The 140,615-nt window shown below is 35.3% G+C and overlaps 18 protein-coding genes across 28 annotated transcripts in view; 10 read left to right on the top strand and 8 right to left on the bottom strand.

Annotated features, from left to right (window-relative positions):
* LOC117782060 (CUGBP Elav-like family member 2) overlaps positions 1-39,956 on the top strand; it is a 59,880-nt gene extending 19,924 nt beyond the window's left edge. For 3 of the 6 annotated variants that reach the window (XM_034618983.1, XM_034618982.1, XM_034618987.1), the window contains 5 exons: positions 25,699-25,877; positions 29,860-30,385; positions 34,838-35,443; positions 39,001-39,156; positions 39,232-39,956. In XM_034618983.1, coding sequence (XP_034474874.1) covers positions 25,699-25,877; positions 29,860-30,385; positions 34,838-35,443; positions 39,001-39,156; positions 39,232-39,503 — 1,739 coding nt within the window. In that variant the 3' untranslated portion in view covers positions 39,504-39,956. Of the gene's footprint in view, positions 1-9,959; positions 10,638-25,698; positions 25,878-29,859; positions 30,386-34,837; positions 35,444-39,000; positions 39,157-39,231 lie in introns of those variants that run through there. The other 3 variants (XM_034618985.1, XM_034618984.1, XM_034618986.1) reach the window with 3 other exon arrangements.
* A 1,517-nt stretch (positions 39,957-41,473) lies between these two features.
* LOC117780091 (polycystic kidney disease 2-like 2 protein) lies at positions 41,474-45,019 on the top strand. Of its 2 annotated transcripts, none has more exons than XM_034616492.1 (8): positions 41,474-42,073; positions 42,544-43,288; positions 43,344-43,575; positions 43,675-43,857; positions 43,915-44,157; positions 44,221-44,480; positions 44,539-44,592; positions 44,857-45,019. In XM_034616492.1, exons 1-8 carry the CDS (start codon positions 41,503-41,505, stop codon positions 44,960-44,962), a joined length of 2,394 nt encoding a protein of 797 aa, XP_034472383.1. In that variant the 5' UTR covers positions 41,474-41,502; the 3' UTR covers positions 44,963-45,019. The 2 variants fall into 2 exon arrangements, with proteins under 2 accessions (XP_034472383.1, XP_034472382.1); XM_034616491.1 differs by having other exon boundaries at positions 43,630-43,857.
* Positions 45,020-48,186: 3,167 nt separating this feature from the next.
* LOC117794452 lies at positions 48,187-49,427 on the bottom strand. The gene is made up of 2 exons (XM_034635039.1): positions 49,412-49,427; positions 48,187-49,207 (listed from the first exon to the last, which is right to left on the bottom strand). Exon 2 carries the CDS (start codon positions 49,100-49,102, stop codon positions 48,539-48,541), a length of 564 nt encoding a protein of 187 aa, XP_034490930.1. The 5' UTR covers positions 49,103-49,207; positions 49,412-49,427; the 3' UTR covers positions 48,187-48,538.
* Positions 49,428-53,148: 3,721 nt separating this feature from the next.
* On the bottom strand, positions 53,149-70,963 carry LOC117794451. The gene is made up of 4 exons (XM_034635038.1): positions 70,698-70,963; positions 55,854-56,048; positions 53,770-53,939; positions 53,149-53,708 (listed from the first exon to the last, which is right to left on the bottom strand). The coding sequence occupies exons 1-4, from the start codon at positions 70,759-70,761 to the stop codon at positions 53,427-53,429; spliced, it is 711 nt and encodes a 236-aa protein (XP_034490929.1). The 5' UTR covers positions 70,762-70,963; the 3' UTR covers positions 53,149-53,426.
* Positions 70,964-74,334: 3,371 nt separating this feature from the next.
* LOC117781460 (protein FAM92A) lies at positions 74,335-76,691 on the top strand. Of its 2 annotated transcripts, XM_034618221.1 has the most exons (6): positions 74,335-74,555; positions 74,607-74,766; positions 74,845-74,985; positions 75,285-75,746; positions 76,080-76,292; positions 76,440-76,691. In XM_034618221.1, exons 1-6 carry the CDS (start codon positions 74,416-74,418, stop codon positions 76,578-76,580), a joined length of 1,257 nt encoding a protein of 418 aa, XP_034474112.1. In that variant the 5' UTR covers positions 74,335-74,415; the 3' UTR covers positions 76,581-76,691. The 2 variants fall into 2 exon arrangements, with proteins under 2 accessions (XP_034474112.1, XP_034474113.1); XM_034618222.1 differs by lacking the exon at positions 76,440-76,691 and having other exon boundaries at positions 74,416-74,555; positions 76,080-76,427.
* A 1-nt stretch (position 76,692) lies between these two features.
* Positions 76,693-77,594, bottom strand: LOC117781461 (heat shock factor-binding protein 1). Of its 2 annotated transcripts, none has more exons than XM_034618224.1 (2): positions 77,321-77,594; positions 76,693-77,183 (listed from the first exon to the last, which is right to left on the bottom strand). In XM_034618224.1, exons 1-2 carry the CDS (start codon positions 77,417-77,419, stop codon positions 77,040-77,042), a joined length of 243 nt encoding a protein of 80 aa, XP_034474115.1. In that variant the 5' UTR covers positions 77,420-77,594; the 3' UTR covers positions 76,693-77,039. The 2 variants fall into 2 exon arrangements, with proteins under 2 accessions (XP_034474115.1, XP_034474114.1); XM_034618223.1 differs by having other exon boundaries at positions 76,693-77,201; positions 77,321-77,589.
* A 1,124-nt stretch (positions 77,595-78,718) lies between these two features.
* Positions 78,719-79,110, bottom strand: LOC117780915 (kappaPI-actitoxin-Avd3c-like). Its single transcript, XM_034617609.1, has 2 exons — positions 78,981-79,110; positions 78,719-78,925 (listed from the first exon to the last, which is right to left on the bottom strand). Exons 1-2 carry the CDS (start codon positions 79,093-79,095, stop codon positions 78,726-78,728), a joined length of 315 nt encoding a protein of 104 aa, XP_034473500.1. The 5' UTR covers positions 79,096-79,110; the 3' UTR covers positions 78,719-78,725.
* Positions 79,111-79,782: 672 nt separating this feature from the next.
* Positions 79,783-80,228, top strand: LOC117780916 (male accessory gland serine protease inhibitor-like). Its single transcript, XM_034617610.1, has 2 exons — positions 79,783-79,885; positions 79,961-80,228. The coding sequence occupies exons 1-2, from the start codon at positions 79,804-79,806 to the stop codon at positions 80,158-80,160; spliced, it is 282 nt and encodes a 93-aa protein (XP_034473501.1). The 5' UTR covers positions 79,783-79,803; the 3' UTR covers positions 80,161-80,228.
* Positions 80,229-81,375: 1,147 nt separating this feature from the next.
* LOC117779757 (major allergen Ani s 1-like) lies at positions 81,376-82,896 on the bottom strand. Its single transcript, XM_034616060.1, has 3 exons — positions 82,782-82,896; positions 81,671-81,718; positions 81,376-81,596 (listed from the first exon to the last, which is right to left on the bottom strand). The coding sequence occupies exons 1-3, from the start codon at positions 82,894-82,896 to the stop codon at positions 81,376-81,378; spliced, it is 384 nt and encodes a 127-aa protein (XP_034471951.1).
* Positions 82,897-83,583: 687 nt separating this feature from the next.
* On the top strand, positions 83,584-84,015 carry LOC117781423 (male accessory gland serine protease inhibitor-like). The gene is made up of 2 exons (XM_034618180.1): positions 83,584-83,686; positions 83,762-84,015. Exons 1-2 carry the CDS (start codon positions 83,605-83,607, stop codon positions 83,959-83,961), a joined length of 282 nt encoding a protein of 93 aa, XP_034474071.1. The 5' UTR covers positions 83,584-83,604; the 3' UTR covers positions 83,962-84,015.
* A 5,029-nt stretch (positions 84,016-89,044) lies between these two features.
* LOC117779963 (ATP-binding cassette sub-family G member 4) lies at positions 89,045-97,328 on the top strand. Its single transcript, XM_034616319.1, has 7 exons — positions 89,045-89,570; positions 94,741-94,858; positions 94,923-95,258; positions 95,323-95,561; positions 95,896-96,042; positions 96,111-96,611; positions 96,678-97,328. The coding sequence occupies exons 1-7, from the start codon at positions 89,045-89,047 to the stop codon at positions 97,277-97,279; spliced, it is 2,469 nt and encodes an 822-aa protein (XP_034472210.1). The 3' UTR covers positions 97,280-97,328.
* A 2,240-nt stretch (positions 97,329-99,568) lies between these two features.
* Positions 99,569-102,600, top strand: LOC117779964 (ATP-binding cassette sub-family G member 4). 2 transcript variants are annotated; one of them, XM_034616320.1, is made up of 6 exons: positions 99,569-100,013; positions 100,370-100,559; positions 100,616-101,000; positions 101,253-101,366; positions 101,535-101,665; positions 101,726-102,600. In XM_034616320.1, exons 1-6 carry the CDS (start codon positions 99,784-99,786, stop codon positions 102,494-102,496), a joined length of 1,821 nt encoding a protein of 606 aa, XP_034472211.1. In that variant the 5' UTR covers positions 99,569-99,783; the 3' UTR covers positions 102,497-102,600. The 2 variants fall into 2 exon arrangements, with proteins under 2 accessions (XP_034472211.1, XP_034472213.1); XM_034616322.1 differs by having other exon boundaries at positions 101,538-101,665; positions 101,726-102,496.
* A 156-nt stretch (positions 102,601-102,756) lies between these two features.
* Positions 102,757-105,446, bottom strand: LOC117781948 (cell division cycle protein 23 homolog). Its single transcript, XM_034618835.1, has 3 exons — positions 104,526-105,446; positions 103,683-104,464; positions 102,757-103,623 (listed from the first exon to the last, which is right to left on the bottom strand). The coding sequence occupies exons 1-3, from the start codon at positions 105,310-105,312 to the stop codon at positions 103,042-103,044; spliced, it is 2,151 nt and encodes a 716-aa protein (XP_034474726.1). The 5' UTR covers positions 105,313-105,446; the 3' UTR covers positions 102,757-103,041.
* A 318-nt stretch (positions 105,447-105,764) lies between these two features.
* Positions 105,765-108,146, top strand: LOC117781630 (phospholipase A2 group XV). The gene is made up of 4 exons (XM_034618415.1): positions 105,765-106,333; positions 106,877-107,248; positions 107,308-107,830; positions 107,894-108,146. Exons 1-4 carry the CDS (start codon positions 106,174-106,176, stop codon positions 108,114-108,116), a joined length of 1,278 nt encoding a protein of 425 aa, XP_034474306.1. The 5' UTR covers positions 105,765-106,173; the 3' UTR covers positions 108,117-108,146.
* A 684-nt stretch (positions 108,147-108,830) lies between these two features.
* On the top strand, positions 108,831-109,831 carry LOC117780420 (PITH domain-containing protein GA19395). The gene is made up of 5 exons (XM_034616942.1): positions 108,831-109,082; positions 109,137-109,258; positions 109,320-109,424; positions 109,481-109,566; positions 109,623-109,831. Exons 1-5 carry the CDS (start codon positions 108,882-108,884, stop codon positions 109,745-109,747), a joined length of 639 nt encoding a protein of 212 aa, XP_034472833.1. The 5' UTR covers positions 108,831-108,881; the 3' UTR covers positions 109,748-109,831.
* A 3,896-nt stretch (positions 109,832-113,727) lies between these two features.
* Positions 113,728-128,991, bottom strand: LOC117780167 (AF4/FMR2 family member lilli). Its single transcript, XM_034616592.1, is given in 5 exon segments — positions 113,728-115,927; positions 116,576-116,657; positions 116,716-116,770; positions 125,226-126,103; positions 128,869-128,991. Coding segments are annotated over 4 exon segments (2,253 nt in total). The 5' UTR covers positions 125,446-126,103; positions 128,869-128,991; the 3' UTR covers positions 113,728-114,031.
* A 3,198-nt stretch (positions 128,992-132,189) lies between these two features.
* LOC117779958 (transmembrane inner ear expressed protein) lies at positions 132,190-133,737 on the top strand. Of its 2 annotated transcripts, XR_004617039.1 has the most exons (4): positions 132,194-132,521; positions 132,589-132,741; positions 133,114-133,256; positions 133,450-133,526. XR_004617039.1 is itself a non-coding variant. In XM_034616315.1 (3 exons), exons 1-3 carry the CDS (start codon positions 132,398-132,400, stop codon positions 133,536-133,538), a joined length of 366 nt encoding a protein of 121 aa, XP_034472206.1. In that variant the 5' UTR covers positions 132,190-132,397; the 3' UTR covers positions 133,539-133,737. The 2 variants fall into 2 exon arrangements, 1 of the variants encoding a protein (XP_034472206.1); XM_034616315.1 differs by lacking the exon at positions 133,114-133,256 and having other exon boundaries at positions 132,190-132,521; positions 133,450-133,737.
* Positions 133,738-133,857: 120 nt separating this feature from the next.
* LOC117779957 (actin-related protein 2/3 complex subunit 2) lies at positions 133,858-140,146 on the bottom strand. The gene is given in 9 exon segments (XM_034616314.1): positions 133,858-134,461; positions 134,519-134,628; positions 134,694-134,785; positions 136,672-136,892; positions 136,958-137,042; positions 137,045-137,143; positions 137,207-137,306; positions 137,378-137,471; positions 139,362-140,146. Coding segments are annotated over 9 exon segments (903 nt in total). The 5' UTR covers positions 139,436-140,146; the 3' UTR covers positions 133,858-134,433.
* Positions 140,147-140,615: the final 469 nt, after the last annotated feature.

Below are 140,615 nucleotides of genomic sequence, written 5' to 3'. Positions count from 1 at the left end.
TTGTCATAAAAGTTACTTTACTTACTGTAAGTAATGCTTTTGGAATACATCTGTTAATAGATCTATGCAGATAATAAGTATCTACGGTTGAACATTTTGTAGCCAAGTTGTTAATTGAATGCGTCTCTCAGTCCGTTGGAGCTTAACTTGCCGTTAAATGTGTTAAATATTGAAAAATATGCAAATTGTTTGCATAAGAGCTTAATAAAAGAGCGTGAAAAAGAGATAGAAAGCGTGACAGCAGCTTACTTGTTGAAAAGTGAGGTTAGGAGCATGTTTGATTTGTAATAAACAGCATTACATCATGAAAGGCTAAATTTAGGTAATGTCTTTCCCTTATTAAGCTATCAAATTAGTTAAACAAATACGAATAGATTGAGAAAGCTAAATTAAACAAAGATTTTAAAACTTTAATCACAGTCTTTTAGCTTTTTAAGTAAGGTTAAGTGTGTAAGGTCCCGCTACTTTTTCTGACCCAAGCATATAGCAAAAGAGCGAGATACAAAGAGTGCACAAGTTAAATGCCGTTCTTGTTTGTTTTCACAACACTTAAAAAAAGCTGGGCTTAAAATAAAGTTGAGCAAACTTAGATAGAGGGAGAAAGAGAGGATAATAAGATGAGCTTAAGCTCTTCACTAAATTAACTGCATCTATATAAAGAGAAGCAAACAGATAGAGAAAGAGGCTTTAAATTTGAGTGCATTTCTGAATGCAAATTAATAACTTTGAATCACTTAGCACCACTTTTTAATCAAACCGTCGCCAACAAGTCCACACACTCTGTAAAACTGCAGCTTAGAGCCAATTAGAAGAGAGCGCGTGAGGCAGAGCGGGTGGGAGGCTGAAGACAGTCCATCATCAGCTTGAAAGCAAACAATACGTGTAGCAACAACAATGCTGAGTCAGCCCGGCAAAAACAAGCTCTCAAAATAAACATAAACAAGCACAAACAACAATGCAGCCAAAGAGCGTAACTAATTGACTTTGACTCAGCCACAAGTGTCAAAGAGCGCGTGCATGAAGCAAGAGAGCGCCAAAACAGCTGTGCAAAGGCAAAGCAAAATTGAGAGCGAGTGAGCGAGCGTGAGAGAGCCGCAGCCGGCATCAGCAAACTGTTGTTGTGTTCACATAGGCATTGCCAACGGCAAATACAAATGAAATTCAAAGTGCAGTGCAATTGACGATCGGCGAGCGCCAAACAACACATATTGAAAGGGGGACGCCAGCAGCTAAACGATTTCGGATTTTCAGTGTATTCAGCTGCGTCGATAGTCGCGCTCGCATTTTTCAAACGTATTCAATAGAATTTCTAGTTGTCAGTGTTGAGTACCCCACTGTACTCAATCGCCAGTCGGCAGTTGACAGTTGCCAGTTGCCAGTCTATCATCGGCATTCATTCAAGACACGATCGCGCACACCGGAAAGTCGTCGTCGCAGTAGTCGATGTCGATGTTTTTGTCGTCAGTCAGTCCCAAAGTAAACAAATGAAAAACTCTTTTAAATTAAATAACTATCGTTCGGTTGGCAATTGATTGAAAGACGCTCGGCGAATTAACTCTATTTAATTAACAATTAATTGGCAATTGTCAATTGAAAAAGTAACAGAAATTCAATATATGTATGCTTGTGCAATAATAAGGAAAAAAAAAAAATGTGTTTATAGCTTTAAAATCTATTATTTACTTTTATGGTTAATAAAAAAATGTGAAAATGGGAAAATTTGAAATTCGAAAATACATTTGAGCTGCTTATGCGCGAAAATAAAATAAACAATTTTGCTCAGACATTTATTTAGTCAGTGGAGTCGAGTCACTCGAGTATACTCAGTTGTTCAGTTTGACAATTGCCAAAAAGTAAACAACAATAATATGCAAATCAGCTCGCCTTCGTTATTGTCAATATACTTAATAATAAACAATTAAATGCCAAAAAATAAAAAAAATAAGAGGGAGAGGGAGTGGAGAGAAGTGTACAAGAGTGAGAAATGTGAATAATTGTGAATAACTGCAACAGACGCTTGACTCATTCAGCCGGCAATTCTCAATATCTCAGTTTCTCTGACTGTTTAATTGCCGTAAACTGGGCTCCCCCTTTCCCCCTGTCACTCTCCACCTCTGCTTCCAACAAGCGTTCAACCAGTTTCCATTTCAATTTCCAGTCAATTTCGCGAAGACACAGAAATGGCAAATTGAGTTGCGATTAAGTCAGCTGTTTTCTGTTTTTGTTTTGCTTTCATGCTTTTGCTTTCAACTGCACACAGTTATTTTAGCTTGTATCTTTGTATCTGTATCTCAGATATTCTAGTTGAGCTCTGTTGGCAAATCTAAGCATTTGTGGAATGCCATTAAATGTTGCGCCCAAACGCAATGGAGAAATTTTTTTTTTTTTTTTTGCAGTTTTTGCGTGTTGCAAGTGCGTTGCATGCGTACTCGACTTTGTAGTTGCAATTACAATTGCAATTGATGTCGTTTTTTGTTGCTATTATGGTTGCAGCTGCAGTTTGTCATGTTTGTGGCACAAGACATTTTCTACGCTTCACGTGCGTTAATTGAAATATGTGCATTAATTGCAAATACCATATCAAAAGCGAATGAAATATGACTTCAATTCTAAGAGAATTGAAATTATCAATGCGCTGCCTTTGTATTGAACGAGATGTACCATATTTCAGATACTTCTAATGAGATCTCGGTTCAGTAATGAGTTTCATCAAGGGTTATTAGTTTACTCAAAGATTCGATTAAAATAAGTTGGTAATAATACGTTTATGATCGTGCAAATGATTGAAAACTGAGAAATGAGAAAAATATTAAAGTGATCGAATAGCATTTGTTGAACAATAACTTTTTCAGATAATTGATCATTAATAATATATTTTTTGATGTATATTAAAAAAAAAATTAATTTAAATTGTGATCATTGAGCATTGAATTATTTATTAAGCTTTCGTTTTATAACCCTAAGCTGTAATAGATCTTCTAGATACAAGATACAAAGATTTGTATAAGAATAATTTCAAGCAACAGCTAAACTTTTTTATTTGCTCATTCAATCTCCACATTCAAAGAAGTTTCTTAGGTTTAAGCAATTTATGAACATTTTGCAACAATTGAAAATTCGAGTATTTAACTTTAGCTAATAAGTCAGTTGTCTGTCTCGTTTTGAGTACAACAATAGTCAGAGTTTATGCAGATTGCACAAGACGACAGTCAACTCATTTCCTAACCATAATTACCAACAATTCTATAGCTGAAGCATTGTCATCGCTTGAGAATTATGCTAGAATTAAAAGTATTGTCAAAAGAGACTTAGAATACAGACAGACAATGCTGTGAGATTGCCCCCCAGAATACTTAACATACATCATTTTTCTTATGAAGAGGAGGTCGAGTTGCCACAATTGGAGTCGCCACATGATTGTGCAATGCAATTCAGAGAGTTCTTAAAACGCAGCAAGTGCTGCTTGCAATGGCAATGAGACGGCAATTAATTGAAGAAATCACGCACTTCCAATCCCAAACCCAGAAAACAGTCATAAATTCTAAAGAAAGAGAGAAGGAGAGAGAAGAAGGAGCACAAAGGGGGAGACGACAATTTCTATGGCCACAAATACGGCTAACGGGCTCTATGATCCCAAACGAGAAACAAAAACAGAAACAGAAATAAGAAAAAAAGAATTCAATGGCAGGCGACAAGTTTTGCATATTAAAAAGCAAAAAATAATATAAAAAAAAGAGATTGAATAACAACAAATTGTATGGCAAATTATAATGTGCATGCTCTATGCTACAGTTGTTGTTGTTTTTGTTGTTGTTATTGTTGTTGTTATTATTGTTGCTTTTTTATAGCTTCTTTCACTCCAATTGCGGACGTCAGTCGGGGGGGTGCCTCAATCAGAGAATTTTAATTATTATTTTCAATTATTGAAAATGCTTTTGCGTCTGTTTCAATTTACATTTGTTGTCCTTGTCTCTTTGATTTCGTTTTTCTTTAGCATTTCAAGTGTTTTGGGCTGACTGCGTTTTGCATTTCCCTCCTCAGCATTGTATCTGTATCTGTATCTGGTAATTTGGGGGCGTTTCAATTGCAGCATATGGCTTTGTTTTAATTACATTTCTTTTCGAGATAAGAAATTGCTGTGGATAAAGGGGGCGTTACGGGTTTGAATTTCGATTGTGGTCTCATCTTTACTCTTTAGCTCTCTTTTCAGTATTTACAAGGTTAATTTTAGCCTGACTTTTAAGCCATGCAAAAGGTCAGCTGACAGTCTATGAGTGTAGATACAAAGCATTTCCAAGAGACATGCCTGAAATACGATCGTGTAGAACAGACGCTTTTAGCAAGTAACTGCAAAAGCCACAAGCTGTTAACTGATAAATTAAACAACTGTCGCCGGCCGCTGAAAGGCGAACTCAAAAAAATAAACAAAAATAAATAAATAAATAAAAAATAAAGTAAACAACAAACAAAACGCCAACATGCTAACTCAGGTAGTCGAAGTCTGAAGTCTCAGTTTTAGTCCGAGTTTGTGCCAATCTCTTAGATACATAATGTCTGTAAATATCTTAGTACTGATGCACGATATTTATCAGCAAAGTCAATGCAAATGCAATTGTCAAAAGCTCACAATAAAGAGCGCAAATACAAAAGCAACCACAACTACTCTAAATGCCTGCCTGTATCTGTGAGATACTCGTGATCAGGTGGTGATGCTGCTTGTGGCGATCAAACGCTGCCTAGCACGCGTCGCTTGATGAAACCAGCAATTTATGGCTTAGATACACTTGAGTACCAACAGGGTTGTTGGCTTGAACTCAAAGTTATGACACAAAACAAATGTATTTCTGTCTGTAAAGATTTGTGAAACCTTGAAAAGTTATTTGAAATATTCCAACGTTTGTGTTTCTACTGATCTTAAGAAACTTTTTGTTTTCCGAAATATAGTTGCTCTGATTACTGCATTAAAATTAGAAAAACAATTAAATGAAATCAAAAACTATTTTCTGCATTATTCTATGGAACGTTCTAGATTTCAAAAAGCCGTAGAAATTAATAGAAATCTAATTACAAAAAAAAAACTAAAAAAAAAATTATATGAACACTTTCAATTGTTTTTATAATTTGATTGATCCTAGAGGTTATAAAGTAACCATGTATAAAATTTCTAAAGAATTATTATTTATATACTTTTTAATAGTTTTTGCCGATCTTCAACTATTTTCAATTAATTTTTGCATAAGTCAATTGCATATTATGTAAGTTTTTCTAGTGTATTTAATTTTCGCATTGCAATCTTCGAAAGTTGATATCTCAGAGTTTTGTCGCAAATGCCATTTAACCAAAATTGAAAAATGCCAAAACTAAAGGCAACAATAATAATGATAATTTTGTATTCCAACGTTGACGTTGACGCTGACGTTGACGTTGACGTCGCCATGCGGTTGGGCTTTGGGTCTGGCACATCGTGAACTGAGTACACAATGGCTAAAGTACATACGAACACAGGCGATACAACAACAGCAACTACTACAACAACTACAGCGACAAAACAAAAAGCTAAACAGCTGAAAAAAAGCGAAAAATACAAAAAATAAAAAAATAAAACAGAATAAAAATCAAGTAAAATAAACCACACGACAGAGCGAAACGGCAGCGAAAAAAGCGACGCTAGCAGTTTGTCACTCAATCGCCAAGCAATCAGTCGCGTTTTCGTTTTAGGTTTTGTATCTTACAGATACAAAGATACATTGAAACGGCGAGACGTGCGCGTCACCGTTCTGTAATCAGTCTAAAGTCGCTCTTTCAAATTACATTAAACTGCGCACGCGCATCGTAAAGTCAAAAGTGCAAATGTATCTCAGATACAAATGTAACTGTGAGATACAGTGAAATGTTGAAAATGCACAAATGATTATTTCGCTTGTTGCTGTGGAAATTTACATAATTAGCTAATGATAAGAACGTAATTTTATGGTACTGTGAATTCTCGATAACACACAATTTGCAGTTCGAGTTAAGGCAACAACAGTCGACATATTCAGTGCCCACTGTAGTTGTTGATAAAGCTCTATTTACCTGAGCAAATGTGCATTCGCAAACGTGTCGAATGTATTTGCATAAATTTTTAGAGTACACAACGTACATCAGCTGATATATTCATAGAACAATAGCTATAGATATTTTCAAACCGATTTCCGATACAGTTTGCGTTACGCTTCAGTGCTTCAATGCTGGATTATTTGAGGTGCGCCACAGAATCGAGAGAGAGAGAGAGAGAGAGAGTCAAAGAGATTGTCATAAAAGGCTTTCAATGTGCCGACAACATATTTGACGATCTCATGGGCTCATCATAATATACCTGAACAATAAGATACTATCTCAAGGTCGGACTACGCCCTATTCACACAACATTCAGTTGGGGGAAAATTATTGTCGCTAGCAACATTTGTGCAAATATTGAAAGATGCCTCAGACAAACACAACTAGAACAAGTGTCATTAAATTGAAAAAACATCTATAGACTGTATCCGTATCTCATTTTAGTTGAAAATCCAAAAACAAATATTTAAAGTCTATGAATGCCGCCACATTCACGTAATGTATTTCTTGGCGTCAGAGAAAATGAATATGAATCACTTTGGCCGCAAACTAAATTCCAATTGAAAATAATCAGTCGGGTTTGTTTTTTGGCCAGGGGGCAAGGTGGCACGGTGGCAAGGTGAAGTCGCCCATATGCTTGTCCCGGCCGGCAAACAAACGGAAATTGTCAGTTGTCAATTTTTGTGAATTTGAAACGCAGCGCGACAACAAAAACAACTACAACAACAACAAAAAGGTGTGCGGCATATTAAATACAAAATGTCAACAGCTCGTCAACCCAAAAATACTCGTAAATACTCATATGAGTACTCGTTTATTCATCTTTGCTCAAATATAAATAACCAAAACTACGGAGAAAAAAGTTCACATAAAAAAAGGGAACCACATATTGCCAGAGACTGTAACGAAAAGCGTATCGAAAGAGTTTTTATACCCTGTAAAAGTGGTTAAAAGAGGTATAACGGCTCGTGAAGTAAATGTGTCAAAAATAGAGGGAACAAAATGAAAGTCAGATCTCTGACTGGCTTATTAAGTATTAAAATTAACGTCAAACTAATTAACAGTTTACCCTCAAATTATTAAGATACCTTCCGTAAAGCCCGAATTTATTAAATTTGAAATAAGATATATTTGGTTTACAAATATTGAAGAGTGTCGTTATTGAATAAATTAAAATCAACAAAACAGACACATGAACATTTAGATAGTTTCATATAAAATCATAAATTTTACTAATTTTGAACCATCTTGAAGTTAATGCTTATCTGAAAAGTCACTTTTAAAGATTATAACTATTTCCTTTACTTGTAGATAATATGTTTCTTAATATCTTTAGCTAGTTTATATATATAAATTAAAGCTCAAGCAAAGTTTAACTTAAAACCTGATCTAATGAATTTCAATTAAAGAATTTTGACAAAAAAAAGAGTAGCTCAACCAAAGTTCCATTCAAGATCTTTCCATTCGAATGATATTAAAATATTAATGTAACTCTCTACAACTCTCTAATTTAACATGCTTCAAATGTTTTAGTTTATAATGAAAATGGCTTGCTTTACGCTCTGAATATTTTTTTTTAAGAGACCCGTACCCATGTGTGTTATAGCCCCAACCGGGTTCAGAGTGTAAATGTGAAGTTAATGGAGCTTATGCGATAATTATAATTATTGTAGTTAAGAGGTGACTTGAAGTACAGGAAATGCTAAAGATAATGTTGCACGTGGAACGTCAAAGGTCAAAAGATAAGATTGGCGATAATGAACGTGGAATGAGTTTGTAAAATCCGTCGAAAGTTCTAAACTAAAGTATGTGCATGTAATCGCATCTATTGTAACTGAAATGGAACTGGCTCTTATGCAACCTTGCGCTAATTTCAATACTGTTGTTGTTGAATTGTTGGCTGGGTTGACAAATTAGTTAGTTTGAGTGTTCAGCGAAGCGTTAAAAAAATGATTACAAAAAAGGCAATTGCATATGTACGAGTATAAGTAAATGGTAGGTGTGTGTATGTGATGTTGTTGCCACATGCTTCATTATAGCATTTTACGATTGCGACAACAGCAGTGGCAAATCAATTTACATACGTGTAGTTAGCATGTTCCGCATGTTGCAACTTGCACTCAACACACCTGCAACAAGACTCCAGCAAAATACTATATGAACTCTCTTTCAATATTTGCACTTTCTTCCAAGAGCTCTACCTACTTATAAAGACTTTACTATGTATATTATTTATTTAAATATACGATATAACCCAACCGCTGAGTTGTTATTCATTTACGCATATTTATGTCTATGTGTTGACCATGTACAAACATCAACGACAACTACATAAAGAACGGGGTAAAGAGTGGACAGCAGACAGGGTCTGTCAATAGACTGGCAAACGTCAATTTAGCTGAGCCACAAGAAATTGAAAATAGACAGCCAGAAATAAGACAAGTTGAGGAAAGTATGGAAAAGAAATAACAAGAAAATCGAAAATAGTTGACATAAAAAATACTTCATTTAGCCAATTCCTCATTGTAAATATAAATTTGTCTATTCTGCGAAGTCAAAATCAAAGAAATGTAGTGTATTGAATACTTCTTAAGAATTAGTAAATATTATTTAACGAATTCTTAATTCTATCCCTCTAAAATACCACAGAATTATTGACTTCGACTTATATACCTTTGTCTTGGAATTTTCATAACCTTTTTGCAGCTCAAATTTTATAAACAATTCCATTTCAATTTAAAACGTATCTATAAATAAGAAATTTTATATTTTACAACAGTCTATATCATACAACAACGTAGCTTCAGCTTTATTTTATTTAGTATTTGAGCAAAGAAGAAGAGAGCAAAGAATTGCACATAGAAATAAACCAACTGAAACGACAACTGGTTGTTGTTGTTCTTATTGTTAATAAATAAGCTTAAAATTTCACAATTCACGTTGTTAAATGTAGACAGTTGGTGTCAGTTGTGTTTAGTTTCGGTTTCCATTTCATGCGATACTTTTACACCCCCTCCATCTTCCCCTTTCCACAACAATTTCCATTGTTGTATATAGCACATAGACTTGAGTTATATTGTTATTGTTATTGTATAAACACAGACATTCGTTTCATTTTTCAACTCTATTTTTCAAGCTGATTAGAGCTCGTCACAGGTGCACATAGTATAGATCGTTTGTATAAAGAATTTATAAGTGAATACGAGTATATCCAATGTGCTTATTAGACGGGGCCAGTTAAAGATAATTTTAAATTTTTTTTGACTTTGAAATTGAAGTTTTGCCTTAACGTTTAAATTTTAGAAATAGTTTGCTATTTTTAAAGCACATACAAATTTTTGAAGCGAAAGTTTGAAGCACTAATGTAATAAAAAGAAGGGTGCCTTATTAATAAGGCAACAAAAATTGTTTCATGAGCTGTCTCCTAAATGACATTAAATGCAAAATCAAATAACTGTGCTATGTGATTGTCATAATAAGCTTAATAGCAACTGCAAATATCGTATATCGAATAACGAATAACGTCCAATCGAATCCACATGCTCGGCACATTAACGCTCGATATGATGCGATGTGATATGCAGCAAATTGAATGTAAATAAAAAAATAATATTATTAACAAACGCAGCAGGCAGGAAAGAGAAAAAGAGAGAAAAGAGTGAGAGAGAAAGAATAATCAAATGAGCTTATTGCAAAAGCAAACTGCAGACAGTTCGACAATATGGCAAATTAATTAGTTATACAAAAATGGTAGACCATAAAAAATTGTGAAAATCAACAAAAACAAATTCAAAAAATAATAATAATAATAAAAATACAGCACGCGTTTCGTATTAAAAATATTTGTAAAAAAAAAATGCATATTGAATTTTTTTTGCTACGATTTGTTGCAAATAAAATTCAAATTATGCACAAGTGAATAATTGTGGCATTTTTAATGGCAGCCAACTAAATAAATATATCGATATCGATATCTATATAATCTAGATAGCAACAAAAAGTATTGCTGGTATTTTAATATAGCCCAAGTGGCCCATTAAAAACAAAGTTGCCCTTTTTGTGTTACGTTGTCGAAGTGCTCGTGTGTGTGTGTGAGTGTGTGGCGCCATCTAGCGGCCCATAAATAAAGCACGCTATGAAAAATCCAAATATCATGGAATGCAGCAGTGGCTTAAATAACAACAACGACAGCACCAACAACAACAATGGCAGTGTCACTGCGTCCAATATCAACGGAAACGGAAATGGCATTCCTAGCGAGCTACAGCTAGTACAGCGCCCTCTGTTGGCTAAAACAGCGTTAACAACATGTGCAACATCAGCAGCAGCAGCCGCAGCAGTCGTGGCAGCAACAGTGCAACACAACAACAACAACAACAACAACAACAAATTGTGCGGCTCCGGCATGTCGCCCCATTCTCCACCTCCGCCCCCGCAGCAGCCCACAAACATGGCCACAAATGGCCATCAGTCGTATCCGGCGATAACGGCAACGTATTGGCTGCCGCCACCAAATCCGGCGCCATATTTAGTTCCAGGTAATTAGTGTTACTTGCAGTTGCACACTCCTCCGAACAATTTCCATCCCAAATCCATTCCCTTTCAATTCCCAGCAACTCCCCAAGTTGCAGTCGAAGTCCTGTTTTCCCCACCCCTCTACTGTACCCCTGCCATGCCCCTGCCCCTCCTGGTAGACGGAAACGCGTTGCCTGCTGCGTGCCTTGAAATGTTGCAAATTATATTTTCGTGTTTATTGTAAAGCTCGCGAGGATTACAAAAAAAAAAAAAACACATGATGCGGGGGCCAAAAAAGGGAAGCTCAACAACGTTGTTCGTGTCGTGTTCACTGTGTCTATGTGTGTGTGTGTTGTCGTGTATTTTATTTCCGTTGGCTGTTGTTGTTTTTCTCATTTTTGTTTTGTTTTGTTTTTTTGTTTTTGGCTTTCTGCTTAGCTGCCAAGTGGCAAAATGTTAAGCCAGTGTGTGAAGCTGGGGCTGCAAAAGCTCTAGCATGTGTGTGGGTGTGTGTCTGTCTGTGAGTCAGTGTGTGTGTGTGTTGATGTGGGCCCTTGTGTTTCGGGAATCGGTTGCATGCAACGCAGCGGCGCGGCGCCTCGTTTTTGTATGTAATTTCATTTGCAAACGCCACTTGCTGGCTGCTAATTAAATTTTAGCTTTGTCATGGGATTTGCACTTTGCATTCAATAGCTAAGAAGAAGGGTAAAAGGGTAGAAAGAATGGCTGATATTGTATGTTCTTGTACTCGCCGCATCACATATTGTTTTTGCGGTTGTTGCTGTTGTTGTTGCTAAACTGTTGCTTTTGAGCAAGCGAATAATTAGTGGGCTATCAGCGGGTTGTCTTCTCACTCGTAACCTTAAAATGATAGAAAATAATCATACTCATGGAAGTAACTGAATTTAAAATTCTACAAATTTGTATGTTTTATAGACGGATATGGTATAGTTCTGTAAAGTTCTGTTGAAATCTTAAAGCGTGCAGATTGTGAAAGAATAAGAAATTTGAATAAGAAAAGACCCGTGCATCTTTAGGCTTCAAGGTACTTTAGAACATGTGGCTTTCCAATAATAAATATAAATAAATATCAAAATAAACAAATTTTACAAGCCGGATTCTGATGGAGAATCTTCAGTTCCTTACGACTGTTCCCCATTTCTGAGAAAACATACCATTTTTCTAAAACTGAGCTGAGTTATCTGATAACACAGACAGTCCACAAACAGTCCTCCTGATACCCATTCTTTTTTTATATGAATGATCTTATAAATTTTTAATTGTTCAATGTAATTAAATAATTAAAATTAATTATTCTACAGTTTTTTAGTATTTGGATAGAGCATATGATTATTTGATAAAAATGCATACAAAATGCACCTGCAATTTAAAATGCACCTGCACATTGTAAAACCTATTCACAATTGTTAAATTGTTTGTTGCTGAGCCCCTTTTTGCAAAGTACAAACAATAATTGAATGTCGTGGCCGTGCCATGCAAATCAATAAGTTAACGATCTAATCCATTTCCGCTGTTGCGACTTGCATACAGATTACTCCAAATATGGCTAATAAAATGGTAAGCCCTTCATTCCTTATAATAGAAGTTCTTGTGTTTGCACAATCTGAAAGAGAGAGAGAGAGAGAGAGGGAAAACTCATTTGAGATTCACAGTTGAGGTTGCATTTTGTGAGTGAAGCGGGCAAGAAATGGGCCAGAGTTTTCATGTCTTCGACATCGATGTTGAGGTTGTTGTTGTTGCTGTCGTCTAACTAAGCGCATGACTTGCATATTTATGCGCTATTTGCGAAATGAATTGTTTGTTGTCATTTGCATACCCGGTACCGATATCAAGTACAGAAGTATAACAGTCTTGTGGTATTAAGGTATAACATACAGCCTCTATAAAGTATATATATTCGCTATATTTGTCACGAAAATTGTTATGATCAGGAAGACGATCTGAGTCGATATAGTCATTGCATTGAAATCGAAGGCAAGATCCAGGGGGAAAAATATGTTTTAACGAGGATTTTATTTATCGTTTAAATGCAATATTATATATTTGTACTCTAATTAATAAAATATATTTTATTTTTTTTTTATTTTATTATTATTATAAACTGTTGTGAAGATACGAATAGCGAGTATCTCACTATCGAGCTCACTCGACAGTTCTTACTTGCTTTCATTGTTGTTGTTTTTGCTGCTGTGACCAGCACAGTTAAAGATGACAAAAAAAAAAATATAGCGACAGGCAGCAAATAACGATAATAAATAAGCAGCAGCAACAGCGTCAAAAGGCAAAAAGGTTATAAATAAATAAAGAAATATTTGAATGAATGAATGAATGAATAACCCTGTGCAAAGCAACAACAACAACAACAACAATAGCACGAATAACAAGAAATGCATACGCTGTTATTTTTAAAGCAATTCGATGCAAGCAGACACGTTCTCTGACAGCAGCAAAACTAATAATTTTATGAGCAGATCAAATGACGAGCAGAGAGACATGAGCGTAGGTACAAGGGGGGTTACAAATGTAATGAGTGGTGGTTGCGGGGGAGGGCAACTCTGCTCGACACTCAAAGTCAAAATGGCTGTCAGTCAAAGTGAAGCGTAGCAGACGTTATGTGCCACTATGTCTGTGTCTCGGTGTGTGTGTTTGTGTGTTACATAAGGTTGTCTGTTTTAGAATTTTGTGGCATGGTATTAAATGTACACACATACATACATATATATGAGGGGGGAGTATCTGCAAGTGCCATTATCGCTATCCCGCTCACACGCAACGTGCACAAATGTGTTAACATAAATGTAACACGTTTCGCTGTGGCAACAACGAACCACAATCGCAGCAACAACAACAACAACAAAAACTACAACAATCTATGCACGTTGCCATGTCACGTAGCTGCTTTTGCATGTCAACGGCAGTCGGAGTCAAAAGTCGGGTGACGTGGGGGGAATCCCCAAAAGATTCTGTCCAGGAAACGAAACTGTCACATTGCCGAGCGTCAAGGAAATTGCCAGACGACTTCTTACTTCCTTTCCGCTTTCCAAATGAATCTCACAAAATTGTTTTCGCTCCCAGCACACACCGCAATTCATCTCAAAATATATATAGCTGATTTCTAAGCTGCTGATGGTGATGATTTGGCAGATAGTTTAAGGTTCTAGCACTTTATTGTTAATTATAATAACACGCGAGTGTGAAGTGTGTGCAATCGTTAAATGAACTTGACTTAAAAATTTCAGACAAAACTAAACAAAGTTAAATTTAAGAGAGTGTCCAAAAGTTAAGAGAGATAGCTTAGTTAAAATAAATAACAGTGGCATATAGACTTTGGATTAATCCTAATCAATGTGCTTTTAAAGCAACGATAAATTTATATTTATACGATATTTTAGATATAAATATTTTTTGGCCTCCTGTTTTTAAAGTCCAAATATATACAAACTGACAGTAATTATATTTTTATTGGACAAATCAAAGCTTTAATGTATTCTAAACTAATATTATTTTCAAATAATTTATTTAGGAACTATAAATAATAACATAATGAAAAATGCATACAATACAAATTATTAGTTGACTTTCATAAAAACTTTTTTAAATAATTTTTATTATAATAAAATGAATTCAAAACAATAATCATGTTACATCTCTTATGTTTTCAATGCAAATGAAACGTAAAAAGTCTGTCGGCTTTTAGAATTATTTAAATATATAAGCTACGCTAAAATCTCTGCAATCACAATATTCGAAATATTTTAGATATTTTGTCAATTTTATTGTTTTCACTTGAAGTGTCTGTCCCGGTCTCAGTTTGTTTGCTGCTAATTTCCTGAACTATTGAAAATTGCACTATACAAATGCGTACAATCCCCTTTGACCTACACACAAATACACACACACACACACATATATATACTCACACACACATGTAAAGCAAACGTCAAATGGCAGACAAGTGACCAGAGAACACAAATACGAGAATTCTGTGAAAACCCCTTCGAATAAAAACAACAACATTTTTCAGTTGTTTGTTGCTGTCGTTGTTGTTGTTGTTGTTTTTGCTGTTGTTGTTGAGTGTGAGCAACAACAACTTTGAATGCGTTACAGTTCAATACAGACCGAAAGAAAGACAGCTATAGGTAGAGTGTCAAAAGGGAGGGGATGAGGATTGAGATAGGCGGGAATTGGTTGCTCGATCGAATGAACGTCCCATAAGAACGAAATTAAATTCTGTCGCGACAATACAACATGCGGAATACGTAATCAATTGCTGACATCGATATAAATGCAAACACACATTGAGTAGATACATTGTAGATACATATGTGCATATATAATGCTTCATACATATATATTTAATACATACTTGTATTTGTCGCTTTAGATGTATCTGCAGCTGTAAATGTATCTATCACTGTATATGTAGCTGTATTGATAGCTGCATCTGTTTTAAAGTTGAGATCGTGTCGTGTCACGATTTGTATCTAAGCTTGTAGCTGAAAGCCGAACTGAAACTGTACACGTATAAAGGAAGCTTAAGCTCAAGCTGTATGCACACGTATGTGTAAAATATACATAGATATTTCTTGATATGTATTTTTTTTATATATTTTGTGACACGAGTTACGCTTCAATTCTTAGAAATAAAATGATAATCACTCATCCTTTTCTATGGTATCTATCTGCCATGCATATATTTACATTGGCATTGAATTGTACATAGAATCCAAAATCCAAAGAACAAATTAAAGCACCAAACACTTTTTTAACTTTGACATCGAAGAGACAAATGAAAACAGTTCATGCACATTTATTGCCTATTTATCTGAGACTATTGATGTGTATTTTGACAAGTGTGTGTATATCTGTGTGCGTCTATGTGTGTTTGTTTAGCAGTCTGCATTGTTGGACTACTACAACATGGGGCAACTTGAAAGCATTTTGAATATGCGATTGCCCAATAGTCAAAGTCTGAACTGAAATCGTCGAGCAGTAAGAGCTACGCTCTAGGGACGTATATTTAACATAGATTCCTAGACTTTGAGCAAGCTAGAGTGTGTGTTTGTGTGTGTGTAAGTGTATTAGTAACAAATGCTCGGTTATGTATGAGATGGAGATTGCTAATTGAGTTATACTGATAATAAATCTTTGATTTGCTTACATCGAACTAAGAGAACTGTCTTACAAATTATAGTCAAAAAATTAAAATGACGATTTTAATATAATAATTAATTTAATTAGTTTCCAGAAATACGTATTGCTTAAATGAATATTAAATTATATGTATTTTGAATATGAAAGTACTGTTTTTTTATACACAATTTCTTAGTTGTTCATTTAATATGATATTTTAATTAATTTTATTATACAAAAATTTTTTTAATTGACAACATAATTAGATAGGAAATTATCTTTATGCAGTTGAAGTGCAATTTTAATCAGCTGTCAGTGTTGGAAAAAGGTCCAACCATCAACCTGACCAGACTTACCCTGTTACTGTGTGTGTGGCATGCCAAAAATAATAAAAAAGAAAATAAAAAAATAGAAGGGGCAACTACACCAATGTATCTGACTGGACGGCGACAGTCAAAAGCAATTGAAGGAAGAGCAGAAGGGGAAGGACAACGAAGAGGATTGCCAGCCAGCACGCTTCGATTACGTTGGCAACACTTCCGGCCCGCGAGCACCACAATTTCCGTAGCACTCGTTGTTGTTGTTGTTGTTGTTGTTGTTGTTGTTGACTTGTTGGCTTGTTGTTGCAATAGGCAAACTGCCAGCAGTCTAAAGCTGAATTGAGGGCAGGATCTGATGCTGCTCATTTTAGCATTCGCTTGAAGGGTTCATTTGTGTTATGTATGTGTACATATAATCGTATATATATTTTTGTATAGTGTTGACCAGACCGCTTTGACTTTGGCTCATTCAATTACCGCTGCCCGTCAGCTATTCCTATTTCCCCCACCTGCCCCCTCCATTTGATTTTCTCAAGTGCTCAGCTGGCATATTGCCCTGAGCTCCAGATGAGATACTCCTATTCGTATTCGTATCTGAAATGCATATATGCTGAGTCCAGAGCCTCTTCAATGCAAGTCTTTTATTATAATTTAGCTATATATAATTTTCCATTTCTTTTTATAGTTTTTTATAGTTGAAAAAGCACTTATAGTTCGTTGAAATGTGTTTCTTTGTTTTCTATTGTCTCTCAAGTGCTTCAACTTAAAACATTCAATTCAGAAACTACTTCATAAGTCAACTGAATTTCATATTTTGCGTTCAAATATAAATGTGCTTTCATTTCCTTAGCTTTGCTCAAAAAGACATTAATGCTTGGCATGATTAATACATTAATTGGCATACAAGTTAAGTCATAAGATCCCATTCAAATTTAAACATATTGCACACAAATTATTTTGCTCACTTGGCTGCATCTGAAGTCGGCCAGAAATTGTGCATTTCATTATTGGAATGCATTTTGACAGCCGGCAAACTTAAAGTTGCTTTTAGAGCTCAAAGTGGCAATCAATTTGATAAGCTGTTATAATTTGCCATCTATCGGGGCTGTTCTGAGTTTCACACGCAACAGTTTCGCACATTTCTCACTTTGATGATCCGACGGTGAAAATGTGTTTCAAATTCCAACGAATCAACTCCAATAAAATATTTGATGTTCGGAATTGGATAGAAGTTGCTTTTGAATTGTGTTTAAACTCCGTGCGTAATTCTTGGTTTTATTTAATATTCTAATCTTTTGGTATTCTGAAGTCGAATTCATTAAGAATCTTAATAATTCAATCGTCTGAATCCTCATTTATAACACTGTATTATTATTCTTAAATATTTTTAAAGTAAATTGCTTACTTTAATCAAATAATTATAATTAGCAAATTAAATAATATATCTTTATCCTGTAAAATGTTATTGCTTTTGATGAAATTAGAGTGCAAGCTATGACTGCATATCTGTTAGATACATTATTTAATGGCATCTTTCGAATATAATCTTCTTGATAAGTTGTCATCTGATTATTTGTCTCTTGCATTGTTTTTGACGTTGTTTGTTGTTGTTAGCTTGGGTTTGGCTCGGACTGTATTCTACCTGAAACTGGTTGTGTGACGCACGTGCTGCCTCTTTCTGCTGACTGAGATGTGAAACAATAAACGTTGCTCTTAACAACCGACTGCGTATTCATAAGATACCTTTGCTTGTTACTTGACGTTGCAAAGTATCTTATGTCATTCCAAGTGACGCCACACCGTGCTGCACATTTAATTTTGAGGTGTTCTGCATATTTGCGGCTTTTGGCGTCAGCGTCACGTCAAAAACACTTTGATTGTCAGTCAGCTTTGCAGGTAAGTCAGTCAGTCAATCAGTCAGCTAGTTCGTCTGTCTGTATGTCCGTCTGTCGATGTAACAACGAGGGAGTCTTACCAAATGTGTTCAAGCTTTCAACCTTGTTGCTGACAGTCGTAAATATTTAAGATTTTCTCTCTCTCTCTTTTTCTCTCTCTCTCTCTCTCTCTCTCTCTCTCTCTTCGCTCTCTTGACGGTGTAACTGTAGCTTCATATTTTTTGCAGCTTTTTGATTTGCCTTAAAATATTTCGCCATGCGCTTTGCATAACAATCAGCAGGGATCCTCATATAAAATAAAAGCTAGAATGGGAGAACGAAAAAGACATAAAAATAGGGAGACAGACAATACAGTTGTGGCATGCCAGGTGATTACTTTGTTGCTTACCAAATTGCACTGCGGGGCACAAAAGATTTAATATGCAATTTTTTTTTTTTTTTTTTAAGTTGTTTCGAAATAATATCATTACTTTAAGCTTAGATTAATATTGAAACATATTTTAATTAATCACTATTATCGACAAGAACTTAATTAACATAGAATTAAAAACGTGCTTAACTAAATTTTGAATTTACTCCGTTATTAATCTTTTATAAGTAATTTATCCTGATTTAATGGAGATACATTATAGATTTTAATCTGACAGATTAAAAAAGTATCTTAGCATTAAATGCCTCTATCAAAGGTTTTCATAGGAAAATTAAATTCCTAAAATACTCAATTTATTTGCTCGATTCGCTGAACAAAGCTCAACATCTAAGCCACGTGCAACATGCGGCATGTTAAGTTTCAATTGAAATGTTGCATAAAACATTGCATCTCTTAACTGAAGGATGCAATTTGCATGATACGTACAGAGTCAACACATTTGCCGCTTACCGTTTTCAATTAAAATATACACACTTGCCACAAGACTCCCAAATTAGCACAGCCTCTCATTTTAGTTGTGGTTGTTGCTTCAGCTAAGCGGTTCTTATAGTTATTGCTGTTGTTGTTGCTGCTGGTGTTGTTCTGTTGCTTGTTGTTTGTTGTTCAGATTAAGCGAGTGCGGCAGACTTAATAAATGAAAATGCAATGCACATGTGAAGCCGCCATTTTGAAGTGCCGCATCTGCATATATATATATATATATATATATATGTTTGTATGCGAGTGTGTGAACTTGCACAGGATCAACTTTTCACATATTTGTATCTGTTTGTGCTGTTAAGTAGTTGCTGCTGCTGCCTCAGCTGCATAAATATTTATTGCATATTTTGCAAATGAGTTGCCAAAAGTGTTGAAAAACAGTGTACGCTGAACACAGTGTAATTTGCGAATGGTTTTACATTCATTTGAAACACTTAACGGCCATAATTGCAGGCCGTTTTGCATTTAATAGCTGCATTCATTGAATATAAAAAATATTTAGTAGTACGATATATTTTTCTTAATTGCATGTCAAATTTTAATAGTCACTATAACCAGCTGGTATCTTAAATAAGCTTGCTGAGCTCAAAATAAGCGAAACGATTCTTTCAAATTCTTGATGGCTTTTTTACACTAAGCCTTTCTTCAATTCTCCCACAGCATTGCCACCTCGTCGAAAAGCTAAGTAGATTTTAACTTCATAGTTCAATTACGCATACTATTATAACCTTAACATGAGAAAACTTATTAGCTAAATTTCACTTTAGCTTGTACATGAGAAAATACGGCAATATTATTTGCTGATGACATTTTAAGTTCAATTTTAAATGGGTTTTTAATAGAGTTTAAAGTCACAACGTCACTGGCATTTTGGTAAGCTATCAAAATGCAGTAAAAAGTCATCATAACCCATACACAGGCAGCCACTCAAACACATATACAGTTACACTCATTTTCAGTACTCATTTCTTATCTCTGGAGGCGCCACCAAATTCAGTTCCCTGACTTGCGAAAGTTTATAGCCTACCCCAAGGGCCCGTTATACGCAACCAAACTTATTGCGGTGCAAAAATTTTATGTTTTAATTCAATTAGGTAGCATGCCACGCCCATTTTTCTTCTGTTCATTTTTTTAACCGTGCCCCCATGACGCGACGCATTTAATGCGCACATTTTCGACATTTTTACAAACGGCTTTTTTATACATTTTGTCAGACTTTCACCAACAACATATTTGCATAATTTTGCAATAATTGACAAGCGGAAAATGTTGATGCGGAAACGGAAATTAAAACGGAATTTCAACTAATTTTCCAGAAGAAGGAAAAAAGAATAAAATACTTCATTAATTAAAAAGTAAATTAAATATGGAAAATAATGTAAAAAAAATATATGAAATTATTCAAATTGTAATAAATATTATGTTGTGGAATTTACAATAAATTTTAGTTGGTTTATTATTAAGTAAAAATATTACCATGCAATTTAATTAAAATGTATAGTAATATTAATTTTAAAAAATACATATTGGTAAAAATATTAAATTTTTCATCAGGCATACGAGCAGATCGTCTGTAAATTCTAATTGAACTACACAATATACATAAAGCATTATTAAAAGAATTTAATACATCAAGTATTCTCCGCGTATAATATATGGAAAAATGCCTTAAATGTGAATCAATTTTAGCCGAACTAAAGCCTCATTTATGTGGCATTTATTAGTAAAGCGAAAACTCACATTCAATATCAGAATCAGAATCGGAGCGAAAGCTATTAGCTGCTTGTTCACATCTTTCTACACATGTATTGTATTTTACACAGCTTTGCTGAAGCGCCTGTGGCAGTGCTTTGATTAATGTTGCAAGCTGTTGCTGTTACTGCCACTCCCCTTCCAAAAACCAACTGCAATTGGCCTGCGAGTGTGTGTGCATGTGTGTGTTATACTGATGTGTTCAACAACTGCTTGAGATTCGCATATAAGTTAACATATTTATCTCAATCTTTCGCTTACTTCCTCCGTAGCCTAGATAACATAACAAAGCATTTGATTGCAGCACGAATTAGGAACTATTTTCCAGTAATCCATAGAACTGTAAAAGTACTTACATCTATATGTGTGTAACACATATTTATGCAAATCTCAAGCACTTGAGGCGTATTTTACATCTACCTACAAGTTTTTGTTTCTTTCCTTGAAACTATGAATGCAATTGTCCTAGTTAATGCATTGACTTAAGTTATGCTTTCAAATATGCCTTTTACGAGTAAGTTACCTATTAATTTTTCCGAATAATAAAATAAGTTACTCTTTATCTCCATAAGATGTATGCAGAGAAGATATCTTCTCAAGGATTCTTTTATCTTATTTTCTTGGGGCGATAGCTAGTCAATTACTTCTTGTAATTATACTTATTCCATTGCCCATCGATAGTGTATACAGTATTCAATTAGCATTACTGCAAATCTCACCTTCTTCTGTTAAATGCTTGCAATTTCCATAGCATACTTATGTGCATATCATTGTGCATATGCCTTACATTTGCTGCTTAGCTTATAAATATTTGCATAGGGCTTAATTTGTTTATGTATGGCAAACAAATTGTTGAAATAATTAAAATTCCATTTTCCACAATCAACGCAAAATCTTCAAGGAATTTTAAGGCCGATGAAAATGAAATTCAAATTTAATTGTCATGCAAATTGAATTGATGCGGAATCCTTGGCGTAAGCTCACTTATAAAGATAGCCCAAGTGCAACTGCAATGAGAAATAAGATAAAAGATCACAGAGATATAAAAATTGTGCACATGACAAACTTTTTGCCTTGGAGACGACACATTTTCGGGGCACAAAAGTTGATGTCTCAAGTGTGAAGTGAAAAATGAGGATGAAGGAGAGAAGACAACACATAAGTGCAGTTTCCGCCTTTGCCTGTGCCATATAAATCTTAAGACAGTTAACGACATCATATGCCAAGTCTGCGGACTGAACTTATGTTTGGGTTCATACCCCCAAAAATTATATGCCGCGTGAAGCCTGTGAACTTTATGTGCATTTCATTCTCTGCATAATTGTAGGAAGGATGAGGAATGAAAAGAGCAGGGAATAAGATGCAACTACGAGGACGAACTGTGCGCCACCAGTTGAGGAAACCAATTTGTGGTAATTGTCGTGAAATTGCAATTTCTGCAACTGTAATGGGTGCTGGCGAACGGGAAAGAGATAGAAGGAGATATGGTCGAGTGAGAAAGGAAGAGCGTGACTTGGTTAAAATGATGTCGCTCGGCTAAGAAACTGTGACTATTGTGGGACATTGGGCTGTGGGCTGTGGGTAGCCTGATATGATAAAATGGACATAAAAGTAAATGAATGTTGAGTCATTGGCGCTTTAATGATGCACATGAGAATATCTAGTGCCATTGTGCGTGAAATATCTGTACACTTCTTTGTATTTTATGAACTTAATTTTAAGTGCTGTCCGGGGTTATAAACTATTCCAATGACCAAACACCTTTTCCCTATTTCTTAGCGAAGAGCACAATTTACGACATGTCAGATACATATGTATATATGTGAATATAGTTAGATACAAGTACTACCAGATTGTTGCAGATACTCGAACATTACTTGGCTTCACGGCAAAATCACGTGCGCATAAAACTTTCCAATCAGCGACGTTCTGCCAGCTACAAAAGTGGTGCTTAACAAGCTCTCAGCATCAGTTGAAGTGGCAACCGAAGCAGTAGAAGCATCGTTGCACCTCTCTCTGAGTCAGTTGCAATAAGTTTTTTGTCATACTTTCGTTATCATCGCATTCTTTTCATTTTTTATTCTCTCTTTTGGCCAGCGCAAAGTTGCAACTTGAAATGGCAAATCCATACAATAAATATATAAAATGTTACTTTCTGTGTCACACCTGAACTAACCTCAAATAAATTTTAACACATGTGTCAGGCAGGTGCTAGAGCAAACAAAAGAATTGAACGCACAACTCTCCATACTCCCATACATCCATAAATATCTATATATGTATACACATGTATGTATACATATTTACCAAAGGAGTGCGGAGAAACTTTGAGCTCGATAAGACCAGCGGGCAGGCTGAAGCTCTGCTCTAACTGTTCCTGCAACTGAAGTTGAGTACTCTCTTTCTTGCTCGCCAAACCACTGCAAGAGAGACAAAATGCAACAATTTCCAATCACTTCCGTTGCAGCGACACAATTTTTTATATTTATTCTTAACGGCAGCAACCATAGTAGTTGTAGTACAGAACAAAGAAAACTATTTTCCTTAAAGGTAAAAACTTGCATGCCCTTTAAAAACAAAATGGGCATTAACAATCATTTAATCTTTTATACGTTAATTTTTGAGGTTTTTCTTATTAATCTCTGACTTATCAATTTGCAATATTAATGAAATCAAAGCATGTATTTTATAATCAAATTTAATTAATTATTATAATTCACAAAAAACAAAGAGTATAATCAAATTGTTAAAGCACAATCGACTAATTTAAATTTAATGAAAAATGCAAATTTATTAATTAATTCATGTTTAACCAAAATCATAAAATTTAATTATATTTTATTCAAAGTTTATGACACCGACGAAATATATGTTTACCTATTTACCAAAAACTGGGCAATTTAGTTAATTGCAATTATTATCTATTAATAAATTTTTTATAAACAAACATAAATTGTCAAAATTTTTTGTGAACTGAAAAATCGTGCTCACTTTCTTTAAGACGATTACTAGAAAATGCTGCTAGAGATAATGCAAATAATTCAATTGAATGGAAAAAGAATAAATTAAATTAAAAAAAAGTAAAAAATTTAAAGACGAATGTTTACAAAATTTGAAATAATATTTTTTAAAATCTTAATCCAATAAAAAGCCTAAAAAAAAATTAAAATAAACTCCAAATCTTATATCATAGAATCCTAAAATGTTTTTCAATAACAAACAGCTATACAAAGTTGATTGACGTTCGTTTAGAGTACCAAAAAGTGGCTTGAATGCACGCTTAGTTTGTTTTTTGAAGGAATTGGGAAATGGCAGCCCTTATACCCATTTTCGCATCGACACCACGATGAGTATACGTACATATGTATGTGTATGTGTGTATTTTGTCTTTTTGCAACGGAAACTTTGGGAGCTTCTCTAAAGTGTTGCAAAATGAAAAGTTTTCATGCGCTTTGTTGTTGCAATGATTCGATTTGTTGCGATTGCGTTTTTAGTCTTTTGCATGTGCGCTCAAAGTTTTTTCCCCCAACAACAAGAACAACAACAGAAAAAGAAAGAAGAACAACGAGTGGAACACTTGCTATCTGGCAATGGGAAAAAAGGGTTAAGGAAGCTGCGTATGCGTTTTGTTTCGGGCCAAGATAAAGCATGCAATTGCCATGCAAAAACTTTTCTCACAAATACTCTACTGGGGCTTTTGGCCAGCACATGTGAGATTCTTTAACTTGGATTTATTGTTGCAGTTTTAAGTTATTTCTTTCAGTTGCAATCTGCGATTTACAGTTGCCACTTGCCAGTTGCCAGTACCAGCTGCTTGTCAATTGGCCAGAAAATGACTTTCAAACTATTAGCAAACTTGACTTCTGATTAATTATGGCTGATAAATTACACATATATCACTCATACGCCCCATGTAAATTCAGTTACTCTAAAAGCTATAAAAATGGCTGTTTCTATTACGAAAACACACACAACACCCACACATATTGCGTGCTCAATAGAGAGTCAACAGACTGTGCATAAAATTATACAGTAAATATTTAACACATGTCGTTGAGAGCAGTTAAAGCACCATGCGTTGAGAGCTGTTATGATGTTTTCAAATCCTACTAATTATTTAATGAGCTTAAAGTAAATTGCTTAAGTTCTTAGCTTTTCACTAAGCTTTAAATAAAAGCTTTCAACAGCTTAAACGCAATGTGAAGTTTAAAGTCGAAAAATTATAGTTAAATATTAATTACTCAACGAAATAAAAACAATTCAGATTAAAGCAAATTTTTGTACATGTGCATTTAACAAGTTATATACTTTATATCAAAAAATATAGCTTAAATGTTCTATTAGAAAGTTTAAATTTTGATTTCGTTACTAGCCAATAACAGCATTTAAATAACATAATTAAATCTTTTGAACTTAAACAAAAAATTGGCTGCTTAAAAGAAATAATACAACATAAATAATAATTAATTATTTTTATTTTACTCATTGACTAAAATACCAAAATATTAGTTTCTAGCTAGAAACTCAATCGAAATATTATATAAATTTTTAGCATTGTTTCCCAGTTTACTACAACCACATACACACACTTCCATACACAAATTCAAACCAAGAAACTGTTGTTTGTTTCTCCAGTTTTTAATGTGACTTTTATGTTGCTCATTTTGCTCGTTCTGAGGTCGTCAGCTCGTCATTCAGTCAACCAACCAACAATTTTACAATCATGAATGCCGGCAAAAGTCAAGTACCACACCACCTCCACAAGCACACAAACACACACACACAAATACAGACTTTATTATGAGTATAGTTGTAACTGTAGTGTCAGCTCATTAAGTTGTACTGGCAAAAATAAAAACGAAAATGAAAGAAATACAATAAAAATTGTCGCCATGTTGTTCCCTTGTAAATGTTTCGAACATTTTCCCACAGTTGCCTTACACATTTCATAATTATTGTTCTTGTTGCCCTTTTTATTTATACTATATAATTTGTAAATCATTTTTCAACAATTTTATAAACATAAAAACTTGTTTTTTTGTTTCATTTGCAGAGCGAAAACTTTTCGTTGGAATGTTAAATAAAAAATACACGGAAGCCGATGTGAGGCAGCTTTTCACGGGCCACGGCACCATCGAGGAGTGCACCGTGCTGAGGGATCAGGTTGGCCAAAGCAAGGGCTGTGCCTTCGTAACATTCGCAACCAAACAGAATGCCATTGGAGCGATCAAGGTGAGTGTAAAGCACGAATTCAACTGATAATTCTCGATCCTGGCAACTTTATGTGCTGTTTAAAGCCTTAACGGTGCCATTGTTACGCTCGATGGCTGTGTATGTGTGTGTGTTTGAGTATCTGTGTTGGTTGCGTCGCAAAACTGTCGCAATGATTAATTGCTGTGGTGGCAAGAGTCGCGCATATAAAACACGACACTCGCCCATAGACAGTGCAGAATGCTTCATTTCAAGATACCCTGTAAATGTGATGGACTGCATAAATTTTGGTGTAGTTTGTTTTAGCACCATTATCATTATTATTACCATAAGTATTAAAAGCATTGGCACATTAATTTTGCATTACATTATTATTATTAGAATTTAAATTAAATACAAATTGTCATTATCATTAACATTTATTTTAGCTTTAGCATCAACATCAGGCTTGGCATTATCATTAGCTTTGTCATCGGCATTAGCAATACTACTATTATTATAAATATTTTTATTAGACTTTGCATAAACATTAGGATTGGTATTAACATTAGCTTAAGTAGGCGAAGTTGCATTAGAATTAGCAACAGCTGAAGTATTTACACCACTATTAAAAATTTTTAATATTTTTGCAAATTAATATAATTGGTGGTAATATAATGACATTTTTGTTTATATTTGAAATTCATAAACATTCTTCCCCTTTGCACTTATTAAACATGGTCCATTTCAAGTATAAATAGCAGGGTATAAACCGCATGCAGCTGTACATCAACAACAACAACAACAACAACAGGAACAGGAAGTAGAAATGCAAGCAAGACGCCGCCGCTGGCAGCGGAAGAAGTCAACGGCAATGCTTTTCAGAAGCAGAGACCAGCCCAGATTCCATAGCAAAACCCATTTCCAAACCTGCTACGGTCACACATATGCACACACATACACACACTAGCTCGCACACACGCACATAACAACACTAATGCAAGTTTTGTGCCGGAAACAGGCAAAATTACAAACTTCCGACAGGCAAACACAAACACATGTAAAGCACACACCAAAAGCAAGTGTGGAGAGAGGCGTAGACAGAAGGGAATGGATTGGGAAAGGGGGAGCGGGGAATGGGCGACTCCAACATGTTGTCTCTGTGTCTGTACATTTCACATAATTTGTCGCCTTTTGCAAGATGAATGTGTTGTGGGCGAGTTGCATTACATACAAATACATGCATACAAGCACATACATATAAATAAATGCATAGAGTGTGGTAAAGTGTACATGAGAATGTGTGTGTGATGTGCAATTTTAATGCATTTGAAGTCAAATTACTGAATGCCAAGCACGCACCAAGTAAACGCAATGAGTTGACTCTCCTTGGCCAAATGATTTGGCAAGTTACTAAGCTTTGTTTGATGGCAACCTAGTGAGGATGGAGAGGGGATGCGGAGGGGAAGGGAAAGGGGAAGGGAGGTTTACTGCCAGCGAAGCTGCAAGTCATTGCAGTCCATAGACGCCTGAAAGTATGCAATGTTTGAGCTAAAAGAACGAAATGCATTTAATATTAATGTGCCATGTTTATAACCCCAGCAATTTATTTTACCAGCAAACTCCCACAACGCATCTAGAATAGAACTGTTTGTTTAACAGACTACTGTTGTTGTTGTTGTTGCTTTTCTTGTTTTTTTCTGTTCAAGATAGCTTTTTCTTTTATGCTGAATGTTAAATGTGAAGAGCAAAGGATGATCCAATTTTTCAGCACATGCAGATTTCTTTAACGCTTCTCTCTAATTTGTCAAGTTATTCTTTAAAGTTGAGGATTGGGATTTGGGTTTACTTTTTTCTTAGTTGATTGCCTGATCATTTAGCTGAGTTTTCTGCTGAACTAACAGTCGAGAGCTTTTATTCCTCATAAAGATGCGATAATTCAAAGCAAAAAGAGTAAAGTTTCAAATTTTCTTGAAATGAAATCGTTTTAATTCCACCAATTAAAATTGATATGATATATTGATATTAGTTTACTAAATTTCAAGCTTTCGTGTTCTTTCTCGTGTCCTAATACCTAGTTGCGACTCACTTTTTTTAAATTGAACCTTCCATGTTTTTATGACTTTCTCACTTTACATGAATTTTAATCATAATTAATAATATAAACATTTTCGAGAAGTGTTTTGTCATATAAGATCAAGTACTATAAAATCATTTATGATTCAAATTTTGAATGTTTTTTGTAGACATAAAAATACATATAAGCTCACTATTAATTTGATTAAAATTATAAAATGTATTAGTTCCCATAGTTTTGAATCCTTCCTTAAGTTATACGTCCTCTATTTTAATAATTCTTAACGAGTTACCGCTACTAGTTTTCTTTATGGTGTCATTTTAAATACTCGTACAGCAGCAACTTTGGTGACCTGTTTAAAAACTCGGAAATTTGCCTAATTACTTTGTTGCCAGCAGCAGGAAGAGCAACAGCAACAGCAACAGCAACAACAACAACAACAACTACCACAGACAGTAGCAGCAACCACAACAACAGCAGCCGGTCATAAAAGTCGAGCCACAGCCGCAAGAATTATAGTCAATGTAATTAAAGAGCACTTCTGTTCTGGCTGCCACGACGAACCACACCACTCCCAGTTCTCCCTTGTGCGTTCTCTTCATCTCCCTTTTACTCCATCCATTCGCTGTTTACTCTCTCGGCCCAGTTGCAGCAAACTGTCGGCCACAATTCAGCGGAAGTTACCAGGACTCGTCGCCTGCTCTCAATGATAAAGTCTACATAAACCGGGAAATGACTAAAGTGGCTTGGGCCCATTCCGGTAATACTCGGAATATGGCTCGGAAACTGCATCTAATGCCCAGCTAAATGTCTGGGCGCGTTTTTGGCCTGGTTTATGTTTTAGCTTTCGCCGCGCTAACCAACGCCATTTGTTTGTTTTGTTTTTGGGCTTAGCAAAAAGGTGTAAATTAAGTCGCTTAGGCAAAAGCGCGAGAGTCGCTTCAATGAGTCGACTTGTGGCTCTTTCACTAGGAGAAACTCGAGGAGCAACTGCTGAAACTGCCACCGGAAGCTTTAGACAACTATTGGTATTGTTGTTGGTGCTATTGTTGTTGGTATTGCCTGAGGTTTCAGCTTAAGTGTGCGTCATTATTTTGATGTTGTAAGCCGCCGCCGCAATGGCCATAAAACTTATCAAAACAGCTAAAGTTGCCCTCGTAATGCTCCTTTTTTATGCTGCTCTTAACTTGCCACACCAGCCAAAACTAATAGCTCACTTTAATCAGTGCATCCATGCAGTTTGATTGAATTGATAATGGGGCAATTGGACCACAACAGTTCAATAAAATTTTATTAAAATAAGTCTTAAATTGAGACTTTACTCATCTTGAAGGTGACTTTTAAAATTGATGGATTTCAATTGGATTGAAAGAATTTTTAGTTATACATAAAATATCTTGTTGGTACTCTTTGATTTAATTTTGACCTTTTATTAAAATTATATTTAATTTATGCTTATTATGTATGTTGAAATGCTGAATAAAATTTAAATTAAAACTAAATTGTTTATCGTTATGTAGAGTAGTAGATTGAGATGAAAGTAGATGAAGAGGATCATTGAAGACCGGATTTGAAGTTGAAGATGTAAATTAGAAAGTTGTTTTACCTTAATTTATAAACATTATAATGTAAAAAAAAATATTGGCTAGAAAATTTTTTTCTGATTTTCAGTACACAAATTATAAACTCTATTTTTTATTTTTATTACAAAGTGAAGAAATAATAATTAAATTTTAGTCTTATATATAAGAGTCATTGTTTGATAGTTCTGATAGTTTTTAAAGAAAGTTATAAATGATTCACAAATAGAGGTAAGAATTTGTGGAAAAAAAGTATATACTACTTCTAAGTTCTAAACGCATCTCCAACTCATAAGTAACTTAATTTATTTTTAAAACTTGAATATGCAATATACAGTTAAATCTTAACTGTCATTCATTCTTGTAGGCCCTACACCAGAGTCAAACGATGGAGGGTTGTTCGGCCCCGTTGGTCGTTAAATTTGCAGACACACAAAAGGAGAAGGATCAAAAGAAGATGCAGCAATTGCATGCCATATGTGGCATTAATGCACTTACACAGACGCCCAGTGGCGCTGCAGCTGCCGCTGCCACGCCCACAGCCAATACGGCAACGGCATTAATTGCCACGGCGCCAACAGCAACACGACAGAATCCCTCAATGGCCGCTGCCTTGGCCGGAGTGCCGCCAGTGCAGAGCGGAGGAGGAGGAGCACAGACTGCCACACTGGTGACAGTTCCAACGTCGGCGGCATTGGGTGCAACATTGGCGCCAACACTTCTCGGCAGCAATCCGCATCATCCACAGACACCGGGGGCAGCTGCCGCAGCTGCAGCAGCGGCGTATCTCAGTGCGGATCCGACGGGCGGATTGGGTCCAACGTCGGCGGCACATTTACAGCTCTATCAGCATATGCAGGCCTATGGACTGCATCCGGCTCACTATCTGCAAGGTAAGTGGAACATCAAAAAAAAAAAATACCAACTTAAGTGATAGGCAAAGTACTCCTACCTCCGAAACGAACCTACAGATCAGTTAGTCATTTTCCCCAACAACCACAAAAAAAAAGATACTTATATCAATTTATAAACAAAAGTCCACAGTGTTTCTTTCCCTTCTTTGTGTATCTGTATGTATTTTTTTCTCTTCCGCTATTTTCCTCTCTTGCTCTCTCTATTTTATTTTCTTTCTTTGTTTCTCTCGTTCTTGAAAAAGAAAAACGTAATTATTTCCTCGTCTAATTTTCATGTTAATTGCGCGCACTTTGTGTTTCAAACTTGACTTGTGTCCTTTTTTTGTTCTTTTCTTGATTGCAACCCAATAAATTTAATTGCGTGTTTAGTTTTATCTTTTCGTTGTTCACATTATACTCGTATTTATCTATCAAGTTATCTGTTTTGTGCAATTTGTTGTTCGATCGGAATGACAATTATTTAAAGATTAGTTTTCATTTATGTGTGTTGTTTTACGATATTTCTGTGTGGATCCGAAATTGGCTAAATGAGAAAATAAAAATTTAGATAAAGAATTTGCCACCAATAAAAAAGCACTTTGAATGAGCTGCGTAGGATATGCAAAGAATTGACTAGAATAATAGAATTGTAAGCGTTTAAGTTCATGATAGCTGTATCAAAATCAGAAAAACAAATTTTGAACTTTTCTAAGGAGCTAATAAATCTATTAGTTTTTGTCGAGAGCATAGCAAAACATTTTTTAATATACATAAATAAATAGGCAGATAAATAAAATTTAATAAAGTTATGCTTGTGAAAGATAATAAAAAAAAATCGAAAATTTTATTGGTAAAAAACCTAGTCAAATGGAATGCAAAACAATCAATCCACAAAATGTTTTGGAATATGAAAAAATAGATTGCTTTTCGTTTAAATAGAAGCACGTCATCCCTACAAATATTTTATATCAAATGCAATAAAAATAAAACAAAATATATATAAGCTTTAAATCTCCTGCATTAAAATCATGCTAAATGTATTAGAAAAAATTATTCTTTCTGAGAGAAAAACAAAGCTTACATTCGGACTTAGCTATATTCATGCTATAAATAATATTACCACTAGGTGCCTTAGTTTGGTTTTCTTTCTGTTACTCCACAAGATAAATGACTTTAAATATGTTACAAAACTAAGCACCTGTATACAGCAGTCATTTGTTGAGCATTTAAAAAAGTAAACAAGAATTAATGTACAAGTTTTTTCCTCTACCTAAACTTGTCTTTGCTTCATTTATAACAAGCGACGACCTCGGGTGACACAAAGTCAGCTAGTGACAAGGGGAGAAAAAAGGGAGACTAACAAAGACATGAATAAGAGGAACAGGAACAGTAACAGTGCCTGCTGTCGGTATCTTCCCTTCAGTCATTTGCAAAGCGACAACTGTCAAATAATTAATTTCAATTAAAGCAACCGAAATTTGCATAAATGTAGAACAGAAAACAGGAGAAAATTGAATAAAACAATGTAGCAAAAAAAGGGGAACGAAGAGTGAATTTATTTTAGTCTGAAAAGCATGATGAATAAAACAAAAATTGTAATAGGATTAAAAGGTGGACAGGCCCAGGCGATGGCCAAGGCAACACGACAAATGCAAAAACCAAAAGCATTGCACAGATTTTGGACCAACACAAACATACAGACATACTCACAGATACAGATACTGTTACAGCTACAGTTACAGTTACAGTTACAGTTACAGTTACAGTTACAGCTAGAGCGACAGTCACAGTTACAGATGGCAGTATACACTCACACAATGACACGTACGTGGCGTCAATGTGAACGTGTTGCATATGCAACGGCGCTTCATTAGAATGACCAACATGACACGCCCAACTCCTCCTGCTCAACCCCATCCTCTGGGACAGTCGAATCTCACTCAGCCCCTCAGTGTCTGGGCCAGTCTCGACGACGTGAACATTTTGCGCATAACAAATCAAGCACAAGAGCTTGAAGAGCAGAAAAAATCACAGACATCCAAATGTTGAGCGACGCGTGATGTAATCGTAAAAAAAATAGTTGCAAGAAGGAATTCGTTTCGTCTATAGTGACATTTTAATGCTCTTCATGAGTTATGTAAAATAGATATCTGAATATTTTAGAGATTCACATGTGATACAAAAGTTTTTGTCTTGAAAAACGGACTGTGAATTTAATTTTCTAGCTACATAATTTTTATGAACTTTATTGGATTTAAAATTTACCTAAACTTTTCAAATCAACAATAAAAAATATCAATTTTACTTAAACCTTAAAACTTGAAACCAAAAAGATAATATTCATTTTAAACTATAGTTAAGAATCTTCAAAAATGTTTAGCCTAACTTTAGGCTTTGAAGATTTTGAGAATTGTGATGAGCATCAGTTATATAATATTATTTTTTATATAAGATCTTCTTTAAATGTACACATATCTGCATTTAATTGAATTTTAGAGTAACATAACAAACTTTCTGCTGGAATGAAGATGCTCTCTCGTCAAGGGCATAGATTGATGGAGGGCGTGGAAGGGAAAACTAGGAAGAGTAAACGACGGTAAGCGGTGACAGAAAGGGCAGATGGTCAGATGGGCAGTTAGAGGCAACTTAGAGCGACGTATGCCACTTGAATAACAAATGACGTTTTTAAATGTCAGCAACGGAGTCCGAATGAGTTTCTGAGAATCGTAGTCAAACTTGGACTCCCCCCTTATGGACTTGGACCCCTGATGATGGTCAGCAAATGTATGGGACGTGCCATTTATGGTGAGCGCACTAAAAACCGTTAAGTGTGCGACCTGTAAACGCTGCTGATTTAACCAATTTGCGTTAAATGTTGAGAGTGGAGAATTTTGCAGCTTTAGCAAACATGTTGCAAGTTGGGCATAGCACTCGCTAATTATTAAATAGCTTAAATTGTTTGACAGGCCTGCAACCTGCAGTATGCGAAACATTTCGACAAAATGTCTTTGTGTGTGCTTGTTGCATGCAACTTCCACACACATGTGTGCCACAGGTCTGGCATTTTTTGGCCTGCAATTTTTATAAGCCATGCCAAAGCCCTGAGGTCGTACTGCATCAAAGAGGCAGGTCGTGTAAACCATAAGAAGAGAAGAATACAAAAATTGCAAGAGGGTCCTTCTAATACCCAATAGCCCCAGGACATGTAAACAAGTGCAAGCACAAGACCAAGACAGGGCACATAGAAAGAGATAAAATGTTGGAGATGAAAAAAATATGAAAGGTGAATTTACCTGGCCGCAGGTGAGCGTACTTAAAGTTTTATTATGCCGACAAAGCCCTAGGGAGGGGGCGGAGTGTCTCCAGTATAAATCCCATTTGATATATTCAGTTGAAATAATGGCTTTTCTTGCAGTTAACTTGCAGCTCATTCAAAGTAGAAATTGTACAAAAAATAATAATAAATATATAGAAGCAGAAACTTAATGTTGTATGTGCTCATCTATTCGTAGGCATGCCATACACACACACACACACACACACTCATACACAAAAACACAGATGTGTACACACATATATAAATATTAAACACAATGCCTGGCATTTTATATGTCGCTCTGTTCTATGCTCCACTGTACTCTTATTCAACTCTATTTGTTTATGTTCAGGAGTGTCTTCTCGTTTTGTGTAGCTGCTTGCAAATTAATTTAATATAGTTAACAATCCATTTTCATAATACAAGTGCAACAGCAACAACAACAGCCCTTAATTAATTGAATGCCAGCCACGCCTTTCATTTCGAGTTGGCTTTTAGCGCCTTTTATTTAAATGAATTTAATTTGATTATATTTGTTATTATATGTCTAACTGCATTCGAAATTGAATTTATATGTCTACGCATTTTAATGTTTTAATTATTTATAATTATATATTTTATTTAATTCTATTATTATTATTATTTATATTATTATTTTGTTCTACATTATTACAACATTTTAAATTTAAAAAAAACTTTTAATTTGTTCAAAATGTTTGAATTTTTATTTCTTTTTATTTTATTTATCACACATTTGGCATTTTATATTTTTATTTTATTTTCATTTTTTGTTTGCTCTTTTATGTTTATTTTTGTTATGATTTGTATGTTATAAATATTTACATAAATTTACATGAAACAAAAAAAACAAACAAAATTAATTTTTAATTTCTTGTAAATGTAAATAATCCAATTGGGTGTGTGTTTTCTTCTATGTTTTTTATATATAAATATTCGTTGAACATTTTTTGGTATGTCTATGATTGACTCTGTGGTCATGTAAAAAACAAATCAATCAATCAATCAAATCAATCAACCAACTCAACCAAAACCTTACAACCATAAACCAAAACTCAAAACTGTACAAAAAAAAAAAACAATACAAAAAAAAAAAAAATATGGAAAAATGAAATCAGGACTAAATTTCCACCCACCGGATAACAGTGCCCACCACAGCCAACACGGCCCATCATCCGGCGCTGCCGGCAACACAGCAGCAGCATCTTTATCGGCTGCCAGCGCTGCAGCAGCAGCAGCAGCAGCCGCTGTCGCCGGGACAGCACCACCACCATCTATCCCACTTGGCGTCGCCCCATCATCCGCAACCACATCCGTCTACAGCGGCGGCCTCACTGCCACCGGGCATGCTCCTGGCACTGGACTGCTCGCCAGTGCACCCATGTCTATGCAGAATCTGGTAACACTGCTAAGCAATTCACAGCACAGCAGCAGCCTAAGTCACAGCCAACGTCAGCACCACCAACAGCACCACAACAGCAGCAACAGCAGCAACATCCACAGCAACATCAACAACATCAATAGTATCAACAACAACAATGCCAACGCCAACGCAAACGCCAACAACAACAGCCAACAACGTCAGCTCACAGCTCACAACTATGCCACAAATGCTGGACAGCTCGTCACGCATGCGCATCATTCGTTGAATTTGGCTCAGCTCATGGGCGTGGCACCGCCACCGCCTCCAGCAGCCAGTCAACAGCTCACGTTGAGCGCTCTTTGTAAGTAGTTGCCATGTATTTATGTACGTATGTGTGTGTGTCTAACTGTAGCGGGTGTGAATGTGTGTATGTGTTCCTCTGTAATTAATTCTAATTGTCTGCCATTTTCTTGTGTACTAAAAGTAACATTACATTTTATGGTATAGCATAGCATACCTTAAAGCTGCACCCAAATACACACCCATTTTTTTTTTCAAATAAAAAATCTGCCTGCATGCGCCATGCCCTGCAAAAACAAAATAAATACTACTAAATACTAAAAACTAATCGCTGAGTCTACACAAAATATATCCCTATATAACAAACGCCTGCTCAACTTTTAGAAACTACATATCCCACAAAAAAACCTCTACACGAGGTAAAAGTCTAGTGACGAAAGCAATTACTAGCCCCAAAATTTCTGATATCCAAATATGTGACGAACAAAATTCAGTTTAATCTAAAAATGTTAAATAAAAATATAAATTAATAAAAAAAAAGGCGAAAATTGGCATTGTGCACTGTGAGCAAAAAGGGTGTGCTTCTTTGTTCATAAAAAATACTTTTTGCGCAGTGCCGAATGCCAATTTTCGTTTTTTTTTATTAATTTATATTTTTATTTAAAATTTTTAGTTTAAAGGTAAGCATAAAAGCCCTCAATCACACCTTTCCAATGATATATAGAACATATCGGTAGCTTTTATGGTTTGGAAACTGTTGTTCAATTTTAGCGGGATTTAGCGTTTTCCCGCTAAACTAGCGGTTTTTTCAAAAAGTCGTAGAACAAACATTTCTAGATTTTCGAAAAGGAACAAATCCCCATCATTACATTTAAGCTTCTTTAGCGCTTTGATGCAAACAGACAAACAGACAAACAGACAAACAAACTGACTTTTCATTTCATTTTGAGAAGTCCACTAAAATTTTCAAATTAATTTATCTTTTGAACCAGTTATGGGATTTGGGTGATTGAGGGTGATTGAATAAAAAATTTTACCAAAAGGCCCCAACAGCCCCATTAGCTGCAATCATCTAAATTTTTCCCCTCCCACTTACACCCCCGTATCTCATGACCCAGGTTGGTTAGAAAAAGTTTTAGTATGCCATTTTGTAAGTTAGGACTAAACCTTTCGATCGGTATATAACTCGATCTGATCGGACAATCGCAGCAAATTTTCCAACTTAGCTGTATATATAGTTAGTCGCCTTTCGCACCCTTCGTGCTGCTTTCGTCACTAACGCGAACTGCCGTCCGCAGTGATTTGCACATAAATTACCAGAAAATACCAAAAATTCACAAGAAATATACCAAATGTTTTTTAAAGAAATAACAAATTTATAACAAAATATATCAAAAATAATTCTGCAACTTAATTTAACAACAGTTTCCAAGCCATAGAAGTCACAGATATGCCTATATATCATTGGAAAGGTGTGATTGAGGGCTTTTAGGCGTACCTCTTAAAGTACTCAAGTAACATTTTACAGGTGAAATAAGGTTTTTTAGCTTACATTTTGGCGATTTTTGAAAAATTTACACATAACATCTTTATCGAATTTTAAAAAATTTGACAAATGATAAAGTTACAATGTCAAAAGCAAAGTAAATTGCAAAAACTTCTGATACCACACAAAAAAAAACCTCTACACTAGGTAAAAGTCTAGTGACGAAAGCATATTCTAGCCCATAAATTTCTGATATCCAATTTTGTAACGAACAAAATTAAGTTAAATATAAACATTTAATATAAAAATATAAATTAAAATTAAATTAAAACATATAAATTTCAACATTACTTCTATGACACAGTACCTAAGCAATTTCCTTCTAATTCAGTTACTTTGATAGCCCCCATCCCCCTAGCACCCCCATGGCACCCATTCCACGGTTACAGCCTATTGTTAATTAAAAACACATGTAGTCATATCTTGTTGGTGTTGCCCTCTGGCAATATTTTCATAGTTTTATTTACCCCACACACTGTCAATAAAAATTTTTATTCAACAACTATAACGAAAACCGTGAAACCATTTTTACAATGTTGCCACAACAAAATCCAAATAAAAACAAACAGCACAAAATCAAATCAATGCCATACAGACAAACACAAAACAAATACTACATGAATTTTCGTTGATTGTGTGTTGAAAAAAAGATACAATAATAATAAAAACAAAAAAAAACCAATGGAAAGAATTATTGATAGGGTGATGCAGATTTGATACCGTAACAAATAAAGTAGTTGTATAATTTAATGATTACTTTAAAGCATATCTTTAAAAAGAACAAAAAAAACAATCCCATGCAATACTATTGATTTAATAAAAAGTAGAATGCTAAGAAAACCTCATTGTGTATTTATATATAAAAAACTTTCCCTTATAAACGTTACACATTATAAATTAAAACTATAGCCCTGTTTTTGAATTTCGACTGATCGTTTCTATGGCAACTAAATGAAATAGTTAACTTTTTATAAGTCCTGGCAAAATTATATTACCTTCAGCAAGGATATTGAAAACAAAAACAAGGAATAAGCAGTGATGAATATACAGCCGCTAGCTATAAAGGATGATAATAGGTATTGATATACTTTTGAAAAAATTTCAAGTTTCTAATCAAAATATTTTCAATCCATTCTCATCAAAACCGATTTATGGTTCACAGTTGCATATTTAAAAGTTAGTAAGGTGAGAACTGATTAATAATAAAAAATTTGTAGTTTTATATAGCTAAATGAAACTATTAAGTAAGTATTTAAGCCCTCTATAAGCAAAGATTGAATAAGATTTATTTTAATTTTCGCTTGACAATTGCCATTGATGCCACGCGGCTATTTAAAATTAATTTTTATCTATATTGTGCGCCCAACTTAAACAACAAAAAATGTGTTCACAATTATATCTTCTTTTTGTTGATGTTGACTTTTTCTCATACGTCGAGTGCAGACAAAATTGCATGAAATGCAAAACTTTCATTGCGTAACATAGTTTCTTTTTTTTTTGTTTTGTTATTATTGTGTTAGTTACACAAATGTAAATAACAAAAGAAAACGTGAGAAAACGTAATAAATTTTTAGTAGATTAAAAAAATTCCTGCTTTGTGCAAAATAAATGTCAGAGGGCCCCTCAGAACGAGCTGGAAAAGCCGAAGCTCAATTAAAAAAAAACAGGCAGGCGTCGTTGTAACAAAGGCTAACAAATTTTTTATGATGCACAAAAGGATATAAAATTTAATAATGTAAGGCCAACAGGCAAACAAACAAAAAACACGAAACAAAAACCAAGCGAAAACCAAAACAAAAGAGAGAGAAGTTCAAAAAAATAATGTATTTTTCCCATATGCGTTAACTCAACTCAGCGACCTGGCGCGTTTATTGTTCCCAAATATCTGTGTGTGTTGTGGGTGTAGTAGCTGGCACCCAATTTCTGTTGCTGTCTTTGTCTCTGTGTATGCCGTGTAACTTGTATTATATGAAAAAAGCAACAACAACTATTAACTTGTGCAAGAAAGAACATTTAAAATTTAAGACGTTACTATTGACTATTTTTTTTTTTAATGTAACTGAACTTTTTAGGGCCCGCTAGTGCCGCAGATCCGTATGGAACCACCGCTCTGAGTGGATTGACCAATGGAGCCACAGCAGCAGCAGCCGCTTACGGAGCCGCTCAACCGTTAAATGCCACCGCGTTGCAAGCAGCCGCCGCAGGCGTGGCAGGTAAACAAATTGAGGGTAGGTCTGGTGCAAAATATTATTGCATACTTTTAGGCACATATATAAAGTAACCTGCCTCATTTTATTTTGCAGGCCCCGATGGCAGCAATCTGTTTATCTATCATCTACCTCAGGAATTCATTGACACCGATCTCGCATCGACATTTTTGCCCTTCGGCAATGTGTTATCGGCCAAGGTGTTTATCGATAAACAGACCAATCTATCGAAATGCTTTGGCTTCGTCTCCTATGATAATCCGCATTCAGCGAATGCCGCCATTCAGGCGATGCATGGATTTCAGATAGGCACAAAGCGCTTGAAGGTGCAATTGAAACGTTCCAAGGATGCGGCCAAGCCGTACTAAAGCATGGCAAAAACGGGAGACACACACAATCAGACAGATAGAAATAGTTAATAGATAAACATTGTGCCTTTTAAGCAAAAACTTTGAAACCAAAGGACCAATTACAAAATGTAACTAATGTTAAGCACACACCAAATTAGCAAAAGACGAGGGCGTAATGGGTTGTTCTAATCGTGCACAAAATGCAACAACAACAACAAAAATAATACAAAAAAATCCAACCAAAGAAGTAGCTTAAAAGTTGCATCCTTGTTGTAATCACTTTTGCTGAACAATTTCTAGTGCATAATTTTCATTTATTCAAGTGGTCGGCAAACAAAATTAAATAAATTATATTAAAAAATTTTAAAAAGTAGAAATGTTTAAACTGAAACTGCGTTGTGGCGCCAAAGTATTTTCAAAGCCAAATAGTTAAGCAAACACAAAAAATAAATGGAATGAGAAATCAAAAAACACTAAAAACAATTTAGCAAATTAATGTAAAGCTTTTAGTGCTAATATTTAAGATAAACAAAAATATATAATATTGTTCATGTAGTTTACGGCACAAAACATTCGAAATTCCGTTCTGAGCAAGCAAATAATTAAGAAAATGCTTGGAAAAGTCAGCTAAAACTACCACAGTTTTACGGGAAAACCTAATCTTATCGAAGAACTAGCATCTAGCTTTGTTAATTTTGCACAGATATTTCATTGGTATCGTTTTTCATAAGAAACCCAATTATTGATTTCTTACATCATCCATACAGCGGCATAATATTATTAAATATAAATAGTTATAAACTATTTGGTTATGATGCAAATCGTTTCAAGAAGTGTACTTAAACTTAATTTAAAAATTAATTCCCATTTAAAACAAAAAGAAAACAATTAACACATAGTTAAAAAAATTAAATGATCTAGACTTTTCAGAGCTTTTTAGTGAGTATTTTAAATGTATTCTTTATAAACATTTTAAACATAAAGGCAAAGAATTCATATTTTCAAATAAATAAATAAATATTATGAACAATTATTTTAAATGTATTTTTATTGGATTCATTGTTGGATCAAAAAGTATTCTTAGCATATTAGATAAATAGTTAGTTAAATATTTTATATGGTTTGGATCCTTCCTTTTTTTTAAGTCTATTTCATTGCATTCAAGTAAGTTCTTAAGTACTAGAGAGTATGTGCTTAATTTCAATCAATCAGTCGATCATTCAATATTGATAAATAAATTTGCATACAGCATAATGCGAAAAAAGAAGAATGTTTATCTAAAAATATTTGAATGCACTTTTAAATTTGCATAGAATATCTCATTTGAATGTGCAATTTTGGTGGGAACGTAGAAGAAAGCTGAAGGACGGCAGCCATTGTAAGCAGTTTGTTGAGGGTCATATCACATTTATGCTATTGTGTATGCATTTTTTATATGCTCTGACAACTCAACTGGCGCTGATAGCCAAAAGGAGTCGGATGAGCTGGCCAACTCGAGGACCATAAATCAAAAACTGCCTGCAGTTTCAATTCCCTCCTCTCCGTTAGCTGCTACAATTCAAATGTTGGCGTTAACGTATGAAATATGCATATGTATGACCCAGGATGTACGAAAAGGATGCAGATGCTGTGCAGATGTGTGGATGCATCGCCATTTTTAAACTCGGCACCCAGAGGGTACTGAAGTATTATAATTTTGTGACAATGTATATACGGAGCAGAAGGTCACGTCTTAAACCCTATAATGTACACAAAGTCTTAATCAGCATTTCACGCTTTTATTTTATTTATTATTTGTTCAATCCAACAACTGCAAAATTATTGAATCGAGTATTTTACTTAGATTCTTTTCGAATTCTACTTAATAGCCAAGACAAAGTAAGCATTGCTCAAACTATTCCGAAACGTGGACGCTGTCAAAGCAGCTTTAGTCTATTCGAATCTGTAAAGCAAGAAGCATAATCTGGAAATATAATAAATAAGAAAAATAAGAAGAAAATAAATTAACAAAATAAAAATGTCTGATGATGATCAACCTGCACCATCGCATTATCGCAAAAAACCTGGACGTCCGCCGCCGCCTCAACGTCCCGGATCTGATTCACGTCAATCGGCACCGCCCATACAACCTCGATCGGTACGATTGCCACTGCCGGTTGGTGTTAAAAAGACAAATGTTTTACGTATGGCTGTGCCAAAAAAGACACGAGAAGATGTCACCGATGATGAGGCGCCGTCGACCTCAACCCGGGACTCTCAAACGCTAAAAGTCTCACGTCGCGTTCACGTTAAGCTGCCTGAGAAAGAAGAGGCCCAACCACTCGATTCGAATCAAGAAACCCCGACAAGTCCTCCAACACGATCGGATAAGCTTCTCAAGTTTTTAAACAGAAGGAAATCGCCGACAGTGGATAACCCGGATGAATCAAGTCAACAAAGCAGTTGGCGTCGCAGACCCACTCTTCACCGAAACAGTCCGACAGCCAGGATAAAAACATCGGGCATTTCATATACAACCGATGAAGAAGTACGCGATGCTCTAATGGAATTTGCGGTCTTTATCGCATTCCTTTTACTAACTTCAATGGGTGAGTATATATATATTAAAATTGTTCGATGGTGTGTCGTTCGTGCACTACCGTCCATTAAGACAGAGAACGTGCTTCTTGTTAAGGTCTTCATACTGAGTTGATCACACCAACCTTTGTATAGATCCAGTAAAAATAGTAGGATTGGAAGACTGTTCATGAAAGGTTTGGAAATTCAGTAAAAACGTTAAGCACTTTCATCATAAGAGCTAGCCATTCCTAATTCTTTGCCCCTTTTTTTCCGAAGGACATCAGAATATGTTTCCGGAATATTGAAACCCAAAATAGAACATTCATATGGATGAAACAAATTTCCATTTATTACTCTTAGTGGACAAACTGTGTCATTTCAGTGTCAACTAAATGTAGCGCTATCAATGACACCGTTAGCGATAAATAAAATGTTCACTAAATATATGCTCGTGAACTGGTCTAAATGTCTCAATGCTAACACGCGCCTTAACCCACAGTTACTCTATCGGTACGACATTCATACATGTTTTATTTCAACGATACCATGAAGAAGCTGTTTACCACACGTGAATTGGTTGTAGCACCGTCAGTGACCGTGTCTTTTGAGAAGTTAATCACAGTGCCGGATTGGTGGGATTTTTTGATTTATAATTTTCTGGTTACACTGCATGGCGACATGTCGACCGTCAGTTACGATGGGTCGCATGTAGACGACGATGAGATAACGACGGCATCACCGGGAGACACTACTAAGAGTCGTAAGAAACGAAAAAGACGTCACGATGCAACCGAAGAAGATGATGATCTACCCGACTTTCGAGCTTTTAGCGCAAATCGAACCCATCTTGACGGTCGTATCTTTTTGCATGAGAATCTTTTGCTTGGACCGCCTCGTCTTCGACAAATACGTGTTATGAAGGATACTTGCTTTGTGAATGATGCGTTCATACGTTATTTCAACACATGCTATGACTCGTATTCCGCGGGAGCGGAAGAAATAAAACCCGAGCATGGCGGAGCCGCGTTTCGGACAATGAAAGAATTGGACTCGACACCAATTTGGACCGTTCTTAATTCATACACCACCGGTGGCTATACCGTTAATTTGACCTATGACAGAGACAAAAACCTGAAAATAATCAATGATCTAAAAATGAATCATTGGTTGGATCGTGGATCACGTCTATGTCTTGTCGAATTTAATCTTTACAATGAAAATACAGATATTTTCCAGAGCGCCAAGTAAGTGCATTATCTAATTTTCTCCAACGTTTAATTAAATGAAACCATCCTCAAGATTGATTGCGGAAATTCCACCTACAGGAGGGGTTTTGCCACAGAGCCATCTACAGACAGTAAAACATTTTTCATTTATAACAGATAAAAGTCTCTTTATGTCAGTTGTCTATATTTTCTGGTATATTATGGTCATATACTATAACATAAATGAGATTCACGAAATACGAAAATCAGGCTTTAAGAAATATTTTCGTAGTCTTTTAAATATACTCGACTCCATCATTTTAGTGGTAAAACTATGAAAATATCAAATCTTATTTAATAATCCATATGAAACCCAACAGTTCTGTTATCTGGCATTGTTGTATAATATATGGCATACATTAAAGGTAAAGACTTTGATTAGTCAGGCGAAAGTCGGAGAGGAATATCAAAGTTTAGATACGCTCTGCTTACTGAACACCGTTTACGTGGATATGATGGCAATTTTAGCGTTTCTTGTCTGGATTAAAATCTTTAAGTTTATCAGTTTCAATAAGACTCTCGTACAATTTACAACAACTTTAAAACGCGTAAGTTTGTTAAATATTGACATCGTTCTTTTCCTTATTCCCCAATTTTAATTTCAGTGCTCCAAGGACTTGGCTGGTTTTAGTCTTATGTTTGGCATTGTATTCTTAGCCTATGCCCAACTGGGTCTATTGCTATTTGGTACAAAGCATCCAGATTTTCGTAACTTTATCACCTCCATATTGACCATGATGCGCATGATTCTTGGCGACTTTCAATATAATCTAATTGAGCAGGCAAATCGTGTTCTTGGGCCCATCTACTTCTTAACCTACATTCTCTTGGTCTTCTTCATTCTATTGGTAAATTTAGCATTCATTTAGAATGGCTTTAGGCCCCTAAAAAAAAAACTCCCCTTGATTTAGAATATGTTCTTGGCCATTATTATGGAGACATACAACACGGTTAAAAGTGAAATAACCCAAGGTCGTAGCCAACTTGGCAGTTATGTCTATAAGAAATTGGCTGCTTTGTTCTATTTTATATCTCACTGTGGACGAAGGCGTCGAAATCGCGATACTATTAATCCCGAACCGGAGAAACAAGAATTCACTGACGATCCAACTGCTGCCGTTCGCCAGGAAACGTCCAAAATTCAATTACGCCGGAATATGACTGAATCTGAGTAAATATTATTGGCATAAAGGTATTTTTAAATAATTAAGATAAATACTTTACTTTAGGGGTCACTACTTTGAGGATGTTCCAAATGAAGTCAATAACAAGGATATGTATCGGTAGGTTTTCTGTTATTATGACAGAGGAAGCTTTAAGGAGCTTTAAGGCTTAGTACCCAGAGGGAACAAGCCTATAGCCATTTATTTGTGTTTGTCCGATCGTATAAACTATATATATTCCTGATCCGCATTAACAAACGAGTCGATGTAGACCTGCCCGTTAGTCAGATTGTAGCAAAGTCTAGAACAATTTTAAACATGATAAATATCATTGTTCCGATTATTAAAAACTGTAGCTCTTTTAACAATTTACATCGTTTTTAGTCTGACCAATCGTGTGTCATTGCTGGAGGAAATTTTGGAACAACTCGTTACCAATATGGATGTCGTCTTGAAGCGCGTGGAGAGAGAAATTAGGAAGCGCAAATAGAACAAAACTATTTAACTATTGTTCCATTTGTTGAAATAAAATGTTAAGCGTTGCAAGGAGATGCCATTGTGATTTTTCAGTTGTAAACTTAACCAGCATCGTTTCACCAAGGCAAACAATCGAATAAGTGAAAGTTAATTAAGTTTAACTCGCCCACAACACTGAAAAACAAAGCAACCGCAAGAATCTGGCGCTAATCTCTGCCAAATCCGTTCCCTGCCGGTCTCTCGTCATTCCTTCCTTCTCCCTCATGCTATTAGCCTTGTCCACAGCGGCGTAACAGAGTTAAAAACATGAACCAAAGCGAACATTGCCGTCAACAAAGCGTTGCCAACGAATTAAACTATGTGTTTAGTTATATATTTAGTTATACGCTTCCTCGGAGCTGGTGTCCTGTTGCCAAAGGGCATGTGTGTGTGTGTGTGGGTGTGTGGGTGGGTGTTTTTGGTCTGCCCGAGCACATCATTTAGTAACTGCGAGTGGAACCTGGACTAAAGAACCGCTGTGTTGCGGTTGTGGCACGTGTGTGGCAAGCATTAGTAACTGTTGAAAGCAACAGCGACTATGAAATTTGCAATTAACATTTGTGAAATTTGTAAAACAGTTTCATAATTATGATGGAAAACAAAAGAAGCAAAAACTATGATATTCTGATCAAATAAAATCTAAAATTTAAAATAAATTTAAAATGAATTCTATTGTAAAAAAAAAATGGTTAATTGTTTTGTGTACCAAAAGGACAATACTGGAAGGTATGCTTTTCCTAAATATATTTTTTGGAATTTACCGCAAACGATATTGTTACTGTTAAATTAACTGAAATAAATAGTGCTTATAATATAAAAGTAGTCTTTGATTTTATATAATAAATTCGTACCGCAATTGTTAATACATATTGAAAAGTTGCATTGAAAAGGCAAAAACAAAAGCGATGGCATTGTAAATACAAAGAGCTTGTCGAGTGCTATAGCAGACAGGTACAGACGCAGAGCAGCTGAAGCAGTAGTTGCAGGCCACCATTTGCCTTTTAAATGGCGCCAATTGCTACAGGATAACGAGTTGAACAAAGGAGAAAAGCGGTTCGTCATAATTACTTGTATGCAATACACAAGTGCATGCACATAATAAGTGATGTTGTGCTAAGAGATACCCTAATTTACGTTACACCCATTCACACATGCAGGTATGCTGAGAGCGGTCTAACAACAATGACAATAAAAAGATATGAGGATCTATAAAAATAGGAAGATTGATCCATAAGCGGATGAACATAATACTTAATGATAATCCATGGATGAACTTTCTTGTTATCGCCTTGGCCTCTTTATGCTGCAGGGTATACAAAATTCTGAGCTGCTGATGATGATGGCAACTGGCAACTGGCAACTGGCCAATTGCAGGGATAGCCTGCTGCATCCCCAAGCCAAATATGCTGGCCACTTGTGCATTCAATGGGCTTACAATCCACACTCTTCTCTTCTACATTCATGCTCATCCCGAAGGCCAACAACAAACAACAACAAAAATTCGTTAAGTGTCTGCACACAAGCGAAAGCAAAATGAAATTGAAGCGTAAATATTAAACAGGTAAATATGAAATGAAATGGCAAATATTACAACTGCTTTACCGTTATTTGCACAACATAAATCAACACTTGTTTTAAGATATAGCATATCGAGCACATGCTACAATATAAAGAGAAGTCAAGCAATTCAATATATGTAATTGCATCGGTATTTGCTCTAAAAAGCAATGTTAAAGCCCGTCAGTTCTCTGTTAAGCCGCAACTTAAAAAAAAAACCAAAATAAACAAAAAGCACCATTCTGTAAGCGGCTTAGTTGAAACTGTTATTCAAAGTGCAATACAACAAACGGATAACAGGTAAATTAACTGACCATAAGTTAGCCATTAATTAAACGCACGACTCTTTAACGATGTATAGGAAAAACGAACAACAAAAAAATATATTAAAATCGCAGGAAAAATAAACAAGAGTCATTCAACTGCAGTTATAAAATCCTTTAATACCCTCAAAGAAACAAAGATGTTTTTGTATTCATGCATACAGTTTGAAAAAATTAATCATATCTGATATTTTTTAAAACATTTTATACTGGGAATCAAACCGAAACAAAAATCTGTTCCGATTTCGGTTCCGGTACGTCCCGAATCAATTTTTTCGGTATCAGGTTCAATATCGGTTTTTTACTTTCGGTTCCGGTATCAGTACCAAGTTTGAAAAATTCTAAAATGGTAAACCGTTGCTTTATACCAAAGTAGGCAACAAAAAATACTTTTTTATATCACATGAGCTACGAAAGAGAATTTTATAGCCTACCTTATCATACCTTTGGGCTACACTGCTTTCTACTAATATTATATATGGAAAATTGAGATTAAAAGTTTTGAATTTGCATGCAAAAAGAATTTAACAAATATGACATTCCGCTTGAAAATCGGTCGAGTGTTGACAAAGTTATAAAAGCTTAAAGTTGGTCGAGCCTGTTGACCTAGCAAGTTTACAAGTCAAAATTTATTTCCAAATTGGCATGATTTTGGCATATACATATCAGAAGAAATGTACTTACTTTTGCATGTACTTTACTGTACGGTTACGGTTACGGTTAAATAGTTAGTTTCGGTTAACGGTTTCAATACTGGTATCGGTGTTATTTCCTGATTTTATATTATTTAACGAATGCTGAAGCTAAAAATTCAAATTGCTAGAAAAATTCAAAAGGGTCATTTATTTTCAGTTGTATTACCGTGTAACACTCTAAAAGATAGAACGACAATTATAAATGTACATATTTGGTATTTATATATTTTAAGGAAATAAATTATATGCTTAACTTGTATATTTAATACTTGTATTTTTTTAAAACACTGTTAATAATTTAATGATGCTGCGCTGTCCTAAATAGATGGGCATTTCCACAGAAAAGTTCACCGTTTTCACTAACTTAAAATTTATTTAAATTTATTTCATGTCCAATACTCATTTAAACAATAAAAAAATATATATTAATTAACTAGAATGAGCATAACTTAATTAGTTAAGTTTTTCTATATTTTTACCCGTTTTCTTTAAATTGAATATATATATATTATATCGATTATTTAAGAAAATTTCCCTTCCAGCAACAAAAATGCTTAAGAAATGTATGTAACGTAACGTAACGTGTCATACTAGGGCTAGCTAAAATAAAATATGAAGAGATATTTAAATTAAAAAAATGAAAAGTTAACTTTAATTTTTTCAAGTGATTTTTAAAAGAGGTTTTTTATGCAAAAGGCTTGCCTATTTCAGAGAGATTTGCGTTTTGCAATTTGAATTCAAAACCAACTGCTTTTTTTTTACGTGAAGTCATTGCATATTTTCGCTTATACCTGTTAATCGGAAAGGTCGATTGCTTACATAAATTTCAATAAATATAGTGCAACTGCTTTTCATGTTTTTGGAAATGCCTGTGGAAATGCCCAGATTTCATTCTGGTATTCGAGCAATGATAATGAATGCAGTTTTCTTATAAACTAAAACACTTAAGGTAATTCCTTAAATATCGCCTATGGCTCACTTCTCTAATGGCGTTGGGGGCATTAGGGATAACTTCTCAAACTTTGGCATCGTTTGGACAGGTGTACGCACCTCAAAAAGCTCGGCATCTGGATTATATGGAAAGTCGGGATTTGCGGCTGCTGCGTCGTTAACTGCAATATCATTGGACAGATCCACAGGCACAAACTTCTCATAAATATCAATGTGATTATTCAATTCGTTGCCTGGATCCGGATCCGCTGTATCTCCATCTAAAGTTGCCCACTCATCGTTAAAGGTGTCGCTCATTTCGATTGGCACTGCAAGAATCTCTTCATCGTCCGAAGATTCAAGCTCTTCACGTTCTCGGTTAAGTTGCAACTGCTCGAACTCGGACTGTGGTGGGTCGACTAGCTCTGAACCTGTCTCGTCGCCAAAGTTTTCAATGGTCTCCGCATTATGGCTGTCGCTGTCATGCAGCGGCATTTCCGGTTCCTCATTACGCGCCATTGTGCCGGCATCTTGAGCTGCGACCATCTGCTCCTGCTCCTTTTCATTCTCCTCCCTCTCTCGCTGCACATCCTTCATCATGTCGGCCATTATACTCGTCGTATGTCTGTTGTCAGAGCTCTCTGCAATGGAGTCCCCGGCAAATGTTCTTGTTGTTGTTGTTGTTGTTTCTGTTGTTGTGGTTGCGGCTGTGCTCTGTATATAATGTATTTGTATGTGCATCAGTATATGTATGCGTGCATGTGTATGTATGTAAATAAATTGAGTAAAATGATTTGTATTACTTTTAAACTGCCAATTATTGTGAATAGTTTTTTAGTACAAGCCGTCGCAGCATGCAAAAAATTATGATAATTGAAATTAAGTAATACTACATTTTGTTTAATAATTTCAACTTACACCCACAACAGCTTTGCTACCGTTGCGCTCAATGCAATAACTAAGCCGCTGTTAAGCAAAGCTCTGATTTTTATGCACTTAATGCTTATAACAGTGACTCATTAGGAGGAAGCTGTTAAGCTGTGCTTTTAAAATCTGCGCTGTTAAACGTACGACATAGTGGTGTGAGTTTTCTAAGCTGCTCTTGTTATTTAACAGTGTTCTAGCTCTCTCACTACTGTTAAGCTGCTTATATGCTCTCTTGCACACACACATTCTCGTGACGCGTCGCTCATTCCATTAGCATTTAGCTTCTTATTATGCGCTCCCTCACGCATGATTCACCTTCGTTGAAACAAAATCAGCATGCAAAGAGCAAAACGCCCCTCGGGTCTTGTCATTCATATTGTCATTTCGTTTTGTTGGTCACTCGGTCGATCGCTGTAACCGTGACGTCACAAGCTCATTTATTAGTCTCGCTTCTGACAGCTGACACTACTATTCATCTGTTCGTCTCTGTAGCAAATTCTACACAATTCGCAGAATTTCACATTAATAATAAACAAAATGCGCGTTAGCTATTTTTATTTGCTACGCTCACATAAGTGAATTTGCATACTTAAAGATGATTTAATAATAAAACTTGTTGATGAACAACCTAAAACACAGAGGCTGCTGTGCCAAATGTCACACAAACAGTTTATACGCAAACTGATTGAGTCACAATTTCATGAACCTTTCCGGAGAATTTCCTGAGAAATGTGTCGGATAACCCAAGATTGCGAATACAATACATATGTAAGTGACAAATTTGTCGTATAATAAAATCTACTTTGTTACTTGATTTGTTGACAGTGAGCTCTCACTAATTGCGTCCTTTTTAAATTTTGTAAAAATATCTTATCAAAGAAACATTAGACTCTTTTTTAAATAAAAAGAAAATTTATTAAATTTAATTTTTTTTTAATTCTTTTCATGATAAAGAAAGCGTTTAGGATTTTAGATGTATAGAATTTCGTTTTAGTTTTTAAGCGACTACTGTAAGAGATATCTAACTTGGAAGTACAGTTTTTAATGAGAATGCTTTTTAAAGAAATTTATGAGCTATGCTTGTCGATTTTAGTACACGTATCACTCGTACCGTACCGCCTACCCCATCTTTAACCCCCTTCCCTCTTATATAAACTGAACATTTTCGCAGTTTAACGCTCTATTTTACGCTGCATATTTTATGTGTGTATAGTGGGTGTGTGTGTGTGTGTGTTTGTTGGAAGCCAATTCATGCTGTTTTTTGCTCATTTCATGCACACTTTGTAAGCACGCACATTGCTCCAGGCTCCCCGCCCCCGCCCCAACCACTGCCCCATCACCAACCCCATCCCCTGGCCCCTGGCCTACGTAGCCAGCGCATAAAAAATCCCCGGTACATAACAAATTGAAATGCAAGTGCACAAAGTAATTTTTACAAAGTTATGAAACGCTTTGCTGTCGACATACAAGAACTTTATGCTATTTGCGATAAATGTGTTTTATATGGCAATTTTAATACATACATACGTATTTTTAATTTTTTTAATAGCGAAATATTATTAAAAAATATATACTTCATGTTTGCATGACGAATATTTGACTGTTTGCGCCAAACGACAGCCAAATTGCTTAACAGCCTTTAACAATTTCACAATATTTCTGCAGACGATTTTTTCCACTTAATATTAATATTTATAACCATGCATTTTCAATTCAAATGAGTTTATTCACTGTAGTTTGGGGTGCCAAAACCGCAGCTTTCAATATCCGCAAGCGATGAAAACTGGGAAACAGCAAAACCTCAATATATTCATACAATGCAAATATTAAATAAATTTTTGTGACTTTTGCAACAGTTTTTCCGATTACCCATTTGAATTTTGATAAACAATAGGATATAATCATATAGTTAAAATAGTTGTGGAAGGCAGTAGATGACTACTTCTGAACAATAAAGTATAATATATTATTGGGCACATAAATTTTAATATTGTCATTTGTAGAAAACAGAATTTAAGTCATGAATGTGTGTAATTTTTTTTAGATCTGATTAATGGGTATCTTGTAGTTCAGTCTTCTCACTTATTCCCCACTTCATAGTTATGAAGAATAGGAAATGGCTGACAAATCGGAATCGTTGAAATGTTTAAATTTATATAAGAACTTGTATATCGAATACGAAACATTGACATGTCAGTTACACTTTAAAGTTGTTTACGCCGAATTGCATATTTTTTATGGTCATTTATTAATTTTGCGTTGATTTATGTCGTCAAAAAAGAAATTAACAAAAATAAAACGTGAAATGGCGACATGCAAAATGCTCGAAAGTCGCGTGCTCGTCGATTTCGATACAATAAATTCTCATAAATATTGCACGGTCGCATAGAGCCACGCCCACTGGCAGGAGCAACACGCCCAAGACAAGGATTTATGCGCATGCCGCACATGACTTTTAATATAAATTAATTTTTATTATGGCTAAAAGTAATTAATGGACTTGAAAAACCGCATATATGATGCATGTACCGTTAAATTGTTGCAACAACTGTGTGGCATGGTATGGGGAAAAGCACATTTATAACGCAACTGTTAGCGAACGTCTGGCAACCCTGGTCGGCTTGACAGTTACAAATTGCCACATCTAATATAACAAATTAACTGAATTACGAGCATATGAAAATGCTGCAAAAATAGAGTGCAATTTTCTCACCAATTAACTGAATTTTCTTTAGATACTTAACATCTTGTAACCTCTTAAAATAGATTTCTGTTTTCTGTTTAAAGCTTATGTTAATATTCATGAACAAGTTATCGTTTATAAGTTTTAATTAACTGATAAATTCATTAAAACAACTTAACCAGTAAATTTTAAAGTTCATTGACGATCGACTTAAGACACATTGCTACAAATATATGACAGAAGCCGTATTAAATTTTAATTTAAATAATTTGCACATTATATAATGTTTTTTATGCCAAAAAGTCCATTAATTGGTAGCTTGTAAAATTGTTCAAGTCAATATTTAAACTGTTCGACAGACATTTAATTATGCAAATATCTATGTATAATTTATAGCACAGAAAATAATTGCTATAGTTAGAAGCTGCAATAGTTCCTTACCAGCAAATTGTTTTTGTGTTTTTGGTTTTTAAATGAGAAAATAATTTGTTTTTTATTTTCCGTTGACACGTAATAAAATGTATAATTTGTTTGCATTATTAATTTAGACGCATACGAGTCAATCAAGAGTCAAACAGATATACATTAAAAACATTACAAAATCCACTAATCTATTAAACAAATATTTATATCACAATGTTGTACAAAAACAACAACAACATATCGATTTAAATGTAAATGTAAACTTTATTATGGCAAAATACAAAAAACGAAACAATTGGAAATTAAAAACAGAATACGCTACTCGACTAAGCGATACCCTTCAGAAAGTTTGAAAATAAGCTCACATTGTATAAGAACTTCCCTTATCATTTCTATTCCTGAAATTCCTGAATTCGAAAATATTTAAAAATTGTAAAATTGAATTTGAAAAAAAAAATAAAGATAGTAATAAAAAGATATAGCCATAAATTAGATCATTAAACCAAAGCCGGAATCATACCAAACACCATCCACACCAGATGACTTATAATTAATTAAATCATATTAACACTTAAAAATTAATAAAAACAGGCAAAAAGTATATACAAGAAGTTTTTTTAACTTTAGTTTTAATGCAAACCTTTATTTGAAAAAAAAGTATTAGAAATTTTAATATATTACAAGTTGACATGTATGAATAGATTCATAGGCGGCTCAATATACAGATTGTTCAGTTATATGTATATAGTATGTATATATTTAGACGATTAGTAGAGCTCTACGAAGAATTCGATTATATTTATTGGCAAGGCATTTTGTAAGCATTTCCTGGTTAGATTTTCTTTTTAGTTGCTTTGGAAACGCTGGTAAAAGCTGTCAAAGTTTTTTTTATTCTGGCTTTTATACCTGAGGTCCATCGATGTCGCGGACTTCGTTGTCCCTGGGCTGCTTCTCCAGGGGTTCACGACGATCCTCGTCGGATTCATCAAGTTCGCTGCGTTTCGGAGGCGCCGAAGTGGGGGGTGAACTTTCCGGCTTTACCTCACCATTGTTATTGGTCACGCCCTCCACAGCTTCCTCGCCACTATCCAAGGGTCGCACATTAACCACACGCACCTTGAAAATATTGTTGGTATCCCCATAGACGGTCTCATTGATCTCGACTCTGTGACCATCCACGACCTAAACGAATTTTCATATCTAAATTTTGCATTTAATGGCAGACTTTGATGTTGAGTCTTACCTTAACCGTTGATGTGGTATTGCCATTCTTGGTATCCAAGGGGGTCAGACCTCTCAAGCCGAAGCCAAGTGGAAAGCCAGTTTCAATAGACGAGTCCCCAGATCCAGCCTCAGAATCATCTGAACCGACTGTCACGGGCCAAAGACGAGCGCGCAGACGACGGAAAATGTCTGAAAATGTAGAAAAATAAATTCATATTAAATGTTGTCTGTGGGATAATTTTACGCCAAAACAAACTAGAATGATAGTAGAAGGGCCACAAATTGAAAATGAGGTGGGAGTGTGGCCAAGTGAGGAAGGGGAAAGGAGTGGCAACTACAAAGGCGTGAGGCACAAGGTATTCTGGGAATTGTCACAGATGTTGCAAAGTGGCAAGTCCGTCTGTCTTGACGACTCCGGATGTCGTTGTTGTCATCTCTATCTATCTCACTCCCCCATTCACTATCCCTCGCTCTCTTTATCGTCTCTTTGTTGACGCCAGACTCTAGACGTCTTTTGCCTTGCTAATGCGTTTTTCTGTTTAAAATCCTTAATCCGTAAACGCACTAAAAAGCGTTTTCTGTGTCGCCAGCGTCTGCTTGCAACAACTAATCCTCTTGCCCCCTGAAACTTACCCCTTTGCCACATGCAATAATACATTTGCTTCACTCACTTTGCACATTTTCTCATTGGTTCGTTCTTTATTCATTCTTCTTCTCACTCAACCTTGTCATAAATACTTGACCGCATTGTATTTGTTCTCACCCCCATGCTGCAATTCATTTGCTTGTTGCATTCTAATGAGTTTACGAGTGCCACAAATACTTGACATCATTGCCACATTGTGCTGCCCTTTGAACTTACTTCAAGGTGCCTTTAAATTTTTTTACTTCAAGCTGTTTTTCCTAGTTCTTCTTCCTTAGGCCAACTTTAATGCATCATTTGGAATGCCAATTTGGTATAGAACAACAAGTCAACAACTTTTTCGTGTACCCTATAAATGTTGAATATTTTGAGTTTCCTTGAAATTATAGCTGATGGTTTTATTGTAGTTGAATTGTAGAAATTAAAACAGTTTTGAAAATCGTTTTGGAAAAGTTCCTAATAATAATTCAATTACTTCTGTTTTATTATTATTAAATAAAAATAATTTATTTTTTATTAATTTTAGAAGAACAATTAATGTATAAGTTTTTCAATATCCAATTAAAACTATATTCTCGAAATCTTAAAGTACTCGAATTAGTTACTTTTTTCTGTAAATCTAAAGCTGAAGTAACAGTTTCGAATATAATTTTTTATTAAGCTAAGAATATTCGTCATCTCTGAAAAGAATTTCATAGAGCATTCGCTTTTTATCATACATTTTCAAGCAATGTATGGTAGCAGCAAACATAATGAAAAGTTTTCCCCTTGTTTCTGTTGTTGTTTTTGAGTTGTTATCTTTGTGAAGAAGCTGATTCTGAAGCTAAATAAAAGTTTTCATGCATATAAAACGAGGCATTGGCTTAAGAACTTTTACAGCGTATTAGTTAGCAAAAGATTTATGGAGTTTATGGAGCACATCTTCTTCTCTATCTTCATCTTAGTTAAGAAGCATTTTAGAAATGCTTTTTTGCACAGCTAACCAAGGCTCAAACTTTTCACTTTTAATGGTCATCCGAGTTTGACCCTCCTTACATCATGCATATACAATATCAATATAAGTCTAGAATATAAGGCAGAAAAAAACTTTGTCTATCCACAAAATTTTTGACATAATATTTTGATAAATTGTTTACATTTTTTTGCCATGGCTTGGCGAACTCTTAACTTTGTCTCTCTCTCATACGAAAGTTGTTAAAAACTCAAACATTACATGTTCATTGTACACACAGACATACTATACATTCGTATGTATTTGTATGCTCTGCAAATATGTTCAGTAATTGGCTTGGCATCTGAAGGCGTATGTCATTTAATAACCATAATAAATGAAATGTGCATTAAATGCATTCGTACTTTGTACATTCTACATAGTAATTACTCGAAATAACAATTTCAACAATACAATTGTAATTAAATGCAATTGCACATGCGTCACGTGGCAGCCACAGTTTACTCACCATCGAAAGAGTCAAAGAAGCCAAGGTTGAAGGCTGATGGATTCGGTTGCAGGAATGGATATCCAGCACCCGTATCAATATCGCCCGTATCGATGACGCCCTTAAAGTCATGGAAGTCCGTATCGCTTGATTCGCTTACGGGTCGACGTTGTGGCACGGATATCACCTCGGCATCGTCCTGTGGACTATTACGTGCTGCAAGCAGAAAATTAAAGTTCACAATTATTAAAAAATGTATACAAATATAATACTCATAGTTATAATTAAAAGCACAATTTAAAACAAATTCGACCGAAGTATTGCCATAAATTATCCGCGAAAAGTGCGTGAAATAAGCCAAATCAGCAAACAGTAAACTGAAACCTGAAACCACAAACTGCTGACGTCTTTTAGGTCCTGCTTTTGGCTCCCCTTAGCTTTTCCTATGTACCTCCCCTTTGTGCCGCCTTTGGTCGTCATTTGTGTTAATCATTTGGGAGCCTCATTAGCGCTTATTAGAGCTTTCATTTTGTATAATTTTCTGCTCTGAAAATATCTATGTTTATGGGGGGAAAATGTCTTGCCCTTTTGAGCTGACCTTTAGAGCTGTGTACTAACGAAATGCTGATGGTAGACTGTTTATCAAATAATACAGGGACTCCTGGTGTTTCTATGGCTTCATTATATTTATTATGTATTTTTTTGTAGAGCAATCTCAAATAATTGCAATATTTATTTGTGCAATTTAATTATAATTTCAATTAAATATAATATGCCACTGGGCCATATTTAATTTCTTCTAATATTAAGAAATATGCAATAAATCAATGATCTTATAATATTGTAGCAGTAAAACATACCAACATTTGCTTTATGTAATTTAGCCTTTTAATATAATATTAATTGCAATTTAAATGCCAACTCTTATATACCTTGATTGACAATATCATCCTACTACTAAATAGACTTGTGACCTAAGATTTCTTGTCTCAATTACTTACATTTATTTAATAATTAAAATGTGAAATTGTAATAGCTGGAAAATCTCCTAACTGCTGCAGATTAAAAACCGCTTCCACTAACTCTATTAAGATCTATTTCACCATTTTGCTTCAAAATAAACAACACAACTTGTGTTTACAACTCGGAGACGTCGCATCGTTGGGGGCAGAGTTCAGGCTGGTTGCCTAGATGGATGAATGTGTCCCCCTTGGCCATGCTGCAGTTCATAAATCTCGGCAGCTGAGAGTGACAGCGTACAACAAGTGGCAGGACAGCAAATAAAAAAGGCAAGTTCAACTAACGATGTTAAAAATAAGTCAAGCAAAGTCGGGACTTGACTTGGAATGAAATGTGAAATGGGAAATGTGAAAAGTGTGAGAGTTTTTCATGTTGCGTAAAATGCGTACGTACAAATGCAAAATGTAAATGTACACCTGGGGTGTATCGCCCCCTTCTACCCCATTGGCCCTTCCCTTCATCATATGGTATGTCAAGCCCCCTTGAACATTCGCCTTTTTAAGCCGATTTATGAGAAATACACACGGCATTCGTAATATGTTTGGTTTAAAAAAGTCTCCGCTATGTACTGTATATTCTATGTATGTATGAGTGTATAACTGATGTCGTCTGCAACGATCAAATATAAATTGGAGCAGTGCAACAGCAACAGCAACAGAATCGAGACAAAAACCAAGTGGACGGGGTCGCATATGAATGTCATTTACAAGTGCAAATATTTACCTTTTGTGGCACACACGAAAGTGGGCTACAAGCTGGCAAATATGCAGCGTGGATATTTATATTTATATGCATATATACAGCAAATATCCATGTGATAAATCCGTACGAATATACGACTACCAAATGAGCTACTATTCATTTTCAACTCGAATCCTACATTTTATCCTGCTAAATCAAGAAATACTATAGGTTTGTATGCCCAAAAGTATACACCGGACATTTTATAACCATGTCTTATGAATGTATTATAATAACAAATGATGCATATATAATTATAGTAACTCAGCTGTTAATCAGCTATATAAATAAAACCCCACAACTTTTTAAATACCTTGTAAAACCCCGCCTACAACTTAAATATTACAGTTGCTCAACTATAAGGTAGGATAACTTCTAAAATGATTGCAAAACCCAAACTCTGTGTGCGATTCTGTTGAAACTACTTAAATTCAAAGCTGGTATCCACATCAATATATATTTTAAATAATAAACTATCGTATTTAAACTCGTAGCTCAGATGTAAAACAACTAAACCTGGGAGTTTTCACCATTCTACCTAAAAACAAACCTTGACGATACTACCATGTCCTTTTTTCTATTAATATTCCAAATTTAACTAGTAAAGATGATCTAAAAATAAGCTAGTCTACTGTGCCATAACACATTTCATGGTTTTATGTAGCTGTTGTTGGTGTCGTGACAGATTGTGCAAACCAAATTGAAACGTGTTTGAGAGTGCCAAGAATATTTTGAAAATGAAAATCACACACAACTCTACAAAATAAATACTGAAGGTTGCAAACCCCTAACAGGCGTCCCTTCTAAACTCATTCGAAAAAAGAAGGCGTTATTAATCATGCGAATACTATAGAAAGCCGAAATAGCCTGTAACGAAAACATCTACATGGCATATTCATTAATTTTCCAATAATTAAGCCCTGTCCAGCAAACCGTGGGAGGGGGATTGGAGAGTAGGTTCAGTTGGTTTATTGTTCTCCTGGCTAAATTATGAAATTAATAAAAGCAGTTGGCAGTTTGGCTTTGTGTTACAACATTTTCCGCAACGCGCTGCGCTTTTGTTCTAAACACAACGAATTTGTTGCTAATTATGTAGGGTTAACTGTGTGCTGGGCCGTTTTTGGGCACCCAGGATTAAGGGGGCGTGGTTTTTGGCTGTTGGCCTGTTGCTGCCATTCTTCTTTTTTTGCTGAGGCGCCACAAATAAAATCACTTGGCCTGCGTTTTATGGTGCTAATTGCCAACAGGCAAAGGGCCGTCTGGTTAAGATTGGAGCCCAATTCTGGGAGGGCACAGACTGCGTCAATTAATTAACATAATTGTACAATTTTGCATAATTTAGTATAATGAGATTGCTTTTATATTTTCCTGTCTTGACTTTTGACTAAAATTTTTTGTTTCTGAAATATTAATTGTAGTTTATTTTTGAATTACATTTTCTTAAAAAATTTAATAATTCAAGTAAATGGTCTTTTTTATAGTAAAAAAAAATTTTTAATATAAATATTTAAAAATTATATTTTAAATTTTTTGTAAATTAAAAACTTAAATTTTTAATTTTAATGTACATTTTCAGATCTTTTTTATGGAACTTATATATGGAATGCAAATTTTCAACTATATAATGTCAAAACTTTTATGAATTAATAACACCCTCTGCTACAATATGAAAGAATCAACTTTTATTTAACAGTTAGATCAAGTTTTCGCACGTTCAAAAAGAAAAAAAACGCAATCCTGATTATAAAAAGATTTCGCTGAAACATTTAGTTACCTGCAGCTATACAGGGATTTGAGAGATTTACATATCCAACTAACTTACGAACTGCAGCTGCAGCTCTTCACTCAACTCCAATCATAATTACTTGGCAACTTGTGGCTGTCTAAGTCTCCCGAAGGAGAAGAGGAAGGTCCTTGCCTCGTGCCTCGTGCCGCTGCAACTATTGTGGCAACTTTTTACATTAACCAAAGTGTCGGCTATTAAAAATTCATTAATCGCACGCAGCTGAAAAGCAAAACACCTCATAAAAACACGAGCAATTGGGCGCTAGAGAGTAATCGACTTAAAGATACCCTGTCCATAGCTATTTTAAATATTATGTGTAATATATATAATAAATCACATCAAGAAGGAAGATTCTGAATATACCATATAATCATGTAAATCAACTGATGTTCAAAATAATATGACTTAAAGCTCTATAAAATTAGAGATGCTTTCATCTTTCATCTGCTACACACATCTTTACAGAATTATAACACCCTCTTTTATCAGTTTTCAACAGTTAGAGGGTATGAGGACAGAACTGAAAAAACTGTAGCAAAAGTTTAATTGATTTGCGCGCAAAATGGCAAAATAATTGATAGATAGAAGCGCACCAGCTTTTAATGAAAGTTTTGCCCGCGGAGAAAGTTGCCAATATTTACAATTTGCAATAATTCTGGCCACAAAATTTTCTAGTTATTAATTAGAAAAGTTTTCACAAGCAGCTGAAATGGGAGATGAAGCCCCAATGCTGTTGTCAAAATTGATTTTCATTTTGATGAAATTCAAATTTCAAATTGTGTATTGCAGATAGAATTGCATTTTGCAATTGCCCGAAAAACGAAAAAAATAAAATTGTCGAGACTGTTGACGAGTTGATGCGGCGAATGTATTACACATATGTATGTACATATTTCATACATTTGCTACAAAGTATGCTGCATTGAATGGGTATTGGATTTTTTGATATGAGATGGGAGCTCACAAAGCGCATAGAATGCAAACATTTTATTTGATATTACATTTTTCATTTCAATAAAAGAAATTTCAAAATTCTAATTGAAGAAGTTTATTTTGGATAGTGTAACTCGTGAAGTTTGATAGTGATAGCTTATTATTGCGTTTTTCATATAGAAGATTATACTATTATATTTTTTAGTAAAAAATTCTATTTCAATAAAATTTTTGTCAAATTCTTTAGTATTTTCCCTTTTTAATTATTGTGGAGATAAGTTTTTCGTGATATATATATTTATAGATATATATATTTTTTTTTTTTTGATTCATTATTACATCCATATTTCTAAACAAAAACTTCCCTTTTAAAAACAATAAATCGTGACACGAGTAAAGCACATCACACATCCGTTTCTAGTTTTGAATTGGCAAGCATATTGATTTCGTTGGCCAGGCGTAGGCATTGATAATTTTAGACGGTTGCCCAAAACATAAATTCAAACGGATCTCGGCTAGAAAAGTCACCGAGGCGAGCAACCGACACTTTTGGCCAACATATTAATTACCATTTTGGACTGAAATTGGTAAAGGGCCCAAATACGCGTTTCATATTTTGCAGCAATTTGCCGACAAAACGATACGAGATTGAGGGCACAAAGCAGACTTAACAGACAGATAGACAGACAGACATGCTGATGGACAGACTCACACAAATGCGAACATATCGAATATAACGAATTATGGGTATGACGTGAAACCATAGCAGTTTGTAATTATCGGGACTCATATTTATTTGGCTAACGACTATGGCCCAACCAAATACCAAATTATTTGCACCACTCAAATGCTCGCAACCAGTGTTGCCAACTCTTCGAGTCATAAAAAAGCTAAACTAGCCTTAGAAAAGAGCTAGAAATAGCCAGAAAATTGTGGTGGTCGCTAAAAAATAAAAGCTAGAGCACTGAAACGATATTTTTATTGATTAAATCCAGCATATTTAAAAACTTTTCAAGTTTGTCAATCATACCGTCTTCTGCACCTGAAGTTATGTAGGTCTGATTGGCCCTTATCTTTTTTAAGCATACTGCTGGCACTTCATGAATATGACTTGCATCCGCAGCTTTTGATTATATATTTAAGGTATTATCACCTTACACTCGCAATCGATTCATAAATTCTGAAATACCTCGTTAGTGATAATATAAAACTCGATTCAATTGATTTCATAGTTCGAAACGATAAAATGCAATTCCTTTTGGCTTATCGTATTTAAGTGTGGCATATTTTGCTTGGAAAATAGCTATAATTCTGGCTAGCCACTATTTTGCAATTTATCTCGCATTTGCCAACTGCAACCCGCTAGATCTATCGGGGAAATAGCCAAATATAGTGCATGAGTTTGTGTGTGCGCCTGCGAGAATTTGACAACCTACGAAGATGGTTCTTAGTTGAGATTACTTAACTAAAAGATACCCTGCAATGGGGCTAGAATATAAGTTCGAATAAAAAATGCTGCAGCTTCATAAAACAAAGATGGATTATAGAAATAATAATAATAAAAAATAGTATATTCCTCTTAAAACTACAAAAAAAAAAAAAAAATAATTATAATAAATAAAGCATTCGTAAGTAAGTGATGATTGCGTTGGTTATTCCTTATATGCCGTTTTTCATAAGCTACCCTGGAGACTACGTCTCAACAATTCATATACTTATAGGGTGTAACCATATCAAAAATTCAAATATATTGCCTGCATTTAAATTACTTTTAATTGGAGAAAATTATTACCACTTTCTTTTGGGAGAAAAGTGAAATATGAGAAATGCCCAGTTTTCATTGTGTTTATGTTCAATTGAAAATTAGTTATGATACGAGTATTTTGCAGGCTTTCTCTTGAAATCTCATATTGAATTTGGACATCAAAGCTTAAAGTTAATATTACATGTAGAAAAATGCAGTTATAATTGTATTTAATTGATATAGTATTTATATAATTATGTAGTTGAGCTTACAAATCACAGCCAAAATTAATGTGTATTCTTGATTATCATTGACATCATCTCATGCTTCATTACTTCCTATAAAATTGTGTAGTCTCTGTCTATCAGCAACGATTCGGTTTCATACTTATCACACACACTGTCATGGTCTCTTTCACGCTGCTGCCAATCAGTCGCCGGTCAACTGACTAAAGTCCGCCTCCCCCCCTGTTTTCTGTCATTGTGTGCCATCAATACCCACAAGAGGAGAGGGGACTTTCAATGTTTCATAGAGTCGCGTAGATAACTAGAACTACGCCGCAACCTCTAATAGGCAACGCATCCGCCACAGAAGCCCGGACACTGACCAGACCCAGATGTTGTTGTTATGCCTCTGCTGCGCGTGACATTAATCAAGCCTAGGCCAAAGTCCCACATGCCATTGCCACCTGCAACATCATCATCCACATCACCATCACCATGACTATCCCTATCATCATCATCATGTGCAACACACACGATGCTCAACCCGTAGGGTGGCCAAAAAATCATTGTAGACATTTGTAATTAGAATTGATAGCAAAGCAGTCAGTTTGTGAGAAGTAACGGGGAGAGTATAGGGTATGAGTCAATCAAGTAACCCCACACACAATGCAGCAGCTGAGGCTCCACTGTGGCTGCTGTCGTTAAACAAATTTCGTTTTCGTCTCTGGATATGTGTACTCAAAGCCAGAAGCCAGAGCTGGAGCACGTCCATCATTTGTTAAAAGTTCGATTTTTTTGGTATTCCCATCCTAAAATGGAAACGCAGTTAAAGGGCGCGAGAGGGGGACGATGGGGGGCAGTAAATGCAAGCTAACAAAATATCAGCAGACGTCAATTGAATGGCATTTCCCTTGGAGAATGACAGCTAACTGAGCTCTGGGCACTTTCACTAGTTGAATTGAAGGGGAGGGATTTGGAGCATAATTGAAGGGAGGGGGGTGGATTGGGCTTAAGTTTCACTTTCGGCACAAAATCCTGTTGACATTTGCCAGGGCCCCAACAACACATGCCGAGTGCAACTTGTGTGGGACATCAAACTAATTTTCCCCCTGTTTAGGAGTTCTTGAACGTGACAGAAGTCCGCACTTGCCGGCCATCCAACTGAACTGGCATCTCTTTCTGACATCCCATCACATCTTCACTCCCTCTCAGCTTGCCCCTTATGCTGTTTGTGTCTCTTGCATTGACTCACTCATTGCTTTTCAACTGATTTGAAATCATTTTAACCCAAATTGCATACAATTGAGTTTGTCAGCCTGTCAGTTGGCCGCCATCTCAACGAGGCGGCTTGAAGAGATTCTCTCTTCTTCTCTCTCTTTCGACCAGCAAATGTATGTATGTAAGTAATTGAAATGTAAGTGTGAGATAGTGCAAAGGAATGCTTTAGTAGTTGTGGTCAATGAAAGGGAGCTCCACATTTTAAAGAGAAAGGAGTTACTTATTTCAATATCTATAAAAATTATTAATTATTAAAAAAAATTTTGGATTACTTTGAAACATTAAACCGCCATAACTGCCGTTCTATTTGTCCGATCTTGATGCGATTCAGTGGGATAATAGATAATATTACAAGATAACGTTAATAACCATAAAAACATTATTATCTTAAAAACTGTTGGTGTGGTGTTTATTCGCGATTTGTGGGGGCGTGGCTTAAATTTGAAACAAACTTGATCTGCGTGGGGTATATAGACATCTGTGTGCCAAATGTAGTTGTACGAACACAATATACCCTTTCACTTATTTTTTAAGTAACGGGTATAATAATACTGATATAGAAATAGAAACTATATAATATTTTTAATTAAAAATCGAAAATATCCATCCTGGCTGTACACATTCCCTGAATGAAGCCCAGTTAAACGAAATTTAATTGCAAAGTTAAAATAAAAATCAGTTGAAAAAAAAACACATAACTCTATTAAGCTTAATGCATAAGTCAGCTTTATTAACCTCATAATTATTTACCACAGCCCACAGATATCTTTCACACAATTAAGGACAGTTTAAATACGTGCCCGCCAATAAGGCAATTGTGGCCAAAAATAACCGCTAATCCGAAAAAATGTTTAAAAAATTTCGTTATTTGCAAACAATAAAATTGAATTCAATTAATTTTGTGGGTCGGTGGGTCAGGTAGAATTTGCTCTTAGCACTTGCTGTAGACACTCCTCAGATAATTCCGGTACTGCCTTCATTTTTCACTTGCGATACACTCATTCATTCATTTATTCATTCATTTATTCATTCATTCATTCGCTCAGCCACTTGATTTGAATTTTCGCAGAACAACGCGAAATCAACAAAACAAAACAAAATGCCTAAATAAAAACCTTGCCCCGTTGTAACCCCCATTTAGGAATGGCTGTTGTTGTTGTTGCTGTTGCTCGTTTGTTGCCAAATGTGACAATCGTGTCACGTACGCAATGTTCTGGAAGATTGAACGTTACGTTTGTCGCGTTTAAAATGAGTTTTTTTCCTCTGAATTTGATTTTGATTGTTTGGTCCCGGACATGGGTCCCAGCTCCCTTTACCATCTCTTAGCTCCTCTCTATCCTTCCCCCAGGAACTTACTGCCGTGATTTGTCGTCATCGTCAATCGCCACATGCAGCAAATTATTTGGCATCAGCAAAAAGTAAATTTTTTTAATTTTAGGCTGAATGTTCGCAGGGATTTACCAGCCAATATTCCCGACTCCGACCTTCATTACGCCCCATAACTTGTTGTTGTTCTTCTTTTTTTTCGCTGTCGGCGCGTGCAGAAATTTTTAAAATATTTTCTGTTCTATAAGTGTTTGGTGATTTCTCTTGTTTGCCACAGGTGCAACGTTGCAATGTATCGAATTATAGCTTTCACTTGGCATTTTTAGGGACACCAATTGCGATTATAATATTGGAATGATTTTCAACTTTTAAATTGATTTAAAAATGCAGCTAGATTATTCCCATGATATTTAATACTTATGCAGGGGTGCCACAGAAAACGAAACAAACCGAAAATATCCCAAAAATGTGTGAAGTTTTTGGGAGAGTTTCGGATTGTTTCGCTTTCTGTGGCACCCCTGATTAAGAGATGGTATCTATTTTATAATCAATGATTCATGAATTAATTACTAATCCTTTGATTTGAATGTTTTTAATATGAGTTTAGTTTGGTTGGCAATCGAAATGTTTGTCAAGAGCCTTCAATTAGTTGACAAAATGTCAATGTAGGCAAACAATCCTTGATGTGTCAAATTTCAAGTTGCAAGCGTAGAACTCTCAGTTGAAGCAGACACACATCAAGAGTTGACTCTTAGAAATTGCCAGCCTTGCAAATTTGACAAATGCCAGGCGGGCATTATAAAGGGGATGTGCAAGGTGCTTTTTGGGTGGTTTTTGCAGCATGAATTATGATTACTAACTGAGTGCTTAATGTTAATCAATGTGAGTGTAAAGTATGTGAGGATACCAAATGAGAAGATGTGGAATTGGATGATAACTGAATGATAATTGCAGACACATGTTATGTAAAATGCAAATGTAGTGTGACAGCTTCACATGCAGACACATGAATATATATATACATTTATATATGGAGAGATATAGCTAGAGATTGAGGGAGTTTATGTATATACGTATTTTTAGTTGGCAGCAAAAACCGCAAATTGCCATTAACGAAAATCTAATCATAACCGGAAATTAATTTGACAGGAATCTCATTAAATTTACAGCTTCGTAATGCTGCTGCGGGTGGGAAAGAGCCGAGAGGACGGTAAACAGCTGCAGCTAGCTCTTTGTGTCCTCCCTTTGCCCCTCAGCTGCCATTTGGCAATCGTTTAAATCTGCACGCGTTGACATTGCAATGACTATTTGAGTAATACTCGGGATTTTCATTATAATACACAATTATTCCCATATATATTTACATATGCGCATACATATGTGCGAGTATTTATGTGTACAGTGTGTACAGTGTATGCTGACTATGAGCCACTGCAGCTGCTGTTGTGCCTTCTCGTAATTTATATGTGATTTTGGGTTTTGCGCCATGCGTGGCTGAGCATTAGGCGCTTGCACATTTTGCCAGCACATAAATTAACATAAAGAGCAGGTCCGAGAAGAGTGAAGGGAGTAGAGAGGCAGGGAGAGAGAAAGAGATGGGGATATGTTGGGTACACTCTCAGGGGATGCCTTGCAGCGATTACGTGACATTGAAACGGGCTAAGTGGCTCTGCAGTTTTCAATCACAGACAGCGAGGGAAAGAGGTGCGAAAGAGAGACAGAAATTGGGTGAGGGAGAGAAAGAGCGAGATAGAGAGAGAGATCAGTGTATCAGACAGTTTTGTAATTTACAATAATTCAGCTTTAAAGCTTGCATTGTATGACTCATCAATCGATTAAAGGGACAAAGGGGAAGCTAAAGCTTTTCGTGACAGCTGACAATTGTCATATATATATATATGTGCGTGTGTGTTTGAGTTGGGTTGGTGCATTATAATATCCGGAATTTGCAGCTGATAAGGCAGTCAGCTAGCGAAATTGTTTATTAATTTAACATTGCGTTCGGAAAATGGCACCTAAATATCAACAAAGCACACAAATTAAAGCAATCAACAAAAATTAAACAAAAAATTAAAAACGTTTCTAAAGATTAAAGAGTAAATGATATTTAAATTTAAATTTTTCATTTGCAAGGATTTAGCCTTTAAGTAAACTTTAAGCAAATATTTATTTAAGAATTGAAGAAGGTGGTAAAAGTAGAGAGGCTATACGAAAAATTTAAAAATTCATAATTGTTGATAAAAGTTAAAATAAAGATGAGTGTTAAAAATATTAAATATTTCATTGTATATTCTAGTAGATATGTACTTCAGAAAAACCTTTTTTTTTTAATATTTACAAAAATATTGAGTTGAACGTAACAACTATGAAAAGCATCGATATCTTTAAACAACCTAAGCCTAAAAATAATTACACATTTCTAACCATTAAGGTAGAATCTCTGGAAACTTCTATGCATGTCACGATACCTAAACAACTTATTTTCCATCTATTATTATTTTATAATTCAAGCAGAAAATCAACACTTAGCCACCACGACAACATTTGTATAGATATATTTACTGTATATGATTAATCACTCGAATGCCGGGCCAAAACAGTTGTAACAATAATAAATAACAACAGCGCAACTCTTATAAAATTTTATTAGTACTTGCATAGAATTTTTCTATATTTGAATAATTTATTTGAAATATTTTTTCGAGTATCGAATAAAAATGCAAAAAACATGAGAGAAGTAGAAAGTAAAAGCTTTTAATTGTTGTTAAACGGCTTAAGTTATTCATCAGAGTTTTGTCTTGAATATACAGTAAACACTCGGTCAATGAACAGTAGTACATAAAAAGATTACCTAAATAAAAGAATCTGGAATCCAGAGGATAAACTTTATACATATTTGTAGCATAAATATATTCCAAAAACAAGTAAACTATAGAATTCCCTTTAAGAGTTCCCTTAAACGTTTACTGTAACCAGTACACACTGTAATTTATTCAACCGGCAATCATCGCAACAACTGTCCAGTCAACAAAAAGAAATAAATTTTAATTACAAAAAAAAAAAAAAATTAAAGTGACTATAAAAAATAGTAATAATAATTACAAACACAAGTGTAAGTTTTAGTACCAGTACCAGTACCAGAAAACACATTCCGCTTTTATTTGTATTTCAACTGCATTGTTGATAAACTTTGTTAATGTTCATTAATTCGTTTTCAGCTTTGATTTGTCGGGTACATTGTAATTGTGCCTATTTAATTGGCCGTCAGTGTAAGCAATTTGTTCCATTGAATCACTTGAAATGAGAGCGGCTAATCCCCAGCTGAGTTAACATTAAAAATGTAAGCCTTTAGGCAATTAATTCCAGCTGAGAGTTAAGAGATCGACAAATATTTAAATAGTTTGGTGAGATTGTTAATTAAGTTCTAGTTAAATGCACTTTCAATATATCTTAAAAAAAAAGGTTTTTAAATAAAATGATATATATTATAAGAAGTCTTGCCTTAGGCCTTGTTACAATAGGTGCCAATCTGCTGAATTATCTCAATATGTTCCCATTCAATTTATTTTCTTTTCTAACAATATCTCTAAGTACTTAATTATTTTCCATCACATTCACGTAATTGCTTAAATGTTTTTACTTATGAGCAATTGAAAGTGGTTATAATAAATCTCTGATGAAATTACTTTAAATAATTGTTGCATATAACAACTAAAAGCAACAACAATTGACACTTTCAAATACTCGCATTGATATACAAACTCACAAACAAATTGTAGTTCTTTGTGTAGACCTTTTCAAATCTAAGCCCGAAGCTAATTAGCCGCAATTTAGAAAAATCTTTTCGGCCAGACAATTCACATGAATAAATACGACAAAAACTAAACAAATTGCGTCACTTTTAAATAAATAATAGGAAAATGTGAATAATATTTTCATAATACTATTATAAAACGATTTATTATTAGTTTCAAGCGGCAGCCAATTTTTTAGTTTAAAAAATGATTTATATGAATTTCACTGCAACAATTTGTCCAACATGCAGTTGCAATTTGTACGTACCCCTCTACCCCTTTTTCTATATATTTATATGTATATTTGCATTTATTCCATGGAAAAGGCCTTAAACACGAATTATGGCCACAATTAACCCAATTGCGTTGGCCCTGGCTGGCAGTGAACGTTGCTCATAAACTGAAATGCCATAAATGTTGTCAAAAACAGGGAAGAAAAAAGAAATGGCTTAAAAAATAATTTCTCTGGCACTTGAGAACAATTGCAGTCGACAAATTGCAACAACATCAACAGAACCAGGCCAAAAAAAAAAGAAATTGCATTCCGCCAGAAATGAGTTCATTAAACTGACGAATGTTTGGGCAAACAAGTAAAGAATAAATCAACTTGACCATTAATTAAGTTGATCTTAATCTAAGATTAAGAAAAACAATTTAAGTTTTGCTTCGTGTACAAAAATGTTTACTAATTAAATATAATTATTTCTTTCCATAGACACAAGATTCTTCTTTATACTTACGAAAATTGGTTTAATTTTAAGGTTACTTAACATATTTTTATTTGACTCATGGGCTTTTGTTTTATATTTTGACTCATAAATAATCAGCTGATATATTAATTGAAGCTGAACAATTGAGTCAAGTTATAGGTAGCGCTTTTTAGCAAAAAAAAATAAATGCGGAAAATGAAATTAAATTATATTATTATCAGCATGGAATAGCTCTATTGAAATACAGTCACTTACAAATAACGCAGATCGAATCAAATTAGCCTCAGTTTTTCTAGAGCCTTGTCTCACATGGTTTGTCAACTGTCTTGCGAGCTATTTTTTTAATTTACTTGTACAGTTACAAAATCAACATGTTATCAACAGTTGCTCCTAGTTATTCCCCTTGAATTGTTTAAACAAATATGTATTAAAAATATTACATTTTCTGAATTATGGCTGCTCTCCTGTCAGCTCTATCAACTTAGCTGACCCGACTTAAAATGTTAAAGCAACATTTAAACAACAAACTAAAAATAATAATAATGCAAAAAAGGAAAACCGGAAAAAAGACTCGTTGTCCAACGGAATTATGCATAAAATTTGCATATTTCTCTGGTAAATGATTTGACTGCTTCAAATTTGACAACTTCAAGTGGCAGTGGCAGCTGCTGTGACCCCTCCCACCTTGCCCCTCTCCCTATCTGTTGACTACACCCAATTCAGCGTCTTCAACTTCAGCTGCTGCAATTTATGCATTCAAGTGGCAGCCAAAGGCAGCAACGGCGACGACGACGATGACGACGATGATGAGGCAAACTGCGTCAGTCGTTGTTGTATCTTGTATCTTGTATCTTGTATCTGGCATCTTGTATCTGCAGGATGCATTTTGCAGTTTGCTGATTGTCAAGTGCGTGCGCTCTACAATCCTGTCCAATTGCTATCAAAAGCAGGCATCATTATGCCGCACAAATTACGCAAATACAATGGTAAATTTTCTAGAATCGGCGCTTTATCAATTTTCATTGTTGATGCCCGGGCTCAAAAGGTCAACCAGAAAACGACAATATCAATTTTAAATTCCAATGATCACTTAACACAAAGAAACTTAATATTTCTTCTATTTTTACACTTGTATTCCATTCGGTTTCTGATTAAACCATTTGAAACTTGTTTTTTATATACTCAAAGGCATCGAGCATTTGATTTTACTCAACAGTATATACTGTGAAGTCCATTTGCATACTTCGATTTTATTGTCCATTTTAAGTTTTTCAACTTGTGAACAAATTATTTAGTAATTTAAACTTACCGGGCAAAGTCAAAACGCCGCTTGAAGCCAACGTGATCAGTAGAACAGCAAACAGCAGCTTCATCTTCGCTTTTCACACACTTTTGTCTTCTTTATTAAAGTTTAACAAATTTTCAAATATTTATTTAGAATACACACACTTGCGGCAATTCGTTTGATTTGTTAAAGGGGCTTTATTCTGGACACCAGTTTCCGATTCTGTTCTGTTTCGAAAGACAAACAATAGTCAAATGCGCTTAAATGCGTTGAGGAAGCGGCAAATAAACAGCGAACGGTGTACGTAAAATGCAAACAGCAAAATCACTGAGTAAAATGAGCAACAGATTGAGCGATAATACCTAGTTGGTGGGAGAATTGGAAAGAATTACTCTCATCACTCAATTAGCTCAGCTCTGAGTGAGATTGTTATAAATAACCGACAAAAACAAGTTGAAATCTGAATTGAATTGAAAAGGGGTGATCAAGATTCTAAATATAAGTGCGTGCAGTTAAATAGCTTAAGTAAATGTACTAGTACTAGTGAGAAATGTTCTCTAAGCTCTTTGAAGCTTTAAGTCTTAACAGAGCTTAGAGATTTGTATGTATTTTGTTATGATTAATTTTTTTTTTAAATCAATAGCTTAAAGTTATAGTTTTAGTAAATTCTAAATTATAAATATAAAGGAAAAATATATTTGCTTCTCTGGGCAGCTTTCTCTTAAGACACAGAGTCAAATTTTTGATATAAAGTCAATCATCAACTTCTTGATTAAATCGCTAGAATGATGTACCCTACAAGCACTTATTAAGCATATAAATATAAAAATAACTGACCAGCAATTGCTGTGGGAACTGAGGTGGACATGTTTTTATTGCCGCCACTGTAAGGCAATGAACGACGGCATATGCGGCGAATGCGCAATTTTTTTGTGCTGTTCGTATAAGTGCGAGTATTTTTGTTAGTGTTGTGCCCCTTTTTGCCTCGCTCATTTGCGGGTTAATCAATTGTCATTTATGCTTCGTTAGCTGCACGTTTTATTCTCTGTATTGTTTTTGTTTTTTGCTCTCTTCTTCTTTTTGTTTTATTTTGTTTGCGCTTTGGTTTTGAGTGTTAGCCTCAATTGTCTCAGCAAGGAATTATGTCAATTTGTTGATGGCTAAATAATCACTTGCTGCTGTTGTTATTGTTGCTTGAGTGACTTGTGAGTTCAAGGTTATTGTTTTTTTTTATTATTACAATTTGTAAACAATCTAATTTGTTTATGAAATTTGCTAACAACATTTCAGTTGATCGAATCTTAGTCTATTTTCCATAGAAAAATATGTAGACTCGTTTTTTTTAAAACATTTTGCATCACTCGGAAAAATTTACATTTTTGGCTATACAAATTTCCATAAGAAGGCCACTAATTTGAGGTCTCTGAAAAGCTCAAAGTTAATTCCAACTATTTTTAACTAAATATAAAAGCTTCTATATTTTATTTTTAATTAATTGCAGGCTTGAACTTTAGCAATTTCCAGTTAACTTGACAGTCAATATCGCAATTGCGGCTATTAATTACTTTGTTTTCTCCATAAGCGCATTAATCAGATTTGATCATAAGCTTAGTATATTCTCTTCTAACGTAGCTTAGGAAAAAAAGTCTTTTATAGAGTATATAATTAATTTTGCATAAGATTAAATGATTCTAGGTAATTCGCTAGGTCACGTTTGCTTAAGTCACTAGAAATCACGATTAAGCATTACACCAGACTAAGTACTTAGAAGTGTTTTAAGATCAATATTAACTTAAAAATATTTATTTTAAAAAATATCAGAATTTAGATTCGATTTCTTTAGAAAAATGCTTTTGTTCACTTTTTGCCAACATAAATATGATATTAAATCACTTGTTTAAGTTTATAAACATTTATTATTGTAAACATTGCTTATAAAGTTTTCACTTTCACGAAGAAAATCAAGAAATCCATTGCAGTAATCAATTTCTGTATAGACTTTACTAATGTTTTAATATTGTTTATACAAAATTCAGCGGAAATGGCATAAACAAAAAAATATTTGCAAAACTTTTTTACGGTTATTTTCGCAGCAGCAGTTGTTGTTGCAACTCGCGATCGTTTCGTTTTATGAACTCGCGTCGTCTGTCGGCTTTTGTGTTAAATTTCGGACTAACCGTTGCGTACAAAATTTGACTTAATTTATACCAAGGCACGCAGCTCCTCACACATACATACATATGCATATGCACACACAAAGAATGAACGCCAAGCGACAGCAACAAGTGAGTGAGACCGAAAGAGAGAGATCCCGACTAAGAGAGATTTGGAGAATGCTTAAAGAATAGTGACGAATGCAACGGCATTACAAATGCGTAGAAGGGGAAAGGGGAAGTCGGGTTTAAAAAGTGAACGTCGCCACTCCAGACTGAACTATCCCTTGACCAATGCTTTTGAGCCACATTCATTTCCAATTCAAAGCAGATCGACACACAACGCATGCCAAGCAACAACGTTCTCTGTGTACCAAATGAAGCAAAGCAACAGCAACAACGACGAGAATCTAGCACAACATTCCAGTTGGGTGTCTTGACTGAAAGATACCCTAACATAAGAAAAATTACATTGCAACTATTTTACAGGGTAGAACAAAAGCTCAAAATAACAATTCTCTGTTTTTTTTTTAATTTTCTCTTGGATCACCATTGCGGACTCTTTTTATTTAACATTCTGCTCTTGTCTGCCTACACACACATACACACACATTTACATGTGCATGACATATCGCCGCCAACCGGATTCTCATTTAACTGCACATTGCTTTGCTTTATTTTCTTATTGGGTTTTGTACCGGTTCACTCACACATTGCCTTAAGTGTGAAAAGCATTTAAAATTGTAAAATAACCATTTCTGTTAAATCTGAATTCTTTTTGGCAGAGAATGGAACAACATTCTTGCGGTTGCTTTTGTTGTAAATGATAAAAATTCCAAAGAAACTGGCACGCAAGGTCAACTTTTGAATAATATTGAAACAGATCAATTCAATTAAATGAATTAATGAATCTCGACTCTCTCTCTATCACTCTCTTATTTTTTTTCTCTTTTTATAGTTCTATCTCTTTCAATACCTGAATTTTGTGTTTAAATATAGCCGAAAATTCATAGCTGATGCGATCGCCCACGTACGTGTATAACAACAGCAACAACAACAACAAGTTGTGCTCTTGACCCTGACACTGTTCAGTTTGGAAAAATATATGCACGAAATAATATGTCAATTGAAATTTTGCAAACGATTTTATTTCGATTCAAAATAATAGGGTCAGAAATGCGTTTATTATTTAATAAAAAATTCACCCGCCAAAAGTAAGGCGCCATCTGTTAGAGTTCATGAGCATACCATGTGGCGCCGTCTGTTGCGTGAAAGATGATTTAATAATGCGATACTATTGTTTTTTTTTTACAATATCGATAGTAGCTTTTTATCGAAATGCTGGTTATCTTTTGTTTTATGTGAAGCTTTTAAATAACTTGCGGCAATTTTGTGGCTATTTAAAGTGGACGCACACATTGGATGCACTGCAATAATATTTGTATATATGGTATTTTTTTATGCCTAACGGTAAAAGCACATTAAAGCAACCCTGCGTTGTCCCTAGCAACAGTTTTGTTTTGATTGTTGTGCTCAGTTTTTGTTTGTGAAAGAAGAAAACGTGACATTAGAAATTTATAATAATAACTATGTTTCGTCGCGGTAAATTATCGTTTTTGAATACCAAAGATGATCGCATTAAGATAATCAATGAACGCATTAATCTTACCGAACGACATTTAATGGAAATGTGCTCTGCATTTTCATTGTTGACACGGAAAATGGCCAAGTAAGTGGATATTTATGTTGTAGCTTATTGTTTACTCCCAGATGTTCCCAGATATCGCGATGCACACGATGAGCTGGCCAAGAATATTAAAAACTATGCAGATGACGAGGAAATCAATGAGAGTTTGTGTAATGGATTAAAGAGTTTCACAAATGCGGTGACCATAACGGGAGATTACATGGACATTAATGTACACAGAATGGAGTTGAAGGTACTTATACTAGTACTTATATTAAACTACTTATGCTTATACTTATACTTATACTTATACTTATATATATCTGTGCAGATTATCAATGAACTGGCACATTTTGAGCAACTTTGTAAATCGACTCGGGATAATCTTCGTCTGGCCGTCATCGCGAGGGACAAGGAGGTGCTCAGTCAGCGTCAAATGCTCGAACTCAAGTCCAAGTTTTCAGCTAATAATGTAAATACAATACAAAAAAGAAACTATGTCCAAATATCTTTAAAAAGATTTTAGAGTCACTAGTCCTTTTTTATCCAAACTTGGTCAAAATGTATTAGACTTAACTAGTGAATATGGGTGACATATCTGAAGAACAAACATAGTTTTACGCTGAAATTTTGTTAATTTGTGGGGTTTTATTATTTTTGCTTATGATCAAAAAAAGTAAAAGTAATAAGTGCTGTTGGCTTAAACAATATAAAAATATAGTTGATATACTCATACAGATGTAAATGATATAATATATTATAATCCTGTAGAGCGCAGCGGACTCGGAGTTGTTCAAGGCGAAGATGGAGGTGCAACGCACCAACAAGGAGATCGATGAGATTATTAGCAACTTTGAGCAACGTAAATTGCGGGATGTTAAACAGATTCTCAGCGATTTCATCTTGATCTCCATGAAGCAACATACAAAGGCACTGGAGGTGCTCAGCGCCAGTTACTATGATGTGTGCAGCATCGATGAACGTGACGATTTCCTAGAGTTCCAGAAACTAATGAAATGCAAGGAGGATCCTGCAACGCGCAAGGCCTCGCTGAAGAAGGGACTGCGTTCCCAATCCATGGACAGTTTGGAGCGTGAGCATTTGAAGAGTCCGCTGAAGCGTCATCAGAAATTGTCCAAGAGCACCAAGAATCTAACGGGTGGCGGCATAGGACACTCCAGCAAACCCGAGCAGAGCGAGGAGGACGAAAGCGATGGCGAAGAGGAGGAGGCGGTAAGTTATAACCCACGATCATATTTAAAACAACTTTGAATATAGAAAGACTTACTTTAGTTCTGGGAAAGACTTTTCTTAAAATTATATATCATTTTTAAGTCGCAATTCAACATTTTATGAATCATTTAAATTTAATAATAAAATAGAAAATTTTGTAGTCACTTTAATTTTTTTTTTTAATATTCTTTTGAAACTAAGTTTAAATGATTCATAAAATGTTGAATTTGTTTTCAAAAGCTCTATTGAAGTTTTTTAATTCATATTATTTAATCGTTTGATCAATTAGTTTAATAAATTGATTCATCAAAAAAAAAACATTTTAAAAATTAGGAGACCGAACAAAGCGGCGAAGAGGAAGAGGAGGCAACTGGCAGCGGCTCCGATGATGAAGCTGAACAGGAGACGCCACGCACTCCACGCGAGAATGTCTTTGGCGCTAAGTTGCGTGGCAAGGAGTCGACCAGTGCATCCTCAACGGGAACACCGCTGAAACCAGTGAGGCAGAGTGTCAAGCATCCGTTTAAGGCCGTGGCAGCCACACATGTAAGATTGCAAAAGCAATTTCATGTGCCACAAAACTAGAACAGAATATTCCACGTACATTTGCATAATTCGCCCGCTTGGTTACACACGCCTCCATTATTTATCCAAAATAAACAATAAATATTTATATAAGCATAAACCAATCAGGTGGAAAACCGCGACGCCTCAACCCCTCACCCACAAGCGTTACGGACAGCGGTAAGGAAACAAAGGGGCGCGAGAACAGCAACAGGAGGGGCAGCTGGAGGTCGTGGCATGGTAACCGTTGTTGAATCGAAGCGCTTCTGAAAATTTGAATTACAGTTTGACAAGCTCTGGTTCGTGTGTACAATTTTTTTCTTTAATTACAATAAAAACTAAAAGGCAAAAATTCAAAATTTGTTGCCTTGCACAATCAAAAAAAAAGTGTTTTTAAAAATGCACTTACATTAATTTTGTGTTATTTTTTTAAGAAACTTAAAACTATGCAAGAAATGAGCAAAATGTGGTTGTGTTTACCGTTTGAGAGCAATTGCTTTGTGGTGCATGGGGATTTATGAACGTGATTCTGGAACTTGTAATAGTCTAGTAAAATGGTTGTGTTGGTGTGTGTGTGAGGGGAGGTGTGTGTTCGATGTTTATGCGTTATGTGGGATGCTTCCTGCCATCATTATGGGCGTGGCACTTGCACTGATATCCGATGCTCGCGCTTTACTTTGGCATTATCCGCGTGGAGAGAGAGGGAATCGAGAGATCTCGAATCGATTCTCATTTCTCAGGTACCGGTCCCTCGACGCCCGCCTGATTCATCAGATCGGCAATACTTTTCTCCAAATCATCGATACGGTTTCCCATATCATCGATACGTGTGATAATTTGATCCGACATCGTTTGGAATTTGTCTTGAACGTTCTGCAAAAGATTTTGTACCTGATAACACACGCAGAAGGGAGAAGGAAGAAGGTGGCGGTGTAGATGGAGTAGGTGTATGGGGGGAGGGGGCGTTGTTGTATTCAGTTTTATTTGTGGTTTTTCTTCGGCATACTCACGTAAATCGTCAACTCCTGCATATTCTTTGGGTCCGCATTGCTGTTCAGCGAATAGTTTTGATCCAAGTCGCTGTCCATTTCGTTGCGCAAATCAGTCATCTTTCTTTTCCGGTCTCTGTTTTTTGGCGTGGTATAAAAATATAAAATCTTCACCGTATTCTCTCTTTGTTTGCCCTTTTTTTGTGTCTGTTTGCGTCGGCGGCTGCAGCTGGATTAAAATGTACAGGGTTGTTTGTGTCGTTTCGTTCTAGTGCTGCCAACTTTTTAGAGGAATAAATAGCTGCTTCTGACTGAAAAGCCTCCGAAAAATAGCTGAAACTGCGATGCAAAAAAGCTAAAAAAAAACATACATCCATCTTTTTTAACACTGGCTAAGACCAGTGCTGCCAGGCTTTTGACTGGAAGAACAGACAAAAAAAGTTAAAAATGTAAAAAATAGCGGTACTTATTGGGTCCCAAAATTTATGTTTATATACTCTGTGCCCATTTAAAATGGGCAAAAAAGGGTATAATGTGTTTGGCGGAATGTATGTAACAGGCATAAGTAGGCGTGGCAGGCCCAATAAAGTATGTAGTCATATTCTTGATCAGGATCAACAGCCGAATCGATCTTGCCATGTCCGTCTTTTTTAACGCGTCGATCTCAGAGACTTTTACCATGCTTATACGAGTACAGTGCCTTAAGTTGCTTTAAACCGCCTTTATAATCACTTTATTTAGCGAAGCTCGCTTTTTAAACCCGTCGCTAATTTTTTGACGCCGCCTTAAGCATCTCCCAAACCAGAGCGAATAAATCGCAGAGGCAGCGGCGTGAATATATAATTACATTGCGTCTTATGAACGTATGCACACCAAAGCGGAGCGAATTCGTTTCATGTGACGTTTATGCGTTTAGCTGTTTATGCGCAATGTCTTTTTTCATGGCTGTCATTTGACGAAGACATTTTTGCGAATAAAGAAACCGCGAATAAATTCGCCGCGGTGTGAACACACTTGCGATTTTGGCGCGGAAAACATCACGCGGTTTACTCGCGCCGCTGCCGCTGCGATTTATTCGCTCTGGTTTGGGAGATGCTTTATACTTAAGTGTGAGCATGTGTGTGTGCGAGGTGTGCGTGTTTGTTGGCAGTCAGTGTAGACACTTTTCCTTTGACATTTTCTTAATGGCCATCCATGCCATTTGATGTCCTTTTGAGCAACCTTCTGCTTGGCCTCCTCGAAAGAATTTTATACATAGCTCCTTCTGCTTTTCCTTTTTTGTTACTTTTTTCGAATATGATTCTTTAATTTTAGAGGAAAATATGCTAAACATTTTTATAATATAAAACAGTTTGATTTTTTTATTTTTCCTTGCTTAATTAAATTAATTAATGTTTTATTGATATTTTATTAATTATATTGGATTTTAAATTGAACGCCTGCACTGCCAGCGACAATCGTCCCGAGTGCAGTAGCGATTATGGTTGCCTCCACATCCTTTATAGGCCATCTGCCAACAACGACGACTTGCCGTATCGTAGTACCACATATTTCTATTGGAATTTCCAGAGCAATGACGCCACAGATTATGGCCTTCATTCAAACCGCCAACACAAGTTTGATTAACTGTAAAATATTATATAGATACATATCTTTTGTTTCGTATATATCAATTACTTACCAGCTGCAACATATCCCCGGCAAGAGGATACGCTCTGGGCCTCAGATTGGACGACATAGACAACCAGACAAGCAAGGATTAAAATAAATTTCATCTTAGAATCGTAGGATTTCATCTCAAACTGATTTATGTAAGTACTAAAATTTGAGCACTTATATAGCAAATCATTATTTATTAAATGAATGAAGCAACTGTTTCAGAACGTGCTCAGCAATAGACCCAAAATTTAAACAGTGTTATTGAATTGTGAATGGAATTATTGCAATTGAACTCATCATGTACAACGGCAAGTAATGGTATATTTATAGAAATAAATATGAATAATTAGAAGTAATGGTGACTTTTTGTTGGCTTAGTTTTCCTTTTTTTTTTTACTTGAATGGTAAGCTGACGTGAGGTCTAGATTTATAGTCAATTATTGACACTTAACAACAACATACAAAGCAATTACAAATGAATGCAATTTAATCATTAAATAACATATATTTTAGTTTTATATGAAAAAGATTGTAATTTTAAAGTATAAAAGTGTCTATCTTAAACAACTGTATGCAACACAAATGAATTTTATTTTATGTTTTAAAACACAATGGAGCAATTTTGAATATTTGTTTAACATTAGATAAATGATTTTTTTTTTTCAAGTTTTAAAACACAATGGAGCAATTTTGAATATTTGTTTAACAATTGTTTTGGAACAACTGAATCAATATTTTTATACATTTTGCATACATTTGCATTATCACCTTACTATATAAGGGGATGTACTTGCAGCATTGAGGCAGTTCAAACTGAATACGGTTTAATTACAATATTCTTCAGAATGAAATTCATTTTAGTTCTGGCTTGTTTAGCACTCTACGTGGCCGACATACAGGCACAGATATGTCGTGGCCTCCCCCTAAGTATATAAACATTATATTTTTCCATCAATGATTTTAAGAAAACTTCATTATGAACGACTAAATCATTCTTTACAGTTATCCAAAACTGTCGAAATGGCGCAAATTCGGGACATCAAGATGGACTTACCTGCAGACTAAATTCAAACAACAATATGTGGTACTACAATAGCGAAAGTCGTGAATGTCTATCGATGTCCTATTTGGGCTGTGGTGGCAACAATAATCGCTATTGCACCAAGAGGCAATGCGAGCGCAGTTGCATAAGACGTAGCTAAACTTCAACTGTAATGAGAATATAAAAATAAATTGATACTGGCATTATTAAAAACAAAAATTAATTTTATTTCGCACATCCCACTGTTTAGTACAGTACAGTAAGAAATTCTAAATGTCCTAAAAGAATTATGCTGTATACATATTATTTCGTATACCCAACTATTCGCATAACTGGTATACCTATTAACATTTAGGCTTCCAAGACACAATTAAATCTTGTTATTTCCATTGTTTTGGAACACTTGAATCAACAATCTTAACATACATAAATTTGCTATATAAAGAGATATAATTTTGATTCGAATTTATTGCAGTGCTATAAGTTATTTCACCATGAAATTTATTATAGTCCTGACTTTTCTAGCGTTATATATGGCTTTTTCTCGGGCCCAGAACAGTTGTCGTGGATATGTATGAACAAGTAAGTAATTCAATATCCTAAATATATATTTTAACATATATTCTGGATTTAATCTGCAGGTCGAGAGACTTTGTCAAGGCCAAAAGGATGAAGGACATAGGTTTGGCCGACTTTGCCATAGGCATACCAACAACGAAATGTGGTATTACGATCAGAGAAATGGAACCTGTTTGGGAATGGTCTATTATGGCTGTGAAGGCAATACGAATCGTTATTAGGATCTCATCGATTGCCAAAGGAAGTGTATAAGAAGAAATTAATATTGTTGTCGAAAAAATTATGTTGATTTAAGTAAATTAACGCAATAGTTGAAAAATCATTTTATAACAACAAATGAAATAAAAAAAATAAAGTCAAAATTTCCATGTCAAAGATGGAAAATGGTTGAGATCAATTTCACGAACTTTTGTTCTTTATAGGATCAAGCTTTTAATTCATTTTTATATGTATCGCTCAAGTACTTTAAGACTGTCATTACTTAAAACACATGATTTTGCAGTAAAAATACAAAATCTTTTGATTGCCACATGATACTAGATATAAATATAAAATTTTTACATACAATTTAACTGTATATATGTACCTATTAATTCTACCTCAAAAATTGTATTTGGATTTTTTAAATTAAGCGGTGTGAATATAAGTGTAACAGGTATGCGTACAGTTCTACGTACAGTTCTATGCATACCTGTTATACAATATTCAAAATAATTGTTAGTGTTTATCTCAAAAAATTTTAAATAGTTGGGTTTTCTAAATAAATTTAAATTTTGTATAAAATGTCAGTAAAAATTCAGTTAAATATTTTTTTTGCAGTTGAATTATAACCCCGCCGATGGCAATTATCCTCACAATGACTCTTGGTACAATAGCGATTATTGTTGCCGCCACATCCATGATAGGGCATCGATAGGCATTCAAGCCCATTCCAGTACCACATATTGTTGTTGGAATGGTTTCCGCAGCCTTGTCCTGAGTGTCCCGAATGTCTTCCACCATTACAGTCCAGACGATCTGTAAAGCCGCATATGTTAAGCTCAGTAAAATATAAAAAAAAAAAAATAAATAAATATTTATTATATACTTACGGGGAAGTCCTCGACAACTCTGGGCCCGTATATGGGCCACGTAGAGTGCTAAACAAGCCAAGACTAAAGCATCTCCCAAACCAGAGCGAATAAATCGCAAAGGCAGCGGCGTGAATATATAATTACATTGCGTCTTATGAACGTATGCACACCAAAGCGGAGCGAATTCGTTTCGACGGCGAATGTGCAACGTTTTTTTCCCTTGCCGCCAAGAACGATAAAATTAGATTGCGCAGAAATTTGCTCATGTTATGCGCTGATGACGTCACATGTGATGCATGTGTTGAATTTTGCCTTGTTTACATGTTAAATTATTATATTTTGGCTTTAATACAATATAATTATAATAATATAATACGAGAAGCAGTTTTAACTTATAATCATTCACTTTTATTGAAAAATATTTATTAAAAAATCATCACATGTGACGTTTATGCGTTTAGCTGTTTATGCGCAATGTCTTTTCATGGCTGTCATTTGACGAAGACATTTTGCGAATAAAGAAACCGCGAATAAATTCGCCGCGGTGTGAACACACTTGCGATTTTGGCGCGGAAAACATCACGCGGTTTACTCGCGCCGCTGCCGCTGCGATTTATTCGCTCTGGTTTGGGAGATGCTTTATACTTAAGTGTGAGCATGTGTGTGTGCGAGGTGTGCGTGTTTGTTGGCAGTCAGTGTAGACACTTTTCCTTTGACATTTTCTTAATTGCCATCCATGCCATTTGATGTCCTTCTGCTTGGCCTCCTCGAAAGAATTTTATACATAGCTCCTTCTGCTTTTCCTTTTCTGTTACTTTTTTCGAATATGATTCTTTAATTTTAGAGGAAAATATACTAAACATTTTTATAATATAAAACAGTTTGATTTTTTTTTTTGCTTGCTTAATTAAATTAATTAATGTTTTATTGATATTTTATTTATTATATTGGATTTTAAATTGAACGCCTGCACTGCCAGCGACAATCGTCCCGAGTGCAGTAGCGATTATGGTTGCCTCCACATCCTTTATAGGCCATCTGCCAACAACGACGACTTGCCGTATCGTAGTACCACATATTTCTATTATATAGATACAGATCTTTTGTTTCGTATATATCAATTACTTACCAGCTGCAACATATCCCCGGCAAGAGGATACGCTCTGGGCCTCAGATTGGACCACATAGACAACCAGACAAGCAAGGATTAAAATAAATTTCATCTTAGAATCGTAGGATTTCATCTCAAACTGATTTATGTAAGTACTAAAATTTGAGCACTTATATAGCAAATCATTATTTATTAAATGAATGAAGCAACTGTTTCAGAACGTGCTCAGCAATAGACCCAAAATTTAAACAGTGTTATTGAATTGTGAATGGAATTATTGCAATTGAACTCATCATGTACAACGGCAAGTAATGGTATATTTATAGAAATAAATATGAATAATTAGAAGTAATGGTGACTTTTTGTTGGCTTAGTTTTCCTTTTTTTTTTTACTTGAATGGTAAGCTGACGTGAGGTCTAGATTTATAGTCAATTATTGACACTTAACAACAACATACAAAGCAATTACAAATGAATGCAATTTAATCATTAAATAACATATATTTTAGTTTTATATGAAAAAGATTGTAATTTTAAAGTATAAAAGTGTCTATCTTAAACAACTGTATGCAACACAAATGAATTTTATTTTATGTTTTAAAACACAATGGAGCAATTTTGAATATTTGTTTAACATTAGATAAATGATTTTTTTTTTTCAAGTTTTAAAACACAATGGAGCAATTTTGAATATTTGTTTAACAATTGTTTTGGAACAACTGAATCAATATTTTTATACATTTTGCATACATTTGCATTATCACCTTACTATATAAGGGGATGTACTTGCAGCATTGAGGCAGTTCAAACTGAATACGGTTTAATTACAATATTCTTCAGAATGAAATTCATTTTAGTTCTGGCTTGTTTAGCACTCTACGTGGCCGACATACAGGCACAGATATGTCGTGGCCTCCCCCTAAGTATATAAACATTATATTTTTCCATCAATGATTTTAAGAAAACTTCATTATGAACGACTAAATCATTCTTTACAGTTATCCAAAACTGTCGAAATGGCGCAAATTCGGGACATCAAGATGGACTTACCTGCAGACTAAATTCAAACAACAATATGTGGTACTACAATAGCGAAAGTCGTGAATGTCTATCGATGTCCTATTTGGGCTGTGGTGGCAACAATAATCGCTATTGCACCAAGAGGCAATGCGAGCGCAGTTGCATAAGACGTAGCTAAACTTCAACTGTAATGAGAATATAAAAATAAATTGATACTGGCATTATTAAAAAACAAAAATTAATTTTATTTCGCACATCCCACTGTTTAGTACAGTACAGTAAGAAATTCTAAATGTCCTAAAAGAATTATGCTGTATACATATTATTTCGTATACCCAACTATTCGCATAACTGGTATACCTATTAACATTTAGGCTTCCAAGACACAATTAAATCTTGTTATTTCCATTGTTTTGGAACACTTGAATCAACAATCTTAACATACATAAATTTGCTATATAAAGAGATATAATTTTGATTCGAATTTATTGCAGTGCTATAAGTTATTTCACCATGAAATTTATTATAGTCCTGACTTTTCTAGCGTTATATATGGCTTTTTCTCGGGCCCAGAACAGTTGTCGTGGATATGTATGAACAAGTAAGTAATTCCATATCCTAAATATATATTTTAACATATATTCTGGATTTAATCTGCAGGTCGAGAGACTTTGTCAAGGCCAAAAGGATGAAGGACATAGGTTTGGCCGACTTTGCCATAGGCATACCAACAACGAAATGTGGTATTACGATCAGAGAAATGGAACCTGTTTGGGAATGGTCTATTATGGCTGTGAAGGCAATACGAATCGTTATTAGGATCTCATCGATTGCCAAAGGAAGTGTATAAGAAGAAATTAATATTGTTGTCGAAAAAATTATGTTGATTTAAGTAAATTAACGCAATAGTTGAAAAAATCATTTTATAACAACAAATGAAATAAAAAAAAATAAAGTCAAAATTTCCATGTCAAAGATGGAAAATGGTTGGAGATCAATTTCACGAACTTTTTGTTCTTTATAGGATCAAGCTTTAATTCATTTTTATATGTATCGCTCAAGTACTTTAAGACTGTCATTACTTAAAACACATGATTTTGCAGTAAAAATACAAAATCTTTTGATTGCCACATGATACTAGATATAAATATAAAATTTTTACATACAATTTAACTGTATATATGTACCTATTAATTCTACCTCAAAAATTGTATTTGGATTTTTTAAATTAAGCGGTGTGAATATAAGTGTAACAGGTATGCGTACAGTTCTACGTACAGTTCTATGCATACCTGTTATACAATATTCAAAATAATTGTTAGTGTTTATCTCAAAAAATTTTAAATAGTTGGGTTTTCTAAATAAATTTAAATTTTGTATAAAATGTCAGTAAAAATTCAGTTAAATATTTTTTTTGCAGTTGAATTATAACCCCGCCGATGGCAATTATCCTCATAATGACTCTTGGTACAATAGCGATTATTGTTGCCGCCACATCCATGATAGGGCATCGATAGGCATTCAAGCCCATTCCAGTACCACATATTGTTGTTGGAATGGTTTCCGCAGCCTTGTCCTGAGTGTCCCGAATGTCTTCCACCATTACAGTCCAGACGATCTGTAAAGCCGCATATGTTAAGCTCAGTAAAAATATAAAAAAAAAAAAAAATAAATAAATATTTATTATATACTTACGGGGAAGTCCTCGACAACTCTGGGCCCGTATATGGGCCACGTAGAGTGCTAAACAAGCCAAGACTAAAGCATCTCCCAAACCAGAGCGAATAAATCGCAAAGGCAGCGGCGTGAATATATAATTACATTGCGTCTTATGAACGTATGCACACCAAAGCGGAGCGAATTCGTTTCGACGGCGAATGTGCAACGTTTTTTTCCAGAACCGCGCATGCAGCGTTTTTTTCCCTTGCCGCCAAGAACGATAAAATTAGATTGCGCAGAAATTTGCTCATGTTATGCGCTGATGACGTCACATGTGATGCATGTGTTGAATTTTTGGCTTGTTTACATGTTAAATTATTATATTTTGGCTTTTAATACAATATAATTATAATAATATAATACGAGAAGCAGTTTTTAACTTAAAATCATTCACTTTTATTGAAAAATATTTATTAAAAATCATCACATGTGACGTTTATGCGTTTAGCTGTTTATGCGCAATGTCTTTTTTCATGGCTGTCATTTGACGAAGACATTTTTGCGAATAAAGAAACCGCGAATAAATTCGCCGCGGTGTGAACACACTTGCGATTTTGGCGCGGAAAACATCACGCGGTTTACTCGCGCCGCTGCCGCTGCGATTTATTCGCTCTGGTTTGGGAGATGCTTTAAGTGATCTTAAGAGCGACACAGCTGAGTTACAAACTAGAAATAAAATATGTACTTCAATTAAGTAAAAAATGAAAAGTGAAACCATAGGCCGAGAAACAAGTATTAGTATGAAAAACTTTTTGTTCTTTGATATATTCTAAGCAAATTAATAGAATTTGCATTAATTTTGGTCCGGACAGCATTAGAGTGCATGGGGTCAGGGTATCGTACTGCGAGATGGTGGCGGGTCCCCCTTCTTGCTTAAAGTATTTTAGCATTTCCAAAAAATTGTTTCGATTGGCGCCGAGTTTTGGTATAAAGATGATAGTCTGGCCAAACTAGTGGTGGAATTGGCAAATATCAATAAAATAAAAATGAATCTGCCAACTTTTTACACTTTTTATGTAACCGTTGGCAGTTAAAAAAAAAAATGAAAAAAACCAAATATATTTCTAAAAAGCCAGAATTTCCGCTTCCCGCAATTCCCAAATTTTTCCCGCTGTTGACTTTAAAAATCCAGATTTGACGGGAAAAAAACGATTTTGCAGCACTGGCCGAGACCGAGGCGGCACAGCTGATTTACAAATGTAGTGGCAGCGCTGCCAACTTATTTTTATTGTTATGTCGCAAGAATAATTGGGCTCGTCTGCGGATTAAAGCCCATTTTCAAAAAATATTAAAAATTTCCATTAAAAACTGTAACCAAATGATTGCTCAAATAAAAAACCTAAACAAATTTAAGTTTCGCGTCCCTTGCAGTTTTTGTGTATTTGGCTAGCGTGTGGCAACATTGAATTGTAAATTAGAAAACACCGATAGTTTGAGCGTCTGGCAATTCTTAAAATTTTTTTTTTTTTTCATTTTTAAGTTAGAATTTTGAAAATGCATGCAGGATTTTTCATTCCTATTTTGTCGAATTTTTTCATGTTTCTTTTAAAATTAAACTATAAACTTTTTCCTTAGAGGGGTGACAACATCCAAGCTTCATAGAAATGATCACGTTCATTTTATCTAATTTCATATTAAAAATGTTCATCAAATTTGTAATTTATTGCCAAATTAGGGAACTGACTGCAGCGGCGTCGGCATTAAACAATTTAGAGGGGCGGCAGCCAGCTGATTAGCAACATGAGAGCGCTCTGCCCACGCAAGAGCATAGAAGAGAACGGCAGAGGGATAAAGAGCGCACGAATAAGATAATGGGGCAACGAGCGCAATATAATTTTCTGTTTTTCATATTTAAAGACAGTTTGTGCCATGCTATCGGTCGGTGAGGATCGTTAGTCGCCTTTTGAACGCAGTCGCATACGAATATTACAAAGGCGATTTATTAGACGCAGTGTATATGTAAAACTTTTGAAATTCGAGTAATAACAATTAAACAAATGTAATTTGTGTTCCCGAGCCTCACATGTGCGTATTTGTGTGAGTGTATGTGTGTGTGTGTGTTTTGGTTTGATATCAGTAGCAACTGTGCTAATCAGTAACTTTTGACCAATCAATGGAAAACAATATTTGTGGTTTACATTGATGTGAATTGCAACACTTTTGAAAATCGCGATAAGCCGCAAAAGAACAAAGCTCGAAATAATAAGTACAATGTTAACAATACAGTAGCTCCAATAAGAATTATTAAACTAGTTTCCATGCGATTGTGTGTGTATGTTTGTGAGTTCGAATAGGAATATTTATGCACACACACACACAGACAAATGAATATGGATACGACGAAAACAAGAAGATAGTACATACATACACAGCCAAAAGTTCATATGTTTACATTAATCAGCTGTTAAAAGGCCTCATTTGGAGCTCAACAGTGCGAGAAAAAAAAGAGAACGAAAGTACGTGCAAAGCGTAGGAAAATAATAAATTAACAATAATAAAAAGGGACCCAAAACATTGGTCAAAAGACAAAAGCAAGTGAGCAAGTGAATGAAAAAATATATGTATTGCATATGTAATTATTGTGTTTCCAGCTTCAAGTGTGTGAAGAGCGATAGGCTAATGACGCGCAAAAAATGTAAAGTGTAATATAAATAAATATTCAGTTACTTGCCTCAAACAAGGAAATCTTCAAGCCTGTTTGTTTACGAAGAGTGTCAAGTCGCAAGAGAGCGATAGCAAGAGAGCAAAACAAAGGCACTCTGAAACTGGTTTCACAAAGGCAATTAACTGACAGGATCACAAAAAGGGTGCCTTAAGAGAGTGGACAGAGAGAGTTCTAGAGAGCAAACGTGTAATAGCAATGTCAGACAAAGACAACAAGAGCAAAGCAGCTGACATCACAACGAAATCGAGATAACAACAACAGCATGTGCTCTCTTGTGTGCTATTTTCTGCCTACTTGTTTGGGGCAAGTTCTGATTAGCAACAGCGGCAGCAGCAGCGGCGCCCTATACAACGTCTTCTCGCCGCCTTGCCCCCACCATTGTGGGCCGGTATCCAATCAGTTAAAAAGCTAATGAACTCTCAATACTACCCACACACTCTCACACACACATGTAGAGGGAATCGGTTTATAAAAAGAGCGCGCTCGCCTCGTTTTCTTCAAACGCGAAAGCACTCACAAAAAAGAGGCGAAAAATATATACAAAACAAAAACAAATAGGCAGAACTCATTTACTCGCATGGCGAACATTTCGCTTTTATCATAGTTGCTTTTAACAATTATTTATTCAAATTTTTTTTTTCATTGCCGCGCCTATTCTGACAAGCAGCAACAGCGAAATAGAGACAGCGAGAGTGAGAGAGCAAAGGGATTAGCAATATTTAAAAGAATTTGACTCGCACTTGACAGAGCAAACTAGAAACAGAGTGCTGTTAACTAAAGTATTTAAATTAACAAGTAATTATAATTTGATGGTTTTGTGCACAAACCGACACCGCCATTTTAAACGGAATAAACAAAGCTGTAAAATTTTGTCAGTATGTCCAGTTGGAGTTTGGCGACTGCCGTTTCGCCCACTGTGACGGGTGCGGCCGATGACGTCATTAAGCTAAACAAACTCAAAGCCTCCACCGACACTGAAATTGCAACAAATGAAAAAGCAATGACAACAGCAACTACAACAACTACATTAACAACTGGCCGTCCAACAACTCCAGTACCTAGCAAGAAGTTGACCTCGAAGCGGCCACCGCATCTGACATTGCACATCCAACCATCATCATCATCTAAACCAACGACATCATCATCATCATCATCATCTGACCATGGAGCACCACTCGCTGTGGAGGAGACAAGTGCTCTGTCGGCCACACCGTCGGTCTATGGCACACCACTCGGCTCTGAGAGTCATGCAACCATCGGTGACAACACGACCAGCTCGACCAGCCACAGCGATAGCTCCTCTGGATCCATATTTCCCCATGAGCAGTACAAAACGATCAAAAAGATTGACATTCAATTCGATAACGTGCGATATAGCACCCGATTTGGTTTCTTTAAAAGAGGTAAGCACTTTACAATTGTTTATTGATTCAGTGTCAACTAAGAACAGTTGATTGACATTGAAATAAATTTAAAATGGTTTTAAATTAATTATTTAATATTAAAACTGAAATGATAAAAAAACAAATTGCTAATTTAAAAGTATAAAAGTCTAGGGAAATTCAAATAAACTAAGTATAAGTATTAGTATAAGTCTGTACTACATAGGTGATCAAATTAGTATTTAGTATTAATACTCGAATGATATCGGGAAAGTATTCCTCTGTAAAGCACAACTTAAAAAATAACTTTTTTTTAAATTTGATCTCTATGTATTTTTTATTAAATAAATTTCTTATGTTATATTATAAATTTTGTTAAAAAATATTTAAAATCACCATGTAAAAGGAAACTTGGCAAGAATTTTTAAAATTTGTTCTTGAAAAAATGCTTAAATTAATTAAATTAAACATTTCCTCAACGTTATAACTTTAATTTTATGGGAAATAAATGTTGTTTTCAGTGTAGCTCAACTGTATTATAGCACGGCCTATAATTATGTATTCATACCTGATATTGTAGGTGTTCTTGGGCAAAGTCACGCTTTAATGCGTGTTTCGACAAGTTTCGGTTCGTAGACCTACAAAATGACTAGACCAAACTTTGAACTGTTTATATGTATGCATACAAAATAAAAATGTATATAACAACACATATTAATTGTTGAATTAATTAGTTCAGCTTGAGGTAAGCCTATAAATACGAGTAGAGAGCTTTAAAATGTACACACATTAATAAATGAGTATGCTTGATTATAAAATGATTTATAATTATGATGGACGGCTTTACAAATTGTGATCTATTAGATATGCAAACGCTCGAAGGTTCTAAGTAGTTCGAACAACAATATTCTCTATTAGATAATTTTATATACATTTTCATACACAAATATATATATATTTTTTTGTTATTTCACTGCTTTAAAATTTTGTTATAGAACATTTGTTGTAGAACGTTAAGATTATCGGTTAACGAGAAACATATCAATATTTTTGTTCATCTCAAGTATTTGGTTCCACATGTTTTATTGCTTATCTAAGTTTAAAATAAAAGCCTAAGAAATAAAATTGCTGATAATAATGACTAACGATTAAAATTGGGCAAAAAAAAACCTACAACAATGAATTAAATTTATTGAGAAATCATTGATTGATCGAATCAAAAGTATTTTTTCAGGTGCAAGGGTCAATTTCAAATAAATTAATAAATTTAAAACAGAATTTTATAAAGAGTTTTAGTATATAATTTATGATTGTCTACAATTGTAGCATGATCAGTCCAACGGGGTCGTCAGGTTTTTTATTGATTGGGTTCAACGAGTTGCTTTTTTATATTTTCTTTATATATATATTTGCATAACAGTTTGTCTTAATAGGCGAACGAGAGTGTCATGTTTACCTTTGTCAACACGTTCATACGATATTACAACAAATGACGAACCGATAAGAATTGTGGATTACAACAACTGAGTCCAACAACAGATATCTGAGTACACGCTACTTACATATGTGTTAGGTATAATTAAGGTTTTTTTTATCAACAGACCTTCAAAGGTAATTCAAACTTGTTTTGTACTACACTCAGTAAAAATAGAAATGTTTATATGTGTGTCTATAATCAAAATTCTCCAGCTAGAACTTCTCTAAGTAAACGATGCAAATTTGACTAAATAAATACAACTCTGTATGTGTATGCATTCATTCTGTAATAAATAAATTGATAAAACTTATGTCTGGTATATCGTAAATTGAGTTATTGTTATTGTCAGAACTATGGGCAACCCCAATGTTTGAATGAGTCACCTCGAGTCACCTGAAGCCATAAATGAATATGATTCTCGTTAAAATCATAACACGTGTCAGACAAGTTCATAGCTGCATAATTGCTTATGACATACATAGATTATGTTTATAATGCTAATGTTAAACAATCATTAGTTAACCTTTATATTGACCTGTAAATAAATAGTTTAAAATAATATGCAGGCTCAGGATGACAAATAGATGAGCTTTTTGCTGCATAAGAAGGACAAATACAACAGCTAAAATATAGTAAGATGGTAAATCGAAAAAAAAAATAAGATGTAATAAAATATATATGTATATGTATGTAACAATATTGAACGATAGTTAAGAATTTTAGGGAAAAGGACTTATCTGATTTATAAGTAATTAAATTGATATGAATATCAACAGAAAAATAATTCTACGAGAGAAGCAGACAGATGATACACGTACATCAATGAATAGACTTATTCATATAGCTGAATCAAATGCAGATAAATGCATATAGTATCTGTATAACTAAGTAGCATCAAACTATAGTAGTTAGCCTGGCAACAAATCTAAAACAATATAAAGGTCGTCAACGTTTTAATTAATATCACTTTAGATCCATTAAATATTATGCATGTTCTTTCTGTCATTTGATATCTCTTTGTTGTTTCTGTTGTTGTAATTCTTATTATTATTGTTGCCGTATCATCGCAGTTTCAATTGAGTGAATTTTCCTGTTTCTTTTTGTTGTTATTTTTCATTACTTTTTCGTATTATTAGTATTTTTTGTGTTCTTCCTACTGCAGCTTTATTTGCACTTTTAAACAGGGCTTTAGAATGATTCACACTGCGTGTTTCCTTATTGTTAAAATAATAGCGTGTGAAAATTAAACTCAAATTTTTAATTAACGATGGCCGGATATTGCCGTCAGTTTATGCGTGTCTTACGATCAAAGACATCACAGGAAACATCATTCAAGAAGATAATAATTTATTAAGAAAATAATGCAGTTATTAACGGATAATACCTTTCATTTGACATATAGGGTCTGTTTTCTGGTTGGAAAATTAACTTTTACTCTAAACGAAAACTGAGAAATCTATGATCTATTTTAGAGTTTTCTTATCTAATTTAAAATTAGGTTTAATAAAATAAAATTTATTTTGGATGTTTTCATTTAAAATTATGAAAAAAGTTTTCAATATAATTTATAAATTATATAGCATAGAAATAAAGGTCTTCGCCCTGATCGCATATATTTATTTGTATATATTTTTTAATATATTATAAGATCGGAAAATCCACCTGCAACATTCTATAAAGATAAGCAATCTTAGTGAATGAGAGAAAGAGAGAGAGTGAGCTTAACTTTTAATTGGTAACTAATCGGTATTGCTTTGTATTAGGTTACACCAATATAAATGTATATATTTATTGACTTATATAGACTGCAGTTCCATTTGAGTAATGAGAACATTTTGCAGGAGCCCTAATCTTTGTTCGATTTACTTACATTTTGTTATTGTTTCTAGTGCAAAATGCAATGTCAAGCACAAGTCCATGTCATATATACATATGTACATATCGTAGGGTACATCGTAGGGTTGATGTATTCCTCCTAACCGATTAGGCTACAATATAAGTGCAATAAACCGATAACAAATAACTTAGCAAATTTGTACAACATCTGGCGCATTATCACATATATCAGACATATGGCTGGAATCGAAATCGCTGTCATGCACCTGTTTGGAAAAATGCTCGTAAAAGGGGAGCGATAAGATTTTGAACTCGAGTCGAAAATCGAATGAACTGATAAGTGATAGTAAGACGCGCGTTTTAAGAAGTTAGCCAGCGATTAGCGAATGCTCAAATACTTGGCTAAAATAATTAACAGATAAGCGTCCGGTATGCTCGCAACTACATTGTATTGTTTAGGGCATAATACCAATAAACCTGGCCATATCACATGTCGCTGCCTAATGGGACAAAAGTTTCTTTACGACATTATCATTTTCAAAGACGATTAACGCACATTGATCGCTTCTAATGGAATAATGGGAACGGGGTCTCTTATCAGCTCCAACTAAACTAAATTAAATATTGTACGATGTCAATAGAACTAGAATGTAGCAACAGTCATTTAAATACATATTTTAGAGACCAACATGGCATCCGTTTAAAATTCGGTTTAAATTTTACATAATTATAACTGGTTAAAGTTGGCCAGACAGAATCTAGCAAATTTACGAGTTTAATTTGTTGTGCAATTTGGCCTAATTTTTTTAGAAAAAAATTAAACGTCTCTTAGCGTCTCAAATCCAAAATCGAGATCTGGATGCAACATTTTTTGGATGAAATGGTTTTAATTTTAATGCAGAACGAATTTGAGAAATGGCATTTCGCTTGAAAATCTGTTCAGTTTTGAAGATTATTATGGAAGTCTGTCATATGTAAGTCTACTTACATATGATTTAGCAAATCAACATTTTTTTTTATTTTAAATAAAAAAAAAGGATATATATACATACAGAAAAAAAGTTTCGGCTTTTTTTAAAAAAGAATTTATTTTGGTTCCGGTTCCGGCTTCGATACTTAAGATAAAACGGTTTGTTTCGGTTAACGCTTCCGGTACCGGTTTTGGTATTATTCCCTGCTACAAATTACTAAAGATGTGTATTTAGATTTTTAAATAGAAATCTTCGTCGACCTCTATTAATTTATATTGTAAGATCTAATTTATTTTGGCCAAGTGTATGAGTACACATTGATTTCATTTCTTATTTCTAATATAATTTAGCAATTTAGAGAACTTATTGTTATAAATTATATTCAAGTATATATTTTTATACCCGTTACTTAAAAAATAAATAAAAGGGTACTTTGTGTTTCTTGGAATGTATGTAACAGGGAAAAGAAGGCATCTCCGACCGTATGAAGTATATATATTCTTGATCAACATCAATAGCCGAGTCGATATAGCCATGTCCGTCTGTGTGAGTGCCTAGATCTCAGAGACTAAAAGAGATATAGCCACCAATTTGAGCACACAGATTTCTTTAGACTCCACGCAGGTGGTACAGGTACACGCCCACTTCCGCCCATTTTTTAGATAATACGCTTTCTATGGTATTTAACATTATTTATAAATATTATCTATTATCTCACTTTACCGCAGCAAGATCGGACTAGTAGAACGGCAGTAATAGCTAACCGAAGTTATTCAAAATTAAGGCAATACAAGCACCCAAAAGTTTCAGTAGTTTTTATTAGGTAGTAAGGTCAGGATCTGGACTAGAGCCTTTCCGACCAGTTTTATATAATTTTAATATTAATTATCCATTTAATTTTTTTTAGAGAATAAAGACATACTATTGGGTCTAACGGGCTCCTTTCGTGCCGGAGAGCTGAATGCAATTGCAGGACCCTCTGGTGCAGGCAAGAGCACTCTGCTAAATATACTATCCGGATATATGTAATGTAGCCCCATTACTTTCAAACATCTTCATATTACCTTATGAATTTATTTTTTTCTGCAGTTCTTATGGCTATTCTGGTGATTTTCGCATCAATGGTAAACCGCGAGATCTAAAGGCGTTTAAGCCAAATGTGGCGTTTATCACACAGGATACGACATTGCAGTCATTTCTGAGTGTCAAGGAGGCAATGCATTTTGCGGCCAATCTTAAAATTGGGCCACACATGTCGTCAACAGCGAAACGGGAGCGTGTGAATAGCATTCTCGTGGCGATTGGCATGTATGAGAATCGAAACACGAGGACAGGTCAACTGAGTGGAGGTCAACGAAAGCGTTTGGCCATTGCCCTCGAGCTAGTCAACAATCCGCCCGTTCTGGTGTTAGACGAACCCACCACGTATGCTCTCATTAAGATTAACTGAAAGATGTTTGAGTCAAAACTTTTTGTCATTCTCTTTTAGTGGCCTGGATAGCTCTACCTGCAATCAACTGATAACACTACTCAAGAAACTGGCCATGGAGGGTCGCAATGTCATCTGTACCATACATCAGCCCAGTGCGTTGACCTACTCCATGTTCGATCATTTGTATGCCATTGCTGAGGGTCAATGCATTTACGCTGGCGGAGCCCACAATCTGGTGCCATTTTTGGGTGCACTTAATCTCCACTGTCCCGAATCCTACAATCCTTCGGACTATTGTAAGTCGCACTTACTAACTTTTCATATTCTTGCAGAGACTATTAATATTTGTCCTGAAATTAAAGGAGACTTTTAAAAATTCCGTGCCAAAATTAAGGTTTATTATTATTGTCGTTGTAATTTTATTTTATACATCCGAACTACATTTGGCTTAACACGAACTTCTATATAATATGAACGATCGTTCGAAAAATCAATTTTTTTTTCAAGGCATTTAAATTATTTTTATTTTAAAATTAATAAACAAAAATCAACAACGCTCTGCAAGTGTATTAAGTGTTAGTCTTTAAGTTTGTGAGTGGAATTATTTAAACGTTAATCTGTGCTTTATAGTAATGGAAATAGCTACACATGACTATGATACGGAGGAGGAGCGACAAGTGGATAAACTGATTGCGCAAATGGACAATGGACGTAATGATGACTATCGACAAAGTAAATCGGCACGTGTTGCCCAACTGGCGGCCATTAAAAAAGTTGGTAAGTGATCAAGTTGACAGCATAAACAAAAGAGGATCCTTTTTTTAAATCTATTATTATATTTGCAGAACAAATGATGTCAGCTGGTTTGATTACGCCCGTAACAGCGCCTGTGATGTCATCTCATCCATTTTCGGCCAAGAACTTTAACTTCAAACCATTGACGCCCATAAATGAGCTTTCCTCTCGCATTTGGGATAGTCAAATGGGTGGCATGACCAGTGAGTCGGATGGCAACTGTTGTAAGCCAAAGAAAAAGAAGAAACCGAGACCAACGATGCCTTCGCTTGATCTGGATCCGGCAAATCTGTGCAAGCGTGAGAATGTCTATGCCACGCCCTTCTACCGACAGCTCAGCATATTGTTGTTGAGAACATTTTTGCTCATTTGGCGGGACAGCTCGTTGACAACGATGCGATTTGCCATCCATTTGACAATTGGTTTACTTATTGGATTTCTATACTATGGCATTGGTAACGATGCCAGCAATTCGATGAACAATTTTCGCTTTGTCTTCTATACCAATATGTTTATCATGTACTGCGCTTTCTCTGGCATTCTGGTCAAGTGTAAGTTCAAACTGTTTTTGTGTATGACTTTAATTTGATTTGTAATTTTGGTTTGATCTATTGCAGTTCCTTTGGAATTTCCGATCGTTTCGAGGGAGCATTTTAATCGCTGGTATTCGCTGCGCTCCTATTATGTGGCTATAACTCTGGCGGATCTGCCCATACAGATTATTTGTAGTTCCTTGTTTTTATTGCCCACATATCTGATGACCTGGCAGCCGATGGAACCCTGGCGTTTTGGCATGTTCTTTTTAATTGTATTGATGACAGCACTGGTTGCCCAGAGCATTGGTTTGGCTGTTGGAGCTGCATTGAGCCTCAATCTGGGAGCGATACTGGGTCCATTTTTTATCTGCCCATTTCTGCAATTTAGCGGCTTCTTTCTGCAGGAAAAGGATGCACCCTTATATTTGCGCTGGATGTTTGATATATCATTTCTAAAATATAGTCTTGACGGTTCCATGTTGGCCATATTCGGTTACGATCGACCACGTTTGGAATGCAACGAGATATATTGTCATCTGTCGCGACCTAAGTATATACTCAAGAATCTGGACATGGAGCATGCCAACTATCAATTGGCCTTCTTCTTTCTGTTAGGCCTGCTGATAATGCTACGCATTCTTGCCTTCTACATTATGTCATTTCGATTGAGATTATTCAGATGAGTTCATATTAAAGTGTACAGCCATCCTATGCTACATTCCGTTCACAGTTGATAGAGTTTGAGTTTGTTATTACGAGTAGGAGTACATACACATACAATACATATATATATATATTTATGATTTCTGTAAGCATTTAATAATAATGAGAGAACCATGTGCCAAAGAAATATGAACAGCGTTTTAGCATAAGGAAATCGTGATATACATACATGCAAGCAATCCCCCGACACCCTAAAAACTGTACAATCCTTTTTGTATAGACTTAATAATAACCTTAGCATAGAAATGTATTTTGTCTACAATCGTACTAACGACCCAATCATCTATTGCTTTCTTTTAAGAGTGTGTAAATATTTTATTAAGCTTCAAATGTTTGGGTGAACTTTATTTTAAATAAATACTATTAGTTATTTTTGAATTCATAATTGTAAAGTGACTTATTGAAACTTTAGTTTTTGTGCGTTGTATTGCTTCAACTGTTTATCAGAAACAAACACGTTTGAAACATTTTCACAAAAATAGTTTAATTTTTTTAATTGCTGGCATTGGATCAGTTTTTCCTCTTTTTTTTAAATGGTACATTTCTTATTGGGCTTGCAATATTTTATTATTGTATAATTAAAAGCCAAGTATTTAAAATAGATGATAGTTATCTATTCATTTTTTTTTTATCGATTTCATAATTATACAAATTTAAGTAAAATACAAATATGTACCATTTTGAACAAAACTTATTCAATGTACCAACAAATAAAAGATGTACCAGTTTTGTAGGTTCCAAGACGCAACACAAACATGTTGCAGTTCGATCATACATAGGAAATATGATTATTTCCAATTGCCGGCAGCAGTTGAAAGCAATTGAATTCAGTTGTGTTTTGCATTGCAGTGGAAAGTGGTCAAACAATTGTGCTGGAAGCGGGGAATTTATTTCCATTTGGGCGATCCAGACGCGTAATTTGATATTCGACATTAAAAGTTAATTGAGTGCAATCAGACTGTGATTAAAACAATTAAATTAATGTATTCGAAATTAATTAATAATGCAAATATTGTAACTAGATGGGGAATGTTTATCTGGATATAGTTATTGTCTAGTTAAGTGACAGAGAGCAAAACCTGTTTGTTAGGCGACCCCAAAACAGTTGCAATTGTTTTATAAATTGTGCTGTATACTAGAATTAACTAGAAATTGATAAGCAGCTGGCACAATTGTAATTTGCAACGTATAGACAATTACATATTTATTTAATGGTAAGATAAGAAGATTCCATTGATATAATAAATAATACTATTCTTTTTTTTCGTAAATTTTGATGAATTTTATTTTCATGCACCGCAATTAATCCTCAGGTTTCAAGAACAAAATAAATCAAAAATTCCATAAGCTTGGCATAATTTTAGGCGAGTTTCTAAAACTGTTAAGTTAAATAAAATAATCAGGGGTGTTCCAGATATGTAAGCAACCATACAACCAACCGAAAAAGAAAACATGTTGAAACGAAAATAAATAGAAACATATGATCTTCTTACTTTTTAACATTTTTGAGTTTTTAAAAAGTTTAACCCGTTAATTAATTATGTGAAGTAACCTTTTTAATTTAAAACCAAGTTTTAATTTTTAAAATATGAATGGTATACATTTATTTAATGCATATACCTAGTAACTGGTAACAAATGTATAAAACTTTAATTAAAAGAGACCAAATTTGAACAATCAAAAATTTGTTTGCTGCCAATTTTGAATTTTAGGGACGTAACTCCTTATTGTGTACTGAATTCATGTTTCGCTTATCACGATTTCGCTTAACACGATTTCGCCTAACACGAGGTTTTCCAGGAACGTAACCCCCGTGTTAAGCGAGGGCCAAGTGTATTTTGATTCAAATAAAATTAATTTCTGATAGTAATATTACTGAGGACGGCAGTTCGCGCTAGTGACGAAAGCAGCACGAAGGGTGCGAAAGGTGACTAGCAATATATACAGCTAATATTGAAAATTAGATCGAGTTATATGTTGATTGATAGGTTAAGTCCTAACTAGCAAAATGGCATACTAAAACTCTTGCTTTTTGTGTGATAGTGTGATTTGATATACTTACGTAATAGTTAGATGTTTAATTTGTTTAGCAGCAAAGCCAATTTTCTTAGTATTTCGTAGTCGTTCAAAGCACTTGAGTTGATATCAGTCTGTCTATCGGCTGACCACAGACACGTTACACCAACTTGAACAACTCCGTTCAGGATCTGAAAAAAAAAATATATATTTTTTTTTTATTTTATTAACAGCGATAGCAAGCGATTATACAGCTGCAATAAGTGAGGAGCGATAAGATTTTAATCTGCATTCGGATGAAACAAATATTGCAGGCCTTTGAACTACACATGAATCGGGTGCACTGATAACCGACTCACCAGTCAATCTTCGCTCGTTACTAGAGCAGGTTCTTATTTATTAACTGACGCCGAATAACTTTCTTTATTCCAATATAAACAAAGGCATAATGACTAATAACGTGGCACCAATAGAACCAAATGGTAACCTAATCAAACAGCCGACATTGGAGCTGCACTTCAGCCAACTTTGCTACAGCCTCAAGACGCCAGTCAACAAGAGTGTTAACCAAATACTGATCGATACATGCGGGAGCTTTCTAGCGGGTCGCCTTACGGCCATTCTTGGTCAATCTGGAGCCGGCAAATCATCGCTGCTAAATATTCTAGCGGGTTTCAAGTGAGTCTAATCCAATCAACTGTTCAATATCAATGTAAGCAAGTCGAGTCCCAAGATAATAAGATAACATTTACTAATTTAAATATATACATTTTTATGGTATCTATTTTAAAATCCAGCCGTTATTATTCAAACTTAAAACAGTAACAACTTTCGTTATATTTAACCGATGATTAAAAATATTAAAAGAGTGTTTTTTTTTAACTATGCTGGTTTTTTTTTGTGAGGCCGGAAAATGCTAACGTGGGGTTAATACGCGTCTGTTAGCCGAATCTAGTCTCTAGCTCTTAGAGTGTAAGTGAAAGACGTAGTTCTTTAACAGCGAATAACGGGTATAAAAATCATCCCTCCATTAGAGTCAAGGATGTTTCTGGCCAGATTCTGCTCAATGGACAGCCACGAGAACTGCATTCCTTTCGCATGATGTCTTCCTACATAGCACAAAACTTTGTGACACATGGTCTACTGACTGTGGAGGAAACGTTGCGAGTTTCCGCCGACCTGAAGCTACCCACATCCACACTGAAGCAGCAGAAGCAACAAATTGTAGGTAACAAAGCAGTCAACATTATGAGCTAACTTTAATTCTGCCCAATTTGCAGCTGGATGAGATTGTTGATGTGCTGAATCTACAATCCTGCCGGCAGACGTTGGTGCGTGATATTTCTGGAGGCGAACACAAGCGTCTCTCGATTGGGATCGAGCTGATTACCAATCCTCCCATAATGTTTTTCGATGAGCCCACCAGTGGACTGGACAGCGTCGCCAGTTATCAAGTTATGTGCTATTTGCAGAAACTGGCTCACCAGGGAAGAATTGTGGTCTGTGTAGTGCATCAGCCCAGTTCAAAATTGATGCAACTTTTCGACGATATCCTGGTGCTCTCCAACGGCGAAGTGCTCTACTCAGGACCACAGTGCGACATGTTGGAAAGCTTCAAGACGGCAGGCTACAATTGTCCACAGTATTATAATCCCGGCGACTTTGGTGAGCTAATTGATTTCTTATAGGAGCAGACAAATTCCGCAAGTGAGCTCTAAAAAAGCATCTACAGCAACACGAGAAATTTGTCTTTATTGAATTGTGTTCAGCGCCTCGACTCGAAGCAGCGCATTTGCTATGTGATGTTGTTGTGGTTTATTTTTTGTAGAGTCATAAACTAATTATTGGCGACATTTTGCCGAAGATTTGTGAGAAATTAAATTTAAAGGATTAACTAATGTTTTGTCTTGAATTTAGTGCTAGAAGTTGGTAGCGAATCATCGAATCAACGCTGCGAAACGCTCATCTCACAAAACAAGGCCAGATACGACAGACTACAGAGCTTCATGAAGGCAACTCCAAACGAGCAAAGTAAGATCACTTGGATTATGTGTTAATCTGTGTGTCTGTTGCTAATCATCTACAAATGCATTTGACTCCGTTTCTGTTTCTTCTGTGGTTTCTGTTTGTCCTTGTCCAACTGCAACTCCAAATCTATTGCTGTATCTGCGCCGTTTCTGTGCATTAATTATATTTCAGCAGCGCTCATCAAGATGACGGATTCAACGAGTGCTGACTTGCAGTTAATTCGACCCACGGAACGGGTGGATTTCTGCGTTCAGTTGCGTGTGCTCCTTAAACGACATCTGCATATCATGGCAAGGGATATGGTGCATAAATAATTCTAATATATGCTTAATCAATTTATTAAATCAGTGATTGTCTTACAGATGGCCGTGCAGTTGCGAATTATAATGCACATTGTGGTGGCTTTGTTGCTGGGCGTGGTCTACTGGCAGATTGGCGACGATGCTGACAAAGTGATTAGCAATGTGTCTTGCTTATTCTTTATCATATTATTTGTATTTATTGGCAATGCTATGCCTTCTATATTGTTAGTCCTGCAGGATTCTCCAGTATTCATGCGGGAATATTACAATGGCTGCTACTCCCTGAGAGCCTACTTCATATCCAAGGTGATGGCGGATTTACCATTGCAGTTGATTTGTCCAACACTTTTTCTTAGCATTAGTTATTTTATGACGGGTCAACCACCGGAATTTTATCGCTTTGCCATGTCCTGGGCAATTTGTGTGTTAACTGCATTTATTGGACATTTTATTGGGGTGATTAGTGGCACACTATGCGAACTGCAGCTGTCCATGTTTATAGTACCAGCAATCTCCATACCATTTCTGCTCTTCTCCGGTTTTTTTATACGCCTGCGTGAATTATCCTGGTTTCTTCGTCCGATTTGTGATATTTCATACTTTCGATACATTTTCGAAGGTCTCATGCGAGCCATCTACGGTTATGATCGTGGTCAGCTACCATGTACTAAGGACTTTTGTTTTTTCTATTCATCAGAAAAGTTTCTCAAAGAATTCGACATGGATGGCGATGAATTTGGTAGGGATCTAATAATATTGGTATTAATGTTGATCCTCTTGTTAATCGGATTCAAAATCTCGTTACATGTGGTCATAAAACGTGCTATATAATCCATAATGGTCTAGACTACGTAAAAAGGAATATGTTACAATTAGATTTTAACAGGGAATGTAATGAATATAATAGTTAAATAAAAAGCATCAAATTAAAATTATTTGTTGACCTTGTCTTATTAACTAACTTATTATTATATTTCAGTTTTTATTTAGAAATCATATTATAACTTTTATTTTATATATATCTATTTAACCGGTATTTAAATTTCGCATAATAAAGTTTGATAATAACAGTTTTAATGGATTGCTTAATATAAATTGAAATTTAATTATTTATTATAGTTTTTTATTTAGGATTTTCTCATTCATTCACATGTTTTTTTTTCGTGTGTGATTTTTGAAAACTCACAACCCTTGTTTTTAACAAATACAAATGTATAGGACCTGTTTTCCAATGGAGGATCACGATGATTTGTTTAAGTTAAAGATTTAATGCTGTTTAAGTTGCACTTTAGCTTAATTCATGAATTCATTTTTCAATACAATTTACAAATAACATATGAGTAATGCTTTCAATTTTAAAATTTCTGCTCATTTACCTAGTCGATGGATACGCTAGATATCTCCATGGAGCTGCCATCGTTGTTTGCCTGCTGCTCGGAGCCTGTTGGCGTTATTTCCGCCGCTGAGGTTGTTGTTTCATCCAAGGCAGCGGTAACTGCTGCCACAACAGCTGCTGCATCTGATGTGCTGCTTGTGGCAGGCGCATCCACACTGATTGTTGTTGCTGCCGTCGTCGCTGCTATTGTTGTTGCCGTGCTGTTTGCCGCTGGAGCTGTGTGACTCCTTTGACCCGACTGCGTTCGACGCACTCTCTCGGCCACTGATCGAGGTTGTCGTGAACCTGTCGAGCCAGATGCGTTGCCAGAGGATGACGATGAACTTGTTGTCGCTGTTGAGGTGGCAGTCGTTGTGGTTGTCGCTGTTGTCGTCTTGCCACCATCTGCTATTGTGGTAAGTGGCACACGTACACGCACATCCAATTGCTCCCATTCCATTTCATCCTCGGAGCTGGTTTCGGCATTCGCCACCGTTGTTGTTGCAGTCTTCGATTTCTTTTGGCCCTCGGAGTTGCGCTTCCAGTCGATTGTCTTCAGCAACGCCTTAGCTTCGTTTTTGCGCTACGAGAATAATAATCTAAGAATTAGCAGTCAAAGATTGCACAATCTTATTAGCTTACATCATCCGAATCCAGACACTTGTAGGCATAACAGGCAGCACGTTCGAAGTCGCCCTTCTTCTCATAATAGTTGGCCAGCGTTATGAATCCTTGATAGAGACTCTGCTTATCGGTGGCAGCGCGTTCATCCTCACAGTAAATCATGTAACAATGGACGGCCGTCTCATGGTCGCCCAGCTTCTCATGCAAGGTGGCCAGCTTGTACATGGCAATGCCTTCAATATCACCAACATCACATGCCTTCCAATAGCATTTCACCGCATTCTCGCACTTCTCCAGCTTCTCGTATGTCTCACCCAGTGCCACCAACATGCGCGAATCGTACGGACGCAATTGATGGGCAATTTTAAAGTAATACAAACTGTAATAGTGCATTTTAATAATCTCATAGGCCTGTCCCAGGCCATACCAGGCACGATAGTCTCGCTTGTTGACCTCCACCGCTTTGCGATAGCTTTGTATGGCCGCATTTGTGTTTTTTAGCTCCATAAACTCATGTCCCATCAGCGTCCATGCAGCCAAATATTTGGGATTGAGTTTCAATGCCCGCTGGAAATACGAAATTGCCACCTGATGATCACAACGTATGCTGTAATAGTTGCCAATGACACAACAGGTCTCCGGTCGATACTTGTTAATGCTAACAGCCTTGTGGGCCAATTGGGCCATTTCGGTTTTCATTTCCTTGACAAACAGCAAATTGGAATAAGTATCCACATTATCCAGGCGATATGGATCGTTCTCAAGTAACGCCTGAAACAGCTCAATGGCTTTGTCCACATCTGCAAGAAGTACAACAGCATGAGCTTAACAATATTGGTAACAAGTTTCTTAGTAGCCCACCTCGTTTGTTGTGATAAACCAATGCCATTTGGGCTGTTATGTAGATGCTCTTGCTGAATCCCGCCGTTTGCAGATCCTCGAATATCTTAAGACCATCATCGTTTAGATATAACTCCAGATAGGTGTGTGCCATAAAGAAGTGACGCATCCAGTGTTTGCCCAATTGCAGGCTGAGCAGCTTCTTCTTTTCCATTATAAGCGGAGATAGCTCCAGATAAGCACTCCACAGCATGGGCACCAGACTAATGGCATTCAAGAGCATTTGCTCGGCAGCCTGATTGAGATTCAAGGCTTTGAGCACCACACCATACAGATAGATGCCATAGCCATCTAAGCGACTGCGTCCGTATTCTGATCGCAGTGTAGCCAGCAGATCCGTCAAATCGCGCATTTGATTCGGCTCATTGAGATTCGCTTGATCTGTGGTGGAGTCAAGGCGTCGCTTCTCCCGTGCCATGTACGTAGAATAGAGATGCAGAAAACGCGGCACATCCGATTCACAGTTCCTTACGGCATGTGCAGCTCTATCGTATTCACGCACATCATAATAGCTCTTGGCTAGAAAGTAATCACTGTATTCGGCGGGTGCAATACCCTCCAGTTGGCACTCGCTAAACGAACGATCGTCATCTGGCGCCGCATTGTCGATGTGAACATCGCCTAATCCGTGATGCATCTCCGCCAGCCATTTGGTGCTGTGCAACAAACCGCGCTTCGAGCACTCAATGATACCGCGACGCAACTCCTTCTTTACATCCGACAGCTGCACGCTGAATAGCTCCGGCATTATGCTCTCCTTCCGTTATATCCTACAATTGGAGTTAATAAATTTCACTTATAAATTCGCCTTTGAACGCGCTAACAAAAATGTAATGCAATTGCCGGTTTTACAATATATCGAATAAGAAATAGAGCTGTCACCACTCGCTTAGAACAAGTTCAAATGAACGAGTCAAAAAGAAGTCAATCATTCATGAATATTCAGATTAGAACGGCGCACAATTCAAATGTGAGCATATAAACCCCTAAGCAATTAGCGAATAAAGTTTTCATTTTATACAACGAAAATATCCACAGACATTGCGTTCACGGATGAAATTTACTTTGGACATAAAAAAAAACCGTCCTTATTTTCAAGTTTAAGAAAAAGTTGGCAGCACTGAAAGTGACCAAACAACTACAGACATCAGTATGAAAAATAAGTGCATATCTTACAACACTGGAAAGCAGCTGCGCAAAAAGTCGGAACAATAACAAAGTGTGAAATTGAATGATAGATAACAAACGAAATCTCCGAAAACATTTCTTTGTTTATAACAGCGCAAAGCAACAACAACAAACAGACAAACTGTCAAGATCGCGCCACATTCAGATGCGGAAAACAACCGCTATTGCAAGCAATTGCAATTACAGTTACAGTTGCAGATGTAAAGGTCAATTAAGTTTTGGAGCTGGTGGTGTTTAATGTGTAACAGCAAATGCATATAAAATACATATTTAAGTATCAATTGTTGTTAATATTGTGGAGGTGATTCATTTGTTTGTGACAACAGTAAACCTTAATACTATAATTACCATTATCTGACCGAACAGTCAATTGAGCCTCGGTATAAATTGAGGAACAGTCATTCGCGCAATAATAATAATAATGAAGCCACACTATATTATTATCATATTCTTCGGCCTGCTGCTCTTCATAACATTATTGAGTGAAAGCAGCTGCTTTTGGCCATTTAGTAAAAAAGGCAGTGTGCCTGCACCTCCTTCCCCGCCACCGAAAGAACCACAGCTATCGCCTGTTATATTTGGTAGGTATTGATTGAATATACTAGTTAAAAAACAAGGTCACGGTCAAATGTATTTAAGTCACTGATTTGACGAGTTTAAAAAATACCCTTAATTTTTTATTAAAAAGAAACTTTTTTTCTTATTTTATTTTGGTTGCTTATGTTCTCTCTTAACAAGTTAAAACAATAACTTTATTTCACTTTTATTATCATCAAGAACAAGTTAACAGAATTTAAAAAAAAAAAACCGTTAAGTTTAACCACTTAAAAATTAAAAAAAAACGTTACTTAAATGTTGTATCTAATTTTGGATTTGTAATATATACCTAACTCTAAATTTTTTATTTTTTTGTTCAATTTTTATCATCGATATTTTTTCTAAGTTGAATTTAAGTTTCTGACTTTAACTTTATTTTAACTTTCACAAAGAAGCATAGCCAAGATAAAAAATTGTAAAAAAAAAGTAAAATAAATAACCAGAAAAAATTTTTTTTTTTTGGCAAGAGAAATGTTATAATTTTGCCAAAACACTTTCTTGATTAACTGTATGTATGAAAATTTCAGTACCAGGTGATGGCGGTTCTCAGCTTGAGGCACGCTTAAGCAAATCGGACGCACCATATTTTATATGCAAGAAAGAAAATGACTGGTATAACCTATGGCTAGATCTGGAACAGTTAGTGATACCAATGGTCTACTGTTGGATAGACAATGTGAAGCTTTACTATGATAAGGTAACACGTACAACGCACAATACTCCCGGCGTGGACACACGTATACCCGGCTGGGGTACTCCCGAGGTTGTGGAGTGGATAGATCCCACTCGAAATAAGGCTGGAGCATATTTTAAGGACATTGCCAATGTATTGGTGGAGTTGGGATACGAACGACGTCATAATATTTTGGGAGCACCTTACGATTTTCGACGGGCGCCAAGTATATAGAAATTAAAATAATTTACCAACTGTACATTTTATATAACCAATTCCTTGCAGATGAGAACAAACAATTCTTTATCGATCTGAAGCAGCTTGTGGAGGATGCATATGAGGCGAATAATCAAACGGCCGTGACATTTATAACGCATAGCATGGGAAGCCCCATGACACTGGTTTTCCTACAGGAGCAAACACTGGAGTGGAAATCCCAATATGTGCGCCGTCAAATTAGCCTGGCTGGCGCCTGGGCAGGCAGCATTAAAGCGGTCAAAGTGTTTGCCATGGGTGACGACTTGGATTCGTTTGCATTAAGCGCTAAAATATTGCGAGCTGAACAAATATCGCATCCGTCGACCGCTTGGTTGCTGCCATCACCGCTTTTCTGGAAACCCTCCGATGTGCTAGCGGAGACTCCATCCCGCAATTACACCATGGCACAGTTGGAGCAATTCTTCAATGACATTGATTACCGAACCGGCTGGGAAATGCGAAAGGACACCATGCGCTACACCTTTAACTTTAGTCCTCCAAATGTCGAGTTGCACTGCCTTTACGGAGATGGTGTCAGCACAGTGGAGAGGTAAACCATAAAAATAATTTTATTCCAAAGAAATCATATCATTTACTCAATATTATTCGACAGATTGCAGTATAAAAAGGACAGCATTGCGGGGGAAACCCCGAAACTTGTTATGGGAATTGGCGATGGCACTGTTAATCAACGATCGTTGCGCGCTTGTCAACACTGGGCAGGATACACAAGCTTTCCAATATCGACTTTGGCGCTACAAGGGGTCGATCACATGGGCATTCTGGTCCATCAAGATGTTCTTCAATATGTGCGCACTGTGATGCAGCAACCATAAACTACTTCCGCAACTAAATTGTTTGCAATTAAAAAAGGCTATTAAGCTTTCAATTATTAATATTATTCGTAATGGCTCAAGGCAACTGCTATTCATATCAATATGATTTTTATTATTTTTTAGTTTTACCTAAATAGGACAATTTAAATGTTAATTAAGAAAAAAATTGTAATTGCATATATATATATGTATAATAAACTTAATTTTACCAAAGAATTGCCCCCTGGCCCAAATGCTGACATCCGGTCCAAAGGCTGACACCCTGTTAAGTTCTCTGATCTGGCAAATGGATAACCTAAAAATGTTCTACCTTATTTGACATTAAAAAAAAAAAAAAATTGCAGATTTTTTTTTTGAATTTTCTGCATTTTTTAATATTTTTTTCAGAATTAAATTTGGAACATTATTCCTCTTGGGCTGACAAACTTCAGACCTTCATAAAAATGTTTTTCTTAATTTTATCTAATATCGAATTTTAAATTTTCATCAAATTATTAATTTATTGCAAAGTTATGGTATTTTGAAATTTGCAACACCTAAATTTTAATTTATCGCTAAATCCGTTACGTTGTTTTTAGCTAGATTTGACGGGAATAAAACTGTTTCGGCAACACTGACACGCAGTGCATCACTACCGACAAGTGTCTTTTTTCCAACTATCGATAAGGCAGTAATCGATAAATATGCACAATAACATTCAACAATTACTTGCATTAAATTCTTGTCACATTAGTATTATTTTGTGTTAAGTTGTTAATTTTAAATATGCCACACGGTCATTCACACGATCATGGACACGGCTGTGGTCACGAGGCGACCGATGTCGACCATGCCCTGGAAATGGGCATCGAGTACAGTTTGTATACAAAAATCGACCTCGAAAATACAGAGTGTTTGAACGAAGAGAATGACGGCAGCGGCAAAACTGTATTTAAGCCATACGAAAAGCGTCAGGACACGAGCAAGGTAGGTCTTTAATATGTTAAACAAATTATATATTAATTATACTTTTATTTTTAGTATGTACAAAGTGATGCAGATGAAGAACTCCTATTCAATATACCATTCACCGGCAACATTAAGCTAAAGGGTATTATTATATGCGGGGCCAATGATGATTCACATCCTAACAGGGTCAAAATGTGCGTACATCTAATGTAACCTGTAACATTTTGATTTCTTATGATTCATGTCTGTTGACAGTTTTAAGAATCGGCCAAAGATGACATTTGATGATGCACACGGCAAAGCGGATCAGGAGTTTGAACTGACACGCGATGTGCGAGGAGAAATTGAATACTCACCCAAGTAATTAACTTTACAGAATGGGATTTGCAACTTGACTACATTTATAATATTCACAGAGTTGTGACCTTTTCCTCGGTACATCATTTGTCGCTGTATTTTCCCAGCAATTTCGGTGATGACAAATCGCGCATCTATTATATTGGTTAGTTCACTTTGTATTCAGTTCTTTGAGTATCTAATAATTTCCGTTATTTGCAGGTCTTCGGGGAGAGTTTAGTGAGGCGCATTACCATGGTGTCACCATTTGTAATTATGAGGCCCGTGCTAATGCTACCGATCACAAGAATAAGGCGTTTGATGGCGTTGGACGCGCTATTCAATAAATTTAATTAATATCATATTTAAAACTTAAATTTGTAATAGGTATTTTGCTCCAATTACAATAAACTTGTACAGATTATAAAAGAGATGTTTCTTTAATTTATTCTTTATTCTTGTTATCTTATTGATTTATGCTTATAAGATGAGATATCGAATCACGTGTGTCAATGTCAATGCATAACGCTTTTTTATTACTCAATAGTGTTTTATTTGTTTATTTTTTTTATTGTTTTCCATTTTTTTTTGTTTTGTATTTTAATAAATGGTTTATATGTATTTTACAAAGCGTTTACTTAAATGTATTTAATTTTACATTTATACTGAATAATTTGTTATTTATTGCACTAGTGTTTTTGTGTTTTTCATCTATGTTTAATGTTTTTTCTCCACTTGCTCATTTATTGTAGTTCATCTTCATCATTTTTTATGTTTTAAAGTATGCTTTTTTGATATCTAATACATAGATGATAGATATGCACCATGTGTTCATTCTTCAATCATTATTTATTTCATTAGTTCGATTATTGAGACACATTGTGCATATGCAAATGCAATTGGGAGAAAACTAAAGTTATTTAAAAATGAATGCTTGAAAGTGTTCTTTAGGTAAAATTATTAAGTACATATATATTTATTTACAAATTCGCGTATATAGGCTGAAAATATGTGATATATTTAGCTAGAAAATGTTGCTGCTGTAGCTATATGTTGTGGGCATGGCTGTGGGAGTTGTATGTTTTAAGGGGGCGTTCCATAAAGCATACTTCCGTGACCAATTTGTGCGATACTTTAGCAAAAAACATACATACATTTTCATATATGTTTAGTTGAGAATTTGTATATATACTTGATTTAGTGTATGTGTGTGTTGTTGAAAGTGGTTTTAAAAAAATTATTTCTCTGTTAGTATCTGAGTCCTGGTGTTTATAGTATGTATGTGTCTGTTTATTGTTCAACAAAATTTGTGCTCTCGTTCCATAGTTGCAGTTAGGGTTCATATATATGTATATTTGTAAATATATATATATATATAGTATACTATACGTATGTACAGTACACATGACTGTAAGTACGATTTCTGCATCAACTCAACATCAATCCGTTTTAAAAAATACGTTACACTCGAAATGGCGTGTACTCGATTTTTGCTGATACCCCAAAAAATCCATCAGTTTTCGTAATTTTTTTATTTTTTTTTTTTTTTTGATTCATTTCAAAGAGTTTACGTTTAGTATAAAAAATCATTATATCGAAAGTATAAAAATCGTATTTAGCCTTTCATTTATTTATTTCTTTAAATTGTAGTTTTTATTATATATTTATTAAATTTTCTCGTTTTCTTTTGGTTTTATTTTTTGTTTTTCTTTAGCAAAAGCGGGTGTATCTTCTTCATCAAGCAGGTATTCGAATGTTACTTGGCAGGATTATTATTTTTTTGAAATTTTTTTTTAAATATATTTAAATAGTTTTATAAAAGCTTTGTTTATCAGTTGATTTTTTTGTTCTTTGTTTTGTTGTTGTGGATGTTGTGTGTCGAGTGTTTTGTGGGTTTTGCTGGCCTGTTGCAGTTTTTGCATTAATTTCAATATTTATTCGGGTTTGTTTGTTTCTTTTGGTATTTGAAAAGTAGTTGCGTTTTCATAGTTCATATGTGTGTTTGTTGTATGTGTGTTATGTTATTATTATTTATATATTTGTTTTTTTTTATGCTTATAGAACTCACATTAGGCGACATTGACTTAGCTGGCTAGATTATTAAATAATTAATTAATTTGTTTCAATACAAGTATGTATCTACAATGGAATTGATCAATGATAGTGATATCAAAATTATGACTGTTCATATTTATAATGTATTTGTAATTAAATTATTTAAAGCTTTTTCGTGTGTGTTGAATGTGTGTGTTTGAATGACCAAATGATTATAAATCTAACATTGCAATAGTTGAAATAATCATCATTAACAATTGTTAGCTCTGGTCAAAACAGAAAACCTCAACGTGTACATTAAAAATCTATTTACAATTGAATATTTCGCTACTTATGCACATAGATTTACTTTTGAATTTGATAATTATTATTATATATTTAGTTTTTAACTACACTTTCCTACAAAATGCTCGCTAAATTATTTGCTTACAAATTCAGATTTATCAATGTCGTTAATACAATTGAATTGCCATGAATATTGCTAAACTAAGCCCCTCCCCTAATCTTTTCCATAAGCCTCGACAAAAGTTTGAAAATAAAATAAAAACAACATTTTGGATTAATACAAATACAAATCAAAAGATCTGTTAAGTATCCCAAACCAGATAAGGAGAGAGGGGCCAGACATGTGCTTCGGCTTGCCGAGACTACACTTATTGTTTAACGAGTTTTTCTCCATTTCCTTACTATACTTCAAATAGCATTTTCTGATATCTTCTTTTGTTTTTTATTTATGCACTAAATTTGCGTTTCGCTACTGTATTTTATTATAATTATTTATTTTTGGTATTAGTTTATATATCTATGGCTAAGTTATGCAATTATTTTTATATCCTCATAATTATTTGTTGTTGTTTTAATGTATTCAAATCATCATCACATATCAAAAAGTTTACAAAAATTTTACCTTTAGCTACATGTTTCATTGCATGTTATTTGTATTTTGTATTAAATAGTAATTATTATATTTCGTGCGCATCAAAGTAAAACATACAACAATTAATATTATTTTTGCTAACTTTTAGCCACAATTAACAATTGTTGTCAACAAGTAATTTCACATCATCATGCTATTAATTCGTTCAACAATCAACATGTTGTTCATAAAATTGCACATTTATTTATTAGAAATTTAACTGAACGCTTCCCAATCGAAAATTATGTTCGACTAACATTTTTATTTACTTTTTGCTTAGTTTGTTGTTTTCAATTTATACTTTATCTAATGTTTTTCGATTGTTTTTATTTTGGTTTGTTTTTCCATTAGTGTACGTGTGGGCATGTAAAAGGCATTTGTTTGGTTTCTTTTATGTATTTTGTTTTTATTTATCATAATAGTTTTATTTAGGTTTCATTTGTTGTTGTTTTTTTTTTTTTATTTTGGAAGAACTGAGCTGAAAAACCTGAAATTACTTTCACTATTTGATAGCTTTTCAATAATGTGATATGCTAAATTAAAAATTAAGATTTTCTTTCATTATTTTCAATTCAATAAAACTCATTAATTAAATAAATTCAGTTTTTTATTGTGTTCCAAATAGTTTCAACTAAGGCGTGTCGTTGTCATCTTTTAGCAAAGTGATATTATGTGTTTGATTATAATTATTTATATTAACTCATGAAATAGTTTACTTGCATTAAGAACAAAATTGACGAACTCTACACCTGTTCCAGAATTTAAAAACTAATATTGCTTCTTGAGTTCACAAACAAATTCGAAAATGAAAGTTAAAAATTAAATCTAACAATTCCGTTTTTTTCTATATAAAATATAAAATAAATTTTGTATGCTATAGTGTTAATTGATGTAACAATTGCATTGGCTACTAATTGGCCTTGTTTGTTGTTATGAAATTCACAATAAAAAAAAACATATTTAAATCTACAAAAATTCTATTTTTGTTAATTATGAAAATTATCTTACTGACGAAACGGACGAAAAATTAAAATTGACAATATATAAAATTGAATTTGGCGTTCGCTTCTTATGTTCAATTAACAAAGTTATGTATTTAATATTATGTATTAAAGAAACAACTTACTATACAAGCTCTCACTGATTCACGTTTTTTGCATACTTGCTGCTGCTGGCTACAATTTGTTATTGTTTTGTTTTATGTTTATGTTATGCGCTTTTTAACAATATTTTGAATTAATTTTCGTAATTTATATTATTTATATTTTAGTTTATTGAAACAATTCAATTACAGTTTAATTATAATTACATATTGTTTAAATTTTGAATTTCATTTCATAATTTATACATTTCAAATGAATTGTTAAAAATGTTTATTGTTTTACCTTTAATTTTCTATTTATCATTTCTTTGTGTATTGCAAAAATGTGCGAATGTTGTGTGTGGATGTGTTACTGTGTGTATGTCAAATTCTGTTTTTAATTTTGAAAAGTGTATAAAAAATTGTACTTGTTATTGGAATGATTATTAGGCAGAGTGTAAGGTAAATATATATTAAACGACTGTCTTCGAAATGGAATCTCTTGTTGATATCGCAAATGAAACAGCGCAGCGAGTATGTCACTTTGTCAGTTTGTCAAATTGCCATTTCTATTGGCTGTCAGACAGCATGGCCATTTTTTTTTGGGTCAGCCCGCTTGGCGGCAGCTGCAGCACCCAGTCGCCTTGCACGCCATCGATCGATGGGCGTGTAACAGCATATGAAGAAGGGAGGCACACGTGACATGCTGCATCCCGAACTGGAGCTGGAACTCTTGCTTAGCTGCGCCAGAGAATCGACCGTCAGCTCGGTCTGCACACCGCTGCTGGTCATACGTGTCTCGGCCTGATAAGGGAGCGGATTTGCCAGCATGGATGGAGCTGCCTTGCAAACAACGCTTGGCGGCTCCAATTCATGCAGCTCAAAGCTATCGGATCGTGTGCTCGTTGGCGTTGTGGTCGATGGGCGAAACTCGTGCGAGCAGCTCTCGACCATGGCAGTGCGATAGGTAGCGGCAAAGTAGTTTGTCTCCAAATAATGGCAGGATTCAAATAAATAATCATCAAACTGCAAGCGTGTTGAGCTGTCAGCAACAGCATCACCAGCATCGCCACCATCGCTATAGTTCCTAAAGTTGCCCTTGTGCGATTGTGTCGACGGTGAGCCTGGTATGGGCATCATAGATGACGACATGGGCATTAGCTCCAAGGAGCTGGCTGCAGCTGGTGCAGCTACAGTTGCCTTTGTTGTGCGTTGTTGCTTCTGCTGCTGTTGCTGCTGTGGCATGTGTTGCTGCTGTCGATGTTGCTGTTTTCTTTGCTTCATATCAACAATTTCTATTTCTTCTATATCACTAAAACTATTTAACTGTTTCAACAAATAATGCACATCATTTCGTTTCGTTTGATCAGCGGCGTCGTGTTGTTGTTGTTGCTGTTGTAGTTCCATTGCCATCGTCTTGGTTTTTATTGTGTCTAGTGCTTGCAATGTTAATGGAGTGCTAACGACGGCAATGCCACGACTTTTGCTACGTGGGAGGTTGTCGATTTGTCGCATATCATATTGTTGTTGTTGCTGCTGCGGCTGCTGCTGTTGTTGCTGCAACTCTGGATAGGCCAACGCTAGACGTTGCTGCAGCGTTGCGCTACTAAACGCTGCTGAGGCTCGATGTGTTTCCAGATTTGCAGATTCGATAATGCGATTGAATTTAGCTAATGCGCTTGATGCTGCTGATGAGCTGGTTGTTGTTGTTGTTGTTGCTGCTGTTGTTGCTGCGGTGATCTTATGTCTTAGTTGTTGTTGTTTGGTTTGAGGCACTGTTGTGACGGTTTGTAAATTATCACCAACATGACGACGCCCACTGCCCTGAGCATCGACGACATCTGCGTCAACGTTGTTGCTAACAATTGGATCATGAATCGCATTTGAATCATGATCATCGTTGTCATCGTCAAAATCATCACAGACATCCTCATCAACATCATCAATATCAACGCCATCCTGCAGCGTCTCTGTGACATTCAAATTGAGATTCAAATGAAGACGCTGTCGCAACAGCAAACGGTTCGTTTTGCTATCAACACTCCCACCACCACCATTGGGTGGTGCTGGAGGTGCTGCAACGGATGCTGTTGCATGTCCAATTAAGCCACGTCCAGCGGCAATAACGGCCGCTGCTCGCTGCTGTGCGGTTGCCCTAGCTAAATTCTTTTGTAAAATCAACTTCCTCGACGAAATGATGTCATTATTGTCGCTCCCCCGCGATTACCGGCTGTCGCGGGTGGAGCGAGGCCGCCCCTAACTGGACGTACTTGCAATGGGCGAGACGGGTGACAACGGACTACGCACAGCTTGCTCCCTTGGACAACCGGTAAGCGTTATGACCAGCTTACGGCTGCCGGCCTGATCCCGATGCTCGCACAGCCATACGCCCTGCCATGTGCCCAGCGAGAGTTTGCCATCGGTAATGGGGATTGTCAGTGAGCTGCCTAAAAAGCAGGCTTTCACGTGCGCGGGCTAAAAATATAAATCAAATTATTAATAAACAATTCATTATCAATATACAAATTAGAGACCGCAATAACAGTTAAAAATCAACTTTTTGTTTTTTTAAATATACACGTTCAATTCATGACGATTTTTATTCAACATTAATCAACACATAAAATTTATTCTTTTAAAATAATCAGGCCTGTTCCGATTTTCACTTCCACTTTTATAGGATTTATTTAACGTTTTTTCTAACGTTACCTATATCCTAAGTACTTAAATATTATTTTTTTACTATATAAGCAAAATATTTCAAAAATTAAATTAGAACAGGTTAAAGATTTTCACTGTCGATAAATCTTGCCGAAAGTGAAAACTGGAACCGGCCCGAATATTTCACGTGTCCAATAGTAGTAAAAATTTTAGACTTTAATTTCAAAAGCAATAATAAAAATTAGTTACTTGTTCAGTAACTGAACAACACCAAAAAAATCAATATTATTTATTTTTAAATTACGTATATTAAAAAGGTGTTGTCAAATTATTTTTGTGATGTGACAACAAATGCATTTAAAACACTTTATTAAATTGTACAAGCTCTGCTTTAATGTGTTTTTTTTTCAGTTAAAATTTCCATAACTGTTTTTTCCGATCTCTGTTATAAATGTTATTTACCATATCGTCGGGTCCTTCGCACGAATGCCTGTAGGGCAAGCCTTCGGGAACTATTTTATTCAACATCATTTCCATGTCGTCTCTACGGAAAATACCATAACGTTAGTTTATATTATTTATTAGATTTATCTGAATCTCACCTGACGTCTGGATCCCAGCTTTCGTTTAACGCTAAGCTCGCCGAGGTGTGAAGAACTGAAATGAGCAAATGAAACGTCAGTTAATTAATTTTGGCTAACTCTTAAATCTTTACTAAATCTTTGGCCAGTTATTAGACCATCACGAGGGCGTTAACTGAAATTTGTTATTAAACTGATCGCCACAATGCATTTTCAATTGAGTTGTAACGCTAATTAAGCAAACATTTAACACGAATGTTAATTAGAAATATAGGTAGTACTTTTGTGAGAGTTGAAAACAAAGCAATTGTTTTAATTTCATGCTGTGAAAGCTTTTTCTATCAACTATCTGTGTAATTAAAATTGTTTTGTAAATTACTCGTGTGACATGAAACGATATGGAAAAAAACATTGGAAAGATGCTTAACAAAATGCTGGCAAATTGTTACTAATTACGTTATAAGTTGACTTTCATTTCATTTTCTTCGCTTTTTAATTATCATAAAATGTTGAGGGCGTTACAAATATCAGGGAATTTACAGACATGATCAACGAATAATAGATACAAGAGATTTACCAAGCTTGATTACTGTACTGTTAATAACAGTTGCTATTAATTAACATTGCATTAGTTTATTGACTTTAGCCACTAGGCAAATAACCTATAGAGTTTTTATTTCATACAACGAAAATAAGCACAGACATTGCGTCCAATTTATTATGGACCTGAAAAAAAAAGGCCGAATTTTTTTTTCGGTTTCTAGCCTTTTTCACGCAAAATTTAGCCTTTTCCCGCCAAATAGGGATTTTTTCCGCCAAAGTTCAATTGCAAGCTAACATTTAAAACAGCGGGCAGTTTACAAAAAAATGTTTTATTATATAAATTTATTACTACTATATGCATTCAGCAGGAAATTTCTAATAGCAAAATATGTTAAGTTTTGATCAAATAGTTTGCTAACTGATAATAATTATTTTGTTCGAACGGGGGAAAACGTCCCAAACGACCCAAATCTTATATAATTTGCGCTTAATGCTGTTGAAATGCCAACCCTTGCTTTGCTCTTACATACAAAAATGTTAATGTGAAAGGATTTTAGGAATTATCAGGTGGTTCGAATTAACAAGACCGAAATATTTAAATTGTCAAGTAATTTTTTTTGCGATAAAAAAAGTTTATTTAAGAAAAATATTAAAAGTGCTCCTCTTTTCAAGCTTCCACTTCGTGAGCGAAGCGAGCAAGTTGCGGAGCCCCCTAGTAAATTTCATAAGATTTTTTAGAATTCCAGACTTGTTACTTGAAACTTGATGGGTGTCATTAGTGGCCTTTGTGTAGTTCTAGGGTATATACAACTGAAGTGTAAATTGTTTCAAGCTCCACTTTCCAGTTAAGTGAATTTATACGAAATTCTTTGACCTTTTTCCTTTTGTTGTTGTTGTTGCTTTCACTTGAAACATGACCAATTCATGTCTTGTTTGACTTTGAGGCATTCGACAATAATTCCACAGTCTACTTTTTAGGGCTCAAAGGAAGGGAAAAGAAGGGAGGTAGGGTCAAATGTTGTTTAGTTGCTTCTAATTTGGCGTCATGCCAGAAAGAATAACAAAAAAGGCCAACAAGCCTTGAAATTGAATAGTAGTACTTAAAATCATTTAGTGTTAATAATAAATAGAGCAATAGACGAGTCGAGAGCGAAAGTCACACACTTCAATTTGCACACTAATTGCATATTCATGAATAAACGACGAGAAGAACGCAGCGCAAATTAGTTTATTATCAAATCCCAGAGATGTCATTTGAGGCCCCAAACGCTATCTATGTAAACATATATATACATATATATATGTATGTGTGTGTGAGTGTGTGTGTGTGTGTGTGTGTGTGTGTGTGTGTGTGTGTGTGTGTGTGTGTGTGTGTGTGTGTGTGTGTGTGTGTGTGTGTGTGTGTGTGTGTGTGTGTGTACAAGTTTGGGGCTTTGTAAATTATTTCAAAAAAAACGATTATGACATGTCGGACATGTGTAAATGGCATCAGCCACAAGTAAACAAACAAATAAGCAAACAAACAAATATACAGACAACAGGACAAAGGAACCAAGAGAAATTCGAAGGAGCCTAGCGGCAATCTCAAATGGACAGTTGGACAATGTAAATGAAAATGACCTCATAACAGCCAGAGGGGAATCCCCTATACAAATTTGCAAATTGATTCACTGCCAAACAACAAAGATGTTGATTCTACCCCAAATGGAGGCGCCAAATTTAAAGACAAGCTATTTACAATTACAATAATTATTGCTGGTCAAAAGATATTTTCAGTCCATATTTATTTTTAAGCTCTGATTATAAATATTTGAAATGAACTTTTCAATTGATTCTTATTTGCAAATTTCAAATATGAACGGTATTGAGATTTATAAATAAAACTAGTCGAAAAGGCTACAGTCGAGACCCGACCATAGGATACCTGTTACTTATTTCAATATATATAAAAGTACTTTAACTTGAAAACATTAAATCGACTTAACTGCCGTCCCACTTGTCGGATTTTGATGCGATTCAGTGGAATAATAGATAATAATAATAGATAACGTTAATCACCACAAAAAACTTTTTATCTTAAAAACTGTGGGTGTGGTTATTTTTCGGGATTTGCGGGGGCGTGGCTTAAATTTGAAACAAACTTGATCTGCGCGAAGTATATAGAAATCTCTGTGATTGATTTGGTTACACTACCTCTTGTAGTCCTTGAGATCCTTTTGTTTATGAAGATGCGATTTGTGGAGGCGAAAGGGGTCATGACAAGAATTCAAATTAAACTTCACCTGCTCCAACGCCATTGGGATCTGAGTGTGAAAGTTTTGTATCTCGTTCTCTTATAGTCTCTGAAATCTAGGCGCTCACACGGACGGACAGACAGACAGACGGACAGACACACATGGCTATATCGACTCGGCTGTTGATGCTGATCAATAATATATGTACTTTATGGGGTCGGAGAAGCCTCCTCCCTGTTACACACTTTTTTCTTATTTTTTAAGTAACGGAATAGATATACATTTAATTTATTATTACTTCATTTTTAGAAAAAATAAAAAATAAAACTATACAATAATTTATTTAAAATCAATGAATTTAATTTATTGAAATTCATTTTTTTTCATGGATCTATAAGTTTATCAATGTCGACTTCATCATAATTGGGTCTATTATAAATATGTTAATAAGTTAACATAATTATGTGTGTCTAGTAAATGATGCGAAATCCCCTTTCCTGGTCTGCTTTCCCCTTTCCTCTCCCAACCTCTCTCTTATCCATATGGAATACACTCAACTGACACTATTTTCATGCTGCATGCGGCATAACAAACGACGCGTCGTGGCCAGTAAAAGAAACGGCAGCTAGCGGCTTTAATATGATTTAGCCATGGACATAGTCAAGTGGATGGGTGGCAAAAGCCGTGTGTGTCACCATGTTTGCCAATGGGCAGATGTGCTGATGTGCTCAAAGGAAGCATATGCATACTCGTATCAGTGGCAAAACGCTTAAAGCTCCAACGATTAAATACACTGAAAGATGTTTGCAGCAACTTAAGCATAGGTATTTATCGATATGAACGAAGGAAAGAGAATAAGCTTGAATAAGGAGATATAACTGTTGTACAACTACAATTAACTTTAATCTAGGCAATTGTTCTACGATGGTTTTACAATTATCCAAAATGCTATATTTAAATAGAATGAAGAAGTATCTCAGAAGACATTGCTTTAGTCATTTTAAATATATACGATAGTTTTCCATAGCTTCCCAATATCTAAAATCTGCTTTTATCAGTATTGAATTCAGGGTAAAATTTATGCTCTTGTTCTTAAATAATTTATTGATAAAACAATGTCGCTTAATCGAAAAAAGGCATTTGGAAGATTATAATCTATATCAGCAGACACGTTTATGATTAGATTTTATATAAGCTTAAAGTTGTTTTTATTAAAGTATGAAACATTTGTCAAAAATATTTCGAGGTCAAACTTTATTCGAAGAGGTAAATATAAATTGATTTTTAAGTAGTTGTAATATATGAGTTAAGGAAAAAAATCTTTATCATGAAGTATTTTTGACAGTGCATTGCACATACGACAAGTGGCGTTGTGGCAGGTGGCCAACAGGAAGCGTAGATGGGGTTTATGTATGCACAAATGTTTATGTATTTATGTATATATGTATGTGTCTCTGAGAAGGAGTTGGAAAGAGAATTTTGAGTGGCTGGTCGCCGCTTCTCACATTTAGCGGGGCGTTTAGGCACTACAAAAGTTGCTAATGTTTTTAAAGAGGCCCATTTTTATTCTACAAAGTCAAACACATTCTGACAGCACAAACAACAAGAAAAAAGAAAACAAAAAACAGACACACACACGCATATAAAGACAAGCGCGACTGCGGCTGCTGCTAAAAATGTTTAACAATGGAAACTGCGGCTTGCTTATGTTTCATTCATGCACACATACATACATAAGTAGCATGTAAGTATACGTATATTTATCTGTGTGTGTGTGTGTGTGTGTGTGTGTGTGTGTGTGTGCATATTATATGATATAACTCAGAACGAGAACGCTTAAATTCATCAACCTTATTATAACATAGCAATGTGAGTAACTTGTTGTGGTCAAGAGGCAGAAACAACAACAAAAATGGATAGCATATTTCTAGGCGCAGGAGGAAAAGGAGAAAGAAGACGGCAGGTGCGAGTGCACCTGCTAACCACTTATTAAACCAAGGCGAACTAAGGCACACACACTCTCACACATGTATAGTCGAAATGGAACTAGTTCAAGTTTTCATGGCAAACAAACGTAAAATGTTTGTTGTTCCGTGTCTCGTGTCGCTTGTCGTTGTTTTCTTTTATTTTGTATGGTACTGTTGTTGTTGTTGCTCTCGTTTGCTGCCATTTTGCATAAATAATATTGATTTATTGGGTAGCGCAACATTTGCGGCTCATAAGCGTACAATATTTAATGCTAAAGCGACTGGCGAAAGGACGATAGCGCGGCACACAAGGCGCCAACCAAAGGCTAGAAGCCAGGCCAAAAGCAGACCCCATTTTCCGACTGCCGCCTGGCATTGGAGACTATGGAAACCAAAGTATGACACACACACACACACGTGGCTCATTTTTATGCCATCGTTTTAGGTAGCTCCCTTCATTCAATTCGCTTCTGTATCATGTCCTTGATATGGTGGCGAGGCATATGAAGTTATTCATAGAGCTTGTAAAAACCGCATAAAATATTCATTAAAATATTTCAATAATTTACATGTTAGAAAATTTTAATTTATTTATTTATTATATTTCCAGATCAACAAAAAATATTCTTCCAAATAAATTTATTAACATATTTTTTAAACTATAATAAACAGTAAATTTAAATAAATTACACTAGTTTTATATTTGATAAGTCTTAATAAAAATAAAAAAATAAATATTCAGGGTTTTCCAGAAATATAAACCAACCGAAAACCAACTTAAAAAACTTTCGTTACTCGAAAGACTTTTTCAGGGAAGATATTTTCTTAAAAAATAAGTCCCTATTTATGTTTGATTCCCATTCTTAGCCGTCGTTGTATTTAAACCTAGATTTATTTGGGTATATAAATGCAAATGTTATTTGATTAACCAAAAAAAAAGAAAGTGAGTATAAAATATATTTAAATCAGTCCCTTATAACAGCATTTAAAATTGGATGGGACCAATCCCCGAAGAAAGAGTAGTAACAAACCGATTTTTATTCTTCTATTGTTTTTCCCTACGTTTTGCTGTCACGAATCGAATGAATAGGACACACCACACAGAACACAACACATACACTTAAAAACATTATCCGTATATGCAAAGAAAAATATTAAAGCGTTGCAATGCTACTACATTTCAAGCTTCCTTTTTCCCCGCTTCATAGCTCCACCCAGAAAGCATTCGGTTTCAGTTTCAGTTGATTTATTTCGGGTTTTGCTCCTTATTCTCTCCTTCGACTACACACAGGACATGGGAAGTCTCTCCACCCTTTGTTTTTTTTTCTTCAAAATATGCTCGAGTTGTAAATTAAAGTTAAGCCATTTATATGATCTTCCGATTATGTAGCAAATTGCTACGAGTAGGAGGGTTTCCCTTCAAGGCACAAGGCACAAAAATTGATAGCAAGGACCAAAAACACAAGAGATTCCACTTTCCATGTCGACCAACTGAAAAATTGTTGTGCACTTTTCATTAACTGCAAAGGGGAATAACTCAAAGTTAAACTATAAATCATTTAAAGACATTGTAAATCCCATTCCAGGTCAAAATACTAAATAAGTTATTATCCTAAAAACAGATATTAAAAAAAAATGAAAAAGGAAATCCAAAGCAAATTCTTTTTGAAGGACACATTAGTTATAACCTTGCTTATTTTTTTTTTTTCTCTTTGAACTTTTTTATTTAACTAGTTACACTTGCCTATAGCTTTGCTTTACCCCACATTTTTCTGCCTCTTTATTCAATTCCCCCTAGAAACAATGACAGGGTATTGAGGTCAATAGTTAAAGACAACAACATATGGCAAGGCTGCTATGAAAATAATTTTTTGAAATTAACTTTTTTGCATGTTTTTTTTCTTTTTGTGTGTGAAAAGACTTAAAGGATAAGGGGTGCAAAAAATGGGGCTGACTGCCATTTGATTTGTGATGGCGCTGCACATTTAGCATGGTTGACAAGAGAGGAGGGTAGATGGGTTAACTGGAGAACTACACACACATAGACATCGTATAAATGTCCTTACATGTATTAAGTAAAGTGAGTCTAATTAGGAAGTCCTTTTAAGAAAATCAATAAACATGTCTTGACCTCAATTAGATTCCGCTTACTACAGTTCACAATACACACGTACTAAAAACGGATCCCCAGACAACAACAACAACAATCACACACACAGAGATTCACTTTTGGGTTGACGTGGTGAAAGGGGGGGAAGAGGAGAAACACACACGTGCTTTTCATTTGGCCCAAAGAGCAGGACAAAAAAAAATATATATATAAAGAGTAAGAAATAATGTAGACCCGACTGAGCTAAGTCGATTTGTGGGCCAACAGTGCAAGAGGAAAGATGAGAACGTGGATGTGGAAGAGGAAGAAGTTTGCCTCAAGCATTCACACGCCATAGCCACAGAGCCATGACATAAAGACATGAGAGAGAGACGACAACGACAACGACGATTGTTTTTCACTTTGAAGCTCCATCTAAACCGGCAACCCCCTGCCCTCTTTTCATTTCACTTCCTCTTCACCTCCTGCCGTTATTCTGCCGCTGACTGCCCGACTGCCGTTTTATGATACGATTTTATTTATTTTCCTGTCTGAATGCTCCTGAGTCTCGGAGCCCTGAGAACGCGTCCTGCCATTGTAATGCAAGCTGTCAACCAGACCGCAAATACTTCGAGACAATTGTTGTTCTTTTAGTTGTTGTTATTATTATTGTTGTTGTTGTTATTGCATTGGAGGCTGTCAGAAGTCGTTGAGCCAAGGATTTGAACGGGAATTAGTGCAGCACGTTGAGCTAGTTTGCAATCGCAATCCTATAGAACTGCAGTTGATATACAATGAGCACGAGAATTGCGATTACACTGCCAGAAATAATACGTCACTAACCTACACTTTATTAAGATTGCTTATCATATTTTATATACTGTTAAATCACTATAAAGCTGTCTACACTTTCTAGAAATAAAACATGATTATCACTTTATCAAAATTGCATCAATATTATCAATATTGCGTTATAAAGAAGAAAACTAAAGTTGTTGCGTTTTATTTTAATTAATTACTTAAAAAAAAGTACAGGTGTCTATTAAGTTTGTTTTAAGGAATATGTGCGTAAGGAGAAGGAGGCATCCCCGAACCTATAAAGTATATATACACGTGTTTTTGATCAGCATCAACAGCCGAGTCAATAGCCATGTGGGTGAGCCCCTAGATCTCAGAGCCTATAAGAGAGAGATACCAAAATTTCACACGCAGATCCCAATGGTGTTGGAGCAAGTCAAGTTTGTTTTAAATTTTTTTCACGAGAATCGCGAAAAGCAGTCCGTCCTTTTGAATGAACAAAAGGATCTCAGAGACTATAAGAGGTCACTCAGATCAAGTTGGTTTCAAATTTAAGCCACACCCCCTCCGCTCACGCCCACAGTTTTAAGTATTTTCTATTAGTAATTTCTATTATTAAACTGAATCGCATCCAGATCGGACAAGTAGAACGGCATTTATGGCGATTTAATGTTTTCAAGGTAATACAAGTAATTTCTTTAAAGTACTTTAATATATATTCAAATAAGTAACGGGTATCCTATGGTCGGGATCTCGACAATAGCCTTTCCGTCTAGTTAGGATTGATTTCGAGTTTTGAAACATATAAGATGCAATAAGAGTTTATTAAAAGGGGAATTATACTATGCTTTACGTATTAAGATCTACTTTTAGGTGTGTTTAGTATAGTTCTTTACTCACTTTGCATATGACATAATCCGACAGAGAATTGTGTCAGTTCCGGCATCTGTCTGAGTATCTCCTCGGTGACCAAATGAACGCCACGATGCTGCGGCCTTAGATTGATTTTGCGCTGAAACCAGGCGGAACCAAACTGCAAACCGGCTGGATTGCCATCGGCAGCGCCAGTGCCGGTACCGGTGACGCCGCCGCGTCCGCCTCGATGATTCGCTGAGGCCATGGTGCTATTGGAGGAGCTGCTGCGTATGTTGCTGTTGCGGCTAACGCTTTGCTTAATGTTGGCCGTACCGCCAACCGCACCGCCACCGCCGCCACCACCGCCACCAGCGATGCCGGCGCAGCCAGCTCCACCGCTGCCGCTGGTCGCTTTCGTGTTGCCGGCGTTTGGATTACTGCTGCTACTGCGACGCCGTTGGCCGCTACGACCGCTGCTGCGTGTTGTTGTTGTTGTTGCTGCTGCTGCTGCTACTCCCGCTCCTGGCGGCGGACTCTGTGTCGATGTCTGGCGTTGCGTCTTAGCCTTGACGGCGGATGCGGAGGCGGATTGCGATGCAGTTGCTGAGGAGGATGAGGCGATGGCGACGGCAGTGGCAGCAGCAGCGGCTGATGTCGTTGGTTTTGCGGACGACGTTGTGACGACTCTTCGGCGATAGCCAAGTTAAGAGGACACACACGCACACACTCACTGACACATACGCACGCACACCTCACATACAATTGGGAGGCTTATTATTATTTTAGATACTTTTTTTAACACTTTCTGTTGCACAGGAGAATACTTTTTTTTCAAACTTTCTGGTCAAACTTATTGCTTTCAATTTATTTTTATATTTTCCTATTTTTTTTCGCACGTTGGCCACTTGATTTTCTTCCCAGAACTGAAAATTAGAAAGAGAAGTAAAAAATATAGAGATTAATGTTATTTAATAAAGTGAAACATTAAAAAATAGATGTTGTTTAGTAATAAGACATTCAAATACATTGTTCAATCAATTTATTATCAATTTTTTAAGTATATCATAAATAGATATTATTAAATATTATGAAATCCAAACTAAAAATTTTATATAATAAGAGATTGTGTTTTTTAAATAGGAAATGCTAGTAACATTTTTTAAAAAGTAATTATTTAAAAGTAGAAATTTAAATTTAAAAATTTTATTGATTGCAAATAGAATATTATTTTATTTAATAAAAAACTTCAATGAATTTTTAAATAAAATATATTTGACGCTATCCGCTGAAGATGTTGCAGTTGCTGTTCAATGCAAAGTATCGATTCAACTGAAATTTATTTTAAATTAAAGCTAGCATCGCACTTAACTAAACCATTAATGGTTGTTACATGTGGAATAACAAATTTTAAATAATTATGCGAACCTATAGACAATTTAATAACAAATAAATCAAATATTCAACTGGGCGTCTGTCACTGTGCTGTGTGTTTTGTTTTCATTCGCAGTCTGAGAGTCGCCCACAATCAACAAGTTTTAATTACTGCCAACAACAGAGGGCAACAAATCGAACAACAACTACGACGACGATAAACCTCAACCACATCGATTGTTTATGGTTATGGTCATCAGCTGCTGGAAGTGACCTTGCCAAGCGATTGCAAATAAAGTGACATACAATTATCGAATGCGGTTAAAAGGGCCTTACTAATTGGCAAATAACTATGACTATTTGACACGACAAATGTTTTAGCTAATTAAGTGTTATTATATGGTCATTTATTGTCGATATATCAACAAGACTCAAAAGTTCCTGACTTTGTTTAGGTCTGGTCATCCTAAGCCAAAAAGGAGTTCAAACACACAAACACACACACAATGGCAGGTCACAAAAGCTTCAATAGACAATTGTACATAGAAGAAAGAAACAAAAACGGAACAAAAGTCAAAAGTATAGTAAATTTGTTGCGGCACAATGGCACGTGTCGCACAGCAAGTGGAGCAGCTGAAAGGAGGTGGCAGTGCGGTTAGCAAGCCAGCAATTGATAGCGAGTGTAAAAAGGGAGTAGATAAAAGGGAGTCACTAAAGGAAGCAATGACACACACACACACACACATAAGAAGTATGGGCACACAAGGAAATCCACAATTTATCCAATTTTTGTGTTTAAGAGTCGTACGTATAGCTTAGAAGTTGAGTGCACTCACAAATACCTAGAGAGTGAATAGCGAATACGAAAATATGTATGACAACGAAGCAATCGAAATGCATTTCAATTGAGCAGCGAGTAGAATGCTGCTAGCGTTGCCTCGCGTTGATTGCTGCCTACACGTATGTGTGTGCGCGTGTGCGTGAGCATGCTGCTTGTGTGGGTGAGTGTAAGTGCTCTGTAATGCAAAAAGGTACAAAAAGGAAAGGGCACAACCGAAAAAAATATATATGTATGCGTGTATATATAAATATATATGTATGTATGAAAAAAAAGGGCAGAGCACTTGCCACACAAAACGATTTACACGACACTAAAGCTAAAAACAGGCGCACGCCACACTGTAAAAAAAAAAAAGGAGCGAGCTGAGGTGAGAGAGCGACGTCATGACTTGTGAGCAGAAGTAACAGCAGTTACAACAACAGCAAAAACAACAACATCAATAATAACAACAACAAGCGCATTAAGGCCGCGTCAGGTACTTTTTTACGGGGCTACTGTTCAAATTTGCATATGCTTTAAATATTTAATGTAATTCAAAAAGAGGAGACAAGAGTAAGTAACATGACAGGGTAGCGGCAGCATCAACAACAACAACGTACCATTGTGCCAATTGGACAAGCGGCGCTGTATAATCCAATTGGACTTTGCAAACAGTCTGAAGTGGTCAGAAAAACGCAAGGCATATACAAATATTCAGCAAAAATGTTCGCGCATTTGGCAAAAAATCAATTTTCCATGTGATTGCCAAATGCAATTGCTGCTGCCTGTAAGCAACAACAACACAGGCCGCAAAACACACACACACATGCTCAGATACAAACACATGTCAAAAAGAAAACTCATTGGTGGCCCTGGACAAGCTCGAGTCTATTTGTATGCCAGCCCTAGTCAACTTGACATACAGCTGGCCGTCAAAGGAGAAAGCTCACGCCTTACGCATAGTTTTGTTGCCTTTTGACTGCTTTTTCGTAAGTTTTACTGTTAATTATTGACATAACAAATGCGGCCCCATCAACAATAACAACAGCAACAAGAACTGATGACGGCAACATCAGCCCCAATCAGAGCCAACACAAACACACTCACACTCGCAAAGAAAACGAAACGAACGAACAGAAAGAGAATGAGAAAAAGGCACACGCGAAATTGCTTACATTAACTTGTCGAAATAAAAGAGCAGCCCCAAGTAAAGAATATGAAACTAGCTTATAATTTTCAACGTTGTCGTCCTTTTTGTTTTGTGCATTCCACTTGGCGAGATTGACGAGAACCTAAATGAAATGAACTAAAATGAATATTATGTCGAGCCTACCGCTCGCTCTCCTTTAGCTTGTAGTATCACAAACACACACACACACGCCCGCAAGCACAAATCACGTAAGCATCAAATTTAAATGCACTTAATTACATTAAATTCGTGTTTGCTCTGATTTAATTTTTATGGGGCGCCCAAAATCAAGTGCCGCTGTAACAAACCGTACGTACGTGCGCGTCCGTCTGACAGTCCAATTGGATGCGCTCTCTCACTGTTGCTGCTGCTTCTTCTTCTTGTTTTAGATATGCGTGTGCGCTAAACTTTTCGTGTTTTCGTATTAGTTTAGAACGTGCAGCGATAGTATCGATATCTAACAACCGATATTTCGTCGTTCATCGACTTGCACAAAAAAACAAAAAACAAATCAAGCGATAGATTATATTTGCAAGTTTTTATTATTTAATCGACCACACTTCGATCGATTGACACACAGATTTATCGATATTATTGGCGAGATGGCGCTGTATAATCGCAAGTGATGTGTAAGCTACTCAGCGGTCAAAACAATAACGTTAAATGCATTTCAAAATAATCGCAACATAAGACAAAAAAGGAAAATTAAATATAAGCGGTGCTTACTTTGCTGTTGTTTGTTTTATTTTTTGCTGGTGTTGTTATAGTAATTAGTTAGTTAAATCACTGCGTGGGTGGACGAGTTGTATGTTGATAAAAGTGCTGTTGTTGCTGACGGCGCATTGGCAGGGCGCACTTGCTGTGATTTATATTAATACCGATATCGAGATCTGTGTGCATTTTGTTTGTTGTCAAATTGCTATACATATATGCAACAACAACAACAACAGAAACTGCACATATATGGCTACATTTGTGCGTAGTGTGCGTTTGTGTTAGTAGGTCGTATAATGACTCGGCGGCGGCTAAATATAACGCTTGTCGTTACGTTGTTGTTGTTGCTGTATTTCGGTTACACTCGTTACTCGTATTCTCATTTCTCCTTTCTCCTTTTTTTTATGTGGCCAATTCACAAAATGTACATTTTTTACACCTTTCACACACACCCACGCATTTTACACTCACACATTGAAGGCGCGCGCGCGTTGCTTACGTTTCGTCCTTTTTTTTCTTCTAATTCTTTTTGCACACACTTTCCCACACCTATTACAGTTGTCGTGGTCGGGTGTTGTTGTTGGCTATATATATATTTTTTAAATTTATATGCAATACATACATATGTATGTATGTGTGTGTATATGTAGGTTAAAATTTCAAAGGCTTTATTTACACTATTTCATAAATAGTTTTCTTTGATTTTTGCTCTAGCTTCGGCCACATGGCCACAGTTTTTCCACAACAATATTTTTACTTCGTGTGGCCTCTGAGGTTTCTTCGTATTTTCCTTGCGTTTCGTTTTTTCGTTTTTCAATAAAACTCCGTGGCCCTATTATGTACTCAACGCACATACATGTACTAAGTCACACACACACATACTCAACACACACGCAAACACAGGCACACACACGCCCGTTACGAATACGTACAACGTTTGGACGACTACGGCAGATGCTGATTGTTTTTTCCTTTTCCGTCTTGGTTTTTAACTTTTTCGGAGCTAACACAGCTTTTTTCTTTGCTTTTCTAATTTCTGTTTTCTGTTACTATTATACTATATTTCTTGCCCTGCGACGAGCCCCAGCGTGTGTGCCGAACGAGAGCCTCAACTGAAACTGAGCAGCAGAGTGGCAGGCGCCGTGACAAGGATATGAATATATTTTTGTTGAATGAGTGTGTGAATGAAAGCTCATTTGTGTATGTGTGTGTGTGTGAGTGTGTTGCAACTCGTTGGTTTTAACGGTAACATTTCTCCCTGCACAGGCGCACCAATAGGACGGGTCTAACTGCGAGTTCAATGTGAATGCAATTTGATCTGAAAACGGGGAATTGACCTTTTTCTGGGACAACGCCTGCTTTATCTGTGATACAAGTGTTGCCACACTGTTGTGACTGGCGCGCGATTTATATTTCACAAATTTTTAAGCAAGCACGTTGTTAAAAAAAGTAATAAAAGCAATTATGATAAATTTTTATTGAATTTAAGATTAAATAAAATAAAGGTGAATAGTTGTATGAAGGTTTGAAGTTCGTCACGGCATATCGACATATCTCCGCCGATACATCTTCGCCCAGAGCATTCTATCTAAAATTCTAGCTTCAAAATGTAGAAAAATTTCCAAAAAGATCATTCAGGATAAAGAAAAAAATATATATAAAATACTCAGATATTTTTTTCCTCAAAAAAGTTAGCTCTTGTTCCATTTATTTTAAGGTCAATTGGGCCATGGTACAGTGGATCGGATAAACGTCTGATTTCAAATATATTTGTATATTTTTCATTCGCAATTATAAACTATAAACAAGAACAATTTAAAGTTTAGTGTTAAAAAATTAATATAAAGGAACACATTAAATAGGAAACGATTTCTAAATACTGCTCAACAACATTCGTAAAAATAGTATTACTTTTTCAGTAGCTAACAAATTTTAAAATTGACTTCCTTTTTGTCTTCAGCTTTGACCTAGTTTAACGCTATATATTACTAAAATCAAGCTTTAATTCTAATTTTGTGAATATTTCGTTTCCCTCTTCTAAAATTTTTTTTGTGGGAAACTAATAATTGCAATCACATAATGTTTAACGCCTAGAAAGAAGCACGCCAGACTGTAAATGCCACAGTCATTAGGCAAGCACCCGACCAACACAATACAGTGCCTACCAATCCCGACCAGCAAACACTGTTCGAGTTCGTCTGGCAAAAAGTCAACAAATTAAATGTCCAACAAATGAATGGGTGTTTTTCTGGGTAGTCCGTTTAGCTCTTTCGCTGGGTGTGCCCAGCAGGTGGCCCTGTCTACATAACTTACCATATGCATGTTGTCTCCTGTGGGGTGTTACCACCTCCATGGCCATACCACCTCCTTTTTCATAGTTATGGCCCAGTCGCGGCGACTCCGTTAGTATGCAAAGCTAAAAAATAACTTGGTCGTGCTGTGGCACGCGGATAACGATATACTGTAGTAACCACACCCAGTTCTAGAAGGCGTCTATTGTCATTTTCACTATCACCCAAAGCGCTACATTAAGTGAGGAATTACGTTTATGGAGTAGACTTTGAAACATATTTCTTGAAAGAAAAATCTTTTTTTTTTAAATTTAAAATCATAACTAGAAAAGATTTAAGCGATACACCCATATTTTATAATAATGAAATAATTATTTTAAAAGTTAAAGTTTGTTAAGCTTTTTATAGCTATGTATATCTTTAAATAATATTGAGTTGTTTATTTAATGACAACTAATTTTTTAAGGTTTTTAGTCCTCAATATTTAATTTAAGCCATTTTCCCCGATTTGAAAATTTTATTTTAATATTATTTCTGACATATTGTGCGTACAGTATTCTACAAAATTATATAATTTTCTAAAGCTTATCACTTCACATATTTGCCACTTTCTTTTCACTTTCATACAGGGTGCGTTCCTAGAACAACAGCATTGCTCATTTGTATACGGCTTTAGCACCCAGTATAGCCAATTCATATTGAGGGTGACCGATGTTCTTGGTCAAATGAACAGTCTAAATTGGCCAGGCAAAGCAGCCAGACGTTTAAGTGCGCTGGAAGAGTTTTGTATCAGTTTAAAAGAAACTTGTCTAATTGTATTACCTGCGTTAAAATGGACGACGATACAAATATCTTTGACATAGATCCCAAGGAAGCTTGGCTGGAGAAGATAACAATCGGTGGATTTCGTCGCTGGCATATTATAGCCTCCGTTCTGGGCATATTGATGAGTATTAGTGAGCGAAAACTGATTATAATTTAAAATAGAAGACTTTTTTTTAAAGTTCTGGTAATTTCTTTTAGTGATTATGGTCTGTTGCTGTATACGTTTTCGCATACCGCGCACTAAACAGGAAATCGAAGCGGATTATCAACGCAAGCAAATTACCAAAAAATTTCGCGAAAAGCTGCAACAGATTAAGAACTCTGAAATGGATGATATGGATCTGCAAAAAGGTAAATGGCACTAAAAAAGAAAAATATTGAATCATTCTTAAATTTGTCTAAGCAAAAATTTGTGTATTTCTCGTTCGCGCGCCCAACTGCCCCAGTTTGTTATCCTGTCACCCAAATGAGAGACAAGCCCATTTTTTAGTTAGTTTTGTAGTAACGCCGCACATACATATCAACACACGCATGTGTATATACAAAGTGATAAACGATTCCTTAATTCCTTGCCTTGTCTGCCCCCAACGCAATGCACGCTACTTCTGAACAAAAATGTACGAGTGTATAACATTCATACATATGTATACTAAATATTTACTTGTAGTCTTCTGAAATATTTACTGTACATAAAATTCACTTGTGTCACTCTTTCTATCACAGCACTTGCTTATATCAAATTGGAACAATATGATGATCCGTAGGCTCTTTAAATTTTCACCAAAAACGCACATGAAACTATCGGAAATCTCTCTCAATATACGCAAACTACTACCAAACAAAACTATACAAATGCCACTGCCAATGTAAGTAGCTCTATTGCAAATCTATCAGGGGTGCCACAGAAAACGAAACTAAACGAAAATCTCCGTACATTTTTGGGAGATTTTCGGTTGGTTTCGGTTTCTGTGGCATCCCTGTATTTAATCTATCTATGTAAAATAAATGCTTATAAACTATATACAATCTATATCATTTACATCTATCGATCTTTTTCAGTCTGTGTACGGATTCAGAGCGATTATTTAAACCTGCAGGCGAGCGTGGAGAGCATGAACGAGAAGCAGAATGTTAAATTTAAGATATAAAAGCCCGTATCGAGTAGGCCAGAAAACGTTCTGGTAGGTCCAAACTTCATAATAAAAAAACGATGCCGTAAAAAGTAGAATTTGACAACCATTCCATATAAAACTTTCGGCCGACGGAAGTTTCTGGTCTACTCGATTCCGGCCTTAAAATTACATACTTATAATAATAAAAAACTCTAAGGCCAGTGTACAAATTTGATTTGCTCGTTTTTATTGCATTTTTCGCATTTTCAATTTTATTTAAATCATTTTTTGCAATTATTGATGTATCAAAGATTTTAATTTTAATTACTTTATTTTTTGCTGTTTTCTTTTTTTGTTTTAATTTTAATTTTCTAAATATACAGGCTAGTAATGTGTTTCCGATGTGGGCAGCATTAGGACAATTGCGACATTAACAGGTTGGTATGGTTATGACATTACTTTCTTTTTCTCTTACATTTAGGTTTTTAGTTTAAAATGTTTCCTTGACAATTCTTTAGTTTTGATATACATAAAATGTACGCTGACTTTGACTCGACTATGACTGTAAACAATTTTCTGTGACTGACTTGCTGATTCAGATTTTGTAATCATTTCTTTTTCTGTTTTTTTCTCTAGCTCTGACTCGACAAACATACACAATTTTTATTATATATTTTAACGCATAACTATTATTTCTTTGTTCATAAACTTGCTCAGCTTATATTAAGCTTAACATACTCTTTTGGAATACTTGCAGTTGGAAATTTTTTCTTTTTTGTTTTTATTGCTGTTTGCAGTTTACTTTTCATTATTTTCACCATTTTGGAAACATTTGCTTTTAATAAGCCAAAATTTTACAGTTTATCTCAATTTTTAATACACCATTTTTTTTTATATTTATATATAAAAACAACTAAATATACTGCATGCATCATTCCTTGCGTATGAATGTTCTCCCCCTAAAAATAAAAAGTTATTTTAAAAAAAGTTCATCAACTTGATTAATTAAAACTCACGTTATAGTCTTCTTTTCAATATTCTTAGGCTCGGGCCTTGCACGGTTTAGCACCTTAAGGAAGTCTGAGGTTTTTGCACGCATTCGCGAATGAATATACGCTTTTGAACACTGTTATTAAATCAAAATTAATTAAATAACGGTCTTACTATCAAAAGGAAGCCACTGTCACTCACCTTAATGTGATAATGCAAGTAATCTCGGAACATGTGTATTAAATTGATAGTATTATCCCGCGTTTCCTTGTTGGTATGACGAGGGAATAGCACTGCAATTAAAAAAAACATGTAAAATAGTTAAATATTGTTTAATTAAGACATTTCTATTATCATTAAATATATCTATATTAATTTCAATTTGAAAATAAAATTAAAAACTATTGTACACGGGTCGAAATTAATTCAAAAAATAGTCACTTTTACTACATGGAGTATAATAGAAAAGAAGGACTGTAACCGAACACAAGTCATCTGTTTTAATATGAATAATTAAACAGGATGCCGTTCGTCTATTTATTGATTTGGGAGCATTTGAGACACAGATCGAAGGAATATATCAAAATATGCCACTTTGACTCCACGGAGTATAACAGATAAGAAGGACTGTAACCGAACACAAGTCATCTGTTTTAATATGAATAATTAAACAGGATGCCGTTCGTCTATTTATTGATTTGGGAGCATTTGAGACACAGATCGAAGGAATATATCAAAATATGCCACTTTGACTCCACAGGTATAACAGATAAGAAGGACTGTAACCGAACACAAGTCATCTGTTTTAATATGAATAATTAAACAGGATGCCGTTCGTCTATTTATTGATTTGGGAGCATTTGAGACACAGATCGAAGGAATATATCAAAATATGCCACTTTGACTCCACGGAGTATAACAGATAAGAAGGACTGTAACCGAACACAAGTCATCTGTTTTAATATGAATAATTAAACAGGATGCCGTTCGTCTATTTATTGATTTGGGAGCATTTGAGACACAGATCGAAGGAATATATCAAAATATGCCACTTTGACTCCACGGAGTATAATAGATAAGAAGGACTGTAACCGAACACAAGTCATCTGTTTAATATGAATAATTAAACAGGATGCCGTTCGTCTATTTATTGATTTGGGAGCATTTGAGACACAGATCGAAGGAATATATCAAAATATGCCACTTTGACTCCACGGAGTATAACAGATAAGAAGGACTGTAACCGAACACAAGTCATCTGTTTTAATATGAATAATTAAACAGGATGCCGTTCGTCTATTTATTGATTTGGGAGCATTTGAGACACAGAACGAAGGAATATATCAAAATATGCCACTTTGACTCCACAGAGTATAATAGATAAGATGGACTGTAACCGAACACAAGTCATCTGTTTTAATATGAATAATTAAACAGGATGCCGTTCGTCTATTTATTGATTTGGGAGCATTTGAGACACAGATCGAAGGAATATATCAAAATATGCCACTTTGACTCCACGGAGTATAACAGATAAGAAGGACTGTAACCGAACACAAGTCATCTGTTTTAATATGAATAATTAAACAGGATGCCGTTCGTCTATTTATTGATTTGGGAGCATTTGAGACACAGATCGAAGAAATATATCAAAATATGCCACTTTGACTCCACGGAGTATAACAGATAAGAAGGACTGTAACCGAACACAAGTCATCTGTTTTAATATGAATAATTAAACAGGATGCCGTTCGTCTATTTATTGATTTGGGAGCATTTGAGACACAGATCGAAGGAATATATCAAAATATGCCACTTTGACTCCACGGAGTATAATAGATAAGATGGACTGTAACCGAACACAAGTCATCTGTTTTAATATGAATAATTAAACAGGATGCCGTTCGTCTATTTATTGATTTGGAAGCATTTGAGACACAGATCGAAGGGATATTTCAAAACATGACACTTTGACTCCACGGATTAAAACAGATTAAATGGACTGGAACCGAGCACAAGTCATCTGCTTTAATATAAATAATTAAACAGGATGCCGTTCGCCTCTCGATTGTTTTCGGCGCATTTGAGACACAAATAAGATTATGAATATGAAAAATTTGACACTTTGACTCCCTCAGCATAATGTACTTAATACAAGGGTTCAGAGGGGATTACATACCGAACGTAACATATCCAATGTTGTCGCCCACTCTGGCATCGGAGTTAGCCAGTTCCAAGGGAGGCTCGCGGTGCGAAAAAAGCACTTGTGGCGCTGTGTGCGATGCACGTCGTCCTTCTCTCAATTCCTGCATGAAGACCTTGCCAATGATGACATCGTCCTCGTCTCTGAAGATGGTGCTGAAGACAACGGTGACGCGGTCAGGCTTTGCTTCCACATAGCTGTTGATTAAGTTGGATTTTATAAAGACTTTCCATACAAATGTTCAGATGTCGATTCGACTTACAGTGTCTCATCGTTGCGATAGTTGATGACTGCTCGTTTCTGGCCCTCTTCACCCTGTTCTTGGTAGTCGAAATACTTCTCAAAACTGACGCAAAACAGTTGCGCTTTAGTAGTCCAATTTTTTTTGCAACCTGCTCCCAATCCGCGGGTATTTCCTCCAGATTAATAAGTACAGAAACATTATAGCCTGCGAGTAATTAAAATTATTCAATATCTTACACTGGAGTATAATTGTTGGCCATGTACACACCTTCCTCTGTTTCAGTCAACAAACTTCCGTATTCCCTTTTAAGCAGCTCATCCGCCCCATGTTCCTGCAGTTGTTTGTAGAACTTGAGCGAAATGCTGATCTATATGATTAACAAATATGTTTTTCTTTTATTGATAGGTAAACCAAATTGTAATTGAATGGAATACATACCCGCACTTTTGTTTTATCGCCATTCACATTGGAAATATGATATAATACACCGTCAAAGTCTGCTATTCGTATATCAATCGATTCTGGCTTGAGTCTGCAATATAAAAAAATAAAACAAATCATCAACAAACAATCCGAGTATGAACCACATTTAATATATTATCGCCCGCATGCCAAAGCGAAGGAGATAAGAATGTAGAACAAATAAATACTTTGTGGTTTATTTTTTTCTGTTCATGTGTGCTCTTAATCATTAAAAAGGTTTTTGGTTGCATACCAAATCTATAAACTAGGACATAACAAATAATAAGAAAGTGATTTTAAAGTCTGAATTCCCTTTTAGAATTCACTTATTTTCTCATATTTTTACTGTACACGAACACAAGTCATCTGTTTTAATATGAGGAATTAAACAGGATGCCGTTCGTCTATTCATTAATTTGGGAGCATTTGAGACACAGATCGAATGGATATTTCAAAATATGCCACTTTGACTCCACGGATTACAACGGATTAGAGCAAATGTACACGAACACAAGTCATCTGTTTTAATATGAATAATTAAACAGGATGCCGTTCGTCCATTCATTAATTTGGGAGCATTTGAGACACAGATCAAATGGATATTTCAAAACATGCCACTTTGACTCCACGGAGTATAACAGATAAGGAGGACTGCAGCCGAACACAAGTCATCTGTTTTAATATGAATATTTAAACAAGATGACACTCATCTATTAATTGATTTGGGAGCATTTGACCCACAGATTGAAGAAATATTTTAAAATATGGGCAATTCTTCCCAAAGACGTAAAATTGATCAAAAACTCACATCTTATGAAATTTTCTTGCGGAAACATTTTCAAGTTACTTGTTTAAACATTTTACACATGAATTAGTTCATTAGTTTAAGCATCTTTAAATAAAGTTTTTCTGTATTTTTGCATGTTTTGCCAAAAGTTGACTTCCATAATGTATAATACTGATTTTTTGACGATATATTTCTTTTATGAACAAAAAATTAATGAAAATGCAAGAAAACACTTCAATTCAAGTAAAAAAGCTTCTTAGTGACTTAAAAAGTTAAAATGTAATTAATACGAAGTAAACAAAAAACATGAAAAACATAATGGAACAAAATGTCGCATGTGAAAGTTATTCGAGTTAAACAAAAAATAAGCCACTTAATGTTTTTAAGTCAAATGAAAGACAATATTAAGATGCATCAATGCACAACATTTTAAAGCTAGTCGAATTAAAATATCTCCTCAGGTTTCGTTAAAATCAGTGTCTGAACTTTTTGCCGCGAGAACGACTTCTGTTTTGAGTCGCATGCGAATAGCAGGGTTTTTTGTTATTTTCTTGAAAACGAACCATTGACCAATATCAACCTTAACACCAATTATAGTTGCCAACATTCAAAAATGTTTTGGCATATGTTTTATATCATGGCATGTTTTTATTTCGACATGAGAGAATTGCCCACATGCCACTTTGACTCCACAGAGTATAACAGACAGCCGGTGGATTGAAAAGGCGTTTCTGTGGTTGGGGCTATGACTCAAATGCATTCAAGCTTAATGCGAACGGGCGGTGAAGAGAGTACACAATGTATGAAGCTGCAGATTATGCATATATGATGCGATAAATGAGCTAAAATGAATTAACAAATGCTGTGCGGGTGGGGAATGGGGGCTACACACACCAACGCATACAAACACAATCACACAATACTCACTCATTTATTAACTGACACTGACACAGGCGTGTGATTAGAGTGCATGAGTGTGCTCGAAGTTCGAGCTACACCCGAATTTTTCAAAGCTCGCCAATGCATATGTGTGAGTATGTTTGTGTGTGCTTAATAAGCTGATAATGCTAACAAAAACTGATAACGCAAGAAAATAGATAAAATGAAAATAAAAATGGGTGATTGTTACAGTTAGAAGACGATGAGACTGAGAATCGAGAAATGAAGACTCACCCTGCTTGAGCATTGCGGTATTTGACCAGGAGCGTTTCCTCAATTATGCGATTATTGATTTCCAGCAATATCATCTTGAAATAATTTGTTTTGCAATCGTTTTGTGTGTGTGTCTCTTTTTAAAAATATATTTCAATATAATTGTGCTGATTTTGAAAATAACTAAAAGCGATGACAAATTTATGACGTTGACGTTGACTTTGCCGCTCCGGCTGCGACTGCGGCGCTCTTTCGTGCGGTAACTGTTTCTTCGCTGGCTCTACCGCTGCTTCTGCTTCAGTTGCGCTTGTGTTGGTGTGAGAGACTGCTACTTATGGGGAGCTTGTTGGACTGGCTGCTCCAACTCACAAATACACAGGCATTCGTACATGCATACACATTCATATGTACATACAAGAATAAAACACACGCGTTGCTTGTGCTTGTTCGTCGCCTTGGTATGTGTGCAGCGTATTTAATGAATCAACAACAAAAAATGGGCGCAACGTTTTCTGTTTTTGCCCCGTTCGGTGATGTCGGCTTTTTTGGTCGTTCGCCGTGCACGCACACTTGCAAATTCCAACGCACACACACACTCACGCCCGCCGCTCTATCAATTTTGACATTTGCAATTTTCACTTTTCAGTAAGTGTATTTTGCAGGGAAACCAATTATAATTCAATGCTTTTCTATATTCAACATAGTACTCTGTCCTCTCTTGCTCTCTTTTTACACTTTTCCGCATTTATTTATAAATAAAAATCCAATATTCACGTATCCATGTGGCCAAGAGCTATAGTTGCAAACTTGCCAACACTGGTGAGGAAGACTGCCACCCGGTCCAACGGCTGCCACCCTGCTGAATTCACCGATCTGGCAGTGTGAACCATTTTGGGAACATTGTCAAAATTGGTAACAACAAATTTTTTCACTGAGTTTTGGCAATTTCGTAATTTTGCACAGTTTTTTTTTGGGATTTTCTCGATTTTTTGATATGTTTTTAAGAATTAAATTTTAAATTTTCTTAAAATTGTTAATTAATTACAAAGTTATGGCATTTTGATATATGCAACACCTAAATTTAAATTTATCGATTTGGCGCCAGCCTGGTCCTTGGCCCTTGGGCTACCACCCTACAACATTTCACTATCTGGCAGCTTGTTATAATTTAATCAAATTAAAAATTGATGTCCACAATAACAAACTTATACCCAATTCACACTGAGCAACATCTACCATCTACCATCAATTCTCGTGATGGTCCCATAGTTTTAC

This window comes from Drosophila innubila, assembly GCF_004354385.1.
Source record: "Drosophila innubila isolate TH190305 chromosome 2L unlocalized genomic scaffold, UK_Dinn_1.0 4_B_2L, whole genome shotgun sequence".
NCBI classification, from domain to species: domain Eukaryota; kingdom Metazoa; phylum Arthropoda; class Insecta; order Diptera; family Drosophilidae; genus Drosophila; species Drosophila innubila.
This window is presented reverse-complemented; position numbering and strand designations above follow the sequence as displayed.

What these genes read in the sequence shown, in the direction of transcription:
- LOC117780091 (XM_034616491.1), top strand. Translation starts at nt 41,503, where the DNA reads ATGTCTGATGATGATCAACCTGCACCATCGCATTATCGCAAAAAACCT. An exon ending in CGGAATATGACTGAATCTGA is followed by an intron (nt 44,481 to 44,538) that starts GTAAATATTATT and finishes ACTTTACTTTAG; the next exon opens with GGGTCACTACTTTGAGGATG. An exon ending in AATAACAAGGATATGTATCG is followed by an intron (nt 44,593 to 44,856) that starts GTAGGTTTTCTG and finishes CATCGTTTTTAG; the next exon opens with TCTGACCAATCGTGTGTCAT.
- LOC117794452 (XM_034635039.1), bottom strand. Translation starts at nt 49,102, where the DNA reads ATGGCCGACATGATGAAGGATGTGCAGCGAGAGAGGGAGGAGAATGAA.
- LOC117794451 (XM_034635038.1), bottom strand. Translation starts at nt 70,761, where the DNA reads ATGAAGCTGCTGTTTGCTGTTCTACTGATCACGTTGGCTTCAAGCGGC. An exon ending in CTTCTTTGACTCTTTCGATG is followed by an intron (nt 53,940 to 55,853) that starts GTGAGTAAACTG and finishes CTACATTTTCAG; the next exon opens with ACATTTTCCGTCGTCTGCGC. An exon ending in ATACCACATCAACGGTTAAG is followed by an intron (nt 53,709 to 53,769) that starts GTAAGACTCAAC and finishes AAATTCGTTTAG; the next exon opens with GTCGTGGATGGTCACAGAGT.
- LOC117781460 (XM_034618221.1), top strand. Translation starts at nt 74,416, where the DNA reads ATGTTTCGTCGCGGTAAATTATCGTTTTTGAATACCAAAGATGATCGC. An exon ending in TTGACACGGAAAATGGCCAA is followed by an intron (nt 74,556 to 74,606) that starts GTAAGTGGATAT and finishes AGATGTTCCCAG; the next exon opens with ATATCGCGATGCACACGATG. An exon ending in AGGCCGTGGCAGCCACACAT is followed by an intron (nt 76,293 to 76,439) that starts GTAAGATTGCAA and finishes TAAACCAATCAG; the next exon opens with GTGGAAAACCGCGACGCCTC.
- LOC117781461 (XM_034618223.1), bottom strand. Translation starts at nt 77,419, where the DNA reads ATGACTGATTTGCGCAACGAAATGGACAGCGACTTGGATCAAAACTAT. An exon ending in TGCAGGAGTTGACGATTTAC is followed by an intron (nt 77,202 to 77,320) that starts GTGAGTATGCCG and finishes GTGTGTTATCAG; the next exon opens with GTACAAAATCTTTTGCAGAA.
- LOC117780915 (XM_034617609.1), bottom strand. Translation starts at nt 79,095, where the DNA reads ATGAAATCCTACGATTCTAAGATGAAATTTATTTTAATCCTTGCTTGT. An exon ending in CCGGGGATATGTTGCAGCTG is followed by an intron (nt 78,926 to 78,980) that starts GTAAGTAATTGA and finishes AATATTTTACAG; the next exon opens with TTAATCAAACTTGTGTTGGC.
- LOC117780916 (XM_034617610.1), top strand. Translation starts at nt 79,804, where the DNA reads ATGAAATTCATTTTAGTTCTGGCTTGTTTAGCACTCTACGTGGCCGAC. An exon ending in ATGTCGTGGCCTCCCCCTAA is followed by an intron (nt 79,886 to 79,960) that starts GTATATAAACAT and finishes CATTCTTTACAG; the next exon opens with TTATCCAAAACTGTCGAAAT.
- LOC117779757 (XM_034616060.1), bottom strand. Translation starts at nt 82,896, where the DNA reads ATGAAATCCTACGATTCTAAGATGAAATTTATTTTAATCCTTGCTTGT. An exon ending in CCGGGGATATGTTGCAGCTG is followed by an intron (nt 81,719 to 82,781) that starts GTAAGTAATTGA and finishes TGGCTTGTTTAG; the next exon opens with CACTCTACGTGGCCCATATA. An exon ending in GAGTTGTCGAGGACTTCCCC is followed by an intron (nt 81,597 to 81,670) that starts GTAAGTATATAA and finishes GCGGCTTTACAG; the next exon opens with ATCGTCTGGACTGTAATGGT.
- LOC117781423 (XM_034618180.1), top strand. Translation starts at nt 83,605, where the DNA reads ATGAAATTCATTTTAGTTCTGGCTTGTTTAGCACTCTACGTGGCCGAC. An exon ending in ATGTCGTGGCCTCCCCCTAA is followed by an intron (nt 83,687 to 83,761) that starts GTATATAAACAT and finishes CATTCTTTACAG; the next exon opens with TTATCCAAAACTGTCGAAAT.
- LOC117779963 (XM_034616319.1), top strand. Translation starts at nt 89,045, where the DNA reads ATGTCCAGTTGGAGTTTGGCGACTGCCGTTTCGCCCACTGTGACGGGT. An exon ending in ATTTGGTTTCTTTAAAAGAG is followed by an intron (nt 89,571 to 94,740) that starts GTAAGCACTTTA and finishes AATTTTTTTTAG; the next exon opens with AGAATAAAGACATACTATTG. An exon ending in GGCGGCCATTAAAAAAGTTG is followed by an intron (nt 96,043 to 96,110) that starts GTAAGTGATCAA and finishes TTATATTTGCAG; the next exon opens with AACAAATGATGTCAGCTGGT.
- LOC117779964 (XM_034616320.1), top strand. Translation starts at nt 99,784, where the DNA reads ATGACTAATAACGTGGCACCAATAGAACCAAATGGTAACCTAATCAAA. An exon ending in AGCAGCAGAAGCAACAAATT is followed by an intron (nt 100,560 to 100,615) that starts GTAGGTAACAAA and finishes CCCAATTTGCAG; the next exon opens with CTGGATGAGATTGTTGATGT. An exon ending in ATATCATGGCAAGGGATATG is followed by an intron (nt 101,666 to 101,725) that starts GTGCATAAATAA and finishes ATTGTCTTACAG; the next exon opens with ATGGCCGTGCAGTTGCGAAT.
- LOC117781948 (XM_034618835.1), bottom strand. Translation starts at nt 105,312, where the DNA reads ATGCCGGAGCTATTCAGCGTGCAGCTGTCGGATGTAAAGAAGGAGTTG. An exon ending in GGTTTATCACAACAAACGAG is followed by an intron (nt 104,465 to 104,525) that starts GTGGGCTACTAA and finishes TACTTCTTGCAG; the next exon opens with ATGTGGACAAAGCCATTGAG. An exon ending in AGTGTCTGGATTCGGATGAT is followed by an intron (nt 103,624 to 103,682) that starts GTAAGCTAATAA and finishes TTATTCTCGTAG; the next exon opens with CGCAAAAACGAAGCTAAGGC.
- LOC117781630 (XM_034618415.1), top strand. Translation starts at nt 106,174, where the DNA reads ATGAAGCCACACTATATTATTATCATATTCTTCGGCCTGCTGCTCTTC. An exon ending in CGATTTTCGACGGGCGCCAA is followed by an intron (nt 107,249 to 107,307) that starts GTATATAGAAAT and finishes AATTCCTTGCAG; the next exon opens with ATGAGAACAAACAATTCTTT. An exon ending in GGTGTCAGCACAGTGGAGAG is followed by an intron (nt 107,831 to 107,893) that starts GTAAACCATAAA and finishes ATTATTCGACAG; the next exon opens with ATTGCAGTATAAAAAGGACA.
- LOC117780420 (XM_034616942.1), top strand. Translation starts at nt 108,882, where the DNA reads ATGCCACACGGTCATTCACACGATCATGGACACGGCTGTGGTCACGAG. An exon ending in AGCGTCAGGACACGAGCAAG is followed by an intron (nt 109,083 to 109,136) that starts GTAGGTCTTTAA and finishes TTTTATTTTTAG; the next exon opens with TATGTACAAAGTGATGCAGA. An exon ending in GAAATTGAATACTCACCCAA is followed by an intron (nt 109,425 to 109,480) that starts GTAATTAACTTT and finishes TAATATTCACAG; the next exon opens with AGTTGTGACCTTTTCCTCGG.
- LOC117779958 (XM_034616315.1), top strand. Translation starts at nt 132,398, where the DNA reads ATGGACGACGATACAAATATCTTTGACATAGATCCCAAGGAAGCTTGG. An exon ending in GGGCATATTGATGAGTATTA is followed by an intron (nt 132,522 to 132,588) that starts GTGAGCGAAAAC and finishes AATTTCTTTTAG; the next exon opens with TGATTATGGTCTGTTGCTGT. An exon ending in TGATATGGATCTGCAAAAAG is followed by an intron (nt 132,742 to 133,449) that starts GTAAATGGCACT and finishes GATCTTTTTCAG; the next exon opens with TCTGTGTACGGATTCAGAGC.